The following is a 144179-nucleotide window of genomic DNA, read 5'->3' on the forward strand; positions in this document are numbered from 1 at the left end:
GAAATTCCTCGCTTGTACTTTTTGCAATTCGGCGACACCTTTCCGGTGCGTCTCCGAGAGCGCTTTCCGGTTTCGCGTTCGCGCTCGGTTTCCGGCGCGCGTGGTTCGCGCGATTATCGCTTTAGTCGCGATGCATTCCTACATCATTTTGAGTCGCTTTCATTTTAATTATGTGTATATATATATATATATATTTATTTATTTAATATATAGCCTTTTCTGGGGCTATAACACCCCTCCCCCGTTGGAAAAGAAAACGGAGATACGACGTTTTCTATTTTGAAGAATTTATCCTTTTTTCTTAACAAAATGAGCTCCTTAATAATAAATAAAGAGATAGTAGAAATGCAATAGGAGCAACGTTTCGATCCGTATTCGGATCCTCTTCAGCGCAATGTGTGAAAAAATAATAAACGTAATTACTATATATTAAATTTTGAATTATTCATAATCGCAAAGTCAAATCGTAACGTAATAGTAGTATGCCGTCGGTTTATAATTAAAACATAAGGTAAGCATTAGATCGGTCGCTATTTTGTCGGATTGAAAAGTAGACGTTTATTACGCGAATACATGATGTCACTATTCTAAGTTGTTCGATCATATGCTAATCGTGATGTTTTTTTATATATGAACCAATGACTCTTTCAAATGTTCCCAATTCTTTCCGTCAAGCATTTCTCGGAGGTTTCCAAGCCACGAGGTGTGCAATATATAGGTGAGGGAAAAAAGATTTGGAAGTAGATTCATCGACTACCTGTCCACTTAACTTATTCTTTATGTCGTACTAATATTATACGTGCAACTGTAATGAAGGATTAAGTGGTACACACTTAACACCTACACACTAGTCCTGTCCTGATCCCGCCTCGAAAGAGTTCTTCGAGGATCCAGACACCAGCGACTATTCCTGAGCAACCACTCCGGACAACGGGCGTCCCCGTTGCCTCAACCGGGCGTATTCGACCTCCGGTTCCTTCACCGCGATCCTCCGGACAACGGGTGTACTCGTTGCCTCGACCGGGCGTTCCCGGCCTCCGGTTCCTTCACCGCGATCCTCCGGACAACGGGTGTACTCGTTGCCTCGACCGGGCGTTCCCGGCCTTCGGTTCCTTCACCGCGATCCTGCGAACAACGGGTGTACTCGTTGCCTTGACCGGGCGTTCCCGGCCTCCGAACCAACAAACCGCCCGTCTCCGGGCGAACCAGAAGCTCGAGCTGCCGCCAAAGGCTGTCCGCGACCAGGACACACCGAATCCACCGCCTGACCCCCGGGCGCACCGAGAAGTCGCCCGACACCAGGGCGCACCGAACCACCGTCCGACACCAGGACGCACCGAACCACCGTCCGACACCCGGACGGACCGGATCCGTCATTCGACCACCCAGACGCGCCCGACACGTCCAAGGCCGAGCGCCTGACCTATCTGTACATATCGCCCTACATTGTAAATACATCCCCCCGTGTGTCTTCGTTGTATGAAATAATAAACGGGTCTAACAACGACACCGCAGGAGAGTCTCTATCTTCCTTCCCCCCGTGCCAAGCCTTGTCCCGAATCCTAGCTGAGCGAGCAACATCCGCGGCAACGGGAAAGGCGTAACGTTACAAAGTTCGGACTCAAAACATGGGGTCCGGGGAAGCCAAGGGCACCGGACCGAGACGAACGGAAGCTGCCGAAAAGCCGCCCCGGAAAGCTGCCTCGCAGAAGTCAATCGATCAAGAATCAATAAGCAAGATCGAATCGGCCGCGATAAGCGACGGCCGCCATTGGCTCTAAGGGCCGCGATAGCGCCACAGGTGGCCTAGTCACGCACGAATTCGCCGGCGTGTTTCCTGCAAGTCTCACGCTCGTCACTGTTCGGCGAGCTATCGAGGACGACAGGCCTTATAACTCAGAGATCCCGTGCGAGGACGACGAGGAGACCAGGATTTTGTAAGGCCGCCAAACCGGTAACTCACGCGATTCGGACAAGCGTTACCCTGTCGCAATTCCTGTATATTTTGTTGTCGCGATTAACAAGGAAAATTATTCGCCGTCGCGTAATTGTGCTGTCGTTTCGAGTTTCGCGAGGGACTTCGTTTCGTCCGAGTCGGAAAGGGGCAAAGTTTCTCGCCGATAGTCAATTTGTACTGTCGCGTTAATTCTCGTATTAGTTGTCGCGAATTAGTCATAGTAATTGTCGTATCGTATCCGTCGAGAAGCAAGTTTGTATATCGCGCGTGCGACTTCGATATCCCGTGTCGCCTATCGGCTCGCGATCCAGGATTAATTTGGCGTTAATCCGTAAGGTTTATTAAGATTCATGTACAAATTGTGTCGAGTATTAGTGTTTCATGTATGACGATATTTTCATATAATCTGTGCAGCGAATATTATCTGTCGTGGCGATCGATATCGAAGATCGATGCGTGCCGACCGCGTATGTTTACGCTCATTCCATAGAGTATTTCTTTCGCAAATTGAATAGCGCGATTAACGGGCGTTCCGTGACCGAGAATTACGGTAGTTTTCGATATATTTAATTTTACTACCGCCGCGATCTTAACAAGCCATGAGCGACTTCCGACATTACAAAGAATATCCGAAATCGGGTGTAATTTAATACCTCACGCCGCGGCACCGCGTCATCACGCGCCCTTCACGTGCTCAACGAGGACGACCACTACGCATAGTTGTCGCAAACAATTTTAATTCTCTCCTGTGAATTCCATCTCGTTTTCTACAAATATCTCATGTCAAATACATATATTTTTATTCTCATTTCACATCGTTGTATCTTTAATTGAAATAATTTAACGTCTAAAACTATCGATTCTCGATCCCGTGTCGCTCCTTACGAACCACTCCTTCTACCTATTTTAAGGCTGGCTAGTTAAATTCGTTACCGTCGCGATTGTAATTATTTTAGCGTTCTGCGCGCGTTACGAAATTATCGCATCGAGTAGAGCGGCGTGAATTTTCGTACCTGGCGCCCAAATACATTGTTGTTTTGAGAAATATCGATCGGGGAGAACGATCGCGCCGAAGGTGTGTCGTAGGCCAGTCCATCGGCCCAGAATTAGTCGAAGGAACCTTAAGATCAATTAACAGAACATACACGGTCACAATATATACTATTATGTTTTCTCTTATATTATTTTTTTACTCTAGTTTACAGTTTTGTTTGTTTTTTCGCATTTACAATATTTAAATATTGTTTCTTATAATTATATAAAGTACAATTAATATTACTATTATTATTATTATTATTATCGTGATTGTACCGATTGTCGCCATTGGATATACGAATTGTTTTCTCGCGAAGAAATTTTGTTCATTACTTTTTAAATCGTTATCTATTTCTTCTAATTGTAATTTTAGTTTTGTCAGTTCCATTCGGTGCTGACCTATATCTTGTATCGTGTCGTTGTCGTGTATTATCGTATTGCGTTCTCGTACCAGTGTCAAGTTATTCAGGTAGGTACGTTTCTATATCTGTTTCATAGATTATTTGTTTCATCTGTATAGTCATGTCTGGAGTTATTAATTTGCATTTTCCTTTCAGTGTAATTTTTCCAGTGTTTCTAATCACTGTTTTGTATTCTTGTCGTATTGTATTGTTAGTTGTTCTGTAGCAGTCGAGTAGAGCCGTGTTTGTGGCTGTTGTAATGCGATCCATGTGGTACGTATTGATATAATGTATTTCGTCTTACAGTTGTTACGTTGACGCTGCTGTGTATACATTTGTATTTCACATGGTGCATTTAAATTTACTCTATATGTCGGTGTCGCATGTTCATGCGCTTATTTTCGCGTATTTTTTATAGTAAGCCAGTCTTCGGTGTGTATTTGAAAAGGGAAGTACATTCCTTGCGGCAACTGCTGTGTTGCTTCCTTTAAATGTATTATTATACTATCCATCGGTATTAATCTCGGATGCATTGCTCCGTTTTTTGTATATGTTAGATATTCTATAATGTTATCCGCGTCGCGTATTAATTCTGCTATTACTGCGGTAATTATGATAAAGTGTTCGTTTATCTCGCTGCGTTCTATATACTCGTTTACTCGTTTCTGTAAGAGGTATTCGTTACGCTGTATTGTATTTTCAAGTTTATCCATACGGCCGATAGTTGTATTTATTATTTTAATTTGATTTTGTACAGCATGCTGTATTGTCTGTTGACCGTTTTCTAATATGTTTAGTTGTTCGTTAATTCATTTTTCGTCGTTAACGTCCATTGTGCCGAATAATAATTTTGCTAAGGAACCTATTCCGTCTATTAGTCCTCGTCATTTATTTGTCTATTTTTTATATATCGTTTTAATTTGTGTCGTGACATCTTTTAAATATTTTGTCTCTTTTTTTGTTAGTGTCTAGGTTCACGCATGTATCTCGAAGATAATGGGTGTGAAATTTCATAGTTTCGCATAATTTTTCGGTCTGTTTCAGATATTTGTTTGTTCGTATCTTTCGTCTAGGTTCGATAAGTCTAGTTTTATTACTAGTTCCCAGTTTTCCTTTGTGTAGTGGATATATCCGATTTCTTCAAAGAATAACTCTAGATTATGTTTAAATTCTTGTATCTGGTAAGGGAGATTCGTTTCGTCGTCTTTCGTGTGACTTTTGCTGATCCAACATGCGAGTGTCCTGTAATATCATATTATATTTCATTTTATTATAATTTATCTCTTGGGTGTCGCTCACCTTCTCTGACTTCACGGAGTTCGCGCTAATCCAGCGGGTGATACATCGGTAATATTATAATGTCGCTGGTTTAGTCTCTTAACGACTTTAGCAAGAGACAGATCGTTTTATTATGGAGTACTTTCTTGCGCATTGGGGGCTTCCAATTTGTCGCGGGTATGATGGATATCAGGATGGTCATCATCCCGATATCTGTCGTGAATTTATTTTTGGACGTCCTCCAGTCGTGGGTTTACCACTTCCGGTTGATACGGTAGTGCGGGCGCGGCGCGCCGTCCTTCGAAGTTCGCGGGTTGCGGGAGGGCACGTTGTCCCTCCACGTTACTCTTACGGATCCTGGTGCTCGTGTTGTGCGGGCGGTTGTACCCGCCACAGGGCTTCTGCACCACATCTGTGTGGAGATACGATATTGGTGGGACCAGGTGGATTTCCTGAAGTTAGCCCTTCGCCGGAGGAAGGAGAGTATGGACTCTCGAAGAAGGTGAGTACTAGTTTTCTATATATGGCTTAAGCTTGTTTGCGTGTAAGCGGGTGCTTTTCCTTCCTTTCTTCACCATGTAGTTGATATTCGAATGCTTTTCGATTATTATGTACGGTCCGATCCATAGAGATTCGAGTTTTTTCGATCTTCCGCGTCGTAGCGTTTCATCATAAATGAGTACTTTATCGCCGATTTTGAACTTTGTTTCTTTTGCGGTTCGATCGTAGTGTTCCTTCGATTTCAGTTTTTTCTCTGTGAGACTATCTCTTGCAACTTGATTCGTGGCGCGTAGTCTTTCTTTTAGCTCTTGTGCGTAATCGTCATAGTTGTATGTCGGTTGTGGTGGTTTCGTTAATGCTGTCGGTATTTCGGCTTGGTGTCCGTATACTAGCTCGAAGGGCGTGTATCCTGTAGCTGTATGTGGCGTAGTGTTGTAGGTGAACATCGCGAACGGAATCCATTCGTCCCAATCAGTCTGATCATTATTAATATAATGTCGTAGATATTCTGTTAATGTTCTGTGCGATCGTTCTAACGCGCCGTTACTTTCAGGATGATACGCGGTCGTCTGAATTTTATTTATTTTTAATAATTTACACGTATTTTTAAATATTTCGCTTAAAAAATTTGTGCCTTGATCGGTTAGAATTTTTTCCGGTATTCCGTATTCTAAAATTATTTTCGTGGTAAATTCTTTACTCACGGTGTTCGCTTCTTGATTTGGTATCGGTATTGCTTTACTAAATTTTGTCAAACTATCTTGAAAAGTTAGTAAGTATTTATTTCCGGTATTAGTTATCGTTAATGGACCGACTATATCTAACGCACATTTTTCGAACGGTTTACTCGGTGTATCGGTGATAACGAGAGATGCTTTAAATCGTCGCGATAATTTATTTTTTTGGCAAGTGTCACATTTTTTAATGTATCGCTCGACGTCTTTCGTTAACCCGGTCCAATTGTGCGTGAGGCGAATTCTGTTTATCGTCCTCTCGATACCTTGGTGTCTTCCTGTGGGTGCATCATGATATTCATATAATATTTGTTTCTTTTCTTCTGCGCTATAGGCACGTGTCGCATCGTTGCTATCTTTCTCGTCCTCTTCTTTATCTCTTTCTTCGCTGCTGATATCGTCCACCTCTTCGTCTTCAGCGGTGAGAATCTTTTCTCTCTCTTGCTCGTCGTTGTCTCGCGTTACGTTGCGGCTTAGCGCATCGGCGTTCGCGTTCGCACATCCGGCCTTATGTATTATCTCATAGTCGTACTCTTCTAATTTTATTCGCCATCGAATTAATCGTGATCCTGGATCGTTCACGTTAAATAACCATATTAGAGGTTTGTGATCTGTAATGACCTTAAATTGTGTTCCGTACACGTAGGGTCTGAAATGCTTTACAGCCCATACAATAGCTAATAGTTCCTTTTCGGTAGTGCTATAGTTCTGTTCCGCGCGGTTCAGTACTTGGCTGGCGTAAGCTATCGGTCGGTCGCTGCCTATCTTTCCTTGCGATAAGACCACTCCGATCGCGTAGTCGGATGCGTCTGTAGTTATATTAAATTGTTCAGCGAAATCTGGATATTTTAATACGGGTGCCGTTATTAATTTATTTTTAAGTACTTCGAAAGCATTTTGTTGCTCTGCGGTCCACACAAATTTTTCGGTTTTCTTTGTCAATTTCGTTAATGGTTTAGCTATTTTCGAGAAATCTTTTATGAATCTTCGATAGTAACCGGCTAGACCTATAAATGATTGGATATCTTTCACCTTTTTTGGCGTCGGGAAATCTCTTACCGCTGTTAGTTTAGACGGGTCAGGAGATATTCCATGTTCCGATATTATATGGCCCAGGTACATTACTTCTTTGCGTAGGAATTCGCATTTATCTGGCTGTAGTTTTAAATTATTAGTTCGAAGTCGTTGCAGCACTTCCTTGAGTCGCTTGTTATGATCTTCGAGGCTTGCTCCGTAAATGACGATGTCGTCTAGATAGACCAGGCATTTGAGTCCTTGTATTCCTGTCAATACAGAGTTCATTAATCTCTGAAATGTCGCCGGTGCGTTTTTCAATCCAAAGGGCATTCGGTTGAACTCGTAATGTCCATACGGAGTTGAAAAGGCAGTTTTAGGCTTGTCCTTTTCGGCCATTGGTATTTGATGATATCCAGATGCTAGGTCTAATGTTGTGAAGTATTTTGCGTTTCCCAGCTGGTCCAGTATATCCGTAATATTAGGCAGAGGGAAGGAATCGCCGATCGTCAAGTCGTTGAGCTTTCGAAAGTCTATAACTATTCGAAGTTTCGGTTTACCTGATACGTCGGTCTTTTTTGGTACTACTAATAGCGGAGCATTCCATTGACTCGCGCTGGTACGAATTATTCCGTCTTCCAACATCTGTTGCACTTGTTTATTTACTTCCGTCTTATGTTTCTCCGGAAGGCGATACGGTCTTACATTTACCGTTGAGGCGTCTACGCGCGTATTTATCTCGTGCGCTACCGTCACAGTGCACGACAGTGGTTCTCCATTCAGGTGAAATATGTCGCTATATTCATCACATATCCTTGAGAGTGCCTGTCGTTCTTCAGAGTTGAGATGCTGTGTTCGCAACAATTGTCAGATGCGCTCGTTACGTGGGGTATTTTTATCGTCCGTCCCCACGGCTATTGTATAGATACCGTGCGGGTTATCTTTATCGATGTCGTCTATTGTTACAACAGGTGTACGTATCTCAATAGTCTCGTCTGTTGTGTTGATAACGCTGATTGGGCAGAGAAAGTTTTTCGGTTTTACTAGACATCTTCCTATATATATTCCAGGGGCTGTTTCTTTCGCGCGTACTATTCCCGCTTCGTTTCGATTAGTCGCGGCTTGCACAATGGTTTCACTGCGTGGTTTCAAGATAATTTTATTATATGGTCGCATCTTGAGTACATCCGTACCGATTTGTAACTCTTTATTTTTGTAATCGCAGGATACCTTTTGCTTCCTTAGGAAATCGATTCCTAGTATCCCGTCGTATTCCATGGGGAAGTCGTCTTTTACTACGTAAATTGCATGTTTAATGTCTTGTCCGGTTAGATTAATTGTTGCATGCATCTTCCCTATTGTATATATTTTGTGTCCGGTTATTCCTATTAACGCTAATTTTTTATTGTATATCAATGTTTCGCCTTTTAAATGCTTTACTTTTATTAGTGATATGGTCGCACCGGAATCGTATAGCATGTTTATGCGCCCTGCCTTCGTTTCGCGTATGGGCATCGTTACGACGTCGAGTCCTTGTTTATCTCGCGTCTGTCTTACGTGTGTCACCTGATATTCCAGCGCGCGCTTTGCCTTGCTATCGCTTCTTTCTTTTTCGTCGTTACTACGCTCGGAATCGGAACTCTTTCCTCGCGTCTTATAACGCGTTCCTTTTGAATTATTTTGAATATCGCTCGATTTATTCGCGTTGTTCGGGTTTTTTCGAGCCTGTGGTTTTCCTTGTGGTCGGCCGTTTAAAGACCAACACTCGTCGCGATTATGTCCGCGCTTTTTACAATGCTTGCAAAATTTTTCCACTACATTGACGCATGGTTTTTCGGGTTTCGAAAGAGCGTATCTGCCCGTTCGACAATCCAGTCAATAATATCCGGTCTTTCCGCATTTAAAACAGGTTGCATTAGTATTTCGAGGCGGTCGCGGGTAACTCGAGTCGAGTTTATTTTTGTTTTGATAATTGTTCGTTCTTGCTCCCATCGACTTGATAAGTTTTTCTTCCGAGCTTGGGCCGTTCTTCTTGCAACGTCGAGCGCTGCTAAGTTAAACTGATTTTTACTAGTACTAATTTTTAATTTTTTATAAATTTTTAATGTTCTTTTTTAATTTTCTATTTGTATTAATTTTTATATAAATTTTGTTTCTTTTGTATTAACTATAAAATTTTTAATTTTTCAATAACTTCATATTAATGACATGTATACGGCTCTGTTTGCATGCGATCGTCTCAATAATTGTCTCGTCGATTCTTTTCGGTATGTTATTTTCTTAATTATAAATATTATTTTATTTATATTTATATGGATTTCTCTCCTTCTCTCTCTCTCTCTCTCTCTCTCTTTCGCTCGTTTTCTTTTTTTTTATATATTTATTTGTACAATAATTTATTTATTTTGTTAGATAAATTCTCGATAACTTAATAATAAATATTAATGGCCTGCCACTAGCTAAATTATCACAAGCATCCTTATGGCCAATTTTATATTAAAATAACAAGATATACTGTAATGTACTGTATGTGATATATATCTTGTTGGTGCATACTTTGGATATCAGAAACTTAATAATGCTGATGTTTTTTTTCTTTTTTTTCGCACCTTTAGTTAACGACTTAATCGATTTAATTATTAATGGTTATATTTATAACAAAGACATTATTAAAGTCTCATTATTTGTTTTAATAATGCGATGCACTTGTCAAATCTTTTACATTATCTATAAAAGGTCATACCGGGTTTAATAATTGTTTAATCAAGGACAAATATGTAAATAGGTAGAATCTGCTTTCCATATGAAAAGAAAACAATTTTTTAAGAACAGATAAATTATTTGCGATTAATGCCTATAAAGATTTTCAAATTAGTGTTTCTATTTTACATAATGTTCTCAATTTTTTACCTATAACTAACACTCCGTTAGATTATATGCATTTGATCTGTTTAGGAGTTATGACAAAATGATACTACTTTGGATGAAAGATCCAACTTCTGTACGTTTAAATGCATGAGCTATTAATAAAATATCACATTTACTGATTTTACTTAGAAATACTACACCGGTTGATTTTATTAGAAGACCCAGATCAATAAGAGACGTTAAGCAGTGGAAAGCAGCAGAATTTAGAAATTTTCTATTATAATCAGTCCTGTTGTATTGAGAAATATATTACAAGAAAAAAAATATATATATCATTTTCTCACATTACATGTAGCTGTAATAATTCTTATACGTCGAAATTTATGTCAAGAAGAATTAAAAGTTTTGCTGAAGCTTTGCTTCATTATTTTATTGAGTCATTTGAAATATTATACGGTAAACAGTACATATCGCATAATGTGCATAATCTTTTACGTATATGATTTGATGTAAGACTGTATGGTCCACTCGATAATTTTAGTGCTTTCAGTTTCGAAAATTTTAAGACATTTATAAAAAGACGGTTACGGAAAAATGAAAAGCCATTGCAACAGTTGATTAAAAGGTATAATGAAATTGAAAATTGTAATTTCTTATTTGTAGAACATGATAATAATAATAATAATAATAATAAGATATATTCATGTACAAATTTACACAAGAATGGTCCAGTACTTGATAATGTTGATGTTGAATCGTAGTATCTCAGAATATCAAATGGAAAATTTACTATTAATTGTAAAAATTCTTCTAATAATTGCTGCTTATTATGAAACGGTAAATATATTCTGATTATAAATGTTACATAAAAAATAAAAAATTTGTGTTACTGGTACAAATTTGAAATATGTAAAAGATTTATATAAATCACCATGTCATGAAATATAATTTTGTGCGTAACATAATATACATATTTTTATAATAAAATATGTATACATAATTTCTACATGATCTTCGTTCATTTTGCGCAACACAGAAATGGATAACGAAAAATATATCATTGCGGAATTTAATGATGGTCTGCAGCTAATACCTGCTACATGGTACAACGCAGATACGTTTATTTGTATTGGGCCTAGTCACTTTAAAACAAAGCTTCGTATTAATAAAGCTATAACGGCACAAGAGATACTATGAGAAAAGTCAGATTGGAAGGAGTTACCAGTAAAAATTTTTGGCATTGCAAGTAAGTGAATAATATAAAACATAAATTTGTATGTATTATAGTTACATGTAATATTGCATATATTATTAATAATTTTTATAACTTCTTTTACACTTTTATTTTAAATTATTCAGATACTTACGAAGAAGATATACAAAAATTAATTTTGGCAGAAGATACATCAAATAATGATACAGATCTATCTTCAAATGAATTACAAGAACGAGAAAAAAAGAAGACGTATAAGAATAAAAAAAATATTTATCTTTCTCTTTTGAAAAAAAAAAAAATGTAGATTTTGTTAAAGAAAAATAGTGTTACGCAAGGAAAAATTCTGCCCGCTCTTCCACAGAAACAAAATTTTGTGTCGTATGACAAAGAGCTACAGAGTACATCTAAACATATTGGAAGAGATATATTAGACGAAAACATATTGTTTAATGTAATAAGCAAAAACGGTGAGCATTAACTACAATTTATTAACGTTATATGATATTTGTAAAAAAAATACTAATACTTAGTTTCTTTTCAGATATTAATAATAACAACAAAATTGTTACAGATAGTACATCTTTTATAAAAAAATTCTGCTTTCCGTATAGAAAATGAAAATCTATGTTCTCATGGTAAGTTTAAAAAATACTAATACTTTTATATATTTTCTATAAATAAAGAAGTATGCAAAAATATATTTGTTGCAATAATGTATAATATAGAAAACACAGGAATTATATTCATATTCTATAAACTAAATAATATTAATTTATTTCAGAATTTAAGGAACTAATCTTAGGAAAGTTAAATAGAATATTATTTAAATTGGACGCGATTGAAAATAAATTCGAATCTACTATGCATTGCAATAAACATATAAAAATTGTGCTTTACAAATGTATTCAAAATATTCAATTGGTGGTCAAAGCATTATTATAAAGGTTTGATCAATCCATATTTATAATAAACTATTGTCAAAATACATATACGTTATTATCTTTTTTTATCCTCTCCTTATAGCAAGTATTATATACCTTATTCTTGTATACATCTGTGTGGTGAATATTATATTACAGCACGCACGCACGCACGCACGCACGCACGCACACACACACACACACACACACACACACACACACACACTATATGTATAAAAATACACATTTTTATGATTAAAAAATTTTGTTAATGATAAAATATATGTATTATGTTTTGCGCCTTTATTATCTATCCCATCCTTCTTCCTCCACTTAGTATTAATTAGATTATATTTAATATATATAATTAGATGTAATAATAATAATGATATAATATATATAATAATATAATAATATAAAATATTTTAATCTGCGGTCTCGCGTACGCCTTAGCCTCCGTCTTATCGCGCTCCCGCTATCCTTTCTCCTCATCCTCATTCTTTCTCTCTCACGCTATCTTCCTATTGTAATCTTCTCCTTTTCCCACCACATCATGCTCTCATTGTTCTACGCTATGTACAATGCGCATAGCGCTCTCCTTATCCTATACCGCGCGTCTCCGTCTACCGCGTTGCGAACGCCTATCGTTCTGTCTCTACCGCGTTGCGAACGCCTATCGCGCCGTCTCTCTCTATCCATCTGCCTACTCGCGGACCCATCGGTTACGCCGCGGACCTCCCTCTCCTCTCCGCAGTGCCCTCGTCTACCGACCGCGCCACGGACCTCTCTCTCCTTTCCGCGGTCTCTTTGTCTACCGGCTGCGTCGCGGACCTCTCCCTCCTCTCCGCTGTCCCCTCGCCTACCGGCCGCGCCGCGGACTTCTCTCTCCTCTCCACTGTCCCCTCGTTTGCAAACCGCGTCGCGGACCTACAGCTGTGTCGCGGACCTCTCCCCCCTCCCCGCGTACCCCGCGTCTACAAACCGCATCGCGGACCTCTCCCCGCGTACCCCACGTCTACAAATCGCGTCGCGCACCTGCGTGATGTCACCCTCGCGCCCGCGGTCCCCCCGCCCCCGCACCCTCTTCGAGCACCTGAGTTAGAACCCCCATTATATCACTACTCAATTTTAAGAGTAAAATCGATTATTTAAGTTTGACAAGTCGCCATTTTCTCAAAAAAATTTTTTTTGCTTCTAGTTCAGGCGATAATTACATGTATACAGAAAAACACACCGTTTGATTTTTTTGTCTCAGATGATCTTAAGAGTAGATATCGTGTCAACCAGCGATTAAGGCACTCCACGCGGCATCATAAATGAGCAGGAATAACAGGCGATATTTTTAATAAAAAAATATTTTTAAATAAATAAATATATAATAAAAACATCCGGAAAAGATGAAATTAAAACAATGCATAGTTTTGCTAAAAAAAATTCCTAAAAAAGTCGTTTTTTTTACCAAAAAAAGAGATTCCTTCCTTAATTTATAGCCGAAATATCATCGAAAAGAATTTGTAGTTCCGAAGTCTCCGCATGAGGTCTCCACCGTGGGTCCTCTCGACCCTTAAAAATATCTGTTAACTAATCTCATCAGTTTGACTAGAGGTAGCGATGTCAAGGTTACATAAAGGTCACCTTGATTTTTTTAAATGGAACTCCTTATTTTTTATTGCATGTTCTTGTAGCTTATCTCGAGAGCTTTCCAAACCACTATTATCAAGTATTTTTTCGTAGAGTACTTTTCGAGTTACAAGACTTGAAACTTACAATACCATCGGCATTAGCATTACCCAAAGTGTATCACGCGGCGGTTGCCTAATCAAATTTATACTTCTTTTGTGTTTGTGGCACGTGTTTGGGTGTGCCACACACATGCAAGCACGTGCCACAAACACACAACACATACACACCCACACAACCCCCCCCCACACACACACACACAAAAGAAGTGTAAATCTGAACGGACCATCTCCGCGAGGTACACTTTGGGTTACTTAAGTTTCAAATTTCGTAACTTGAAAAGTACTTTACAAAAAAAATACTTAATTATAGTGCTTTTAAAGTCAAACTGATGAGATTAGTTAATAAACATTTTTAAACCCTATAAGTTTTGTCTGAAACATTTTTTCAACAAATCAATATTTTTCGAGATAATTCACTGTTTCCAGAACTTTTGACACGCACTGTATATACAGGGTGTCTCGCATCATATAATTAATATTGTAAAGGATGAAAGAGAGTGAAATTTTGAGCTAAAAGTTCTTTTTCCAATTTTGTCTCAGACCATTATTTGTCAAGTTATTAACGATTAAAGTTGATCATTCAGTTGACGCGCTGTCGGAGTACTCAGGGACATAGCATGCCATGGGATCCCTTGCGCTTACCGTACATTCCCTTAATTAAAATTCTATTTTCTGTCTTTGTCTATTTTTTTACAAACACGTAACTATTAACTGAGCAATGAGAACTATACGCGGATGTTAATGGGTAAAATTTCTTTAAAAATTAATATTTCTATTTCTTGGTATAATACACTAAGTATAATATGTGCTCTGTGCACGATTCAATTTTCGCGGTAAGAATTAATTTATAAATAAATTCACACAAATTAACATTATTTAATTAACATTAACATCCACGTATGGCTTTCATTGCCCAGTTAATAGTTACGTGTTTGTAAATATTGGAGTCTTATTTATTCGTATTTTTTCATTTCTTTGGTTATAATATGTCACTTCGTTATTGTTTCATATTTGCTCATATTTGCAGTCTTTTCATTCATTTCCCTGCGAAAAAAAATTAAAAAACTAGTAAGTTTTTGTGAGAAAGCAACAGGGCGATTTAGCGATTAGAAAGAGACCGAATGAGCGTATTTTAAGAGAAAAAAGATACGAGAAAATGTAATGGGTGTATTCAGAAGCACAACCTCTCACTGAGCGCTCACAGATAGCTCAGTGCCGCTCAGAGCGCTTTTTATCTACTGGATATATGCATTGAGATCATAGGAATAAATGCACAAGTGAACGGAGTTAACGAAGTGAGCATGGAGTGAGCGATAGAAAACTACGCTCACGAAAATGGCGACCGCTCACTATGAGCAGCTTAGGGAGCATTTGCATCCAGTACACAGATCTAGGGAATTCTCTGACCACTCAGTGAGCGGTTGCGCTTCTGAATGCACCCAATAAAATTAGAGCGTTCATGTATATTACTCTCCACGCACGAAACAAATATAAATAGTTTATTGTCTGTCCTTGTCAAATAAGCAGATCGTAGCTACCATCTATCACAATGTTGAGAGCGTCCCGTTTGACCACGTCACGATTGACCACAGCCACTTATATCGACCGATGCCTAGGGTCATCAGCAACGATTAACCAATCAGAGAGCCTCATTTTAAACTGGTCAATCGGCGACGTGGTCAATAGACTCCCACCCACGATGTTAAGTGTAGCGATAAATACAATCACCACGTGATACATACAACCGACTCAGGCCTCATGCGACTCACTCCGAGGCGCGTCTCCACGCGGGACAAGCACGGAGAGTCAACTCGCGAGAGTCCCACTCACGGTAATGTAAGGTTCGTCGAGCGGGCTAGGAAGAAACGGGGGATTTAGGAAAAGGGCTTAAGGGAAATTTTGGTCACACTGGTGTAATAGAGATTATTCATACTCGTTTAAGACTGTATTTTTGTGTTACAATTACGAACAAACGCGGCAGAACTCTACGGATGCTTATACTCGGTAATTATGAAACCGCACAGAAAACGAGCTGATACGTGTCGAGTCAGAACAAAGACTCACTTGTTAACACACGAATAAAACCAGTAATGCTTGCAAAACGAAACAACTATTGTGCCTCAATCACTTGCGCTCACTCAGCCAATCACAGGCTGCCACGTCATCTACACTGTCGACTCAAACGCCACCTCTATATAGCCACAATGCTAGAGAGGAAGCTAGGGGAATGACAATGGCGGCAGAAGGTGAGGCTTAGGGTGCAGTCCCATTAAGCACGGATCGGAATGACGGATCAGATTCTGCTAGGGAATTGTAGTAAATTCTTATTCCTGCTATTCCTTCCGATCGGAACGCGTATATCTTCTCAATTCCGAACGGATCGGGTAAATACCGCACTTTAAAAACGTCATTGTGTTAGGTCACTTGTCAATTGTCACAATCTCGCACGTAACAAGCACATATCTTTTTTAAGTTGTCTTTTCGATAAAGCAAAAAAATGTATTATAACAATCTTTCAGATGTATTACAGACATCTTTCAGATGGCGTCTTAAATTAAATGTTTTTTAGACGTCTTTAAGACATCTTAAAAATAATGTCTTAAATTACAATGTCTTTAAGACGTCAGAAAGACGTCTTTTGGTTAAGTCTTAAAGGCGTCATAAGAAAGACGTCTTTAAGACATGCATGTTGTCTGGGAATATTATACATGTATTGTTGCTATCATAATGCTGTAGTCAGCTGTAGACGAAATGGTAAATTATTAGATGTTACCATATTGCTGACAATATAACGTTTCAGTATCTCAGATCATTTGCTTTAAAAATTTCGTAAATTAATTGTTTGTAATATGCTCTCATGTTGCTGAATTCAGTAGCGCGTTTTAATTCGATGTCAGCAAACGTACAACAAACATATAACAACTCATGCATTGCATTAGTTTGTTTTTAATGATCAATCACGCTTGGCTATCTGGGTTATTACATATATGTGTATGTAAAGTTCATTAAAGTGTATAATCTTCTATTTATTTTGATTCTCAGAAGAAAAAGAATTTCTTTATTATCTTATAATAAATAATACATGCATGATAGAGAATATAAAAAAATAATACATATATACTATGATATATACATGATATATACATGATAGAAATTTAATACTCATTGTTTAGAGCTTTTTCCCATTGCCAATCAAGTGGATTCGAAGTTTCAAAATACGTAGCAAAGGGATCTCTAATTCGTATAGTCTCAACGTTTCTTTGCACACTGTAATTACGTACATTTACAATTCCAGTCGACGTTACATTTCGATCATTGTGACTTAAAACAGAATAAGTTCTTTCTGTTGACTCCAATTAAAGTTCGTGTTTCATTATAAAATTATGTACAGCCGTGCAGCTTGAACAGCTATTTTAGCCGTTGAAACATGAGCGATAATTGGTCGACGAAAAATTCGCCACCTTGCCACTAGTATCCCAAATGAACATTCTACAGTTCTTCGTGCCCGACTTAATCTATAATTAAAGATTTTTTTCGTAACAGTTAAATTTCCACTTCAAGGGTATGGTCGCATCATATAAGATGTTAGTGGAAATGCTTCGTCCCCTACTAGAACATATGGAAATTTGAATCCGCTACTATCCAAATGCCTGTCCGGAGGTAGTTAAAGTGAATTCGTACGCAATAGATGAGCAAGGTCACTGCTAGCAAATACACCAGCATCACTACGCCTCCCTTTTGCTCCGATGCCCACGATGCTGAAGCAACAATTTGCATCATTCACAACAAGTAGATTGATGCTGTGATTACCTTTATAATTGTAGTAGGAGGAGCCACTATTCGATGGTGCCTACAATTAACAAACTACAATAAGATGTCAGATTTATTAAAAAATGTACAAAAAATTGTTATATTAGATACATACCTGAACGATAATGTGTTTCCCATCTATTGATTTTGGGTAGATTGTCCGAATAAGTAAACATTATTCGTCTTAAAGACGTCATAAATACGTCTTTCTGATAATCTTTTAAAATATCTTAGCAATTTTAGCATGTCTTTTAGACGTCTTTGTTGTGCCTCCAGGAGGGGGGCACAGGATTTTTCGGGATCCGTTCAGGGAAGGCCGGGGATACGACGGGCAGGGGCTACCTTTTATTTTAATATTATTTTTAATTGTTTCCTTTAATTACTTCCTTCATTTTATTATAATAAATAGCAGTTTAAAATAAATCACAGGTTTGGTATTTTATCACTGCTCCCAGCGTACGTATCTACACTCGTGTGTATTGTCGGTTAAAGGGAGAGAGCGGTATCTCTCATATACTCTGTCATACAGGTAGTCTGATACGCGTCGGCTTATCTCAGGCGCGCGTATATCTCTTAGTTATTCGTGTATCTCGTTCTATTTAATAACTGTCCGTGACGATTATTCCTCTTTAAGATCTGATCAACGACTGCCCGTCGCTTCATCGCGGCGGGTGCTGAGCTTCCCTCCGAACTGCATGGTTTTTCGGAGGGGGTCCCTTAGCAACATGACCAAATATGGTTATGTTGCTGAATTCGCGTTTTAGTGCAGGCGAGGAAGTTCAAAGTCGAATTTCCTCGCTTGTACTTTTAGCAATTCGGCGACACCTTTCCGGCTTCGTGTTCGCGCTCGGTCTCGGGCGCGCGTGGCTCGCTGCGTCAGCGGCTCGCGCGATTATCGCTTCGCTCACGATGCATTCCTGCATCAATATAATTATATGTATATATATATATATATTCATTAAATCTGTAGCCTTTTCTGGAGCTATAACACTTTAAGACGACATAATGTTGTCTGGGTAGAAACGAAAAGTTAAAATCTCTTATCCTTGAATGCTTAATAAATAAGAATTTTTAACTTTTTTGTTTCTGTCTTACTAAAACAAAAATTACATGATTGATCCCCTGAAAAATTATCGCCACATTATCAATGCGGTTAATCACGGATGACAAATCGATGAATATAGGTTGTCATCAAGTTGCTGTCAAGTCTCTTGTTTGCTGACAGCAATCGATGTTACCATATTGCTATCAGTTTGCTGTTCTGAGAATTAGAAATCACGTGAACTCAACCCGACAAGCATAATGCTGTCGCACCTTGTCCCTAGTTTTTCAAAATTAGTTGCTGCAACGGTTATTGGCAACATGATTGCAAAATCGAAACATTTGGCTATCTGGGAACAAAATATTCATTTCTTTCAGACTCAAATATTTATCAACTTTAATTAAAATAGAAATAAATGTTTTTATGTTATATAATTAAATGTTTTATTTATTTATTATGTAATGTTTGGTATAAAATAATTATAATTAGTATAAAATAAAGTTAAGAAATATTAAACAAAAATAACGATTATGGCTGCTTAATACAAAATATTTATCGTCTTTGAAGTTCCGCTTCCGCCATGTCTTTGTCTTCTGCCCTGTGAACGAGATTAAGCAACTCTACTTGTAGTTGCTTTCTTCAGAGGTAAGTCAACCTACGCAGGATATCTCCCATCTGCTCCAGGAAACTGTCCACTGTATCCTTCTTTGGCACATTTTCGCCAAGTAATTGTTGTAATATATTGGTATGCAGTGCCTGCACATCGGGGTCGTACTGTTTTCCTGTAATACAAAATACATTCAATACTCATTAGTAATGAACTTTCTTACATTTTTATATATTGTTAAACAAAGCTTATATATTGCAATGAAAAAACACAATTATAATAAAAACAAGAATTAGTATAAATATAAATTGCACAATAAAAAGATTAATTTCAGACTATTACAAAAATGCGACAAATTTCTACAAAGAATCAGCACAAAATAATAATTTATTAAGTATTATGAAAAATATAAATATTATCATTAATTATGAAAATCTATATATGTCGATTATCAATTATTCAAAATTAACTTGCCTTTTTGTTTTTTTCGTGGTCTGCAATCATCTGAACTTCCTGCTCCTTCAGGAATATCTGGCGTGCTACAACTTCTTGGAGAAGTTACATTAAGTTCTTGGAATTCCGAATTATTCAGGCTCAGTGCACTATCTTCATCCTGATGTATATTCTGTGGTAGAGAGCTCGTTGTACTAAAATTGAACAAAGATATGTAAAATAATAAGAAAAATTTGACATTTTTCATATTTTAAATCCTATATATATATATAAGTCAAGTTGTTACGGAATTTCTTGTGCAGCCTCGTCTAGAAATTGCATCCTTGAATAGAAGCGAAATGTACTTTTCTGCGGATGCCCCGCTTCCGCACCCGATCCGCTGCGTACGTAACCTTTCATTTTTTTACGAGCTTTTGAATAGCAGTCCCTCAGGTATGTCCATCGAAATTTCAGCCATGCTACGTCCTTAAAACCTGAAAATCCCTAGTTCAAATTATGAATTCAGCTCGTTTATGCCTGCGTTCGTTTTTTACTAGCACTGAGCTACATACTATACTGGAGAGCTCACTCCATGTAAAACAGGCAGTCAGGCGAAATCGTTTTTTAGAAAGAGATAGATATATTTGGGACCATCTTTGTCCTTTTCTAAACCTTGATTCAGACAAGAATAGAGAAAAAACATAGCTATCTCTTTCTAAAAGACGATTTCGCCTGACCGCTTTGTTACATACATTTCTCCAGTATAGTATACATCTCAATGTTTACTGGTAACTGAAAATCTATAATGTAACGTGAACTATAGATTTCCAATACTGGCAGTAAAAAACGAACGCAAGCAATATGAATACGAATGTACATTAGCCCACTTGCGAGTTCAGATTAAATATATATTCATGAATATATAAAACATAAAGTAATTATATATTACCAAGATTATTAAAAACTTTATCTTACAATTCTCCTCGTATAGAGGGATTTCGCCTTTGAACTGGCAACTTTTGATTCCATAGACCTGGTCTCTGTTCTACGGCATCGATGAGCATCTCGTCCATAATGTCTGCCGAATGCGGAGTAGACTCATTGCTACTCTCTGATGGTTCGTCTCTCTGCGTATTCTTTTCTACTTCCTTCACTCCTGTTTATACATAAATGAGTTAAATGTGTTTAATATTTGCAGATAAATGTTAAAAAATATTTGCTTGCAAATAAAATTACTCATTGTAGCACGCCCCTTCTCGTCGACAAGACAACGAGAACATGGATACATTCATCATAGTTTTTGAAGCAGTCATGGGATACAATGTTCGCACATTATCCATCCACAGTAACCACATTTTACAACCTGCAAATATGAACACATGTAATATAAATCGCATAATATATTTATGGGGTTCAATTCTTGAATTCATTTATACTAGAGAAACGTATGCAAATTCGGCTTTTACAGAAAAGTTGCAAGTTGTTTAGTCGAAAGTCATGCAATAATCAATCAATTTGCAATTTTTCTGTAAGAGCTGAATTTGCGTATACGTTTCTCAAATAAATTCAAGAATCGAGCCCCCAATATGTATTGAACAAATCTATGTGCTGAAAACCATGCGATAAAAATCATATAAAAAATGTGATGAAACCACATTATAAACAAAATCGACACATATAAATATTCCAAGTTCAATAATATAGAAGAAATAGTATTGCTACTATGTGGTTTGTCGACGTGGTTTCCATACACTATTTTTCAATAAAGGTGTAATTTCAAATATTCTTTGATAAACAAACAAAACTAATCATATAACCTATACGCGACATATAATTTTGTGATGTTCTGACTAATAATTAATGAATATGATAAACAATGTCTATTTAATATCTCATTATTATTAATATCTTATATATATATATCTATATATATATATATATATATATATATATTCTTATTATTATACCGGGCCTTTTTTATTATTGTTGGTACTTATGTCGAATTTCAGCTTGTTACGTGCGAGATTGTGACAATTGACAATAACACAATGACGTTTTTAAAGTACGGTATTTACCCGATCCGTTCGGAATTGAGAAGATATACGCGTTCCGATCGGAAGGAATAGCAGGAACAAGAATTTACTACAATTCCCTAGCAGAATTCGATCCGTCATTCCGATCCGTGCTTAATGGGACTGCACCTTTATGCACAGACTTCTATATAATACTAGACTGCTACTCTCTAGATTTTGCTTATATAAAGTGTCCTCGAATTTTATGTACTAAAGGCGCGTTCGGAGAGGTACTATTAGCGCTAACAGTGTCGTTCTGTCTTTGTTACTTATTAAAAGTTAAACAACGATGCTGTTAGCGCTAATAGTGTCTCCCCAAACGCGCCCTAAGGTGACCCTTTCTGCGCATGCGCTGACATGTGCCGACGCCATTATGATCAGTACATGTACTTCTAACCTGCTTTCGGTCTCTAATTCTTGTTAGAACACATGTCGTGTTAATAAAAAAAGTAAGAAATATAAATATTAAATTATGGGATACAAATGTGTAGTTATTTTATATCTTTTATATAAGCTTGTCTATCATACTTATTGTAGTATGTATATACATGCGTGCACATGCGCCGTCACAGCGCATGCGCAGAAAGCGATGTTATACATACTTGTTCGTACATAAAATTAGAGCTGTCTTATACATAAGGAGTTAGCAGTCTAGTATTATATAGAAGTCTGTGGGCTTATGCCTTATAGTAAGATATAAGGCTGCGCACCGAGACAGTACGGGCTGAGTACTATGATTCTACGTTACGAGCGAAGCACCGAATAGAAAAGCGTCAAGCATTTTGAAGCAGTAAACTGTCCGTGAGAAGGAGTAGACCCAAGACCTCTTCCATCGCCCCGATCACCAGAGCCGACGAGGAGGCCGCAGGAGACTCCGGGATTCGTCGGCATCTCCGCCAAAACGGGTAGGATTTTCCCTACTGCCGTGGAAATTCATCAGGATCGAGCTACTTCCAACAAGACGAATGAGAGGCCTATTATTACCGTGAGACGTGCGGATACAGCGGTTTACATGGGTGGGAGTCTATTGACTACGTCGCCGATTGGCCAGTTTAAAATGAGGCTCTCTGATTGGTTAATCGTTGCTGATAACCCTAGGCATCAGTCGATATAAGTGGCTGTGGTTAATCGTGACGTGATCAAACGGGACGCTCTCGTATACGTCGCCATCACTACCGTGGGCATATCTCACGCTGCTGTCGCCACTGCTGCCATCACCAGCCGACAAAACAAGCAGAGATCAAGCCACGCAACCAGCACTCGGAACCATATAAGCCGCGGTACGCAGAGCTCCGTGTCCAGTGTCGAGCGAGCTGTGCAACATCAACCAGTACGCATCAAGTACGACAGCGACTGAGAACTCAACACCGTCTTTCAGGGAACACAGATAGACGTCGAACTTTCGCCCACGCAAAAGTACCGCACCGACGACAACAACGTATTAGAGCGTTGGAAGCCTCCCAAAGACACGAAAACGTCGCCTCACCTAATATGGCGTGAGCGTCGACGTTAGGCGTAACATCCGCGCCTAAACGGCCCGCCTGCGGGCCACACAAACAACATCAAACACAATACTGTACATATTTTAAATAATAAACGAATTCAAGCTACTACGCAGTGTCAAAGTCTAGACCTGTCAAACCGCCATCCTTTTGCAACGGGCCAAGCGAGGCCTGAACCACACAAGCGATACACAAAAGCGCCCACATTAATTAATTTACGGTATTGTTTTATCCTTAGACCTCGATTTTGAACACTCGCATATGCAAAAGTGGTTTTAGGTTAAAATGTTTTTATTAGCCTTCAAAACTCATTTTTAAAAGTTGACTTATATTCCTTCATGCATTTTTGAGAGAGGGTGCTATCTTATTTGTACATGCAAACTGCTAAATTTTTATATTTAGTGAATATAACTTGATGCTAGGAGTCAATAACATTAAATTATAATTTTTTGTTTTAACTGAAAATTGAGATTGCCTCCTTTATTACTGTATTTACTTTAATCGTAGAGCATTTTTCATTCAGTGCAAACAACACAATAATTTTAAAACCTAAAACTAAATTATTGATTTCGTCGGTAATACAGATGCCGTTGTCTTTGGCAGCCCGTTAAACTAAATCTCATACAAATATAAATGGAAACGTTCTACGGCTCCAACAATTATTAACATTGTTAGTTCAAAGAAAAGGTAGTTTACTTCGGTTTGTCGATTGGCTATGCGATCGGCGCTTACGTATTATCCTTTTGCTTCTGCAATAATATCGCTTCACGGCCTAAATTACACGCATCGTAGTATAATTCAGTTTAATGAATTTCCTAAAGTAATTCCTTAAGCCTAAAAATCGTTGAACCTCGTGTACGTTTATCGGTTATTTGAATTTGTCTATTGCTTCTGTATGTTTATGACTTAAAGTAATACCTTCTTCCAAAATAATATGGGAGCGTCCGAAATGGCCACGTTCGGAATGGACACCACCAATCATATCGACCGATACTTAAGGTCACCAGCAACGATTAGTCAATCAGAGAGTCCTATTTTGAATTGGCCAATCAGATACGTGACCATTTTATACTCACTCAAATAATATAGCCTAAGAATTCTATTTTCTTTCTTAAAAATTGACGTTTATTGAAATTTAATTTAAAATTTTCTCAAAATTATTTTCTCAAGAATTTCTAAGTTTTCATCGACAGTTGCAGTGGCAATTAAAATATCGTCCTTGTACACCATTATTTTATTTTGCTGGAGTAATGAATTTAGAATTTGACATAACTATTCTGAAATTTGCCGCTGCTTCTAAGTAATCGAAAGGTAAATAATTATATTCATATTGGCCGTCCGGCGTGGCAAATAAAAAATATTTCATAAGCCCAGTCTACAATGAGTCATTAGTCGTAATCGTAACATGCTCGGTCATAAGTTGAAAGTCATAAGTCGTTAACCGTAAGAAATTTGCATCCACAATTTATCGTATCAGATAACCATATCACAATAGTTCAACCAATCAGAGATAAAATAATTTTCGTGGCGGGAGACCAAGTGCTATGTATTATCTATGTGGTCATTGGTCAGTCATAACCTAATCCTAAGTCGTAGATCATAAGAGATGGCATTTAGTCAATGCCATCGCTTATGACTGCCGATTTTCGAAAATGCTTGACTGTTATTGGTCAATTTGCTTGCGACCTTACGTTCTACGGCCATTGTAGATGACCCATAATAAATCGTCGGTGATTTTTCGTATTGCTATTCGCTCGCCATACGCAAAACGACGCGAAGCATATACATAAACTGAGGAGTCCTTGAGGTTTACTTTCTGACCAAGTAACCGTCATCTATCGACACAATATTCGAATGTAATGCTATTGTAAATATTTGTTATTTAATCTTTTAATCAACTCTGTGTTATGATTATAATCTATTTCTATACTTTCTATATGTTTTAGGTCACCAGATGATTTATCCTCCATACAATAGGAAAGGATCGAAAACAAGTTGACTTGCTCACCTCTAATGTTAGGTCTATAAATTAAGGTAAGGTTTTTCTTTGTCTAAAAAGTCACGACCTAATATCAAATTGCTTTTGACAATATTTTCTTCTGGAATATTTAGATTAATGACAAAAATAAAATTTTCTAACGACTTTAACGACAATATAGGTCGAATTACTCCCAAAATATTTAACAAAAGATTACTTAAATTTTTTAGATTTCTTTTTGACAGCGTTATTTTTTGACTAAACAGCTCAATATATTTTTTATATACAGTACTTTTAACGAATGATACAGGACTCCCCGTGTCAATTAACGCAATCAATTCGCAATTTCTATTATTTATCCGAAATATATTTATAAACGAGTTATTTCTAGCTTATTCTCTAAAATTAACTTATTTTGTATTTCTTGTATTGTAGCCACCGAGCTCAAAGATGATGAGTCCGCAGATACGTTAGCTGACGTCTGGGTCGTTGTGGCTTGCGCCGGAGTATTTTTCGGCGCCTTTTTTTTTAGGATGGGGCAATCGAATTGGCGATGTCCCTTCGACTTACAGTAGAAGCACGTCGTCTCGGCCCGACATTCCTTATGCGAGTGCTCCTTTTTGCTACAATTTCGACACCCTTTCATCCTCTGTGTCTCGGATAATCCCGATTGTTTTTTGTCTGAAACACCCTCACATACCTGTCTCAGTCTGTAGGAATTCATCCAGGGTTTCCGCCTTGACAGAGAGTGCAACCGCCCACAAGGAACTGTGCAAGATTCCTCCAATCAACAAATTGATGACGTTCGTTGGGAAGTCGAGTAGGTGCATCAGTGCTATATTATCGATGGCGTACTGGTCGAATAACTCCTTGCTCGGCATCCATTTTTCTTGCCTCGACCTTTTGCATCGCCTTGTAGAATGGCACCTTCCGCTGGAACATCTTGACGAGTTCATTTCGGAGACCGATCCAGAATTCCAATGTCGCTCTACTCTGCACCTCGTATCACCGACGACCGATTTGACCAGGCGGCTCGAAGCGGCTAATAGGGTGACTCCGTCTGATGTCCCGTAGATCTGAGACACCTTCTTGACTCTTTTAATTCAGATAAGAACATTTTCTTCGTGCCCATATCTTCAAATTCCGGAATCGGCGACGCCAACTATGTAACCATGTTTTCAGTTAGCACGCAACCTGCCTGTATTAAGCTTATCCGAAACCCAACGGCGAGGAATGAGAAAAAGACCCTGCAGGCACTGCGCAACATTCTCTACTACAAGAACCTTCTGGGTTGATCTGCCGGCTGCCTCATTTCTCTCGCTCAGCATCTGGACCAGGGTGCGCGAATTGCTGGAGCTGCTGCTGGAAAAATTGTTGCTGCTGTCTCCACATCTCGTTTTGTCATTTGTAAAGGTCGGCCGTCACTGAGATCAAAACCTGCCGCAACATTGTGAAGTAATCGGCTGATCGTCCTCTGGCAAAGGTAAGTCTTCTGACGACGGATGCAACTCTATTTCGCGTGACTCTTGACGCCCCTTCGCTTGTTTCCAATAAATCAGAGACCGGATCCAACCTTCTCTCGTAGCTGCTCCATCGACATTTTATCTGATTGTTCTCTTATGATCTTCCTGTTCCAGATTATTCGGCACTTCGGCAAAACGGCAACAAAATAACAGATCTCCTTGGAAAGGACACCGAAACGGTGAGGTTGAAAGAGAGCAAAGAAAAAAAATAAATCAATCCCACTTCTGAGATGTAAAGAATCGAGGATCACGAATTTCGGCAATTATTACAAGTAATAATATAATAAAGTACAATAAATATAATAAAGTACAATAAAGATACATTTAAAAAAAATAATAACTCAACTGTTACAAAAGTATCTATTTAATTCGACAAGACTCTCTTACTGTAAAAATACATCTATCTTGCTATTTGCTCGACTTGAGAGTGCTCGCGCTCGCTCACTCGACTCGCAGATGCACCCGATTCTCTGAACTCCCACTCTCCTACTTTCTGGAAAGCTGTGATCACCCTCTATATTCGTTATAGTCGGCAGGGATGCCGCATTACCAACCAAGTTCTAACCTAACAAAACAATATACTTGCTTAATATAAAAGTTACATATTATAAACATAAAATAAAATAGGTTTTTGCCTCTCAGAATTACATGAAAGAATATTTGTAAACTTTTAGAAATAAACTTAGAAGCCTAAATAAAAAGTATTTGCTTGAAAAAAATGTGCAGCAAAAACATTTTTTTCAGGCGAATACTTTTTAGGTTAGAATCGGTTGGTAATTCGGCATTCCCTTAAAGTTCTTTCTCTTCCAAAAAGTATCGTCAAAGCCACTCTTCTAAGCGTAAAAAGTAAATACCGGAGACTGTCCGCGCGCAATGTATACATTTTTGACGTCTCATTCAGCAGTAGCGTTCTGAGGCGGAAAATCGTCATAACAAAAAAGTTAACATATATAATTTGCTGCATTGGGCTTCTGCTTTCAGTGCGTAGACAGGTGACACGTGGAAAGAGTGAGCTCGTGAATGAACGGTGTGAGAGGTACGACAGAATGGAATAAGTGGAGTGAGTGAGTGGAGGGTGAGGGGGAGTAGAAGAGGGTGAGAGAGTAATAAGAAGGAAGATTGCAGGAGAGGAATAAGAGAGGGAAAAGGAGAGGAAAATACGGCAGAGAGCGTAATGACAATTGGGACAGGGAAGACGTAGTGTGTAGAGAGGAAACTAGGCGCTAGGGAATCGAGAGAAATAGGTGGCGCGGAAAGAGAGAATGGCGGAGAGTAAGTTCGGGAAACTGACGGACGGTAAGGAAAGGAGAGGTAGCTATGGGAATATAGAAGAGCTATTAAAGAGGAAGAGAGGAGTCGAGGGGAGAGGAAGGGGAGAAAATATTTAATAAAAGTAGAAAGACAATAAGATCGCCGAAGGAGAGCAGGGAGGAAGAAATAGAGGCAGCGATGGGGAACTGGAGAGTGGAGATTGAGGAGATGATGAGGGAAGGTTTTAAGGGAATGAAAAAAGAGATCAAGGAGGAAATAAAGGAAGGGATGAGGGAGCAGGGGAACTTAATTAGAGAGGAAATAGAAAGGATAAGGAGGGAATTTAGAGAGAGGGAAGAGAGATGGAGAGTGGAAAGGGAGGAGATGAAGGGGTGTATAAAGGAATTGGAAGAGGAAGTTAGAGAGCTAAAGAATATTAGGGGAGAGAAAGAGGGGAGGGAGGTAGAGAGAAAAGTGAAAGAGATGGAGAGGAGAATGGAGATGAAGGAGAGAGAGGAGAGGAAGAGGAACATTATAATTAGGGAAGTAGAAGTTAAAGAGGAGAGAAGAGAGGCAGTGGAGGAAATCATTAGAGTGATAGGAGCAGATGCGAGAGTGAGGGAGATGAAGAGAATTGGAGGAGAAAGGGAGAAAAAAGGGGAGATGATATGGGCAAGGCTGGAGAATGAAGAACAAAAGAGGGAAGTGTTGATAAGGAAAAGGAATCTGAGAGAGAGGAGGAAAAAGGATTGCGGAGGATTGGACATGGGAGGAAAGGAGAATGAAATGGAACCTGGAGATGGCGAGGGAGGAGAATAGAATGGGAAGGAGGGTGTGCATGAGTTATGGGAGAATGAGAATAGATGGCCAGTGGTGGCGATGGGATGAGGGAGAGGGGGTGCTGAGGAATGAAGAGGGGAGGGTGAGAGAGGTGGAACAGGAGGTGAAGAGAGGGAGGGGAGAAAAAGGGGATAGAGAGAATGGAATAGGGAAGAGAAGGCAGAAAAGGGGAGGGCAGAAGGAAGAAGGAGGGGGAGGCGAGGATATGGAAGACAGCGTTTTGGAACGTGGAGGAAAGGATGAGGAGTTCTGGAGGGGGCTAAGAGAATGAGATGTAGTGGTGCTATTGAAGACATGGGTAGATAGGAAGGGGTGGCACAAGATAAAGGAGACTAGCAGGAGAATGGGAATGGGGAGTGCAGTGGGCCAGAAGGGAAGGTAAGAAAGGAAGACCGAAAGGGGGAATGATGATGGGCATCAGGAGGGAGCTAATAGAGGAAGGGTGTGGAATAGAAAATAAAGAGGGTGTGGTGGTGGGAAGGGTAGTGTGAAGAAGAGAGATGGAGGGTGATCGGGGTTTATAGGAATGGAGGGATGGAAAATATGTTAGAGAGGTTGGAAAAGTGGGTGGGTCAAAGAAAGGAGGAGATAAAAACAATAATCGGAATGGACTTCAATGCAAGGACAGCGAATGAGGAAGAAGTAGAAAGGGAGGGAGAAGAGTGGGGGGAAGGGAGGGAAAGAGGAAGGAGGTCGAAGAATAAAAAGATAAACAGGGAAGGTAGATTATTAGTAAGTTTTATGGAAGAATGGGGTTTAGGGATACTTAATGGCAAGGTCAGGAGAGATGAAGAGGGAGAATTTACGTTTACAGGGGGGAAGGGGAAATACGGTGATAGACTACGTTATTGGGGATGAGAAAGTAGAGGAGAGGATAGAGAGGTTGAGAGTAGGGGATAATGTAGACTCGGCCATCAGCCGATGGAAGTGTGGGTGAGAGAGAAATGGGGAGGAAGTGGGAGTGCAGAAAGAGAGAAAAAGGGGAAGAGGGATATCGGATGAGGAAGGAAGAAAGCAGTTCAATGAGAGGATGAGGGAGGTGAAGTGGGGAAGGAAAAGCTTAGAAGAGGAATGAAATGAGGTAAAAGGGAAGATTAAAGAAGGAATAAAAAAGATGGAAAGGAAAAGGAGAGGGAGAGGGATAGATACGGGGTGGTGGGACAGGGAATGTAGAGAGAAAAAAAAAGGAGTGTAGAAAGAGCTGAGAAGATGGAAGAAGGTAGGAGAGTATAGAAGGGAGAAGAGGGAATACAAGAACATGTGTAAAGGGAACAAGAAAGAGGAGAATGAGAGATAGGAAAGGAAGGCAATGGAGGCTAGAAGAGAAAGTGAGGTGTGGGAGATTGTAAATAGGGAAAGGAGGAAAAGGATAAATAAGGGTATTAGGATGGAGGAGTGGAGGGAGTATTTTATGGAGATACTGGGGGGCTGGAACACAGGGTGGTTAGGGGCATGAGGAACAAAGAGAGGACGAAGAGGAGGAACTAGGAATGGAGGAAGTGAGGAGGGCAGTAAAAAAGCTAAAGAATCGGAAGACAATGGGAATAGACGGGATAGCAGGGGAGGTATGGAAGTACGGGGAGGGAGGGGCTGGAAAATTGGGCATGGGAGTTTTGTAGAAGGATATGGAGGGGAGGGGTGGCCGGAGGAATGGAGAGAGGGAATAATAGTAAAGAAGGGGGAAGGAGAGGAAGTGAGGGACTACAGGGGAGTGACGCCCACCTTATACAAAGTTTATATGGCGGTGTTGGAGGAAAGACTGAGGGAGGAGGTCGAGAAGGGTATTATATCACCAAATCAGACGAGATTTAGGAGAGGGATGGGGACGATAGATAACATGAATGGAAGGAGGGAGGGGAAAGTTGGCAGGAGGTGAGATGGGTGCTGGGGAAGGATGGATGAGGGAAATGGAGAAAGAAAGAGAAAGGGAGGAGAGAAAGGAAAGGGATATGTATTGTTTTACAATGGAGATTAAAGGCAAGAGGAAGCGGGAGCCCAGGATAGGGAGGTGTATGTGTGTGTGAGAGCCAGGGGATTGGGGGGCTGGCGACAGCCGCGCAGTCTCCGGGGAGGAGATAGTTTTAATAATTTTAAATAGGTTAAGTTAGAATAAGTTAGATGTAAGAAGATGTAAAGTGGCGGTTTGAGAATGTAAAGGAAAATGAGCTGTAACCCTAAGGGAAACAACTTGAATAAATTTATCTATCTAATTTGATGCAAGTTTTTATAAATAAAAAAAAGAAAAAAAATTTAGAGGAATGAAAAATGGATCTCATTTTGACATTTAAAATGCTATCAAATACCATAATGCATGTTTTTTATTAACTCCGTCATTCATTCATTTAATTCATTTATTTAATTAATAAATAAATGTTATATTCTGCTTTTGAATAGCTAAATTGTAACATCGAATTTTCTTAGAATATTATTATCTTTTGGCCAAACAATAGAGCGAGATATGAATTTAAGATAATTTCCAATTACAAATATTACTAATGGAATGCAGAAATGGCACATAAACTTATACTTATTTTTCATTATATCGCCATACATTTTTTATAATTTAACATTTAACTTTTTTATACTTTATTAAAAGCTGCAATATCGACGCTTTGCACATAATCTTCAAATTCTTGGATTTGTTCCACCAACCAATCCACAGAAACTTTGTCATCTTCCACAACACACGAAATCTGTAGCTTGTGAATTCCAAAGGCAAGCGGTACAAGTTTAGCTACAAAAGACAAGTAGGCATTAATCATATCATATCACATTGTTGTGCACGCGATATTAAATTGAAAAACTTACAAGCACCCCAAAGAAGACCATCAGTCTCAATTTTTCGTACTGCATTTTCCATTTCTTTCATATCTGTCTCATCATCCCATGGTTTCACATCCAAAATAATATTTGATTTGGCTATTAAAGCTGGTTCTGTAATATAAAAATTGATAATAATGTATTTTTTAAATTTACTGATTTATATTACATACTTTTGGACTTCTTGGCAGCATATTCGGCAAGTCGTTCTTCTCTAATTTTAGCAGCTTCATTATCCTCTCCCTATAAAATACAGTAAAAGCTTTTGTCGAAAACAATAATAATTAAAAGACAAATTAATAAATCAAGAAGAAAGAATATATGTATTATATCTACATAAATGTGAGAATATAAATATCTATATAAATGTAAGAATACACTCATAGATATTGAAAAAAGAACACTATGAAAAATATTGTTGGAAAAGATCATTCTGGAATCAAGAGATGCAGTAATGTTTCACGTCAAATCACGCACAGCAACAGCAAAATAAATCGTATATATTTATATGTGAGCTATGTTCAGTTGAAAATATCTTACGATCATCGGATCTCAGAGTAACGACTTGAACCTAGTTCTTAATAAGCTTAATTCATAGTTTAAGTTTTAATTATATAAAGTTAAAAAAGAAACGTTTTGATTTTATTTCGAAAATTATTTCATAAAAAAATGTTCCATAAAAAAGTTGTAAGATCTTAAGCAATGCAAAAAATATTATTTAATAATGTTAGTATGACTTTGGATAATATTATCCAAATCATATTGTCATCTTGAAATTTTTAATTAAAAATTTCAATTTTTTATTAGAAACTTTTATAGCTAATTTAAGACAACTCATGTTTTTATTATAAAATAAATAATTTTCTTTTTCTATTAAAAAGTTGCTTTTATAAAACGCCGAATTTTCGATACTGCTAATACTATCATGATTCAAGGTATTATTAAATATTATGGGTCATCTACAATGGCCGTAGAACGTAAGGTCGCAAGCAAATTGACCAATGACAATCAAGCATTTTCGAAAATGCCATTGTAGACGAGGCTTTATAGTTATTAAAAACTACGGAGTACTGATTTCTATATGACACGCATACAACGGAATTTTATTAATAATGTACTATTTAAAATTCTACAACTTTCATATTAAATATTTTTTCTAAAATTTATTTGAAATATTGTAGTATTCCGTTATTTCTTTTCCATTTTGCACGAGAAAAATCTTTATTATTACGTATACTACGAACAGAAAATGCAAAATCTCAATGTAAAAATTTTCATTGATAAAAAAATGTCGAAAAAAATTATCACTATAAGTCCTATTACAAGGTTGCGTTAGCGGTGCTCGTAACCATAAGATTTTAAGTAAGAGTTAGAATTAAGATAACAATTTTTAATTGGCACTTTGATCCACCTGTATTTGTAAATTATTCATTTGAAAATCTATTCGTTAAAGTAGCGTTTAATAGGTCAAAGAAATTTTTGTTTCTTCAAGTACATTTTCCAATAAAACGCATAACATATACAGCAAAGGACCTCGTAATAATGTATTGACTCTGAATCGTATAACAAGATTATCTCTACTTCTATAAAAGAATTCCGCATATTTTATAAGTATAAAACTTTTTCCGGTCAAATTGACTGAAATTTTAATATTTTGTAATTTAGATAGTGCTGATGAAAAATCTATGGACAAAAAGCTCAAAAATCAAGGTTATAAAAGATACGATAGTTTAGAGTGAGTAAAACTAAAGCTCGCTCGTCGTAGGGGTTCGGAAACGCTGAGGCCCCTGTCACCAAGGATTATGACAGAGGTTAAGGCTCCAGGTTCGGCGACGCAAATTGGAAAAATGGAGGGAAGTCCAAAGGGGCCTTGGCGCTGTCGAAACCATCCGCCCAATTTTGTTGGAATGGGCGGACCGGCGACACAGTATATCCAGTAGCGCAACTCTCTGTCGGCACTTTTGAAGTTAGTGTTGGCCAAAGTGGAGCGCGCATGCGCGAAATAAGCGAGTTGCCCAGTAACGGTCATTTAATCTTTTCTTTCGCTTACTCTTGTTTTCTACTGTTGTTCTCTCTCTTATTTATTGATACTTGAAAAATTAAAATTAATATTTTATGAGATATTTCGTATTTGATTTCGAAATATCGGAACTTTCAAGCCTCATAACTCGAAAAATACTTAATGAAAAAATACTTTATTATAGTGTTTTAGAAAGCTCTCGAGGTAAGCTACAAGAATATGTAATAAAAAAATAGTAAGTTCCATTTAAGAAATAAAATATTATTTTAAGAAATTAAAGGTGACGTTCATGTGACCTTCAAATGACTATCCAAGGTCAAACCAATGGTACCATTTTATGGCTCTCTCAAAACCATACAACTTTGTCTAAAATATTTTTCTCTAAAATCAAAAATAAGAAAGTTATTTGGGGTGCACACTTAAAATGGGACCCTATATATGTATAGTGTGTTATACAGGGTGTCCCATTTTAATCTATTAATCCTTTTATTATATCTTCGCAGAATAAAATCTTAATTAAAAATATGTTCAGACAAAAGTTGTTTGGTTTGAAGATAAGTATTAAGATAAGATTATCGAGAAATAAATATTTTACAAGATATTTTATATTTTACATCAAAATACTGGAACTTTTAAGCGTTATAACTCAACTAGCTTTTAATGAAAAAATATTTTGTTTTGGAAAGCTCTCGATATAAACTACAAGAATATCTAATAAAAGATAGGTGTTCCACTTAAGAAATTGAAAGTAACCTTTATATAACCTTCAAATGACTATTCAAGATCAAACCAATAGAAGTTAGGGCTCTCTTCAAACCAAATAATTTTGTCTGAACATATTTTTGATTAAATTTTATTCTGCGAAGATATAATAAAAGGAATAATAGATTATAACGGAACACTCTGTATAATACACATACATTATACAGGGTATCCCATAATTCGCGAACCACCCGTTAGGTGCAGGTAAAGTAGGTTAAACTGAGTAAAAAATTTATCTACCATTTTGCAATTTTCACAATAGTTAATGAGATATTAATTATAAGAAGCTATCAACTAGAATCAAAAAACATAAAAGAAATATTAATTGCAACATCAATAATCAGTCTGTCATTACCGAGCACAGACTTAACAACAAACATGAATTTAAATGGGACAACGTTAGGATCCTCAATAAAGAAATGATCTATAATAAAAGATTAATCTCCGAAATGCTTCGTATAAAAAGACAACGCAATAGCATTAACTTACAAACAGATACAGAATGCCTACCGGAAATATATAACGATGTCATTAAAAATCTACCAAAACTTTGAAAGTCATACACAGAAGTAAATAAATATCGTAAACTGTTGTTGGTTTCTACCATTTATTTGTCAACCGTAACTCCGACAAGACACTGTTTTTTGAAAACGAGCTAATTGTATTGACATCACTTCTGACGAGATTTCTCAAAAAATGTAAGTTGTTTTAACGTATAACAATTTGTACTATTAAGACAGATACACTTTTAAGACGAATATAACGAACTTACTTATTACATCTTAACACTTGACATTTCATGACTTCTCATAACTTTTAACTGTAATTTTGCAATTTTAACACAGAATACTCAACTTTATTCAATATGACTCATACTCTCATTTTAACGTAATCTTTACTTAATGATACCGTTATTTTAACATAATCTTTACTTAATGATACCGTTATTTTATAATTAACGTCTGACATTCTCTTCTTCTCATTTTCATTGCTTGAGAAAGATTGTTAAACTTTAAAAAAAAACACGCGTTTTTGATATACATCAAACATTATTGTGACATCGACTTGATTCGACATACACACCGAGTGTTTGATTGTCATATTATAGATACAAATCTACGGAATTAAATATCAATTACTCCAACGTTTTATCGTAGACTCCAAAACATTAACAACGAACAATGGACCACGTTATTCGGAAATCATTGGTGAGCGTACCACACCAAACGATAATAAGTAAATTGCGTTATTTGTTCCGTGATAAATTTGAATTGTCTTTTTAAAAAATCATAAATATATACCGTCTGAAAACTAACTACTGTTCATTAGAGATATCTTCCGTTTCGATTTAGTTTGTAATTGTTTAGCGCTGAAGATGGCTTGAAGACAAGCCGAAACGTACATTTTTGCAATTCGCACGAAGCGGTGAGAGGAACGCTCTGCATTGACAACTTGAAGAGTCATACACATAGTCACACACATATCGGCGCGCCTAGTATCAAGTAACAGTGGGAGGCTTCTTCGTGCCGCGCGCTCCTGCCAGGCGCCGATTGGCTGATTTCTTATAATTAATATCTCATTAACTATTGCGAAAATTGCAAAATGGAACATAACTTTTTTACTCAGTTTAGCCTACTCTACCTGCACCTGACGGGTGGTTCGCGAATTATGGGACACCCTGTATATTGTATATTTCAAGCATTTATATACATATATTATCTTATTAATACACATAATATGTATTGAGAAACAGGCATTTTTGAAACTTCAGTTTTACTCACTTTAAGCTATCGCATCTTTTATAATTTTGATTTTTTGGGTCTATACCCGTAGATTTTTCATCAGCAGCAACTAAATTACGACATATTAAAATTTCAGTCAATTTGATCCGGAAAAGTTTTATACCTATAAAATGTACAGAGTGCTTCCGTAACATATAGATCAGTAAGTTGGGTTACCTATCTGACGATCGGTAGGGGCATACTTTGCCAACCTCACATAATCAAAAAATAATATAATAAAATAAGGGGATCGATCTTGTCATTTTTTCTTTGTGAAAAGTGAAAAAATTACATGATTGATACTTTAAATGCAAATCCGGTAGAGAATGAGGAAACTGAAATCAGCTTTTAATATACAGTATAATTATAATATTTAATAATATATATAAAATAACATAAATAACACAATTAAAATATAATAACACAATTAACACAATTACATAATAACAGATCAAATAAAAAATAAAATATAATAAATTTAAACAAAAAAATCTCTTTTTTATGTTTATATGTTCATTGCAGAGCATAAAAGAAACATTCATGGCAAATGGACTGTGAATGTGTGGCTTAAAATTATAGGATATTATATCATTCGAATTTCTACAGAAAAATGTGAATTCACATTATCAATTCAAATTTTCTTTTCCATTGGTTTGACAAACTACTTAAGAATATGCTACTAGCAAATATGTTGTAATGGTATTGCAACATGAGATAGACATCCTGCCCACACTTTTTTTGTAAAAATCATTAAGGATTTTTTTGTAAGAATGCAATCAAAAATTTCTTACGCTCATGGATTTTTTCGCGTGAAGCTTCTTGCGACATAAAGTATATGAGACTCTGCCGCAAGATCCAGAAGAATTAAAAAATATAACTTGTAACGCGTGTGCGGAAATCACTTCTCCCATGATTACAGTGAGGAAAAATTTTATGCGGAAGATTACTTTATATTTAGAAGAAAATGGAAGTTAACATTGAACATATATTATAAGTGTAAAAAAAAGGTTTTTTGATAGAAAGTTCAAATTAATTATGAAAAAAACAGAACAATAGACCTGTCACAGCCAGATCAGATATGAAATATTAAAATGAAAACAGTTTGAAGAAAGGATTAAGGACGGAAGAAGCAATAATAAAAAAGTAGCTAAAGAAATATCGGAGTATAATAATCAAGTAAAAATATTAAATATATAAAAGTTTAAAAGAAAGTCACGAATGAATAAATAAGGATATTGAGAAAGATAAAAAGGATTACAAAAGGCTAAACATACGTGACGAAAATTAGAGTACGACAGAGCAGAGAGCAAGGATGCTGTGTAAGCGGAACCGACAATGAAAACAAACGCAATACGTGCTCCGATCAGAACCGCTGTCTTTCCTACCTACGGAAAAAAGTTAAATATATAAAGACGTCGCGAAGATTGGATTAAAGTACGGAGTGTTTTCCTTCAGTGCGTGGGTTCCAATCCTTTGCAGCCAGAATCCCTTTTGCACTCTACCTTAGAGTAGATGGGCACAACAGACCTTATATTAGACCTATTCACTACTTTAGACTGCATGAATTGCCAGTGATTCCTAACGTAAAACAATATCTCCTAATCTGAATATTTTCAGATGTAATCGACAATCTCCAAAACACACAATATTGACAGAATTATTATTGACATTGAACCATCCTTATTTTCTGAAGTTAAATATGATATTTCAGAGATAAATAACAATTAGTTTATTAATATGTCTTCAATCCATGTTTCTGATAATATTAAATGTTTTTTACAGTTAGGGGAAATTTCAGCTTACCGTTGACAAATAAAACTAAATTAACAACAGATTTCATTGTCAATTATGAAAATAATCTTAGAAAACTACCAATAGTTAAACGTGCTGTTATCCGGAGTAAATCTACTAATATTATTAATTCTTTACCATCTTATCAATATCCACTTACTAAGGCCCACAAGAAATGGCTACATCTTAACGTTATCACAAGACAATTTCTTGAAGAAAATCAGAATCTCATCATCACACGAGCTGATAAGGATAACATCACAGTTGCACTTGATAAAGATGAATATATCAGAAAAGTGGAAGAGCTGCCAAAAGATGATGAAACATATGCTGTAGTAAATAGAGATCCTACCAATAAACTAATTTCTAATTTACGCGAATTACTTACGAGATGGAGAAATAATGATTATATTATACTAGCATCTTATCGCTCATTATCATTTAGCGAAGGCACTCTTTCTCGAGCCTATGGTTTACCAAAAATCTACAAACAAAATTGTCCGTTTAGACTTATCGTTTCGTCAGTGAATAGCCCACGATATAAGCAGTGTTTCTATACAAAATTATGATAAAAAGTTTCTCTACAGCTCATAGTTTTGTAGAAGATAATTTTGAATTGGCCAATAGGTTGAGTAATGTTCACTTAGAAATTGATTACAAACTTATTTCTCTTGACGTAGTGTCACTTTTCACTAATTCTGATTGATCTTGCCATGGAGAGTGTTTCAAACAGATGGAATTATATTAAAGATAACACTGATCTTCCGAAATCAGAGTTTTTATCTGGTGTGAAATTTGTATTGAACTCTACTTTCTTTGTATTTAATAATGTCTTTTACCGACAATTATTTGGCACCTATGGGTTTCCCCTGTCACCGATTATAGCAGATATAATAATGCAGAATATAGAGAATATAACTTTAAACACGATTAAGTTTACGCCACCATTCTATTTTAGATTTGTTGATGATATAATCACCGCATTTCCTAGTAACCTTATTGATGATGTATTAACTATTTTTAATTCATTTAATCCAAGACTACAGTTTACGCTTGAGGTTGAAAACAATAATACTTTTAGTTTTCTTGAAATCACTATTATATCAAAAAATAATAAATTTTATTTTGACTGGCACCATAAACCGACATATTCTGATAGATATTTGAACTTTTTATCACAACATCCTGATTGCCAAAAAAGAGGCACAATTTTTAGCCTGATTGACAGAACGTTTATATTGTCACGTCCTAAATTCCATCGCAAGAATATTATGCTTATTATTAATATTTTACTCAAGAATGGTTATCCATTAAAATTTATATTTGACACCATTAATCAGACTTCATTATCTGATACATAAATCTAACAATAAAGTTAACAACTCGGAAAATAGAAAAGAACCTGTATCGTATTTTACAGTTCCTTTTTTACCGTCTTTAACAAAAAAATTAAAAAACATTCTCAAGGACACGAATACCTCTTTGTCATACTATAGCCTTAACAAACTTAACTCCATTGTTAAAACCCATAAGGACATAATTCCGAAAGCCTTAAATACTAATGTCGTTTATAAAATTGACTGTAATGATTGCGACGCATCCTATGTCGGACAAACTTGTAGAAAATTAAGCGCAAGGATTAACGAACATAAGAAGCATATTAATAAAAATACAACGAATAAGTCTGTTATCACTGAACATAGATTGAATTTTAATCATGAATTTAAATGGGATGACGTCAAAATATTAGATAAAGAGACATTTTATAATAATAGGTTAATTTCCGAAATGCTGTATATTAAACGACAACATAATGGCTTGAATTTACAAACAGATACGGAATGTTTACCCGACATATATAATGATGTAATAGATAAGCTTCCTAAGATTTGAGGGTCATACTTGGAAATCAATATAGTTAAACTGTTATTTTAGTCATTTATATTTTTACTTTTATGGAGAGCAGTTATTAAATAGCAGATTTGAAATTTCAACGCTATACATGTTCAATATTTTGTTTCACATGGCAATGTAAGTTACTACTTGTTTATGCTTTTTGGGAAAATTTCTTAAAAAATTTTTAATTTTAATTTCCTTAATTTATATATATATATTTTTTAACCTTTTGACTTTTTCCATATTTATTTAGTCTTTTTATTTTTTATGTTATTTTTATTATTTGACTGAATTGATTTATTTAATTTATTTAATTTTTATTTTATTATTTAGTTTTCATTCTGCTATCACTTTAAATTTTAAATTTTAACTACAATAAATAACTTTTAATTTGTCATTTGACTTTTTTATATAACGCTTACATTGCTTACAGACATTCAATTGAACTAATTTCAAAATTGGGCCTTTAAACCCACGAATTAGAGATGGTTATATTTGGGATAAAATCGTGAACTTATCACAACTAATGATGAATATTTGTCGTTTTTTAAATTGTTCTCCTCTTGATTATAAAAAATGTATACATATTTAATAGATTTATTATTGTTTGCAAAATTTTCTGCGAATTTTACTTACCATATGTCAATTCTTTGCGCTGAAGACGTTTCGACTTAAAAATAAGTCGAAACGTCCTCACTTACGCACTTTTTGCTAATTTTTGCTTACAACTACATGTTTTATTTCTGGTTTCTGATTTTTTATTTTTATTTTTCTTTTTAAATATTAAAGATGGTTCTTAGTTTGTATCTACAAATTATTAATATACATATTTTTATTCGTATTATGTTGGCCTTAGCTCTTTATGCTTAAAGAATCTCATTAGTTTGTAAAGGTTTTTTGTTTAAATTTATTATATTTTATTTCTTATTTTATCTGTTATTATATTTTAATTGTGTTATCTACACGAAGAAAATTTTATATTAAAAATTACTATGGCATATAGTAACTGTGGATTATTAGGAACATTCCAAGTTAAATGCCATGTAAAACTATAAAAATTGACGTAATTTACTGTCCACAGTTATTATGTACCACATAATAATATGTTATTTTATTATATAATTATATGTTATTTTATTTATATTATTAAATATTACAATTATAATGTATTTTAAAACCCAATTTCAGTTTCCTCATTCCCTACCGGATTTGAATTTAACGTATCAATCATATAATTTTTTCACTTTTCACAAAGAAAAAATTACATGATTGATCCCCTGATTTTATTATTTTTCGATTATGTGAGGTCGGTAAAACATGCTCCTGCCAATCGTTAGGCAATCCAACTTACTAATCTGTATGTTGCGGAAGCACCCTGTACGGGGGAGGAGTGGGAGTGTATTGACCACGTCGCCGATTGGCCAGTTTAAAATGAGGCTGTCTGATTGGTTAATCGTTGCTGATAACCCTAAACATCGGCCGATATAAGTAGCTGTGGTCAATCGTGACGTGGTCAAACGGGACGCTCCCGTACGGGGGGGGGGGTCCTCTAAGTAAATATAAAATGTTTTATATTTTTAATTATGATTTATTATATTTTTAATTATAAAAAATTAGTATTAGTAAATTTAAAATTTATTTATAAAATATTGATTTTTTTCAGCAAATAATTTCTTCTATTATCAAGTTTCAGGAGGGAATAGGGAAGAGAGAGAAAAGGAAGAAAAACAAACAAAATAAGCAACAGGAAAAAAAACGAGCTAGGGGGAGAGGAAAAACAGACGAGAAAGGAAGGCAATGGAATATAAAAAATAGTATTTTGCAATGTAGCGAAATTAAAAGGAAAGACAAAGGATTTTGAAAAGGAAGAGAATTGGAAAGCAAAATATGGTGATGTTGATAGAAACATAGATAAAGAAAAGATGAAAAAGAATAAAAAGAAAAATTACTAGAAGGATACATAGGTATAAGAAAAGCAATTAGTAAAAAGAAGGAACAAAAAGGGAAAAGCCATGAGAGGCATAATCATAGAAATAAAAAATAATCTGAATTATAAAAAACAAAATTTGAAGGTAGTGGAGAAGGAAATAATAACAAAAAGAATAAAAGTTAGAAAACAGAAAATAACAGAAGTTTGTATTGTATTGTTTATGAGAAGAAAAAAAAAGTTGAAAATATATACTAAAAAAATAAATAAAGAAAAAAAGCGAAATATTGATAGAAATTAGATAGAGATTTTGACACAAAATCAGAAGAAAGAGTGGAATAGATTTAAAAAAAGATGAAGAAAAGAGAAAGATGAAAAAAAAAGTAAAAAACAAGAAAATTAATAAAAAGAGAAGAAGCTTGATTAAATGTTAAAATATGTATTACGTCTACTTTTTGACGTGTGCTTGTGAAGATGTAATTGACAACCATAATAATTATTACTTATCATCTAAAAAGATTCGATAAGGACCTGAACCAAAGGTCGAAACGTTGTCTTTGAACACTCACTGTATTGAAAGGCTTGTTTAATTGAATAAAAGCTAAATATTGCCAGTTTGGTCGCCTAACTATTGCATTTCCTGATTTAATTCACTGCTGGCGAAAACATCCAAAAAACTTTAATTGGGTTAAAATATTTATAATGGAATATTTTAAATAGTAATGGGAAATAAAGAAGAGGAATACACTGGAGAATACATATTGGAGGTAAAGAAAATATTTTTCGCTCTCTATTTTTCCCAAAAACGACGGGGGAGGATAGGGGGGAGCGTGTGAGTGACTTATTAACGCTCGCTTCGTCCGCTTTGCACGCGGCTTAACGCGAAATTGGGACTTTTACCAAAGGTGGAGGGTGAACAACGCGTCTTTTCCTTCGACAGTTGAAGGGATGCCGAGGAAGCACGGATTTGATCACTTCCCCCATACAATAACGAAGAGGGTACAGCAGAGGAGTGGCGGTTCCCATTCGTCGCAAATAGGGCGACGAATCTGTTCCTCTATTAAGTTGATAGCGAAGTACGGTTGAAGAGTCCTATCCACTTCAATAACGTGAGTGAACCGGAGCTGATGAGACATAAAGCACTGGGATCTCTCGAAAATGCAATCGTCAGATTTCCGGGAGGTCCCAAGCAACAAGCATCCGAGAAGGCCACCCCATTAAATAAGGTGAGTCCTACATAACCTGTTGTCTCTTTACTTGGAGCGGCGGGTATATGTAAAGGCATTTCCTCCACATAATTGAAAAGAAAAAAAAACAGCGTGTGGAAAATAAAAGATGACTGGAAGATAGAGGGAAAGAAAGAAAATTAGTGTACCAATCATAAAAAATGGGAGGTATTAAATGTTAGATTATAAAAAGATAAAACTGAGGTCAACCTTATACAGTCTACGCCTATATTAATAAAAAGATTAAGAGAAGAGATTAGAAACAAACAGTTTGATTTCTAAAAATTAGACAGGATTTAGTACATGGATGTATAGTACACAGATAAATTAAGTATAAACGGGCGCATAGGCGCACGAATTTACGCTTCTAGCTACTAATTAATTAACCTCTATCAAGTAGAACTAACAAATTCTTGACAATGAACAGAGAGAGAAACTGAAAATCAGCATCGGCCTCTTTATAGGCCATGTTGCATTAAAAGCACATTTATACAACCTCAAACTATTCGAACAGAAAGAATGCCAACTATGTGGAGGAGACAACTCATTGTCAGTACATATAAATATGTTACTGCTTAGTTTTCACTTGTACATGATACAAACTCTTGGGCCAGTTGTTTCCTAAGCCTAGGAATTTGGGTTGGAACATAAGAGTAAATAACCTTAAATAAATTATGACTGCTTTCTTAATCTCAAGTCATCAGCAAGTTAGGAACGTTTTTGATTTAAATGACATTGAGAATTGTTCTAACACCATCCGTTTCTTTTCATTACTACTACTAGTGTGTTACAATATTATAATGAAAGTAGTCCTTATGCCTAAGAAATGTATTATCAAACTGTAAAAAGATCATAGCGTTTAACCTTCAAGGGATCTAGGAAGTCTAACAACATTGATAACGTCTCATTCATCCTTTAGTAGCAATAGATTTGTTCAATTATGCTACATTTTCCAGAAGAAATGTATGAAATAATATCGCCAAGAATAATATTCGTCATTTTTATAATTGTTTATAAGATGTATGTAAAAGTGCAAGTTTGTATTACTACTCTTGAGGAAAGTATATAATATATTGAAATCCAAAATTTTTAACAAACCTTACACTTCCTTAAAATAATTTTATTATGCTGTGAATATATTCATTAGATGTTAATCCTTTTAGATTAATTTCCATTCGAAATAAAAAGTTCTTTTTTTTCAATTTCCATGAGTGTACTAGTATCATATTAGAATGTAACTAACATTATATACACTTAGTATGATGAATCAGTATTATGGGAATATCTGGTGTATGCCAAATTAATAAATGTCATAAATATATATTCGCATATCTCCTAGCACTCGCGTTAATTATCAAATATCAACAAGTGATGTTCAATTACTTATATTTTATACAAAATTAAACTTAAATATTTGCCTTAAATGAAGAGACCATTAGTATTGGTTTAATACTATTTTTGCACACTTGCCTCTGAATCTGAACCAAATAGATCAATATCTTCATCATCATCGTCTTTTTCTTTGTTTTGCTTCTGGTGCTCTGATTCTTGCTCTGTATCCGACGATTCCTTGGGTTTTGCAGGACAAATTGCTAAGTAGGGCATACATACTTCAAGGCTTTTCACACGTTGCTCCAATGTTTCAAAACTTTTTACATGTTGCATCAATTTTTCAAAAGAACTCTTCATATCTTGAATCACTATTGAAATAAAAAAATCCATTTAAAAATATTGTTAAAGTTTTATAAATTTTTTCAATTATATATTTATCTTTCATATCATATAGTCTTTAAATAAAAATACTTTAATTAAAAAAATTGTTGTAAAAAGTAATTATTTTAATTTCCTGTAAAAATAATAATATTACAAATTAAAAATTTATCCAAAAATGATCCAAAAAACTGAAAAATTCATTCCTTACAATTTTTAATTATTATAATCTTTATAAATTGTTTGAGATACAGTAGTGTCTTGCATCAAATAAAATAAAATTAAAATTAAATTTAGTTTAATTACATCAATAGCTGCAAATTAAATGTAAGAAATACGTTGAAATTTCATTAGCATATTGTTCAGTTTAACAAAGTTTTTTAATTAAAATTTAAAAAATTTTTAAATTTTGTTTTAATTTTCAGTTTTTTGGACCATTTTTGGATAAATTTTTAATTTGTAATATTATTATTTTTATAGGAAATTAAAATAATTATTTCCTACAACAATTTTTCAATTAAAATATTTTTATTTAAAATTACATAAGTTTTTGTTATTAGTTAGCGCAATTTCTTTATATTTATATCATTATTTTTGTAGGAAATTAGGACAACTGTTTTACACAATTATTTTTTTTCAAACTAAAATAACACTGTTTTATACAAATTAAAATAACACTATTCTGTAAAACAGGTTTTCACAACTCGCGAGTGTATTTAGCATCTTTATCTTTTTTTTTTTTTAAGATAAGTTTTTAGATTGATATACATTAGAGATTATTATAAGACAATTTAAGAAGACTTTTTGCATTAACTTATATGTATATTCACTTTAAAGATAATGTAACATAATTTAAAAACTGTATAACAGTGTACAATTAAAATTCATATTAATATTTTATTCAAGTCATCAATATTCCTTTCACATTAATATTTTTTAATATTTTATTTATAATATTTCATTCATATTTATAATTAGACAAATGTTTTATCCAACCAAATAACGATTTTAGTATCAATAACGGAAAAATCTGCAAGCAGTAACAAAGTTTGACAATTATAAACGATTTAGATACTAAGTCTTTAATAGTATTTTATCTATGCTGATATAAAATGACTAATAGGGGAATAACTATATGTTTATTATGTTAATTATTTTTGCTAAACATATATTTATATTTATTTTTATATTTTGCTAAAAATAAAGGTAATTATTTACTATAGGAGGCAGCTCCGACGACCTTGACATATATTGTCAAGGGCACTGTCCTGAGTAATGTGGGAGGATCCCGTTTGGACACGGAACGATTGGACACCAAACAATTGGACGCGCAGTATTGGACACGTTCAGATTGGACCCCGCACGATTGGACAGCGCACGATTGGACACCGTATGATTGAACACTGCACGATTGGACACACACTTTGCACGATTGGACACTGCACGATTGGACACACACTTTGCACGATTGGACACTGCACGATTGGACACACACTTTGCACGATTGGACACCGCACGATTGGACACCGCACGATTGGACACACACTTTGCACGATTGGACACTGCACGATTGGACATTGAACGATTAGACACCGTACATGGAAACTTTATCTTGATATATATTTTCAATATTTTCATAATACACACACACACACACACATGGGGGGGGAGTGAAAGGGGGGCCTCCGGCCCTTCCCCTCCCGCACCCACCCTGTCCACCTCGCTTTGCGTGGAAAGTTGCAAACCTATGTAAACTTTGCTTTGTCTTGCAATGTACATGCGAAGCGGCGAGTTTCAATCGTGCAAAGTGTGTGTCCAATCGTGCAAAGTGTATGTCCAATCGTGCGGTGTCCAATCGTGCGATGTCCAATCGTTCAGTGTCCAATCGTTTAGTATCCAATCGTTCCGTGTCCAAACGGGTGTCACTCAGTAATGTTCAAAAGGTTTTAGCCGTTGCGCGTTGTTTTTTAAAAAGTTATTATAAAAAAAAATTTAATAAATACGACATAATTTTCGCACATCATGTATATTTAATGAAGCGTAAGTAATTACTAAGAATTTTGTGGATCCAAATACAAGAGTACACACACAGAATATTGAAGTTTGTGGAGTGATATTAGACGTGGAATTCCACGATTTGGTACTCGCGAAAAACACTATATATACTATATATAGCTGAATTTATATTTAAACAGAAATATCAATATCATGAACGTTCGATATTAATAAATTTTTTGAAGTTATGGCTATGTTGTATCCTATCAATGACGAAATAGAACATAATAAATAAATAAAATTCATACTTTATTTCACATATATGTACCACTCCGCTCACCCGATTGATTTAATATACATAAATAAATAAACCCAATTAATAGACAGTAGACTACTAGACAGGAAAAGGCTCTGTACTTTTAACGGATCTATTTATACATACACCTATAATAACGTGATACGTTGAATGTGTGGAGGGGAGAGGGACTTTGCCCCTTCCCTTGCACTCTCACCCCACAAAAAACTAATCCAATCCAACCTGCGTTACAAAGCAAAATCTACTTTACGTTTAGATATATTACGTTAAATCTACTATACGTTTAAGATATATATAGATTTAAGAATAACACAGTTTGGGTTATTGTTTTTGTGGGTTTGGGGTGCAAGGAGAAAGGTGGAGCCTCTCCCTCGCCCATGCATTTAATGTAATACGTATAATATAAATAGATCCGTTAAGAATACGTTTCATTAAATATGCATGATGTGCAAAAATTGTCCTATTTATGAAACTTTTTTTGATAACTTTTTAAAAAACAACGAATGACGGCTAAAACCTTTTGAACATTACTCAGGACAGTGACCTCGACAACATATGTCAAAGTCAAGGTTATCAGAGCTGCCTCCCCTATAGTAAATAATTACCAAAATAAAAATAAAATAAAAATATTGTAATAACTTTGCTTTTATTACTAAGATATAAGTGGATTGAAATCTAAGATTTATACAAGTATCTATATATACATATATTTGTTAATAAATGATTTGGTAAAGTAAAGGATTCGTGTTTATTTTTTAAATATATATATATATATATTTTTAACAACATATTTCTAACACTAAATCAAGTCGAATTTATTTTCCTCTATACAATTATCGAAATATTATAAATTAAAAATTATAAAATTTGACCAATAATGTGATGTGCATGAATAGTCAGTGTAAATTATAAATTTAAAAGCATAATAAATTGTTTTCAAGGTACAATACAAATAGTTTAGAAGTATGATTTTTTCCAGATTCAATTTCATTGTTACAAAAACAATTTCATTTCACATATTTGTCGTATTTTACAGTGAGATGGTGCAATATAATCGTATTCGTAAATGCATTAAACTCACTGTAGAAAATTGTTTATTAAGGGCTTGTGTTTAGTATAACTTTTCACTTTTATTATTTATAATATTTCATTATTCAATTATATGATAAAGAAAGAATTTTTCAGCTTGCTTTAGACGTAGAAGTATGCTGAAGAATAATGTACCATTTTTTGTTTACATTTTGTATAAACCTAGATAAATGTTAGCAATGTGTTAATATGTTAAGAAATCATGACTTCGCAGCAGATTCTGATATGCTGCGTCCTTATTAAGCTTAATTTTTGGCAGCACTTGCCAAAATAGTATGATAGTAAAAAGACGGTAAAAATCGAGTACATACTGTTCGCTACATTTTGATAGAAAATAATAAAGTATTATATCTGTTATGATGGATCAAAATGATTTGTTGTCATACTGCCAACATGTTACTGATATTTTTTTATCTGGACAGTTACATAAAAAGAATTGATATTTTAAATTTATTTTTTGAATTTATTATTCTTGGCATAAAGATGTAAATGTACGAACATATTTTTAATCCTTTTAACCATATATTTTTCTTTACATTCAAGTTTTGTAAATTAATTTTCTGGGGATTTTTTTAGTTGTTGAATCCGACAAAAATTTTTGATTTAAAAAAATTGAAGATGGCGGGTTCAATATAGTCGAAATACAAAAAAAGTCCACTGTCTTAAATTTTGAAAACTATAAATTATTGACTTTAGATTCGAATTCAGTGATCTAAATAATCTTCAGAACCTGAGATTCAAAACGATAAGAAAACTATAAAAATTTTACTTTGTCATATTGGATCTCACCATAATGAATCTTCGAAATTAGATTTTTTTCCTTTAGATTTGGATTCTACAATCCAAAACTCAAAAAGTTTTTTAAAAAATACAATTGTTAGTTTGGATTTAAAACAGAAAATATTTGAGTTTTTATATTTTGTGTGTGTGCGCGCGCGCGCGCGCGAGAGAGAGAGAGAGAGAGAGAGAGAGAGAAGGAGAGGGAGAGAGAGAGGGAGAGAGAGGGAGAGAGAGAGAGAGGGAGAGGAAAAAAGAGAGAGAGGGAGGGAGGGAAGGAAGAGAGGGAGAGAGAGAGAGAGAGAGAGAGAGAGAGAGAGAGAGAGAGAGAGAGAATAATAAAAACAACATGGAAAACTCTGAAAAATCTTTTGGAATGTACTAAGATTGTAAAAATATTGCCCTATTGATTTTCATAACAGATAAGTGGAAGATGCATTTCTCCATGAAAAAATATATCTTATAAAAACAAAAAAATCTGATATTTCTTGTTAAAAAAACATTTAAAAAAATAAAAAACATGTTTAAAAAAATATATATAGCCAGTAAACAAAATGCGCGCAATATGCTAACAAATTGGCAACAGAATTACGTAAGTTGCTAGCAAATTGACATCTGTTATGTCCGTATTAAGCTTATGGTTTGCTAGCAGATCCTGCTCACAGACTCCAACAGCAGATTGGCGACAGAAACCGAGCAGGATCTGCTAACATGAGTTGACTTTTTAAATAACTTAAATGTCTCATTTTATACGAATGGTCTAAAGCAGCAGATTCTGCTCAGTTTCTGCAGTCTGTCGTCAGATTGCGCACTCGCAGATCTTGCTTAATTTTTGGTGACAATCTGAAGTGAACTCATGTTAGCAGATCCTGCTCGGTTTCTGTCGCCAATCTGCTGTCAGAGTCTGTGAGTGTAGGATCTGCTTGATTTTTTACATCAATTTGACGATTTAATCGGTCATAACAATTTCTATACCAAATTTGTATCTTTTTTGCTGACGACAGTTAATAGCAGACACTTGACATAATCTGTTTTCGACAGATTTGTCTATCTGGGTATATATACACATACCTTTTGCATTCCGATCCTGAGAAATTCTAGCTTAACACGAATTTATATCTAATTTGAAAATAACATTAAGTTTGAGATCTTTAAAATACTAGATTATAAGGGTCATGATCTTGACATGTCAAGGTGAGTAGATCTGTACATTTGTATATAGAAGTATTTTGTAGAAAAAAATTAGAATTATTGAAGTATAACATATATCAAATTGTTACTTATACATTTTTCTCATTTTTTTTTGTTATAATTCATATTTTTATATAGATAAAAGTTTTTAATAATTATAATAACATAATATACATACTATTTCGCAGATCCTGATTTTCTTTTTCAAGTTTAACAACACGTGGTGTAACATCTTGATTTGCGATGTGAGCAAGTACTGCAATATCATCCATCTAAAAAATATAATACAATACAATAAAAAACATAATACGCGTATGCACGCGCGCACGCATGCACACACACACACGGGTATAGACATACAGGGTAAACCATTTAACTTGAGACATCCAAATGTCTCGAAAATTACGAGTTATAAAAAATGTTTCAAATAAAAGTTATATGGTTTCGAGGAGGATATAAGATGATGCTACTGATTTGACCTTAAATAATTGTTTGAAGGTCACATATAGGTCACCTTTAATTTCTTAAATAGGGCCTTCATTTTTCATTGCACATTCTTGTAGCTTACCTCGAGAGCTTTTCAAAACACTATAATAAAGTATTTTTTCATTAAGTACTTTTCGAATTATATAAGGCTCAAAAGTTCCAATATTTTGATATAAAATACAAAATATCTTATAAAACATTTAGTTTTTGATAATCTTATCGTAATATTTATGCACAGAATAAGAGATGAATCAATTGGTGTAAAGAAAACATGTAGTTATCTTAAAGAAAAAAAATATGCATCTGCAACGAACAGCTACATATTTTTTTCTTTAAGACAACCATGTGTTTTCTTTACACCAATTGATTCGTCTCATTATTCTGTGTCTAAGTATTAGATAAGATTACCGGAAAGTGAATGTTTCGCAAGATATTTTGTATTTTGTGTCAAAATATTGTAACTTTTGAATCTCATAACTCGGAAAGTACTTAATAAAAAAATGGCTTATTATAATATTTTAAAAAATTCTCGAGGTAAGTTACAAGAATGTGCAATAAAAAATGAGGGATTTGATTAAAAAAATTAAAAGTGACTTTTATGTGACCGTCAAACAATTATTTAAAGTCAAATAGTGGCATTAAGAAACACGGTAGTGGCTTAGCTAAATCCCAGCGTAAGCAAGAAACGATTCACCGTGTCTCTTTACCCGAGTTGGTTAGTTTAAAAGTACTTGAGATTATCAGTGTGAAATAACCGCTGAACGGATCAAGTTCTAACTAGATTAATCGATAACTTGTATTTGATATATAAAGAAAGCGTCTTTCTATTTGTCCTATACTGTAAAATATAACCTTACTTCCCGCCACCATTTTATACCACTCATGCGCATTACTGCTCATGCGCATTGGTCAGCAACGTGAGACTAGCGCCAACACGTTGCGTCAGCATAACGTGCCAACCTGTGATTGGCTATCCACGATCATGTGGGACTTCCGAGCCAGACTCGTTCCCGGGTTTTGTAAAAACAAAGAGACAGACTCGTTTCCGTTACGCCACTGCTCGGTCGTGTTTTTTTATATATGCGTGTCACAAAGATAAAGGTGATTGATCGCTGCCATTCATATCCGAAATAATTCACACCGTGAATCAAGTGTTTGACCTAACCACCCGAATTTCCAACCGCTCTCCATTAACCTCACCGGTTTCCGTCCTATCTTCTTACAATACGTATCGTGAACGGCGATATTATGATTGAAAATCAAAATATGAATTTTCATAAAAAATGGGGACGGATATACAGGGTGTCTCCGAATTGGCGGATCAACTCTCGTGGGCAGATAGAGCGTGTTAAACTGAAGAAAAAAATCTTATATCATTTTGCTAAATTCGCAATCATTAATGAGATATAAATTAATAAAGATCGGCCAATCCGTGCCAGTATAAGCGCGCGGCGCGAAGAAACCTCCCAGTTGTTACTTGATACTAGGCACGCGGCAAGACATAAATGCAGAGCGCACTGTACGTGTCTCTTTCAGTACGCCTTTTGTACGTCCTTTGTAGAGCGCTCCGCCTACTGTCTCGTCGCGCGCCTAGTATCAAGTAACAACTGGGAGGTTTCTTCGCACCGCGCGCTTATACTGGCACGGATTGGCCGATCTTTATTAATTTATATCTCATTAATTATTGCGAATTTAGCAAAATGATATAAGATTTTTCTCTTCAGTTCAACACGCTCTATCTACCCACGAGAGTTGATCCGCCAAGTCGGGGACACCCTGTATAAAAGTAGGTACCTCAAGATGGCCGCTCACGGGCGCCAAAATTGAATTGAGTTTTCATTGCAGTATGATGAAACATAAACAACAAACAAATAGCGAATTAGGTCGCCTGCACTAGTGTACATACACTGAGCGCAAATGTTTTCAGTGCAACGTGTTCGATCGACAATTCCTGTTCAGTGTGCTGTACTCTTCGTATTCGATTATATTGTACTATTATAGTACACACCTTATGGTATGTTCGATGAGTGTCGCACTACTCTAGTGTAGTGCTGACTTATATTCGGACATATAAACTAAACTATACAAGTGCAAAGTTTATTGCACAACTAATTTTGACAGTGCAATTATTATCGAGCAAATAACGGTTAGGTAGGAATAATAATGGAGCGATTTATGTTTTTAAACGAAATATTAGAAAGTAGCAGTAGTGATGAGGAAGAAATCAATTTAATTTTAAATTCAAAAGTAGAAAGACCAAAAATAAAAAATTGTTTACAAGTTATAAATGAGTATTCGAATAAAGAAGTAAATATTTATATATTATATATATTTATATATAAGTATATACATACAGGGTGGCCCATTTTAAACAATACGGTCAATTTTCTCGTAAACTAAGCGAAATATCGAAAAATGGTTCAAACATGTGTTGCATGGTTTCGAAGGGTTTATAAGATGGTGCCATTGGTTTGACCTTGAAGAGTCACGTGAAGGTCATTTTAAATTTCTTAAATGGAACACCCTATATATTTTTGCATATTCTTGTAGCTTATCTCGAGAGCTTTCTAAAACATTATAATAAAATGTTTTTTCATTAAACACTTTTTGAAATATTCATTTTTTATTATCTTACTCTAATACTTTTATGCACAGAATAATGAGACGAATCAATTGGTGTAAAGAAAACACATAATTATGTTTAAGTAAAAATGTGTAACTGCTAGTTGCAAATTCAGATTTTTTCTTAAAGATAACTATGTGTTTTCTTTACACCAATTGATTCGTCTCATTATTCTGTGTATAAAAGTATTAAGGTAAGATAATCGAAAAATAAATATTTTACGAGATATCTTGTATTTTATGTCAAAATATTGCAACATTTAAGCCTTATAACTCGAGAAGTATATAAACAATTTTATATTTCTATTATATAATATTTAACTGTATATAATTATTATATGCATATATTATATATAATATATAATATTTTATGCTATATAATTATATTCTAAATACATATAATTTTACTTATATATATAATTACATGCAATATTTATATCTCGTTCACTGAACTCGTGTTGCACTCACAGACTTCTATATAATACTAGACTGCTAACTCCCTAGATTTTGCTTATATAAAGTGTCCTCGAATTTTATGTACTAAGAGCGCGTTCGAAGAGATACTATTAGCGCTAAGGTGACCCTTTCTGTGCATGCGCTGACATGTGCCGACGCCATTATGATCAGTACATGTACTTCTAACCTGCTTTCGGTCTCTAATTCTTGTCAGAACACATGTCGTGTTAGTAAAAAAAATAAGAAATATAAATATTAAATTATGAGATACAAATGTGCAGTTATTTTATATCTTTTATATAAGCTTGTTTATTATATTTAGTATGTATATACATGCGTGCAACACGCGCCTTCACAGCGCATGCGCAGAAAGGGATGTCATACATACTTGTTTGTACATAAAATTAGAGCTGCCTTATACATAAGGAGTTAGCTGTCTAGTATTATATAGAAGTCTGTGGTTGCACTAAACTGTACGAATGCAGCACTAGGTCCGGTCGACACTAGTCTCATTTCAGTGCAACACCAACGTGTTGAGTGTTGATTGTACCTAGTAATGTATTCGTAAAGTTCAGTGTAGACCCTTGCGCCGCCGCGCCACGCCGCCACCGCCAATAAATAATCATTCGTCGATTCCGCCGCCGCCAATCTTAAAATTTTTGCCAAACGCCGCCGCCGCCGAAATTAATGCGGCGCGCCGAAAAAATAAATTTGCAAGAGATAAAACTCAATGAATACGTTTACATGTCACTTTTATGGCCGTTTCTACCAATGGTGCGACGAGAAATAATAATATTAGTGGGCCCACTACCGATTTCGACGTTCGACGCATTCGTCGAATGCTAACATGCGTCATTTTAAATATGCCGCTAAACGAGCACTATAATCCACCGACGAAACCCGCACGCGCAAGATCGAGAGCCAATCGGGGACGCCCGCGACGGCATCTCTCACCCGAGGTGAGGAGACTCGATATCACTCTGCCGCTTCGACCCGAGATCGACAGATCAGAGAGTTTTTTTTGTCGGTGAAATATCGATACGACTAAATTCAGTTCTTTATAAATCTCTTTATATATCAAGAGGCCGAGTCCTCTCTTGTAACGAGGCCGAGTTCTCTTTTATATCAAGGCCGAGTCCTATCTTATATATCGAAAGGCCGAGTCCTCTCTTACACCAAGTGTTAAATAAAGAATCTATTAACCGAAAATAGTATGTGAAAATTTACAACCCTCACTTACAAAACTCCAACCAATGTCGTTTAACTTTAATCTTAGCTTACTTACTCTCTTTGTCTTCTTCTAAAGGTCTTTGCACGTACACAAATTTTAGTCGTAACTATAAAGTCATAAGAAAATTGATCAATCACAGTTGATTATTCTTCTGAATTTCAACTGGGATTGGTCAATTTCTTAACTCTTACGCCTTAAGGTCCGAATTCATAGGCCCATATTCTCTTTTGCTTTCAGCATGAACAAAAACATTGAAATTCCAATATTGAACTTTACCGGTTCCGTCATAAGTTAACAGTTACGGCCTCTATAAACCAGCCTTAAATCTGATTGGCTGCATGCTGCATGCCACTTTTAAAAGCCCTTTTATCGATAAAAGAGGATTCAGAATATGGACCATAATAGTTTCTCAAATTTTAAGACTAGAGAATTTCTTAATCTATCCTAAGACCATTTCATTGGTTAAGCTATTCTATTCAACCAATGAAATGGTCGCATTAGGATAGATTTAAGAAATTCTTTAATCTTAAGATTTGAGAAACGACTATGAATTCGAGCCTGCTGCTTTACAATTGTTGTAAAATTAATGAATCTGATTGGCGTATGCTGTTAGATTTAGCCAAAATTAAGAGCATACACTAATTAGATTCACGCATTTTACACAGTTGCAAAGCAGCTTTTCTTCCTGAACGCAGCCAATGATACATGTAAACGTATTAATATTTCATCGTATATTTAAAGGTTGTGTCTCAAATATAATAAATATTAATTTATTTCAAATAAGACTAATACTTACTTTTCTCGAGTATCATTTTATTAAAACATTATTACAACAAAGATTTTAGGTACAACTTATAGTAATAGAAAATGTATTATTATATTATGATAATTGTGAATTGTGCTGTTATAAATTAATTAGTCTTTCTATAGCAAAAATTAAATGCACTTATATAGTCTATATTATTTTCTGTTAGAATTAGATTAGAATGACTTAATATTAGTATTTTTATTTTCAGACAGTTTATAAAACAAAATGTCACTTAACGAATGTGCAGAAATAGATGTTGACGAGCCAGATGAAAATATTGATAATAATGAACTAAAAAAAAATAAAAATCTTATAGTGAGTATTGAAAATTCCACTCGCACTCGAAGTATTGCCAGAGAACATTTTGGCATGCTTAAAAATAGTGAAAAAAGTATTGTAGTAGACAGATTTCACGTATATTGTAAGATGTGTTTTATGCATCCTGATGGACGAAAAATATGTAGATATAAAAAAACAGTTAGTACTGGAAATTTAATTGCCCACTTAACAGAAGAATATAATATAAAATCAACACAGTTATCAAATCAAAGAGCCAACATTAAGAGATTCTTTCATTCTTATGGACAATCTGAACAATCATCCAAATCTTCAAAAATTACAGAGAAAAAAAAAGAGCTAAGTGATAGCATGACTATCTGGTTTTGTAGAGATCTCATTTCGTTTTTTGAAGCTGAAAAAGATGGACTAAAAGACTTTTTAAAAATACATGGTATTATACAAAATGATGTGGATGTGCCACATCCAAGTACATTATCTCGACATTCACTTTCAAGAGTATATAATAATTGCGTATTTACTGTTAAAGCAAAAATAAATGAGGATAATCCAAGTGCAATTTCACTAACCATGGATGCGTGGACTGATAATTATCGTCATATTCCATTTATGACTTTCACTTTACATTGGATATCGCCTACAGAAACACAGTTGAGATCATGTACATTACAAACAAGTTTCTTACCACATCCTCATACGGCAGATAATATTGTTGAAGAATTAAAAAAGGTATTAACAAAATTTAATTTAAACGACAAAATTATAACTTTCGTAACTGATGGAGGAACAAATATGATTAAAGCTGCAAAACTTATGAAAATTGAGAGGGTACCTTGTATTGCACATGGACTCCATAATTTAGTGATGGTAGACACTATTTCTAAATTACCAGAGGTTAATAATTTTATAGTTAAAGCTAGAAGTATTGTAAAAATTCTTGCTTTTAAAACTCAAGATATTGATAAAACAAAAGAAATTATTTAACAAGAGATCATTAATAATATATTAGACAGTGCTGAAAACTTAGAAGAGATTTTAGAAGCTGATGTAAGATTTAATTCCACACTTTTCGAAAATAATAATGAGCATTCATATGCTTAGGGCTTTCCTTCATTTATATCACATTCAGGATTACATAAAGATGTATCAACTAGACACAACAGGAACAGTACACTAGAAATGTTATCGAGTTTACTTAAAAATAAAGGTAAGTTGAACTATGATAAAATTTATATTTATCTGAATGTATTGGCATTATAAATTTGTAAAATATTATTTACAATAAATTTTTCTATTTTACTGTAGAAGATATATATTTAAGTTAATAATGTAAATATTACTAAAAAATTATGTAACTTATGCAATTAATATTTTCCATTTATAATATATAACATGTATAACAATTAAACATATGTGTAACAATTAAATAATTTACATTGGACATATTTATATGTTATGATAATTGAAGTAATTTAAATATTTGATTAAATTAAGAAAACATCTCTTTATTATCTCTTTATTATAATTATAAAACTATATACCATTTTATTATCGTATAATTATAAAACTATACCATTTTACAAACATTAATATTCAAAACTTTATATATTATTATAATAGTTTTTTATTTAAATGTTATAATTTATTTTTTAGAGATAGTGATACGCTGTTTGGAAATGAATAAACGTTATGACGCAATTCTTACAAGCAATGAATGGAAGGAAATCGAGGGTGTAGCAGACTGCTTAATAAGTATTAAAACAGAAATTCTTTCAGGAGTAGAATATCCAACAACCAATCTTGCACTTTTATTTAGGTTTGTAATATATTTTTAAATGAATATAGAAATTTAAAATGAAGAGCAATATCATAAAATGTGTATTGATGTAATGTTCTTATTTAAGTTTAATAGTTTTGTATTTTAACGTCATTAATTTATTTTATATAAGAAAGAAGTTATTAAATGCTACTATATCAACTTTTTCTTTAACTTTTTCAGGGCAGAAGTTGAAAGTAGCATGTATGTAAATGAAGATCATTCGGCTATAGTAAAACTTAAAAAAACTATTTTACAGAATATAAAAAAGCGATTTCCAATTCATGAAACTCATGTTTGTGGAGCACTTCTGGATCCGACACTTTAAAATGTTAGAGGTGTTGCAGAATATCTCATAGACAAACAACAATCTCCAGAAGAATTTTTAAAGTATATGATATATAAAACAATGCCTTCAAGCATTATAGCTGAGCAAGTTAGATAATAATTATCAAATATTCAATTGTATTTATGATATAATTAGATTTTCTAGATGTTTATTTTTGTTTTACAGGTATCTAATAAAAAAAGAAATGATTCTAACAATAAGTCACTTCTTGGAGTTAAGAAATTAAGATTAGAATTGGCTGCAAAACATACAAATATTATTCCTCATGAAGATCCCATTCTTATCGAAATTAAAAAGTATTTACATATTTCAGAATCTATTGAAGATCCCCTACTATGGTGGAATAAAATGAAATTAATGCCAAATTTGTACAAATTGGTATGTTGCATTTATGCTATACCAATTACAAGTTCAGCATCTGAGCGTGCATTTTCTTCTGTAAGTTTACTTATCACGGTAAAACGTCTTGCGTTAAAACCATCAAAAACTAATAAAATATTATTTATTCATGATAATTTTAAATTAATAAAAGATATATATTTAAAATCAGTATCAGTAAAATAAATATAAATGCAACAAATCAATTTGTACCAATTAAAATTAAAATTATAAGTTTCTGTTAGAATTTAATTCTAATAACTTTCTGTTAGGCCCGTTCTACAATGAGTCGTAAGTCGTAAGTCGTAAACAAATTGACCATGGTTGATTGTTTCAAAAATAATCAACCATGATTGGTTAATTTGCCTACGACTTACGACTCATTATAGAACGAGCCTAAGCCGGATCTACATTGGTCGTATCGTAACGTCGCAAATCGTAAGTCGTAGGCAAATTGACCAATCATAGTTGATTATTTTTAGAATAATCGACTGTGGTTGGTCAATTTGCCTACGACTTATGACTTGCGACGTTACGATACGACCAATGTAGATCCGACTTTATGTTCACGTTCAATTTCATTTCAGTTCTTTTTTCTTTATAACAATTTATAACATATTTAAACAATATGAGTGATATATTGTGATATATATTGTTATATATATTACAATATACATTATGAAAATTTATAATATATAAAAGTATTATAATATATGTAAAATTTATAATATATATGAAAATATAATTAAAAAATATAATTATATTTTAATTTTCCAAGCTTATTTATTGAAATATTTTAAAGTTGAGTTTTTTAAAAATGTATTAACGCCGCCGTTTGCCGGCTAAATTATCATTCGCCGATTACGCCGCCGTCGAAAGAGAAAATTTTCGACGAATCTGCCGCCGCCAAATTATTTTGTCTCTAACGCCGCCGCCAATGTGAAATGTAACGGCGCAAGAGTCTAGTTCAGTGCAATACGAGTTCCGTGTCAGTGTAAATCTATCGAATTCACTATAAGTCAGCACTACACTAGAGTAGTGCGACACTCATCGAACATATCATAAGATGTGTACTATAATAGTGCAATATCGAATACGAAGAGTGCAGTATACTGAACAGGGATTGTCAATCAAACACGTTGCACTGAAAACATTTGCACTCAGTACATACACTGTACATACACTAGTGCAGGCGACCGAATTCGCTATATATTTAATAGATCTATGGTTCAGACACCGTCCGCCATATTTATAGAGAACATGCAGCGTGCTTTTTAAAACTTATTATAATTTGAATACAGAATATTAAAAGATTAATAAAATGTTATATCAAAAATTCAATGACGTTTTAATCTTAAAATGAATTATTTTGAAGTTTTCAAATGATTTTTAGATAAAAAAATGTCCAATATATGCTTAGAAAAAAATTTTACTCAAGTAAAAGTATTGCAATACATAATAATATCTAAAAATATGTTTTATAATATTATTAATTGTATTTTATAAAAATGCAAATTTTACTTAATAAATGAATTATAAAAATCATTTGAGAACTTAAAAATAATTTATTTTAAGATTAAAATGTCATTGAATTTTTGATATAACATTTTATTAATTTTTTTAAATATTCTGTATTTATTTATTATTCAAATTATAATAAAAGATTTTATGGCGGATGTCCTAACTCTTATTAGAGGAACTCTTCCACCAGCATTTCGTCATGTTACTGCTCCCAGTTATTCATAAATAAATAACTATAAAATATTTTTTGACAGGTTAAGTATATACTCATACAGTATCGATCATTGCAATTACATTGCAGGAATGTTGCAATATTGCAAATTGCAATGAAACATTACGAAGACATTGCAGAAATGAAATCCACAAAATGCCAGCACAGTTGTTGCAACATAAATATTTTAAAAAAATTTTAAAATCAAAATTCTAAAATTATTTTTAAGTTAAAATGTATGGGAAACATAAAATACAAAAAAATTTGAATTTAAAATAAATGCAATAATACACTGGGCAACAAAATTATCGCAACAATAATTTATACCAAAACTTCACATAACCAGATAATCATAACTCCACGAAAAACTATTTAAAATTTTTTTTTTATTTTGTAGGTTAAAGCCTCTACTTTAAGAAGCATTTATCGGATTTTGAATTTTTCCTTCTGCCTCCCGTCTTCTCAAAAGTAAGGACGTGTTTTGCCTCGGAAAATTTGCACAGTTTGACGTACTTCACAAAGTGGAATGAATTTTTTTCACAAGTAATATAATAATTATTGTAAAATTTGGACTTTTCCTTGTAAATTAAAAAAAAAAATTGAGATCGATACGATTTTTTCGCGGAGTTACGACGTATCAAAGTGACCTATACATTTTTGTGCCTGTTACTGCCAACATTAGCATATGTTTCATTCCTTTCCAATTTACACACACACACGTACGCACGCACACATGTACACGCACGCACGCACGCACGCACGCACGCACGCACGCACGCATGTACACGCACGCACGCACGCACGCACGCACGCACGCACGCACGCACGCACGCACGCACACGCACGCACACGCACGCACGCACGCACGCACGCACGCACGCATGTACACGCACGCACGCACGCACGCACGCACGCATGTACACGCACGCACGCACGCACGCACGCACGCACGCATAGACATATACACATAATGCGCAAAATTCGTGTAAACCTCTCCGTGGTGCGCATCAGATAATGTTAATGACCAGAAGACAGAAGAGAGAAGGAAAAATTCAAAATCTGATAAATGCTTCTTAACCCTTTGAATCACGAATTTTCTAATTGCCAGTGTTTTATAAAATTTGGTATATAAGGGTTTTTGATATCGCTTATAACGAATCCGTTGTCAGATTTACAAAATTCAAGATGGTGGATCCAATATGGCAGACGAAACAATACATTTTATGGAGATTTTCAAAATTTTACTTCCACCATATTGGGTCCCTATATTAAATTTTGGAAATTAAATTTTTTTCCTTTAGATTCAGATTCTACGATCTAAAAAAAACCTTCAGAGAAAAAATTTAAAAAAGAATACAACTGTAACTTTCAATTTAAAACAGAAAATATTGTTTTTTATATATTTTTTATCAAAAAAAAAAAAGGATTTAACAAAAACAACGGTCGAAAATTCTAAAAAAATTCTGAAAAATACTTTAGAGTGTACTAAGATTATAAAAAAATTGCCGTATTTATTGTCATAATAGGTAGAAAATGCATTTTTTCGTAAAAAAGTACTAATTTTGACTGTTTGTTTATGTACGGTATTTTTGCAATTAACAATTAATGACTGTTCATATTTTTACACTTATTGATGTTCTAGAGACTCTGTAGAAACAAAAAATCCGGTATTTGTTGATAAAAAGTAGTTAAAACAATAAAAAACTATGAAAAAAAGGTGGGTCTCTGAGTGACCCGCTGCAATTCAAAGGGTTAAAGTAGAGGCTTTAACTTACAAAATAAAAAAAAATTTTTAAATACAATTTTTCGTGGAGTTATGATTATCTGAAGTTAAGTGAAATTTTGGTATAAATTTTTGTTGCAATAATTTTGTTGCCCAGTGTATTTTAATAAGTTTTTATTTTCACTTAGCACAATTTTCTTTAATATCATTAATTTTTGTAAGATATATTTTATACAAAAATTAAAATTTATGCAGATTAAAATGACTATTTTGTAAATTAAAACAACACGATTTTAGAGATAGGATTTTTTATAGTTAATGCACTACTTTGCAAATACATATACAGCTTTTTACGCCGAACTTAGCCCTTTTACCTCTCTTTTTTTTTAAAAAAGATAATTATTGTCATCTTATATCCCTCTCGAAACCACAGAACTTTTATTTGAGCATTTTTTGATAACTCTTATAGTTTTCGAGATATTTGGATGTCTCAAGTTAAATGGTTCCCTCTATATATGTATAAGAGTAAACAAAAAAATATAAAAACCGCTTAATATTAAAAAAAAGGCATTTTCGGGAGAAAAAATTCCATGTAAAAGTTGTAGTATAATTATTTCATACAAAAATACGAAAGCGACTATATATTTTTTCTTAGAAACATTTATGTTTTCTTTACATCAATCGAATTCTCTCATTATTCTGTAAGTATTAAGATAATAGAAAAATGAATATTTTAAAAGATATTTCATAGTTTATACAAAATTATGTCAATCTAAAATATAAAATATCTCGCAAATTATTTAATTGATTTAATTACTTAAATTTGGCCATCATATCTTTATAACTTTTGACGTAAAAGAATCAATTTATATCAAAAGTTAGGTCTGAATTCATAGTTATTTGTCAAATCTTAAGACTTGAAAATTTCTTAAATCTATCTTAATGCGATCATTTCATTGGTTGAATAGAATAACTCAACCATGAAGTGGTCGCATTAGGATAGATTTGGGAAATTCTAAAGTCTTAAGATTTGAGAAACGACTATGAATTCGGACCTTAGAGTAGTTCCATTTAAAAAAACAAGGTTGACTTGCATAAGCCATTTCCTTGGCACATATACCCGAAGTTAAATTAATGGCATTATCTTACGTTCCTCCTCGAAGTCACAAAACTTCTGTACGAAACATTTTTTAATAGAAATCTTGGTTTTCAAAAAATATCAATTCGTCATTTAAAATGAGGGGACACCTTTTGTAAATTATAAAATAACTCATAGACTATCTCAATTTTTGATCATTATATTCATTATAACCTTTTATATCGAACATTGTAAGGATTTATATAAATATTTTATATTAATTTATGTTAGTTCATAATAATTTATATATAAAAAAATCATAGGAGTTCCATTTAAAATTAGGTTAATCTTTACATGACTTCGGCACGTATACTGAAGATCAAACTAATATCCTTGCTTCCTCTTTCGAGCCAAAAAACTTTTGTCGAAACTTTTTGTTTTGAACTTATATATAAGTGGGGATTATTTTACTTTAAAATTTAAAAAAAATCGAAAACTTTTTAAACATGATTAATATAGCATTCAAGAATTCTGCATACAAAGAGGAAGGACCATGGCAGCGATAATTAACCGTAATGTAGGAAAGAAATCATGATATAACTAAAACAGTGTATATGAAATCTTAGATTGCAACTAATAGATTGCCAATAAATTTGAATTATATATTCAGAAAAAGAATAGTTTTCGTTTGATAGGCAAATTTATCGATAACATTTTTAGTTTAAAAAAAATATAATAGAAATGTTTGTAAAAAGTTATAAAAATAGTCAAACATTTTTTTTGTTAATTTAAAAAAATGTAGCTTCGTCAAGAAAGTAAAAATATAAATTAATGATAAACAAAATTTTTTTTATTAAAAAGATAAAAAGGCAATAGGAGCAAGAAATTTATAGTTAAATTAACGATGTAGAGTAAACCATAAAAAGCATTAATGTGTAAGAAGAAGTATATTAATAATTAATACAAAGAAAAGTTAATTGAACCAATACAAAAGAGTATAAAGCATTAAAAGATAAGCGGCGAACGTTTCTATTCTTGTTCAGATCTTCTTCAGCGCGACGGAATAAGATTGTATAGATATATCGAAATACATAAAGAACGTAAGCAATGTATAATCAACAAATAATAAATAACATAATCGCAAGATAAAAAACTCAAAAATAATATAAAAGGCAGTCAAACTGCAATGAAAATTGATGATAAAAAATTTAAACGAGTCGTTAAATTATAAAAATCAAAATAAAAGTTAACGCTCTCCAACGGTATAAATAATTCAACCAATTTACAATATATAAAACAATTCATGATGTTATTGATAATAAACCAATACTTTAAACTAAAGGAATGACTTTTTTCAATTCTCCTATCAAGTATCTCTCGCAGGTTTCTTGGCTGCGAGACGTACAGTTTACAGGTGATGGAGAAATAAGTCTAATACAAAAAAAAATAACGTCAAATAAATATTTAAATAAAAAACGGTACGTGGTTGACTAAATAATATACAAATAAAAAATGCTTACAGGTAGAAGATTCGCACAACACATGTCAAATTAAATTCTTGGTATCGCACTGATATTAAACATGTAACTCTTACGAAGGTTCGAGCAATAATGAGACAAGAGCAAATCAAATAAATCAAATGAAAAATAAAAATCGTTGGTGAAGTGACATCAAATCTTCGGGAGTTTATTTATAATATCTTCATAAATAGCTGGCAAACAGTCCTGTATCTGTTTGTAGGACTGCTGTGAACTTGGCACACCATACTTAAAAATCTAAAAATTTTTTTAGAGTTCTGACTTTCTTTTGAATAGTTCTAGAGTTCTATATAAAAATTTTAAATAGTTCTGATAATTAAAGACAAACAAATCAAATTCGAGAAAATGGTGTGCCAAGTTCACGCAGCGCACCAAATCATAAAAATCAATTATTTCTTTAGAGTTCTAGTTAGTTTTACAATAGTTCTACAGTTTTATGTCAAATATATCAATAGTTCTGGCCATTAAAAATAAAAAATCGGTATTTGAAAAATCGGGTGAAAAAATATTTACAAGAAAATTATCATTTGGATACTGATTTTTCAAATATCGATTTTTTATTTTTAATGGCCAGAACTATTGATATATTTGACATAAAACTGTAGAACTATTGTAAAACTAACTAGAACTCTAAAGAATTAATTGATTTTTATGATTTGGTGCGCTGGGTGAACTTGGCACACCATTTTCTCGAATTTGATTTGTTTGTCTTTAATCATCAGAACTATTTAAAATTTTTATATAGAACTCTAGAACTATTCAAAAGGAAGCCAGAACTCTAAAAAAATTTTTTAATTTTTAAGTATGGTGTGCCAAGTTCACAGGAGTGTTTGTAGGTTAATACTATTTGTCGTTTAATATATAACATTTCCGATATGAGTCTTTTTACATAACAAGAATATATTTCTATGACAGATTATCGGAAATTGTTTTTCAGCGATGGTAATTTACCGAGGGCCTATGGATTACCTAAAATTGATAAGGACAATTTTCCATTTAGACTGATTGTCTCATCCATTGATAGTCCTTTGTATTGCTTAGCTAGTTTTTTTACACAAAATTATGTATGACAGTTTTCCAAGAATTAAGAACCATGTTACTAACAGTTTTGATCTTGTTAATAACCTTTCTGATGTTTATATTGAGGATGGTTATATGTTAGTCTCTTTTGATGTGATTTCTCTTTTTACTAACATTCCAATTGATTTAATCATAAAAAGTGTATCTAAAAGGTGGCATTTCATTGCAAAGAATTGTGATATTCCTGAATCAGAATTCATGACGGGAATAAACTTAGTTTTAAATTCGACACTTTTTGTTTTTAATAAAAAATTTTACCGACAAACATTTGGTACACCAATGGGCTCCCCCCTCTCTCCAATCATCGCCGATATCGTCCTCCAGGACTTAGAGGAACAAGCATTATTAGCTCTGAATTTTACCTCTCCTGTATATGTTAGATATGTTGACGACATATTGTAGGATATTTTTATCTTTAGTATTGTAATTTTATTTTGTCGGTCTTGATGTGTTATATTCCGTGTTATATTTCGGCCGTTATTCTGTTTTCGACCCTGACAAGGACAGGTATCTGCTGTTTTCTGTATATGTTATGGTTACCGCCGGGTAACGTATAGTCTGTGTTCGTTTTTAAAATTTGTCCGCCGCCGAGCGAAAGTAAGGAGAACCGACGAGAGAGTCTGTGGAGAACAGCGAAAGAGAAAAGAGCACTGAGCGCGAAAAGGAATAGTAAGGAACGAGCGTGCGATTGCGAGTCCTATTTGAGATTTAATTATCTATACACATTATTTAATTAAATAAACCGTTGTTTAACATTAACTATATTATTTCATTATCAATCAATCCTACAATTTTGGGGGCTCGTCCGGGATCGGGCAGGACGGATGTAAAAGTATCGCGAATTCTCGAATTTTCTGGATCGTTTGTAAGACGGAAGACAAAAGTGAGGTGTGTGTGGAAGACGTTTGGAGTCTTCGAGGTTATTCGACTCGCGACGGTTGTGACAGTTTTTCGTTGGTGATAAGGAGAGCGACGGCGGACGACGGAGTTTGGACGTTTTCGGGCATGTCCGATCCTTTGTCCTTCACGGTGGCTGAGTTGAAGGAGAAGCTGAGGTCGCGGGGATTGTCATCGACGGAGTTAAAGTTAGAGCTTGTAAAGCGTCTAGTGGAGGCGGATCCGACCGGTGCTTGGATGGCTAGCGAGGCGGGACGTGACGAGGGCGTCGGGCAGCGACGAGGAGACGAGCCTCACAATTTGGAGGAGGCACTCGAGAGTGACAACTATATACATTTTGAAGCTGGGGCGCCGGAGGATGCACTGCAGCGGCGGAGGCTGAAGATTTATAGACGTAAGAGAGATCTGACGGAGCGCGAACTCGAGTTGGCTCAACGCGAGATAGCGATGCTGCGTGAATATCGACGAATGGATTCTCCCAGTGAGAGAACGAGATCGGCGGCTGGTGGAGGAGGAGAGGTGACTCCTCGCACGCAGGGTATGAGTCTGACGACGATAGATCTGCTGGGTGACTGACGGTGTCTCAAGTGATTTAGACACCTGGAAGAGGCAAGTAAGATTCGTTGTAGCAGCGTATCATGTGGAGGACGACCACGCCAAAATTTTAATCAGCATGAAGCTAAAGAAAAAGGCGGCGGAATGGTTCCATTCCAGATCGGAGCACGTTAGCCTATCTTTCGAATCGATCTTAGAGAGATTGAGATCAATGTTCCAGCGCCGCGAGAGTAAATTGACACTGCGTAGGAGTTTTGAGGGTTGCAGCTGGAAGAGGGACGAGACGTTTCACGATTATCTACACGATAAAATAATTATGGGAAATCGTGTGGCGGTTGACGAGGACGAGTTACTCAAGCATGTGATAGACGGCATCCCGGACGTGGCGACCAGGCGCGCATTCAGGGATTCGCTTCGACGGATTCGCTTCTGAGGGCATTCAAAAGGGTGTCGTTGCAGAATCGCGGTGTAAGCGGCTTATCCTGGCGGGACTGGCGGAGCGGAGGGAGATAGTGGCACCAGGCGGAACGACAGTGGTAGGGGAGGAGTGAGTGCTAAGCGTTGCTTTATATGCGGTGTGCGGGAACATTTTAGCGCGGAATGTCCGACCAGAAATCTCGGAACGAAGTGTTACGAGTGCGGCGAATATAGACACATTGCGTCGAAATATCTAAAAAGAAACAGCGGATCAAGAAAACCTGTTGCCGCGATTTCTCAGATAAATTGTAAAAAATATATGAAGAACGTGTCGATAGGCGGTCGAATCATTTCTGCCCTGATAGATACGGGAAGCGATATTTCGATAATGCGGGCAACCGAATATACAACGTTAGGAGCGCCGAAGTTGCGAGCGTCGGAGACAGAGTTTTGTGGAGTGGGCGGATTTTGGGCGACGGCTTCGGGAGAATTTCGGACGCGGATTACAATCGACGATTGTGAATACTGAATACTTGTTCGCGTTGTTCCGGACAACGTTTTGCAATACGGATTGCTTTTCGGTGCAGATTTTTTAAATACTGTTGAAATTAATTTTAGAAAAGATTCGATTTCGATTAAGCCAATTTGCGAAGATAGGTTAATGGTGAGACACGTCCGGAAATATTTGCAATTGATATATCAAATTCAAGCGCGATAGATGTATGCAACGTGAGGGACCCCGAGCACAGACGCGTTATAACAAGCTTAGTCGAAGATTATAAACCAGTTAAGACAAGAGAGACCGAAATAAAGATGACGATAATATTGAAAGATGACGAGTCGGTGTATCAAAGGGCGAAACATTATCACAGTCCGAGAGAGACATAGTTAATGCGCAGGTCGACGAGTGGGTGAGGCAGGGGATAGTCCGACCGTCTACTTCTGATTTTGCAAGTCCGGTCGTTCTTGTGAAGAAGAAGGATAGGTCTAGTAAGCTATGTGGATTATCGATTACTTAATAGAAAAATAATTAGGAATCGATACCCACACCTTTGATCGAGGATCAAAATAGACCGATTACAGGATGCTAAAGTTTTTAGCACCCTTGATCTAAAGAACGGCTTCTTCCACGTGCGTATTGACGACGCCTGTATAAAGTATACACCGTTCATCGTGCCTGATGGTCAATATGAGTTTCTTAGAGTCCCGTTCGGTCTGTGTAATTCTCCGTCAGTTTTCCAAAGGTTCGTCAACGAAATTTTCAAAGATTTAGTAAAGCAAAAGATTATTTTAATTTATATGGACGATTTAATTGTGTTGTCTGAAAACAAGAATAATGGGTTAAAAAATCTCAAAGTAGTATTAAACGTCGCGAGTCAAGCTGGATTGACGATCAATTGGAAAAAGTGCAATTTTTTGCAGCGTAAAGTGGAGTTCCTCGGACATGTAATCGAGCGTGGGGCGATACGTCCGTCTGAGCGGAAGATCGAGGCGGTTATGTGTTTTCCGGAGCCGCGAGATATCCGACGGGTGCAGGCTTTCTTAGACTTGAGTGGTTATTTCCACAAATTCATACCGAAATACAGCTTAATTGCGCGACCGTTGTCAAATTTGTTGAGAGCCAGTGTCAAGTTTCATTTTGGTGCGCCCGAGAAAGACGCATTCGAACGATTGAAGATTATGCTGAGCGAACGCCCGGTGTTAAATTTGTACCGCTTAGGCGCGAAAACTCCACTCAGACGCGTCCGTACATGGTTACGGAGCGATCCTTTTACAAAAGGACAATGAGGATCAGTTAATGCATATATTACGCGAGCGGAAAGACGACTCCGGCGGAGGAGAAGTATACGAGTTACGAATTGGAGGTGCTTGCAATAATTAAAGCTCTTAAGCGATTTCGCGTATATTTATTAAAAATAGATTTTAAGATATTGACGGATTGCCGAGCGTTCACCTTGACAATGTCAAAAAAAGATCTGTGCGTGCGAGTGGCTAGGTGGGCTCTCCTGCTGGAGGAATTTCAATACGTCATGGTGCACCGGCCGGGAAAGAGTATGATTCATGTTGACGCTCTTAGTCGGAGCCCTTTACCGCATTGTTTGATGGTGAGCGAATGTGAGGAGGGATTGTTAGCGCGAATAAGAAAAGCGCAAAGGGAGAATTATAATTTAAAAAAGATTTTCGATGTGATTGAGCGTGCGGAACCGAGCGACTGCGTGATGCGAAACGGAGTTTTGTATAAAAGTGGCGACGGCGATGTTCGCGTGATTATTCCTAGGGCCATGCGGCGACAGATGATACGAAGGGCTCACAAACAGGGACATTTCGGCGTGGGTAAAATGGAGGCGCTGTTGAAGAGAAATTATTGGATTCTGGGTCTACGCGCTGAGGTCGAAAGGGTCATAGGAAGTTGCGTCGTCTGCATTTTAGCTGAGCGCAAGCAAGGGAAACAAGAATGTTTTCTGCATCCGATCGAGAAGGGCAGCGTACCGCTGGATACATTTCATGTGGATTTCTTGGGCCCGTTGCCATCGACCAAGAAAAAATATGCACATATTTTCGCTGTGATAGACGGATTCTCAAAATTTGTTTGGTTGTATGCAGTCAGATCAACAAGCGCTATGGATGCAATTGAGCGGTTGAAAAAGCAATCGTATGTATTCGGCAATCCGAGAAGGATTGTGTCCGACAGAGGATCTGCATTTACGTCGAGGAGTATTGTCGATCCGAAGACATTAGTCATCAGTTGATTGCGGTAGGAATACCGCGGGCGAATGGCCAAATCGAGCGAGTAAACCGCACCCTTATACCATTGCTAACCAAATTATCGGTGCCGAGACCGTGTGAATGGCATAAACACTTGAATGCTGCACAATTATATTTAAACGTGACCCTGCAAAGAAGCATTGGAATGGCGCCTTTTCCCGTGCTTTTGGGCATGGACGCGCGTATTCGAGACGACCCTGATATAGTGGGACTTCTGCAAAACGAGGCGATTGCTTCGTTTGATGACGATAGAAAACAGTTGAGAGAGCAAGCTCGGAAGAACATCGAGAGAATCCAGCGGGAGAATAAGGCGATTTACGACAAGAAAAGGAAGAAGCCGTCTATTTATCGCGAAGGAGATCTTGTGGCGATAAAACGCACGCAACAGGACCCAGGACTTAAGTTGGCACACAAATACTTTGGGCCATATGAAGTAATTAAGGCCTTGCACAACCATCGTTATGTCGTGCGTAAGCTGGGCGAACACGAGGGGCCGTTGCGGACATCTACTGCAGCCGACTGCATGAAACCTTGGATTGACGACGACGACGATATTGAGGACGTGTCGGAAGAAGAACAAGATGAGAGAACGAGCGAGCGGTCGGGGCGACCACTCGGTCAGAATGGCCGAGTGTAGGATATTTTTATCTTTAGCATTGTAATTTTATTTTATCGGTCTTGATGTGTTATATTCCGTGTTATATTTCGACCGTTATTCTGTTTTTGACTCTGACAAGGTATCCGCTGTTTTCTGTATATTTTATAATTGCCGCCGGGTAACGTATAGTCTGTGTTCGTTTTCAAAATTCGTCCGTCACCAAGCGAAAGTAAGCAGAACCGACGAGAGAGTCTGCGGAGAACAGCGAGAGAGAAAAGAGCACTGAGCGCGAAAAGGGATAGTAAGGAACGAGCGCGCGATTGCGAGTCTTGTTCGAGACCTAATTATCGACACACATTATTTAATTGAATAAACCATTGTTTAACATTAACTATATTATATCAATTAATTAATCCTACAATATTATTATCGGTACCTTTTAATTTTATTAACCAGACACTAACTATTTTTAATTCATTTCACAACAGATTACAATTTACAGTGGAAATCAGTGACAATAACAAACTAAACTTTTTAGATGTAATCTAAAAAGTTTAGTTTGTTATTGTCACTGATTTCCACTCTCTCATTTTAGAAAATAATTATTTACTTTTTGACTGGTACCACAAGAATACCTTTTTTGGTAGATATTTAAATTTTCATTCTCAGCATCCTATTAGTCAAAAATGAGGTACAATAATAGGCTTAACTGATAGAGCATTTTTATTATCACATCCAAAATTTCATGAAAAGAATTTTGAGCTTGTGATAAATATTTTGATTGATAACTGTTATCCTGTTGATTTCATTTTTAAAACAATGAATAGATTAAGGTTTTTAATTAAAAAAGGAACAACTTACAATGAAATTCCAGCCTCTCAAAATACCTCGTTTTTTACAATTCCTTTTTTAACCTTGTTAACTGAACAGATGAAGAGCATACTAAAACTTTGATATTAAAGTAGCTTGTTATAGTATGAACAAAATTAATAAATTCATTAAAATTCACAAAAATCTGATCCCAAGTTCCTTGCAAACAAACGTTAAAATTAATTGTGCGGACTGTGATGCGTCATATGTTGGTCAAACGAGTCGAAAGTGAAAAACTAGAATAAATGAACATAGGACCAACATTAAGAGGAATAATATTAACAAATCGGTCATTACTAACCACCGCTTGTTTTTTTAATCATGATTTTAACTGGGATGAGGTGGAAATTCTAGATAATAAGCCTTATTATGTAAAGAGATTGATATTGGAAATGTTATATATTAAACGACAAACAAACAGTATTAACCTACAAACAGATACAGAATGTTCGCCAGCTATTTATGAAGCTTATTTATGAAGATATTATAAACAAACTCCCGAAGATTTAATGTCACCTCACCAACGGTTTTTATTTTTCATTTGATTTATTTGATTTGTTCTTGTCTCATTATTGCTCGAACCTTCGTAAGAGTTACATGTTTAATATCAGTGCGGTACCAAGAATTTAATTTGACAAGTGTTGTGCGAATCTTTTACCTGTAAGCTTTTTTTATTTGTATATTATTTAGTCAACCACGTACGGTTTATTATTTAAATATTTATTTGACGTTATTTTTTTTGTATTAGACTTATTTCTCCATCACCTGTAAACTGTACGTCTCGCGGCCAAGAAACCTGCGAGAGATACTTGATAGGAGAATTGAAAAAAGTCATTCCTTTAGTTTAAAGTATTGGTTTATTATCAATAACATCATGAATTGTTTTATATATTGTAAATTGGTTGAATTATTTATACCGTTGGAGAGCGTTAACTTTTATTTTGATTTTTATAATTTAACGACTCGTTTAAATTTTTTATCATCAATTTTTATTGCAGTTTGACTGCCTTTTATATTATTTTTGAGTTTTTTATCTTGCGATTATGTTATTTATTATTTGTTAATTATACATTGCTTGCGTTCTTTATGTATTTCGATATCTATACAATCTTATTCCGTCGCGCTGAAGAAGATCCAAACAAGGATCGAAACGTTCGCCGCTTATCTCTTAATTCTTTATACTCTTTTGTATTGGTTCAATTAACTTTTCTTTGTATTAATTACACAGGACCACAAAAAAAAATGGGTCGGAAATTTACATTGACCGGATATGGTGTCTGGCAAGGATTTTGGGTCGCTGAATCCGAATCTGGAAGCCATTTTGCCCTAACTCATCCTGGATTTCGGTTAGGTAAAAAAAAGTAAAAAAAATACCTCAAAAATATTTATTTCTACCAGATTGGCGGGGATGCGGATTTTTTGCAATTCTCTTTCATATCACCGAAAAATATACTATTCTTACTTTGAAAAGTGCAATTGCACACTTGCCGTGTCATTTTTTTAGACAGAAATTTATCAAGATTCGCACAGATGCAAATTCGAATATATATTGACATACCAAATCCTATATACGGAAATCCAGGATGAGTTAGGGCAAAATGGTTTCTAAATTCGGATTCAGCGACCCAAAATCTTTGCCAGACACCATGTCCGGTCAATGTAAATTTCTGACCCATTTTTTTTGTCCTGTGTTATTAATATACTTCTTCCTACACATTAATGCTTTTTATGGTTTAGTCTACACCGTTAATTTAACTATAAACTTCTTGCTCCTATTGCCTTTTTATCTTTTTAGTTATTATTAAGGAGCTCATATTTAATTTATAAAATTTTTTTTGTTTGTTTTAGAAAAACTAAAAAGCGAATTCATGTATACTATTTATCCGTGCACGGAGAGACAGATTTTAAACGCATTTCACGAAAATATTAATATTTGTTAATGAAGTTATGAATATAGAAAGCTTAAGGTATGTTCCAATAAACTGCAAAATATGAAATTGGATTTTTACTTTTCTATCAATCCATCCTAAAAAAATTTCCAATATTCTTTTCAGGCTAATTAAAGTAAAATGAACTCTTTAAACTTAAGGGTTTTGAAATATTCCAATGAATTGATTAAAATGAGCTATATACATATACACATACACAGGGTTGGGAAGTAACGCGTTACTTGTAACGTCGTTACCGTTACTTTTTTTCGGTAACTGTAACGGTAACGGCGTTACAAATTTTATTTGTAACAAAAAAAGTAACTTCGTTATATTTTTTGTTAGTATCTTCTACTGTAGCTTTTTGTTCTTCTTGCAATCCGCGCTTCCTGATATGATGGCGCTACTATCACCACTGCATTTTTTTACTCGTTACTATACGTCTCTCATACACTGCTTGATACACTGCGTTTTTGTTAACCGTTCCTAATAAACCTGCTTTTACGAATCTATTCGAATCTTATTTTTAAACAAAGGCCCTAACATTTTTCGATAACGAGTAACGAAATTAAGAGTTACTTTTATCGTTACTTTCCAGACAACACATATCTTTAAAAATGCTTAAAAGACAGCTTAAAGAGGTCTTATTATTTTTTAAATATCTTTTGACCTTTCTGTGTAGTCTAGAATTTTTTTCAAATATACTTGAATATACTATACTTTTTCGAATATAATTTTCAAATAAAGCAACAGATATTTTTCGTTTCATGCATATGCGAGCATTTTATATGGTACATGTAACATATACTATAGATACTTGTACGCATATCCGTGAAATAGAACTTAAGATTGATAAGAATTTTGAAACTATATCACATACTTAGAAACTGCTGGCATCTCTTTCTACTATCTGTCTACTGTGTAAAAAAACATTTAAGTAGACAGATAATTCAATGATTAGTCAAGAATTCGATGTTATAAAAATTATCGTATCGTATTAGAATTTTAAAATAAAAAAAATTGAAAAGATGTGAAGAAAGCGATTTTAACCATATATTTACTAATTTATTGGAAGTAAACTAACAATAAAAAAATTATTTTATTTACATTTACCAAATCTAAAAGTGTTTAAGAAAGCTTGTTTACACTTTTTTTTTCAAAAGTTTCTCTTATTTAAAATAATTTATTATTATCAAAATTATTACATACTTTATATCAATAGCAATATCACTATCAAAAAATTATATTATTTTGGTTACTTTACTGTAAAATAATGTTCAAAAATTTTTAATGCTTAGTGTAAAAATTTGATCTTGTATTAAAAAAATTTTTATATACAGTTTGTATTGTATACAAAAAAAGTAACGGAAATTGTAACGATTCGTTACTTTTTGAGTAACGGTAACGGTAACGAGTTACTTTTTAAAATTAGTAACGAGTAACGGTAACGAGTTACTTTTTGGAAAAAAGAACGATAACGGTAACGAGTCACTTTTATAAAGTAACTTTCCCAACTCTGCATATACATATATAGATTGTATGTCTGTTTATACAAGATGTATTACATGAAGTAATACAAAGGGGCTTTTAAATGATAGACAAAAAACCGCCGCCAATCTTTTTAAAAAATGATATCTCATTTTTTAAAATAGAAAATATATAAATTTCTGCATTTATTACTGATGTTGAGAAAATTTCTTATATATCAAATTTGCTTATAAACACTTCATTAAAGCATTTATCAACATATTTGTTACTCCGATTGGTTTAGTTTAACAGAAGAATAGTTTCAATGAAATGTGAAATAGATTTCTTAGATGACGACATATATGTAATTAATATTACAGGCAAATACCAAAAAAATGTTTAACAAAATATTAAAAAGTAACAAATATATTTAAAAGTAAATAGACAACATTTTAATAATTATTATAACATTTATTAGGAAATGAATAAAATAATTTTGTATTAACATCCATGTGATTTTCAAATTACTAAAAACTATTTTTTATCATAAACTATATATACATATATATATATATATATATATATATATATATATATATGTATATGTATGTAAAATATATATAAAAAAATTTTAAGTAAATGTTGTAATATTAAAAAACAATGCATTTAAAAATAGCAGAAAACATGCTATTCCACGAAAAAAAAGAGATATTGACTAGCTTTCAGAGATTGACGCCGGTATCTGTCATTTAAAAGACCAGCAAGATATAAATACTATAAAAATTTTTTTTACCATCTTTAACAATTTGGAAATAATATTTGGAGATAATACTTTGTAACTAAAACACTCTATATGAGATACACCTTTTATTATACAGGGTTGGCCATTTTAATCTATGCACCCAAATTTCTTTGTACCTAAGACAGATACGGAAAAATGGTTCAGACAAAAGTTGTATGGTTTCGAGGGGGCCATAAGATGGTACCATTGGTTTGACCTTGAAAAGTCATTTGAAGGTCACGTGAAGGTCACTCCACGTTCTTTAAATGGAACACCCTATATATTTTTACATATTCTTGTAGCTCATCTCGAGAGCTTTCCAAAACACTTATGACAAAGTATTTTTCATTAAGTATTTTTTGAGTTATAAGGCTTCAAAGTTGCAGTATTTTGACATAAAATACAAGATATCTCGTAAAATATTCATTTTTTGATTATCTTACTCTAATACTTTTATGCACAGAATAATGAGACGAATCAATTGGTGTAAAGAAAACACATAATTATGTTAAAGTAAAAATCTGAATTTGCAACTAACAGTTACACATTTTTACTTTAACATAATTATGTGTTTTCTTTACACCAATTGATTCGTCTCATTATTCTATGCATAAAAGTATTAGAGTAAGATAATCAAAAAATGAATATTTTACGAGATATCTTGTATTTTATGTCAAAATACTGCAACTTTGAAGCCTTATAACTCAAAAAATACTTAATGAAAAATACTTTGTCATAAGTGTTTTGGAACGCTCTCGAGATGAGCTACAAGAATATGTAAAAGTATATAGGGTGTTCTATTTAAAAAACTTGAAGTGACCTTCACGTGACCTTCAAATGACTTTTCAAGGTCAAACCAATGGTACCATCTTATGACCCCCTCGAAACCATACAACTTTTTTTGTCTGAACCATTTTTCCGTATCTGTCTTAGGTACAAAGAAATTTGGATGCATAGATTAAAATAGCCCATCCTGTATATATAAAATTAATATACAATAGACATTTTCATACAAAAGTAACCCAAATAGCAAAATGCAGTATGTCGACAGTATGATAGTAGGAGATACATTCGATTTCTGAGGATATTTTGCCACTGTAGCGTAACATCATGTTATGCTCAGTTCTTAACTTCATTTTTACTTACATATTGTGCCAACATTCGATATGTAAATTTTACTATTTTATACTAAAAACGTTTGCTTTTAATTTTTGTATTTTTCGTAGCATATCATGACGCATTTTGGTTTTTTACTGCATTTCTGTCATGTTTTGACATTAAAACAGTAAATTACTTTTCGGCTGCTGCCGGAACTTTGTTAACATAATATTTGACATATATTTGATACATACTCTTGGGAGATTTAGCTATCTGGGTAAGACAATGCTGTAATTATTATATGTAATATATTATATGTAATATGTGTTTTTTATGTGCTGTTTTCTTTATATCCTAGTTTTGTAAAATGTTTAAAAAGTGATGAAAGATAGAAAAATGAAATTTTAATAACGTTAAATATTATATTAGTAAGCTATGAAAATTATATAAAGCAAGGACAGTGCAGTACTCACACACTGTAAAGACTGTTTAATATGCTGCCGAGCCTTGGCGACTTCATTGGCTAAACTTCCAACAGCAGGCAAGATTGGGCAAGTAGACTGTTGAACTCCCTGCATCCACCACTGAGATTAAAGTAAGCTCTCACACCATAGATTGATTATTTCAAAATAATTACATGCCGTATATCTCCACTTATGTTTGCATTATAACAAAAAGATGCAAATATATAAATGCATTATGAAAATAAATATTGAAATGTTTTTGCTTTTTTAAAATGTTTTCTTTCTTTATTTTTATCAAAATTAGTATAATTGAATTAAAAGCAATTATGCTATAAAAAAGTACTCTTTTTACAATAAAAATGTACTAAATTATTAAATGTATTAAATTTTATTATTAATTTTATTATGTATATACGCAAATGGTATATGTATACAGGATGTTCCATTCTAGTTTGCAACATTCAAATATGAAAAAAATGTTTCAAATAACTACGTTAGTAACGGAGGTGAGATGAATTGATTTTATGGAAAAAAAGAACAAAAATTAAAAAATTACAGTTTTGCTATCGGCTACTAGAATCAATATTTACAAATATAAAAGTTATGCAGTTTATATATGAAAAATAACTGTCACCTCATATCGGTATTACATAAAAGAATATTAATGTACCGTTTGAACTGAATTTGAAAGGTTAATTAAAGAGAATCTATTTTCAGAAAAATCTGTGTACATGATGTGTCCAAGATCATGACACAAGAGTAAAACAGAGCTATAGATTAGTTGACTGAAGCCGTGATAGAAAAATCTCTGCAAATTATTTTCAACCCGATAAAATACGCAATAAAAAATTTTATTTTCAATAGTAAGATGACATAATACGAAAATTGTAGTATTAGATTATCGACAATTTTAGTTCCGCTTAGAGGGCGCTAACCCGTCAGAGTTCGACTATCCTTTTAGGATCCCCTTAAGGGAATCTGCTGCACATTTTTTTCAGGCGAATACATTGCTGCACATTTTTCTTTTTCAAGAAAATACTTTTTATCTAGGCTTCTAAGCTAAAAGTTCACAAATATTCTTTCGTGCAATTCTGAGAGGGAAAAACCTATTTTATTTTATGTGTATAAATTGTAACTTTTATATTAAGTAAATATATTGTTCTATTAGGTTAGAACTCGGTCGTTCGGCTTCTCCTTAATTTTGCATAATCTTTTAAAAATTATGCCAAAATCGCTTAAATTTTTTTAAAATAAAAAAAAATTTGAGTATTAACATATAATTGATTATTGCAAAAATATTTTTTCTTAAAGACAACTATGTATTTTCTTTACACTAATTGATTCCTCTCATTATATTGTGCCTAAAATATTAAGACAAATCATTTCAGAATTAATATTTTATGAGATATTCCAAGATATATAAATGGTTTCATTAAAATGAGACACCCTGTATGTGCACATATAGTGTAACATATATAGAGTGTATCATCATCCATGCCCATGAATTATATAATGTTATTGCTGAATAAAAACTGGTTTAGAAAGGATTGAATCATTTTTTCTGCGATATTAAATAATATGCTAATAAAATTGGCAATGTTAAGTTTTTTAACTAATCTTTTTTATTTGTATTAATTTTTAATTTTTATATAATTTTTTATTAATTTCTAAAAAATTTTTTTATTAATTTTTAATTTTCTTAATAATTTATAATTTTGTTTTATATATATATTTTTTTTAATTAAATTTTTCAGAATATATATGTACATATGATTATTGGAATATAATTGTTTCCATATTTTCAACAATTGTTTATATTAGATATCATATATATTATTTATTTTATATATTATTTATTTTATATATTATACATTATATATTATTTATTTTATATAATTTTTCTTTTAATATTACAATATATATATATATATATATATATATATATATATATATATACATATTTTAGCAAATATATTATAAGAAATAATTTTTTTTAGTTGGTACAACTTTTTAATATCATTATTTTTATAGAAAATTAAGACAATTATTGACTTTTTAGTTAAAATGTTAGTTCAAATGTTAGTTTAAATGTTGTTAAGTTTTCACTTTGAATTAGTATAATCTTTTTACATCATTATTTTTGCGAGATATAATATAGAAAATTAAAACAGTTTCAATCTTTTGTATAACTTCTTAAAATTTTTTAATTAAAATAATTTTATAAGTTTTCATTATTACTTAGTGCAATATTTTTGATATCATTTTTGTAGGATATTTTACATAAAATTAAAATAATTTGTGGAACAGCTTTCTACAGTTTAAAATAACATTATTTTGTGTAGATTAAAATTATACTATTTTAGAAATAGGTCTTTTACAGTTAATAATACACCATTTTGCAAATACATAAACAGTTTTTTACATAGGCCAGTGCCTTTTTTATTTTTTTTTTTTTTAATTTTTAAGGATATCACTCTTTTTTCTATTATGTTAAATATCTTTAAATAAATAAGCAAAAAACCTGTTACTGTTCCTTGTCATATTCCATTAAACAAATACAATACATAACTATTTATTGAATTTTATTTAATAAAACAATTTTAATAATAAAATATGTCAAAATCAAATTCTAACAATACATAATTTCTATTCTTAATAAGTGCAATTTTCTGGTATCATTACTTTCCTAAAAAGAAAATAATAAATATTTAATAAATTCAATAAAATCTACATTATAAATATTTTTTGTACAATATTCTGAATAGACATAAACTTGATGCTTTTTTCTTACCTTATGATACACTCTATATATATATATATATATTAAATTTAATTATGTATATTCTGATTAATTAAATGTATAATTCTGAACAGAAATTGTTAAGCTAATACATGTGGAGATACACATTGTGTAATAGAATTATATTAAATTAGAATATTAACAAGAGTAGCATCATATTTTTTAATGCCAAAATACAATAGTGTATATAGTTTTTCTCTTTACAAAAGACTAAATATATACAAGCAATTTAAATAAGTACAGGGAAAGAAGTCTTATTACTTACTATATCCTACTAGTATATTTTCACAAAAATACGAGGAAATGAATGGAAATAATTATGAATCAACATGCTCTTAAATCAATTTACTGAATACTATGTTATATACATATGTATAAGTATATAAAAAATACTAAGTATTGCCTACAAAAAAAAAAAAAAAAAAAAAAAAAATCAAATTATATCTCTGGATATCTTAATAATAGTAATAATTCAAAATTCATGAGTTCTTGTTAATAGTCAAGTAAGATCAGTAATAATATAATTTGTTTTAAATCATTTAAGTAAGCACTATTTAAGAGAAGATAATATTAAAAATCACAATGTGTTTAGTTTTTAGTAAAATTTCACTAAATATACAGATCAAGTATTATAATTGTTTTCGTAATATAGTACAGGGTAATATAGTATAAACAATTTATTTTTATTGATTCACCTAAATAATTGAAAAACAAATTATGGAATATATTTTAGCTAATTTTTTAAATACTTAAGAAAAGTACTTAAAAAAAAGTTACTAGATTTTGAGAAAATATAAAATGATAACTTAAGTTTGATCTTTGATAGAGATACATATCAAAATCATTTTCACGTTACTTTGAAATTTTTTATTTAAAATTCATATTTCCTATTGTATATTTTTATACATATCGAGATAAAATGATAGTTATTAACTTTTTATGTCATTTATTTTTTCAAGAGATATGTACTTTTGAATGAGAAATTCAAAATTAGAATTAATTAGAAATTAAGATACTACCATTACATAATTATTGCACGATATACGAAGTTTCTTTTAATAGTTGTGCATGTACCCATACAGCAAAATATTAACATATGTCAGGAAGTTCAATCATGATTTTATAACAGATAATCTATCTATCTTATTAAATACTGATAGCAAAAACACAGCAGAAATCAAGTATGATGTGCTATTACCTTGTGACAGCAGAAATACAAATAGAACATGCTTCTCGTAAACACAATTTTATTTATGTTTTACTAATATAGATGCAATAAAATGGAATATTACAGGTATTATTGCATAAATGTTAATAAGTTGCCGGTTACTTGTAATTCCTCAGTTATGGGGAACATTTTAATGTGATACAATTCCAACAAAAGATTTAAAATACTAAAATGATTGTTAAAATGTTATTTTATTAATTATTAAATTCTATGTCAATCATTTATATTATATAATTACAAATTATATAGAATATAACACACATGAAAAACATATTGAATTACATACTACATTAATGACTGGAAATCTATAAGTGTACATAACTGACGACCTACTAAAATATTTATGTATAATAATATTTGTAATATTTAATTAATTAAAATTGTTGCATTTATATGAATATAATTGTTTATTAGGTATGGTCTGTCTTTGTCATGTTTTGTCGCTACAGCAGACTATTCTCGATTTCTGCTATGTTTCTGCTGATCGTAACAGCAAAACATACTAATACATACTTTTATCATTAATAACTGATATAGCAGACTTTGCTTAATTCATTCTACATTTTTATCGACACGGCATTGTCGTAGGCAATGTTTAATTTTTGTTTTCACATTATGTCAGCTAGTAGAAAATAATCAATTGCGAAACACAGATAAGAGTTTTTTGCTATAACGTCATGATTGGATATGCTGCTGACATTTTCCTATCTAACAATAAGATATTAATATAAAAACAGAAAAATCTTCAATACCAAATAAAGATATATAATAGAACAAAGAAACAAAAATGCCATTCGTATGATTAAAAAATATAAATATTTTTCTGTAAAAAAAAAAAAGCGTGGGAAAATAAAATTAAAATATTAGCCTAGTACAATTATCTCTATATCAATATATCATTATATCAATATATCAATATATCACTATATAATTATCTCTATATACACTAAATAGTAACCAGCAATTATGCATTAGAGCATGTACCTGATCAGAAAATTGTTCTGTATTCCTCGTGAATGGCATTGCAGTTTCTTTATTTCCTCCGATATCGTTTTCGTTACTTCCCCTATTTTTATTTTTCGTATCTTCTTTGTTTTTTTTTTCTTTAGTTTCTTTCGCGTTATACTTTAAAGAATTCTCGTTCGGTAAAATACTCTCTTTTTCCTTTATGTTACCTTTTGCATTATCGAATTCTTCATTTATCTTTATGTTTTCCTTATTCTGCATGTTACATACATCTATAGTTTGTTTATTAGTTTTTATATTTCTTCTTTGATATTTAGAACGTTTCATGTTTAATTCGTTCTCAACAGCTAGCTTGTTGTCTTTGAATTTTTCAGATTTAAATTTCAATGTGTTAGTACTGATTAGGTCTTGACATTTATCAGTTACAGAATTGTCAATCTTAAGTGTGCAGGCTTCCACAATCTTATGAGACATTACCTTGAAATATATATTCCAAGCTATGCAGATATAGACTAATATATTAAATAACACAAGAAGTAAAAACAAGATCTTTTTTTATGCAATCAAAATATCTATTACGTATAGTTCATAATTAAATATTTATGTAATATATAATAATCACAAGAATATATAAGCATTACATATTATATATAATTATATATATATATATATATATGACATATAGGGTGAGAAAAAAGTATGGAAATCTTAAAAATCTCGAAAAATATAAGTTTTACAGAAAAATGTTAGCAACAAAAGTTGTATGGTTTCGAGAGGGATATAAGATGGTGTCACTGATTTGACCTTGAATAATCGCTGAAGGTCACGTGAAGATCACCTTCAGTTTCTTAAATAGAACACCCCATTTTTAATTGCATATTCTTGTAGCTTACCTTGAGAGCTTTGCAAAACACTATAATAAAACTTTTTTTTATTAAGAATTTTGATGATATTTTGAAGTTTGTCATAATACTTTTTAATATAAAATAAATGAAAAAATTACTAGATCTTGCCTTAGATAGCCAGATCCTTCTTCGATCTTATTTTAGATTCTTTTTCTTTGTAAAACTTTATATTTTTCGAGATTTTTCAGAATTTCTATACTTTTTCCTCATCCTGTATATAATTTTATAATACTTGTGAGAAAAGTATATTAAATCAAGAAATATTTTATGTTAGAAACATGTATATAAGTTTGTGAGATATATAGTCAGGGGAGCACTTAACATTCTCACTGCATAGAATTGTTTTTGACAAGCATAAATAGACATAAATAGAAAGTATAAATAGACATATGAATAGACAGTAAGGATAATTTTGTTAATACCAGATATTCCCGCATGTGTTAGAAATGTGAATGTGTTAGTAAGGTAGTAATACTTATAGATAGTAATACAAATACAAGATAGTGACAAATGTACTAATATTTACTATAAATGCTATGATTAGGATTAGTAAATTTAAGAGTAAATTTACTTGATAAAAAAATTATAAGTGTATAATTTCAAAAAAATATAGATAAAAAAATGTGTTATTTATTTTAAATTTGTAACTATATTGAAGAAAATTATTATTATAATATATTATAATATATATTAAATTATAATACATATACTATATGATTATAATATATATATATTGTATTATAATATAAAATTATAATATACACAGGCCAAATAACTTATTACAAGCTATTTACTCCGAAATTATTGGAAAAAAATTGTACCTCATTCCATTTAAAAAATGAGCTCTTTTTTGCCCTCTTAAGAACTCCCCTAAAAATTTTTTACACACCAAGTAGTCAGCCCCTATGTGCTATTTAATGTAAAAAAAAATTCAAGTTCATATCTCCAATAGTTTCGGAGAAAATAGTTTATAACCCATTATTTGATCTACCCTTTATATTATAATATATATTGAGTTTACCAAATAACGTGCATACATACATCATTTAGTAAATTCAGTGATTTTTTAAAATCCGTCTTTAATATGCAACTACAGTTTGAGATAACACATTAAGATTTTTTACTTATATCTTTTGAGAATATATATTATGTATATATACATATGTATGTATATACACAGAAATATTTAAATATTTTCACTTTATTTCACTCCATCCATAATAACAATTCTATTTTAATTAAGTAATAGATGATGAGTACAAATATTTCTTACCTTAGCCATTTTTTCAAAATATTGTCGTTCTGCTTTGTCGTAGGATGGCTTATCAAACCATATCTTTTCCTTAGCCAATGCTGCAGTTGCCATTGTTTTGATTTATTTTTGTAGACTAAAATGCTATGAATTTCTGCAAAGAAGATAAAAGAAGCATAAAAAAAGTCTCTTTAATTTGCATAACAAAAACATTTTTTAAAAATATTTCTCAAACCACATTCTTTACACTTTGTGTTTAAGTATCAGTTTAAAAGAGAATAAAGATATAAATTAATAAAATGTTCATGTATATTTATTATATAAAAATACAAAATTATTTGAATATAACATATACATATGTGATAATGCAAAATTATTAACACAATTATTAAAGAAAATTTATTATAATAATTATTGTAATAATACTATATATAGAGTAATAATATATTAAGAGTATAATAATAATATTATATATTAGAGTAATAATTCATGATTTATTTATAACTCAATGCTTAAGAACTTGTAATGTATATTTTTCATAATTACTAATCGCATCATTTCCTTTTGTTTTAATTTTGCTTTTAATTTCATCTAGCAAATAATATATTTTATATTTTACTTCTTCTGAACAAACACAGGGATATATTTCTTCTGGTTTGAAATATTGTATAAACTTCTTAAGTTCGTCAAAAGATGCATGTGTGGAATAACATACATTAAATGTTCTTTCCCTAGTATTATCCCACTCTCCAATTACACTTGTATCTTTTCCTTTCCACTTAAATACAGATGGTACAACAGTAAGGATATTCTTTTCTAAGACGTCACTACGACACTTCAAACCTGAACGATCGAGCTTGTTCATACATGCATGTATACGTGTAACCAGTGGATTATCCGTAATATAATTTGCAATATCTGGGATACAATAATAGTTATTGCGTACACGATCCTTAATATGAATACATGTTTTAAAAAGTTTTGATAACTTTACATAGAGAAATTCAGAGCCATACAAAGCAGAACATTCCAAAACAACAAAATTTCTTGGATTTTTCTCTAGCCATTCCTTGACAACTTTACATATCATATTTTCACTTTCATCTCTTGTTGGGAAAAAGGCAAAATTAGGATCCAAGAATGTTGTATCTAAATATATCTTTGCTAATTTCTTTGGATACATATTGATGAAATCTTTACATGAATGTAATGGTGTTAACTTTTTATAATCTTCTGGATTAATTCTAAAATCTCCTGTATATAATACTAATTTATCAGTCTCAAAGAGAAACATTACAGAGCCAGGACAATGCCCAGCAGAAATACATGTTACAAAAAGAATGTCAGTATTTTTATCTTTGTTTTTATATTCTACAGAAACTTTCTCATTAAGAGCAATATCTTTTACACAATTTTCTATGTAGCAATATTTATCTTTTAAGAATTTTTTACTAATCTGACTGCAATAAAGATATTTATTATATTGCCGTAAATGTTTGAAAAATTTATAACTCAAGCCTTGCGTATGATCAATGTGACAATGACTAAGAAAATATGCAGAGGAGTTTAAATTCTCTCCATCAAAACGATCCACGGAAATGCCTGGTATTTCTTCGATAAGTCCAAAAAAGGTCGACATTTTGATGCATAAAAAGAATACCTGTAATGAAGAAACCAGGCATCAACTAATCCTATGCAAGTATTTTTTTTTTAATTTACATTTCATACTTAATTATTTATATTTCTGTAAAAAATATTTTTTCTAAGAAAAGCCACTTTAACATATTTTTATTTATTAATATTTTTTTATATTTTAATACAACAATATTAAATATCATTCTATTAACAATATAATTAGTAGGAACTTTTTTATATCTTTGAAGTGATAATGTTTTTGACACTGTTATATAGAATATATAGGCTATATAGTAAAATTAGATTGCAGATCAACATAGACTCCTAAATATATTAACTTGTAATTTTTATTTATATAATTTTTCTATCTATATATAGATTTTGTATATAAAATTCTATATAAATTTCCTATACTTTAAAATTTGTGATAGTTATAAAAACTTTACATCTCCCTAATAAATAAATCATTAGATTAATAATACACTAAAATCGGTATCAGACTATGTATTCGCATGAGATTAAAGATTAAAATTTAATCAATCAGAATAAAATACAAAATTTTGTTGTTCTTATTGGTTAAATTCTTATCTTCATACACTTTGATACTGGCTTAAGAGTATTTTGATTATATTATGACTCTACGCAAGTTTACTTTAGCGATACAACCAAATTCTTATCTTAAAAAGGAATTAGTTTTAGCAAATCATAATTCGTTTCTAGTATTGAGCAACAATTTTAATTATTTTTGTAATCTACCTAAACTAAGCAATATTAAGTGTTGTGCAATGTGATGTTATATAAAGATATTTTTTATTATACTTTTTTACAATTGATTATATATCAAAATAATTATGCTTTTTGAGGCATTTTATGGAAAATTGTAGTTTTCTTAAAAGTTTTGTAATGTTTGAATAAAATGACAATATGTAATGAAAGTAATGAACTAAAATTAATTAATTCATGATAAATGTAAAATTATTAATGATTTTATAAAACAAGTAATGCATAAATATATATATATATATATTTTTTTACTCAAGAAACTACCAGTGAGTCTAGAAGTACTATAATTTTGTAAATTGTTAGATTCGTATATATATATATGTGTGTAGTTTTATAGCTACTCGCTTTATTAAAATAATGAACTGGTAATTTGGATTGAACAAATCAATTGTTCTTTAAAACTTATTGTTAAACATACTGTACATTACATTTCATCTCCGTATGCTGTACCATGTGTAGTACATCAGCAAGTTAATATTTATAAATTTATATATTTTTGTTGTAGCCATATTAGCATGTTAGCATAAACTGAGGATGGACAAATTAAATACAAATTAAATATTTTAGATATACCTTGAATTACGTCAAATTGGCGCAATAATTCTCTGTTCGCCAAAAGTAGTAAAGGAAACGTTGTCAAGTGTGCTGACGGAAAGCGGAAAGCAATGGCTGCAGAACTGCAGAACAACTGCTCAATTGTCGTCTTGTCAATATTCGGCGTTGATTTGTTGGTTTCAAAAGTAAGAACCAATCACATTCGATTGCTACTAAGCGGTTTGGTCTGTTGAACGCTCCCAATAATCGTGGAGTATGCGTAATAAGAGAGAGAAAAAGAGACAAGGAGGGGGAGAAAGATTTCTGATTGGTTTCGCCATTTTCAGTCAAACTGGGCGCGCATCTTGAACACATTTTTGCAGATGAATAAGAATACCGAATACTGACGAGGCATTTCATACGAGTGAAGCAGTTTATTAAGTGTATATCAAAATTATTTTTTTATCGATTGTTTTCTCATAAATAGGATTATAAAATAGTAAATATACAAAGAATAGTAAGTATAATAAATACAATTATCTCAAATAATAATGACTGCGTTAATTATAATCTAATACGTCCGAATTATTCTTTGTAAATCTAAAAACTTTTAATATTTTTCGTGAAAATGGATCGATCTTTAGGCAATATTATAAGCATATTTGAGGTAATACAAATATCAATAAAAAAAAAATTTTGTTGATAAGTACTTTGATATAGGATATTTTCTACCAGCATGTCACAACCCTTACGGAACTTAATATCCAATGGACGTCCATACAACCTCCATAACTCCATACGACATCTATGTCCATGATGGATATTGACTAGATATCTAATAGAAATCCATATTACCTCCATGGTAGATGTCATCTACAAATCCATCATGGATGTCTACATCTCTTATGGATATATGATAGATTTTTACATACATATATCTTTCTACCTACAAAAAAAGTCATCTTTTGATAGATGTCTAAAAGATGTCTTCTAAAAGTCATAATTAATTTTAATTGACGAAAAGATGTCTTTTTGATCATCTTTTCGACAAGATCTATTTTATAATATACGTATTCCTTTGTTTGCCGCTACGTGGCGTGCTCTAAACTATAACTCGTATTCAAGTTTTCATAACATGTATATAAAACCTAACAGAACAGGTACTACTAAAAGTATAATTTAAAGTATGTTTTTTTTTGTTAGTTTAACTTCTGATATAATCTCAACAAAAGATTCAGAACATGATGAAAATTTTCATCTGGTCGGATAAATTGAAAGTAGTCCGTTTTATTGTCTATTTGAAGCACAAAGTCAAAATTTCTAATATCTAAAATTAAAAATACATTAATTTTGAATCACCAAGAACGATGGTAGAAGCTGCTGAGGATGGACGGGGAGGGGGTTCAGAGGTAGAGGGAGGTTCGTTGGAAGGGCTCGGTAGACCGAGCGGAGCTGGGGAGGGTTGTTCGTGAAAGGACGATGCTATGGGATGTGAAGGGGGAGGGGAATCGATGGTGATACAAGGAGATGGGTCAGGTGAGGGGGATGGTTCCGGCTCTCTTGAAGGAGGAAGAGGAGGAGGAATATTTATTGAAATAGGAGGGGAGATGCCAGGTTTTGTTTGCGGGTTTGTTTGTTTAGTTATAAGTAATTTGAATAATTCTACGTTAATGTTCGAAAAATCTACAACAAAGTTCTTGTCAGCTAAGACCCTAGCCGCGACTCTGACCGTGCGATGGTTACGGCGCCGTTTGTTCACTCTTGCGCCCGACTTAATTCTCCGGAGGGTGGCAGGATCCACTATGAACCCCCGCGAGGAAATGTTAATGTTTTATTTTTCTTTGGAGAAACAGTTCTTGGTCAAATTATTTGTTAAATTACAAAACTAGTGAGAATAATGAGACAAACCGAGAACAAAAGATAATATAGAAAATTTTGACACTAATATTAAAATAATATGCTTTAAATTAGTTGTAGGAACAGTACGACTATGCAAATTGACAAAGTTTTTATTATCAGTATTACCTTTAACTATATTCAGTAACCTGAGTGGAAATCCCGGTATACACGAATGCAGGTAGGAAGAGAAAAATAAAAAGATTACTTTTAATTGTATTTAGTAACCTGACATGTGAATGTCGGTGTACATAAATACAAAGGTAAAAGAGAAATAAAAAGATTACCTTTAACTGCATTTAGTAACCTGACGTGTGAATGTCGGTATACATAAATACAAGGGTAAAAGAGAAATAATAAAAAAATTACTTTTAACTGTATTCAGTAACCTGACGTGTGAATGTCGGTGTACATAAATACAAAGATAAAAGAGAAATAAAAAAATTACTTTTAACTGTATTCAGTAACCTGACGTGTGAATGTCGGTTTACATAAATACAATGGTAAAGAGAAAATAAAAAGATTACCTTTAACTGTATTTAGTAACCTGACGTGTGAATGTCGGTGTACATAAATACAAAAGTAAAAGAGAAATAAAAAGATTACCTTTAACTGTATTTAGTAACCTGACGTGTGAATGTTGGTGTACATAAATACAAAGGTAAAAGAGAAATCAAAAGATTACCTTTAACTGTATTTAGTAACCTAACGTGTGAATGTCGGTGTACATAAATACAAAAGTAAAAGATAAATAAAAAGATTACCTTTAACTGTATTCAGTAACCTGACGTGTGAATGTCGGTATACATAAATACAATGGTAAAGAGAAAATTAAAAGATTACCTTTAACTGTATTTAGTAACCTGACGTGTGAATGTCGGTGTACATAAATACAAAGGTAAAAGAGAAATAAAAAGATTACCTTTAACTGTATTTAATAACCTGACGTGTGAATGTCGGTTTACATAAATACAAAGATAAAAGAGAAATAATAAAAAGATTACTTTTAACTGTATTTAGTAACCTAACGTGTCGGTGTACATAAATACAAAGGTAAAAGAGAAATGAAAATGGGAGTAAAGCAGAGGGGAGAAAGAGGGGACAGGCAAACTAAAATTGAAATATTAATACTTAAATTATTGACTGATAGATCAAGAGCTGTTTCAATGACTTTAAGTTTAAGAGGGGGGGGGGGGGGTAGCAATCGTATAAAATTGTTTGTTAGAGACTCACTACTTTTTGAGTGCGTTGGTCGGTTTTAAGAGCTGTAGAAGACCTCGGCAATGGATTTAGCGGCGTCGTTCTGAAGTTGGCAGGAACTCTGGTTAGCGGTCCAATTCCTCGTATTGAGTGGCACAATCACTTACAATGATTGATACTCGTTATCGTTTTGAAGTTTTAACTTACACTAAACCACTTCACAAAGAGTCTGTGTCAATTGTGGGTCTAAACGCACGTCGCGGAGTTTGAAAGTATTAATACGCGTAAGTGTTAACACCCGCAGAATTAATAGCGGAGTGGAGTATCAAGTCCGTGTCTCGAACCCGAAGTCGAAGGAAGATGTTCGTACCGAGTGAGAGACCTAACCAAAGTAGTGATGAGGATTATGATGACGATTATACTGATACTGATTAATCCTGATACTAATGTCGCGGCGCATTGCTTTCGCATTAAATACTAGGATTCGTATCTCCTCTCCATTAGACAATTGGACGAATTAGAATTTTAATTAACGCCCCCTTATGCTTCGGGGGTGTTTCCTTCGATTTCGAGTCTCAAAAATTTCTTCTCTATTGGTTCAAGAGATTTTTCCATTTGGCCAATGAGGAGTTTGGTACCGTCAGAGTCGCTTATCGCTATTTAGAAATTTATTATAAACAGCTGTCACTTTAGGTGGTCCGTCAGGCGAGCTCTTATCGAATGCTTCTTAGATTTTCGTCGCCGTTTCAAATTTATGATTGTAGTTCTAAACAACTGCCTCGAGTTACGGCGACTCTGTTTTATTTAAAATTTTTTTGGAGTTTAGAGAGCCGTTCAAATGTTTATTCTTTATTCGATTTCTAAGACTTCTTTGGTTGTCTTATTTAGAGTTGGTCTCGCCTTACGGAGGTTGGTTAAAATTTTTATTATCCTCGTAACGTAATATTCGTGGAGTGCAACTAAAGTGACAGCTCTCACGGTTTGATATTTCCCATAGAGAGTTCTTAGAATCGTTATCTCTAAATGTTTATGCGTTCCTCTCGAAAAGAAAGAATCATGAAGTCTACAGGACGTAACAATTACATATGTGAATTTACTGTAATAGGGAATTTGTATGATTTTGAAAAACAATTGCATTTTATAGCTTATATATAGTTTTAAATGTAATTATTTTTTTCGTAATTTTTTAATGCAAATTAAGCGAGAAAATCAGTAATAAAAATTACATTATTTGAAATTGTCGAATACGATCCGGAAACGATCGAATCCTCCCGAACGCGATGCGATATCTGCATTCCGGAAGACGCTAAGGGAGGGTCCCGTTAGCACACATCCCGATAGCACACAACCATACATATTGACCGATGCCTAGGGTAACCTAACCAGCACAGTTAGCCAATCAGAAGGTCCTAATGTTTATTGGCCAATTAGCATTGTGCGCTATTGGATCCCGTCCGACGCTATTAGTGCTAAATAGCGTGAAATAGCGTCTCCTCAAACCTAACCAATATATACAGTGACAACACACTATTTTTATTTATTAAAATATCCAGTTATTGTGAAAATGGGCAAAGGTAACACGTACAAAACCTGTTTTGTACCTCTATGTAAAAGTACAACAATTAAAACACCTAAAAAATTGTTTTTCTTTGTATTTCGAGATCAAGAATAACCGAATATCGCAATGCAGAATACAGAAAACAAACGTTTGAAACTATTGCACTGTGACGTCACGCACTTCAACCAATCAAAATCGTTTTCTCACAATTTAAGTTTTATTAAATTTTAATTTAATTTTTTAATACCTTTCTATTGATTAAAATTTAAAATTTTCTTATAAATAAATTTTTAATAATATATATTTAAATTACATAGATAAAAAAATGTATTTTTTTTAATGCAAACCCCCTATTCTGACTTTATTTTATATCAGTTTTTTAAATTTCAGATCAAAGCATTAAAAGTCCCTTTGGCTCAACAATAATTTACTAAGAAAAAAATATTAATATAATATTTTACTAAGAAAAAAAATTAAATAATTTGCATTTAATTTATTATTTAATTAATAATTAATTAATGTAACATTTTCATAAGATTTTTTATTAAAATTAATTTTCTAAAAATACTAATAAAGTAATTCATTAGTTGTGTGTGACTTTAGAAGGATGCATGCACATATAATCATTTTTTCAATACTGTTAAATTTTTATAATTATCTGTATTAAATATAAACTAATATACTTAAGCTCTTAATATTACAAAATAAAGTGATAATAATATCGGCAATGAAGAGCCAACGCAGGTGTAGAGCGTAAATTCATTCTTGTTAATTACATCGCGTACTTGTCGGTTCGTTTCGTCTTTGCTACTCCTCTGGGTTTTAATGTACTCCGCCTGGCGCATTGTACCGTCCAGTGGACCGCTTACATTGAGCATTTGCGAGAATCAGCTGAGATGATTTGCGTAGCGTAACGAACTTTTAGAAAAAAATAGAGTTACTGAAGAAGGCTTGAAATGAGTCCGAAAACGTATGAATAAAAAAGAAGTCTTTCCAATATTTAACCTGGAAATTAATTTACGCTCTACATTTTCGTTGGCTCTTCATTGCCGATATTATTATCACTTTATCTGTATTAAATTTTCTGTATTTACAATTATCTGAAGAAAAATTTTATCATCATAGAAATAATTGTATTAAATAAATAATAATTATATTTTAAATATGTATATTTTGTTAATAGATATACATAATACTTATTATCTTTAATTATAATACTTAGCTTATAATACTTTTATAAATATAATTCTCCTCAAATTAAATTTCAAATTCTATTTTAAATCATATATCTATAAACTCATTTTGAAGTGTATATATGTATACAGGGTATATATGTGTATATAAGGTGTTTTATTTTAAAAGATACAATAGATACAATAGAATATCTGGAAATTTTAGAAAAAAAATGTTTCAGATAAAAGTTGTTTGGCTCAAAGATGGAAGCAAGATATATAGGCATAGTAGTTTAACAAAATTATATGGAAGTTAAAGAGAAAATAAGTAGTTGTTTTAAAGAAAAAATATAAAATTATCATCATATTTTTTTCATATAAGTAATTGTTGCACTATATATTTTCTTTATATCACTTGCTTTCTCTCGTTATTTTGTGTCTAAATATGCGTATCTTTTTTCCCCCTTTTGAACTAAATATTTTTTTCTAAAATTCTTTTATTTCCAAATATTCTATTAATTATTATTATCTTATATGTCAATATAAATTCAATATCCATATATATATATATATATAATTTATATTGATATATAAGATAATAATATTATATATTCATATTTTTATAATTTCTATAATTTATACGTTCAATATATAGTTTATAGTTTTTAATCTATAGGTAATAAAATTATACGTATAAACTAATAAAATAAAAATAACAGAAAAGACATGTTATTGACATCACTTTTTCGCGATGTCAATAACATGTCGCGATTACTGATTTATTGTTGGTTATTGTTAGCTTGCAGCTGGCTAATTTTGACAGTTCGTGTAACTCTTTGTGAAAAAAAAAAAAATTAAATTAAAGAAAAGTTATAAAAGTTAAAAAAGAGAGAAAGAGAAAGAAAAGACAAATAGAGAAAAGTACAATATACAGTAAAAGTAATAGTACTTCAAAATCGTATTATCGCAAAATTGTGTCGCAAAAATTCGAAATATTCTAGAAATATTTGCGCATCTTCGATAATCTATGAATGGCTAGTAGAAGATAAGCATTGTGTAAAAAAAATTATATTTAGGTCTTTTTCTTTAACATTCTCGCTAAATTTTATTGTAAAAAAATTGTTTATAACTCAAAAACAAGAACTTCTGGATTCATTTTCATGAACTTTTTTATTTTTATAATGAGTAGAATACAGTCTTATAATTTAGCTATACATTTTTCAGACATTTTCTATGTTTATGAAGGTACTCATTTATATATTCATGTTATAATTATGTTTAGTATCTTAATAAATGTACTATTTAAGATAAACCTTATAATTTACTATCCATATTTTACTTACGTCTTGAATTGGATATAGATTCAGATAAATTCTGTCGTCACGATAATAGACTTGATAATTAGGAAATCACACGACGAAACAGTTGTAACGTAACCAGTTTGCTAAGTTGAGAGAAAATCTGATGCGCTGTCTATAACAAATAAAAATCGCAAAAAATTGTAAAATATTGGGTAAATATTTACATAAGGTCACCCCCTTTTTCAGAAGTCAATGACCTTGACATATGTTGTCAAAGTAACTGTCCTGGGTAACGCTTAAAAGATTTTATAGCCGTCGCTCGTTGTTTACTAAAAAGTTATAAAAATTTTTTTAAATTGACGTTTTTGCAATTATTTTATCAAATACTGAAAATTTAAAAAAATGAGCGACGGTTAAAACCTTTTAAGCGTTACTGAGGGTGATGATCTTGATAACATATGTCAAGGTCATTGATTTTTGAAAGGAGTGACCTTATGTAAATATTTACCAAATATTGTTAATAATGAGAATATTTATTACAAATTAAACAATGTTTTTTTATAGCAGTTTTTTTTACATACATAGCTGTAAATAATAGTCACATGTTACATTAAGATGAATATATTTAGATATATCATATATTATATTTATCCTAATCTTTCCCAGAACTTTTATGATATAACAACATAGCATTATAAAATTAAAAAATTAAATATTATTTTGATTTTAAGATGATCGAAAAAAATAATTGAATTGCTGTTATTAAATATTACTTGATTAAATGAAAATAACTTTGCAAATAACACGCACACACGTGTGCACATGTATGTACAATAAATATACAGAGTGATTCAGACCACCTGTGCCAGCCGTTTTTTTAGCAATGGAACGTCATAGGAAGTTAGGGAAAAAATTTTCATTACTAAAGGGCACCCAAAGTATTCATTGATGATAGTTCCAATTTCCGGTATAAATCGGAAGTAGGTGTTACTTGGGTCAACTTTGAAATTTCAAATGGGAACATATATATAGGTAGAATGGGGTTTCTTTTTTGAAGCTCTATCATTGGATAGAGCTTCAAAAAAGAAACAACTTTTATTAGAACTTAATTTAATTATCTCTTACAAGTTTCGCAAAAAAAACGTTTAATGTATGAATGTCTGCAAAATGTTCAAAATGGGCAATCGACATCGCTCACACATTACACACACACACAAACATTACACATGCATGCACGCACGCACACAACACATACACGCATTATTTACATTACTAGAACACCACAAGCGCGCGCTATTCATTGTACATATACGCTATAAATTTGAATATTTTTGAAAAAGAGAGAGAGAGAGAGAGAGAGTGTGTGTGTGTGTGAGGGAGAGAGAGAGAGAGAGAGAGAGTGTGTGTGTAAAATTATTATGTAATTATTTTATTATTAAATATTAGTATTTATTTAACGTTTTTATAAAATTCCTAAAAAACTAAGTAATTCCTTGATCTGTGTAAGAATCTTCGTAAAAAAATATCTTTTATCTAAAGATAAATTGTTTTATATATTATTATATATATTATTTATATGAATTAGTTTATGCATATTTATTATATGTATATATAATATTATATAATATTTAAAATGTATGTAATAATATGAGTGCTTGAGACACCTTTTTTATCTCAGAAACAAAGCATTTTAGAGAAAAAGAGTTTTTATAACACAAATTGATTTGTCTCATTATTCTATGCATAAAAGTATTAACATAAGATCGAAAATTTAATATATACAGGGTGTCCCCGAATTGGCGGATTAACTCTCGTGGGTAGATAGAGCGTGTTAAACTGAAGAGAAAAATCTTATATCATTTTGCTAAATTTGCAATAATTAATGAGATAAAATCGCCTTATAGCTCAAAGGCAGATAGAGCAGGTCAAACTAAACATAAAAGTCCTCTACCATTTTGTGATTTGTGTAATAATTATTAAACTATTAATTAAAAACGCTCAGCGTGTGAGCGCGCGCTGTATATAGCACTCAGCATATGCTGAACGTTTTTAATTAATATTTTAATAATTATTGCGAAAATCACAAAATGGTAGAAGACTTTTATGTTTAGTTTGACTTGCTCTATCAGCCCTAAGAAGGTGGAGCGATTATTACCGAACAGTTTGTATATATTTATATATACAGGGTGGACCATTTTAATCCATCCAGTCGAATATCTCGAAAACCAAGCCCGGGAGAGAAAAATGTTTCAGACAAAAGTTGTTTGGTTTCGAGGGGGCCATAAGATGGTACCATTGGTTTAAACTTGAAGAATTATTTGAAGGTCACACGAAGGTCACCTCAATTTTTTTAAATGGCATCCCCTATTTTTTATTACATATTCTTGTAGCTGACCGCGAGAGCTTTCCAAAACACTATAATCAAATGTTTTTTCATTGAGTACTTTTCGAGTTATAAAGCTCCAAAGTTGCAGTTTGAAAAAATTCAAAATATCTCGTAAAATATTCACTTTCACGATCGTCTTATCTTACATGATCCAGCCAGTCAAGGCAAGATCTAGGCATGATCCAACCAGTAAAGATAAGATCTGAGTATGATCCAACCAGTCAAGGCAAGATCTGGACATGATCCAACGAGTGAAGGTAAGATCTAGGCATGATGTAGCCAGAGAAGGTAAGATCCGAGTATGATCCAGCCAGTCAAGGCAAGATCTACGCATGATCCAACCAGTAAAGATAAGATCCGAGTATGATCCAACCAGTCAAGGTAAGATCTGGACATGATCCAACCAGTGAAGGTAAGATCTAGGCATGATGTAGCCAGTGAAGATAAGATCCGAGTATAATCCAGCCAGTCAAGGCAAGATCTTTATCAAAGGAACTGTTCAAAATTATCTCCATTGGCTTGAATACATAATTCCAACCTATTTTCGAAGTGCCTGACCGTTTTGAATAAGACAGCTCGCGGTATATTTGCGCAAGCTACTCTTATTCTCTCTATCATATCTTCTCTAGTTGTAGGCGCATGCTCATAAACCCCATTTTTAATATATCTCCATAAATAAAAATCAAGTGAAGTTAGATCAGGTGATCGTGGAGGCCATGCGATGGCCCCTCGTCGCCCAATCCATCTGCCATTGTATTCTCGATCTAGATAAGCTCTCACTATTGCCGCATAATGAGGTGGTGCCCATTTGTATCTACATTCTTTGACGTGTATGAAAATCAACGTCTTCAAGCAATTGTGGTCCCTGAGAAGTTCCAAAAAATTTACATTATTAACATTTCCTTCAAAGAAATAAGGACCAATCAAGAAACCATTTATAATACCACACCAATTCACACTCCAGCGATGTTGATTATCTTTTTGTCTATGCCAATGTAGGTTAACATCCGATCAATAATGGCAATTATGTCTATTCAATTCACCATTATTTTTGAACGTCGATTCATCAGAGAACATAACATAATAGAAGAAATTCGAATCAGCTCGGATCATCTGTTGTGCCCATTGACAAAATTGTACACGCAACGGCATATCTGCTTGAGTAAGAGCTTGTGTTAAAGTGATATGGTAAGGATGGTACTTCATTTTCTTCAAAATTCTTAAGATCGTTGTTCTCAGGATATCTCAGGATTTCTCTAGCCATAATACGACTACTGTATGAGGATTAAGATGAATGAATGCCAAGATAACATGCATACGCACATCATCTTCATCATACTCATGATGTGTTCTTTGACGTTCTAAACGGCCTTGGCGAGCTCTTAGTTCGAGGTCCCGGATTATAGTATGATTCGGATGTTGTTCTCTTTCAGGGTAACGATTCCGGTAAACTCGCGAAGCTTCATGATAATTTAGTTGACATTCTCCGAGACCAAGAAGAATATCAACAATCTCTGAGGGACGATAATCAGCCATAGGTATTGTCGGCAGACGTAAGCCTCTGATTGTGAGTAATAAAGTTTGATACTCCGATCAACAGTGGAAAAGATTTTTGTAATCAATTGATTCCTAAATAGTGACAAATAAATTTTCTGGTCGATATTTTCTTTGGAAACAATAGAGGGTATATTATTTCAAAAATAGACTATTTGAGATGAGTAGAACATCAAGAACAATCAAAGGATCAATCAGGTTTGTACTTCTGCGAACAGGATTTGTAGCAATCGTCTATATGGGCTGATTATCTGTATCTAAATGTGGGATGTGTATGTATAAGTGTGTGTGAGGTATGTGTATGTGTGTATAGGTTATGTGTGAATGTATGCGGAATGTGTGTATGTGTGTGGAGTGTTCGTGTGGTGTGTGTAAGAGCATGTAAAGTGTGTGTACATGCGTGTAGGTTATGTCACATAACCTATGTGTGAGTGTGTGTGGAATATGTGTGTAGGGTGTATGCAAGTGTATGTAAAGTGTGTGTACTTGCGCGTGTGTGTGTAGGGTATGGAGCATGTTCGAATCTTACCTTTACTGGCTGCATCATGCTCAGATCTTGCCTTCACTGGTTGGATCATACTCGGATCTTATCATTATTGGTTGGATCATGCCTAGATCTTGCCTTGACTGGCTGGATCATGTAAGATAAGACGATCGGAAAGTGAATATTTTGCGAGATATTTTGAATTTTTTCAAACTGCAACTTTGGAGCTTTATAACTCGAAAAGTACTCAATGAAAAAACATTTGATTATAGTGTTTTGGAAAGCTCTCGCGGTCAGCTACAAGAATATGTAATAAAAAATAGGGGATGCCATTTAAAAAAATTGAGGTGACCTTCGTGTGACCTTCAAATAATTCTTCAAGGTCAAACCAATGGTACCATCTTATGGCCTCCTTGAAGCCAAACAACTTTTGTCTGAAACATTTTTCTCTCCCGGGCTTGATTTTCGAGATATTCGACGGTTTGACTTTAAAAAGTCATTTTAAGGTCACGTGAAAGTCACTTCAAGTTTTTTAAATGGAACACTCTATAATAGAGCAGGTCAAACTGAACATAAAAGTCCTCTACCATTTTGCGATTTGCGCAATAATTATTAAACTTATTATATATACAAGGTGGGCCATTTTAATTCATCCAGTCGAATATCTCGAAAACCAAGCCCAGGAGAGAAAAATGTTTCAGATAAAAGTTATATGGTTTCGAGGGGGCCATAAGATGGTACCATTGGTTTGACCTTGAAAAGTCATTTGAAGGTCACGTGAAGGTCACTTCAAGTTTTTTAAATGGAACACCCTATATATTTTTACATATTCTTGTAGCTCATCTCGAGAGCTTTCCGAAACACTTATGACAAAGTATTTTTCATTAAGTATTTTTTGAGTTATAAGGCTTCAAAGTTGCAATATTTTGACATAAAATACAAGATATCTCGTAAAATATTCATTTTTTGATTATCTTACTCTAATACTTTTATGCACAGAATAATGAGACGAATCAATTGGTGTAAAGAAAACACATAATTATGTTAAAGTAAAAATCTGAATTTGCAACTAACAGTTACACATTTTTACTTTATTCGAAGAGCACATGCATGTTTAGCAGTAAACGGAGGGCATTTTGAGCCGGAAATATAAAAAAAATTCGACCCTTTTCAGGGTCACAAAACTTAACTTGAAATAAACCGATTTGCTAACAATAAATTACTTTTAAATTATTTTATTATTTCAAGCTTATTACCCCTAATATTTTATTATTTCAAACTTATTGCCTCTCACGTTTCTGATTATAAAAGAAAAATTCTTCTAAATAACTAAAAGATAAACAAATTATTTGAAAAATTGGCGATGATTAATGATGAAATACTTACGTACTGATTAATTTCGGATTAAAATAATAGCGCTATCAAAATTGTAATACATAAAAATTCATCGAATTGTGACGGAAAAAATATTTTTTTTTATACAATCCGATGGATTTTTATGAAGAATCATGTACGATACGCCAAAATGACGAAATTGTCAATCTAAATTGTTTATAAACAAATTGTTTTAAAAATTTCTCAAAAAGTTGAAATTTAAGTAAAAACTAAGAGCACCGTCGTTTTCGTGAAAAAAATTACGTAAGTATCATATGTATATGACGCATGTAAAGACAATTTTTTAAGAAATTGTTTCAATAATTTATTTATTATGATAATAATATGTTCTTTTTTGACAGTAATCTTCCTAAATATTCACGGCGAACATCCCGTAGTTATTCCCATCACTGCTTGATTAGCCGTGAGAATTTATGGGTTAAATAATTGAATAAATGTATAAATAAATAATACATAATTAAATAAACAAAATAATAAGAAATAATAAATAAGAATAAAAAGCAATCAAAAATTTGTATACATTTCTAACTGTATTTATTCTTCTTTATTTATTTATTCATTTATTTATTTATTTATTTATCAATTTATTGATTTATTTATTTATTCGATATTTAACAAGAAAATTTAAAATAAAATTTTAATGGAGAAAATGTACGGTAAGCATGAAGGGTCCTATGGCATGCTACGCTCCTAAGTACTCCGGCCGCGCGCCGTCTGATTAGTCAACTTTAAATTTTAATAACTCGGTAAATAATGGTCTGAGCCAAAATCAGAAAAGGAACTTTTTATTCAAAATTCAATCTTCTTTCACCCCTTAAAATATTAATTGAGAGTTACGGGACACCCTGTATATATATATATATATATATATATATATATATATATATATACATACATAATTATATATTATATATATAGAGAGATAGATAAATTTGTTTATTGATTCCCCTTGGGGTTTTCAATTCTTACAAAATTACCTTAAAACTAGCTTAACCTAACTTATTACTAACTTAACCTATCTCCTAGGGGGCCTGCGACCGTGGGCAATCCTCTTGGCTCCCCCACACTCGCACCCCCCTTATACACACACACACACACACACACACATCTCCCCACGCCGGACTTCCGCTTCCTCTTGCTTATCTTTTTCATCTTTCTTTCTTAACTATTCCCATCCCCTCGAACCATTCTCTCCTTTCCTCTACCATTCGTTCTCATTCTCTCTTCCTCTTTCATTCTTTCTCATTCCACTATCCCCCCTATATTCCTCTCCCTTTCAATTTCCCTCATCCATCCCTTTCCCTCTCCTTCCTCTCCTAAAACCCGTCTCACATTATCCTGCCAACTTCCCTCGCCCACCTTCCACTCCCTGCATCCCTCCCACACATATCCCATGTCTTTGTCTCCTCTCCATATTCTGCACTGTCTTTTCTCCTCCTCTTCCCAGTATTTACTCTCCTTCATCTCGCTCCCCAATCTAAACCTCACCACCCTTCTCCATCTGCTTTCCCCCCATCCCTTTTTCAGAGACCCCTGTATCCCTTCCCCCTTCACTTCCTTGTACCATCTGTTAAATTTCGCCTCCTCCATCTTTCCCCTTCTTTCCTTCCTTTGTTCTTTTCCCTGTCCTCTATTCCCTTATACCAATCCTCCCTCATCTCCTCCTTCTCCTCCATCACCTCCACTCTTATCCTACTATCCTTGAAAAAACCCTCTCTTTCCTCCTCCCACTTCGAGCCCACCTCCTCTGTCTTACTTCTATCCCTCATCTTCTCCATGCATCTCCTCGCTAGCTCCTCTCCCTTTCCCTCCCTCAACTTCTTCTCAAAACCCCATGCTCTTCTTCCCGCTCTCACCCTTAGTTTCTCCCTCTGAAATTCTTCTCTCACCATATATCCCGGCGTCCTGTTATCTACTCCCAGAACCCATCTTAGATATCTCTCTTCTATCCTCTCTATCCCTCTCTTTCCATCCCCATATCTCCACCTCATACCCTAACACTGCCCAAATCAACCTATCGAAAAGCGATATCCTCCTTCCCCAGTCCCCTCCGAACTTCCTCTTTCCTATCCCCCATACCTGTCCCATTATCGTTGCCGCCCTCCTAACTCTATCTCTTACCTGTGCCTCCTGACCACTGTTTTTCTGTAGCGTGTACCCTAAATACTTGTACTCTTTCACCTCCTCCACCTCCTTCCCCTTCCACCTCCAGCTTATCTTTGTCATTCTTTCTCCCCTCCCTCTCCTAAATCTCATAACTTTCGTCTTTCCTATGTTCACCTCCAGCCCCTTTCTATCCATGTATCTTTCCAGCCTGTCCATCATACTTCTCATCCCTTCCTCCTCCTCCGCAATCAACACCAAATCGTCCGCATATGCTAATGTGTACATCCTCTTTCCCCCTAGCATCACTCCTCCCCACTTTATTTTTCCCATTTCTTCCTCTAAGTCCGCAATCAAGATATTAAACAACATTGGACATTATCTCCTCTATTCTCCTTACCAGTCCCTCCCTCACCTCTCGTCTTCCCATCGATTCCAACAAAACCTCTCTATTCACTAAATCAAACGCCTTTAAATCTATAAACAATGCCACCATCCCTCCCTTCCTTCTTTCCAGTTGCCTTCCTATCAGATAGTTCAACACATACACATTGTCCATCGTTCCCATCTCCTTCCTAAATTCCGTCTGATTTAGAGGCACTATCCCCTTCTCCTCTACCTCTTCCCTTAGCCTTTCCGCCAACACTGTCGCATAGACTTTATACAGCATTGGCATCAAAGTCATCCCCCTGTAGTCTCCCACTCTCTCTCTCTCCCCCTTCTTTAATATTGGTATCACCACCCCCTCTCTCCATCTCTCTGGCCATCCCTCCCCTCCCCATATCTTATTACAGAATCTGCCCACCTCTCTAATTCTCCTCCCCCGTATTTCCACACTTCCCTGGGATCCCATCTATCCCTGCCGTTTTTCCATTTTTTATTCTTCCTATCACCCCCCTAATCTCTTCAATCCCAATCTTTTCCTCATCCCCCTCCCCCTCCCTTCTATCTCTGTACCCCTTGATCACTCTACTCTCTACCCCTCCTTACAACCTCATAAAATACTCTCTCCATTCCTCTATCCCGGTCTCCTCTTTCCCCTCTTCTTCTCCATATTCACTAGCTCCCACATCTCCCCTTCTTTCTTAACCTCCCTTGCCTTCTCCCATCTTTCATTCTCTTCCCTCTTTTTCCTCTCACACAACTCATTGTACTCCCAGTTCTTACTCTTGTACCTCTCTTCCTCGCCCTTTTCTCTACGCCACTCCCTCAACTCTTTCCTCACCTCTTTTTTCTTCTCCTTACATTCCTCATACCACCATCCTTCCTGCTTTCTCTCCCTTCTTCCTATTCTCTCCTCCGTTTCTTTTATCGCCTCTTTTATTCTCCCTTCCTCCCATCCTTCTCTCCCTTCTCCTCCCTGTTCTAACTCCCCCGACCTCTCCAACATTTCTCTAAACCTGTTCCTTCCCTCTTTATCCCATATCCCCTTTCCGCTCCTCCCTCCTCCTTTTTTCCCTTCTTTCCACCTTCTCCTCTTATCCATACTTCTAAAAGGTGATGATCTGAGTCTATTTTATCCCCCACCCTTAACTTCCTCACTTTTAATTACTGTATCCCCCTTTTCCTCCGTAAATGTAAACTCCCCTCTCTCATCCCCTCTTACCCTCCCGTTAAGTATTCCCATTCCCCATTCTTCCAGAAACTCTATCAACTGTCTGCCTTCCCTATTCTCTTCTTATCTTTCGATCGCCTTCCCCTCTCCTCCTCCTCTCTGCCGTCCATTCTTCCTCCCTCCTCTGCTGTCCTCGCATTGAAATCTCCCCTATTAGCGTTTTCACTCCCTCCTCTTCCTCTCTTATCCACTTTTCCAATTCCCCTGTCATCTTCCCCACGCCCTTCCCCACGTACACTCCTATCACTCTCCATTTCTCTTCCCCCCATCTCAACCTGCTCACTATCATACCCTCCGTTCCCCCCTCTATCCTATTTCCTTTCTCTAGCCACTCTCTCTTTATACCCATCAACGTACCCCCCTTCGGTCTTCCCCTTCCTCTTTGCTACTTGTATCTCCCATTTTAACTCTCTTGGTAATTTCCTTTTCACCCTCTCTCAGCCCTTCTCGTCTACCCATGTCTCCGATAACACTACTACATCCCATACTCTCAAACCTCTCCAGAATTCCTCGTCTTTCTTTCTCAATCCAGCCACATTCCAAAACACCGCTCTCCATCCCCCCTCCTTTTTTTCTCTCCCTTCCCATTCCCCCTCCTCTTCCCCTTCCTTCTCCCTCCCGTTCCCCTCTTCGTCTACCCTGCACCCTAATTTTCTAACCTAACCTAATTTTCCCCCTGATCCTCCCTTCTACTCTTCCCCTCCTCATCTACCAACCTTCCCTCCTTCTCTTCCCATCTTTACCTTTTTTCCTCTATCATCCCATACCCCAATCTTATCCTCTTCCCTGCATTCTCCTCCTTTTTCGCAATCTCCTCCAGTTTCCACCTCATCCTCTTTTTCTTCCATGTCCAATCATTTAATATTCTTAACTTTAGCCTTGCTCAATTTATACATGTTGTGGAATTGATTTTAGATTCGACAAGTTTTAGTTTTAATGGACAGTTTTACGAGCAAATTTTCGGAAGCCCCATGGGCTCTCCTTTATCTCCGATACTAGCGGACATTGTTATGGATGATTTAGAGTCTCATTGTCTAAATTTGTTAAGTTTTAAAGTCCCAATTTACTATAGATATGTGGACGACATATTTGCAATAATTCCACGTACACGCATTGATGAGATGTTAGATACTTTTAATAATTTTCACCCTCGTTTAAAATTTACGTTTGAGATTGAACAGAATAAGTCCATTAGCTTCTTAAATACTACTGTTTTACGTGTTGACAATGGACTCATAACTAATTGGTACAGAAAACCCACTTGGTCGGGAAGATATATCAACTTTTATTCGAATCACCCCATGAAATATAAAATTAATACGATTTATAGTCTTGTTGATCATGCATTGCTGCTCTCTGATACTAGGTTCCACAATGAGAATTTGTGTATCGTTTATAAAACACTGCGTAATAATTGTTTCCCTGACAACCTTATTGGACGACACATCAAAAAGAGGATCAATTTTTTAAAAAATCGCGACAATTTGGAATTTGAACCCCGGGGGAAGGAATTACAAAGAAGCAGCCTTTTTGTTTCAATTCCTAATTTTAATGAATTTAGCTTTTGTTTACGTCGTATTGTTTGTGACGCTGGTTTGAACGTCGTTATGACTATAATTAATAAACTTAATACATTGATTAAGCGTGGTAAAGACAGATTACATACTGACTTTAGAACTGATGTTGTTTATAAATTACAGTGTAAGGATTGCGATGCGCTTTACATAGGCCAAACAAAGCGACATATACGCACATGTATTAGAGAACATCTTAACAATATAAAATTACATCCTACCAATCAATCAGTCGTTAGCAAACACAGAGTTGAATTTGGGCATGATTTTGAGTGGGACGATCCGGTTATTTTACACAATGAAAAATTTATTAAGAAAAGAGAAATAGCTGAAATGTTTTTTATTAAGAAATTTAACTCCACGATTAATCTACAAAGAGATACTGAAAATTTAAATAATATTTATGACAAAATTATAAAGGTCGTTTGAACTGTTTTCCTTTTAACCATTGACTGTTTCGTTTAAAAACTCATGCTGACATGACGTGTCTCCTTGTTTGTGTTCATCTCAAAATTAATAACCATTGTTTTTAACTAAGTGACATATTTAATTATTCCATCATTAAGTTCTACCTTTAAACATGTCCCATTGGATTCTTTCTTCTCTTTCTTAATTTACGTGTGAGTAGACTAGTTTTATAACGCCATTATGTTGTATTGTTTGGCTTAAATCCGTTAAAAATTGTATCCATATATCAATGTTTGATCCGTTATTTATTTTCTTTATAGTTACACTTGAAAAGGACCACAACCATATGGTCGAAACGTCGTGTAAATAAATTGAATAATTTTGGCTAGTCAGGTCGTTTTTAATTAACCCGTTGTTTATTTAATATTCTCTTCTTCCTCTCCCTCAGCCCACTCTTCTTCCTCTATATCTCTCTTCTCTGCTCCTCCTCCTCCAACCTCACTATCACCATTTTTCTGCCTTTCTCTCTGTCTCCCCCTAGCCTTTTCACCTCTTTAACCCTCGCCTCTGCCCCTATATCTCTTATTATCCTCTCTACCACCTCTTTCCTTTTTCCTTCTTTCACTTTTACTCTTCTTATTATTATATTCCTCCTTCTTTTGTCTCTATCCTCCATTTCCATCTTTCTTTCTATCTCTTTTATCTTTCTCTCTATATCCCCTGCCTCCCCTCTTCCCTTCCCTCTGTCTCCTCCTTCCCCTTTCTCCCTGTCCAGCTCCATCACCCTCCTCTCTAATCCCTTAATACAACTCTTCAATTCTTCCCTTTCCTCCTTCCACCTCTCTTCCATCCTTTTAAACTCTTTTCTCATCTCCTCAATCCATCCCTTCATTCCCTCTTTCATCACCCTCTCCATCTTAACCCTCCATTTCTTCATCATCTCCTACCATCTTCTCTCCTCTTTTCTATCCGGTGATCTAACCGTCTTCCTGCTTTTTAAAAATATACCCTCTTCGTTTCCCTTCCAATCCTCTCTCTTCCTCTTTATCCACTCTTCCATATTCCCTTCACTTCCTCTTCTCTCCTTCCCAAATTTCGTGCTTTTCCCTAATCCCTCTGTCATTCTAAATTTCTTTCTGTCCACTTACGTCCTCTACGTCTATGCCTTATTCGCTTCCTATTCACTTGCCTTTCTTTATAGCTCCTCTATGCCCAAATCTCTGTCTACTTGCCCTTCTCAATATCTTTACTTTCTATGCCCTAACTGTTACTTTTTACCTCAAACCTCTGTGTTTCTCTTTCCTCCCTATACCTCCCTCTCTCTACTCTCTCCACACACGCTCGTCACTCTCACTCTCCCTCTATCACCCTTACACACTCTCAGACTCCCTCTCTTCACCCGTTCACTTCACTTTTCACAGCCTCTTTCTCTCCACGTGTCACTACTCAATGCACCGGAAAGCGGAAGTCCTATATTATATATATATATATATATATATTGTGACCGTAAATTTTATTTTTGATTAAAACCCGTGTACGCTCCTTGATACAGTTTTGGCCGATGGGCTGGCCTACGGCACACCTTCGGCGCGATCGCTTAGTTAACTGACGTTTGCTCTATCGAAACGATAATGTTGGGCACCAGGCGCGAAAATTCGCGCCGTCTCCAATTAATACGGCATTCGCCTGATCCGCTCAAAAATCGTAAAACAATTACGATCGCGACGGCAATTAAAGCGGCTAGTCCATAGTTAAGCGGTAAAAGGGGGGGGGAGTTGCGTAGGAGCGGAACGGGATCGAGAATCAATATCTATCACGCGAAAAAGTCTTCCGGAAAAACAGACATAATTATTTCGTGTAGGAATAAATATATTTGACAATGATGAATAGAATGAATATAATACCCAAGGAAATTCTCGGTGTGGACGAGAAAGCCTTTCGGAGAGAGTTATCCTCAATGCGACAACTAGACATGTACGTCGCACGCTCGGCGCATGTGAAGGGCGCGTGACAGCGCGATGTCGCGACCGAGAGGTATCGAATTACGCGTGATTTCAGAGGAATTTAGGCCTTTTGTTATAGATCGCTCGCGACTTGTTGAGGTCGGGGCGATCGTAGAAATACTCTATTCAATACTGTGCGGCAGATCTCGGCCACGAGTCGTCCGTTAGTCGCGCTAATCGATTTACCCTAAAACTTCGGAAATATATGCAAACATGCGCGGTCGGCACGCATTGATCTCCGCCATCGATCATCACGGTACTTATTGCCTGTTTTATACGGTATATGAGATTCCTCCAACCAGCGGAATACGCAAGTCTGATATCCGTGCACACAAAATTACATTCGACTAACTGACGTTACAATAATTGTTCCCGGATCACGTGTCAATAGATTGCGCGGAACGTAAAGTCGCACGCGACACGCGGTATACAAGCTCGCTTCCCGACGGATACAATTTTAACACGCGGCAACAAATTTCAACAACTGAACGATACGTAATTCGGTAATACAATAATGACTATCGGCGGTGACTATTGAGAGAGACGTTATGCCCTTTTATGACTCGGACGAAATGCGGCCCTCGCAAATCACAAAAAACGATACGGCAACAAATACGCGACGGCGGAATATAATCTCCCCGTGAATCGTGACAACTAAAATTACGACAATTATAACAGGGCGCGTTCGTCCGAATCGTATGAGTTACCGGTTTAGCGGCCTTACAATCCTTCTTCTTTTTCGTCGTCCGGTCTCGCACGATGATCCTGGCTAGTCGGGTCGATAAGCCTGTCGTCCTCGATCGCTCGCCGAACAGTGACGAGCGTGAGGCTTGCGGGAGACACGCCGGCGACATCGTACCTAATCAGGCCACTCGCGGCACTATCGTGGTCCTTAGGGCCAATCACGGCCGCTCCTTATCGCGGCCCGTTCGATTCAAGTTATCGATCTTGTGATCTTTCGGTCTCCGCGAGGCAACTTCCCGGTGCGGCTTATCGGCAGCTTCCGGCCGGCTCGGTCCGGTGCCCTTGGCTTCCCCGGACCCCATGGTTGAGCCCGACCTTCCAGCTCCATAGTCGGGGCTCTGATGCTCAACCTATCGGGAGCCATCCCCTTAACCATTCCTTTCCGGTCCTTCGCTCTCGGTATGCTCCTGCAGATTTAAACCTTTTAACGGCAGTTGATGTTTCCGCCGATTCGTTAATTATTAAATAAAATGTACGGTCCTTACCGGGCGTGATCTCTTCGCAGTCCTTGGCCTCCGCTCGCCGTCACCACCAGACTCCTCGGACCTGCATAGCTGTCGACTATAGGTTGCTGCCGCCAAACTCGCAAATAACGCGCGAAAATAAAAAAGTAAATTTTGCAGGGCGCTCTCTCTATAATTCGAGGACGCAGGCCCCGCGAAAACCCTTCCCGATCGGGCCTTTCGGCCCTTGTGACGGACGAAAGAAAACATGACGTCACAATATATATATTATTATATATTATTATTATATTACGAAGACATGAAATTTATTTCGTTGGACGTGAACTCACTCTTCACTAACATTCCATTAAATTTAGCGCTGGACAGCATTTCAAACAGATGGCAATTTTTAAGCAGTAACTGTGATTTTTCTGAAGCAGAGTTTTTAAATGGGATCAGGATAATTTTAAACTATACGTTTTTTACATTTAATAACGTTATATATAGACAAACATTTGGAACTCCCATGGGCTCACCATTATCACCCATTATAGCGGACATAGTTATGCAAGACTTAGAGATGAAACACTTTACATTTTAATCCTCCGTTTTATTTTAGATTCGTAGATGACATAATCATGGTTGTTCCCTTAGACTCTGTTGAATACACACTTGATATTTTTAATTCACAACATGTTAGATTGCAGTTCACTATTGAAGTAGAGAAGGATCATAAAATTAATTTCCTTGACTTAACATTCATGACGGAAAATAATAATTTAATATTTGACTGGTATCATAAACCCACCTTTTCAGAGAGATACCTTAACTACTTCTCACATCACCCACTCCACCAAAAACGAGGCACAATCATAGGGCTAGTAGACAGAGTAATTTTTCTCTCAAATTCTAGATATCACATAAAAAATTTTGACCTGATTATCAGAATTCTGTTAGATAATAATTACCCATTAAAACTGATTTTCAATGTCATCCGACAAAGATTAAAGTCTATTATAAATAAAAAAACCCTCACTAGTGACACACAGAATGCAGTGAAACCGGTTTATTTCACGATTCCTTACATACAAGGATTAACTGAGAAATTTAATAGGATAACTAAAAATTCGAGAGTGAAAATCGCACAGTTTAGTCTTAACAAAATAAATAGATTAATTAGAGTTCACAAAGACATCATTCCTACTGAATCAAACACTAATGTCGTTTATAAAATAAACTGTCTACATTGTACGCCTCATACGTTGGCCAAACTTCCCGCAAGTCAAAAACTAGAATCAATGAACATAAAAGACATATACATCATAATACTAATACAAACTCGGTAATTACTAATTATAGGCGGGAGTTTAATCATGAATTTGACTGGGATGATGTTAAAATACTCGATGAGACTCCATTTTATAACAAGAGGCTTATCTCTGAGATGCTGTTCAATTAAAAGACAAAGAAACGGTCTAAATTTACAAATTGACACGGAAAATTTACCGAGTCTATCATGATATTGTTAATGCTCTTCCAAAAATCTAGTGGTGGGAACACATTATATATATACGTAACTTGTTATTGTGTTCTGACATTATCCGAGTGAACTCCACAGTACACGAGTCAACAATTTAATACCAACCGTCACTATATATTGTTAACGAGTGAGTGAGCGCCTATCAGTTACTGATTAGTGATTATTATGGCAAAAGTTACTTTAGTAAAAACATCACTTATTTACAGATTTCAACGATCATTGCTATTCACATACAATATTATAAGGTCAGTGACTTTTGTAATGTTGACTCTGTTGTCTGCCAAAAAATTTTTTAAAAAACACATCGGAGACGGTCTTAACAACTAAGTTAACAACTTCATTACACTTACATTTATAAATTATTACTAATAATTCTTGTTCTATTAAAATTGTAAATTTGTATTTTTACTATTGCGCTGAAGAAGACTCGAAAATGAGCTCGAAACGTACGCACTCGAATTATATTTAATTGTTAATTTAATCTCTCTAAACATTTATCGTTTAATATAAGGTTAGGTAATGATGCGATAGTGCGATATATAATTGTGATATTATAGATTTATTATTGGTGATTTCACGACATATGTATGATAAAGTTGAAGTTTTTGATATTAATTATAATACATTTTACTTTGTCGATTAATTATATGGTTTGTTAATTATCACCTAACTCGTTTATCAGTACACAGGTTTTGCTCTCTAAGGCCGTTTGTTATTTATAGTTCTTAATATATATATATAGGTATATATGTATATATATATATGATTATACATTATATATGTATATAATACATATATAATGTATTATACAATGTATATTAATATTATAAAATTAACCTGTACTTATCAAATCTAATCGATCAGTATATATTGATAAATTTCCTAACATATATAATATTATTACCGGTAAATATTTACATAAGGTCACCCCTTTCAGAAGTCAATGACCTTGACATATGTTGTCAAGATGATCACTCTCAGCAACGCTTAAAAGGTATTAGCCGTCGCTCGTTGTTTACTATCAAGTTACCAAAATTGTTAAAAATTGACGTTTTTTTCAATTATTTTATCAAATACTGGAAATTTAAAAAAATGTTTTAAATAAAAGTTGTAAGTCTCTTCAAAATACACGTTTTATATCGTATTCATTTTTATTATATGAGTGATAGTTTTTGGAAAAAATAACGATAAAGACTATAAACCTCATACAATAATAATTATAATACCATATATAATATAGTAAAAATATTATGGTTATCCCGCATGACTTAAATAGTAATTATTAATTATTTAAGAAATCAAAATTAAAATTTATTGACAAACACAAAATCAAAATTATTAAATATAACAAATACAATCAAAAGATATATTCCCGTTATCTACATTAATAGATCATTAATACACCGAAAAAATCATATCCTCATCTTAAGAATATACCACTTATTTTTAGAATATTTTCCTCTAAAATAAGCGCCAAAAGGATTTTCTTAACTAAAGACAGAAATCCTCTAAAAAGTAGAAAAGTATTAGAATTCTTAATATGTAAGAATATATACACTTCTAGTTTTGAGGCTTTCGCGACCATTAGTCTAAACTGAGGACTTCCGGATGGATGCCGCGTGATTAAACATCGTAATCCCAAACGTTTGGCAAACGTTGCAATTTACATCTTCAGGGCTAACAAAACAACCCCGATACTGAGCTCTCTTGGGTTGGGGTCCTTATATCTTGCGAGAAGTTTTTCTATCTACTGGAAAAATATATCGTTTTGCCCTCTAGTGGTGCGAGCGCAAATTAAGGGCGGTGTGCCAAATAGAAGATATTCTTAAATTTAAGAAGATATTCTTTAAATTATTACGTAAAGAAGGAAATATTTTTATTCGTTAAGAATATTTATTAAGGGGACTTGTTAAGTATACATTTCAAGAAAATCATTTTTTTGGTGTAAACATGCAGTGAATAGCACCTGAGAAAACTGATATTAATTCGATGTCGAATCGATATTAGTATTATTTGAACACAAGCCGAATATAGCCGCCACCCAGCGAAAAATGATACATCAATTCGATCACGAATTGATCTTGAAATGATGATATCGCACACACATTGAAAATGATACATCAATTCGAGTGTTTTCTGACCTCCCAATTAGAAATGTTTTCGACGTCGAAATTACATCTAGTCGATCGTCATTTAGACGGAGTTTCGACATTATTTTGACCGTATTTTTGTATATGTTAATAAAGTATTTAGATAGTATATATAAAACTGGTGAGAGAAATGTCTAAATCGATTCGAGTCATTTACCGGAGTTTTGACATTATTTTCTGTACTTTTGTATGCCATTGATACAATCGCTATTTTAATCTTTCCAAAATCATTGTTTTGATTTTGGAAAAATGTTAAAATAATGTCAAAACTCCGTTAAAATTACTCGAATCGATTTAAACATTCCTCTCACCAGTTATATATACCATTTAAATATCTTACAAACAACAATTTTGTTAATAACGATATTTACTGAAAATTTTGTGCCGTAATATATATAAATAAAAGTTGTTTGTAATATACAAAGAGCTATATGTATGGTTTGTAATATATATATAATTGTAATATACTATATAATTTTCGTTTCTTGTATATTATAAACCTTAATTCTGCGTAGCTTACAAAAGTTGTTCGTATTATAAACAATTTTGTACTTAATGTCGGCACAAAGTAATTGTCTGCAAGGACGCCATTACAAATAATTGTTTGTAAGGGCATAATAAGAGTATACAAATGATCATTTTTGCAGTAAAGTACGTGTCAGTAATATATTTCAAAAATAAATAAACAAATCGTAACAAATCGTTGTCGCGTCATATACTTCCTCATCTAGGTTAAAGGTTAGGTGATAAAGGCAACACATCTTTCTCATGTATTAGTACTTACTGGACGTTCCGTAGACATATTATCACCAATTATGCAAACTCTCCTATTGTTGTCATAAAAGCTGCACCGGCCGGCAAGTAACGAGCACAATAACATATAATTCTGATATTCACTGTTCAGTCCTTCAAGCAACGTATGTGCGTATCGCGTAATAAATGGCACGCGTGCGCGTACATTTTGCGTTCGGAAAACATATGGTTTGAGATGCTGTTTTTGTTCAATTTGCACTTAAATAATAAAGATAGAATAACACACTTTCAGCATGTAATTACCCAGATAGCCAAGCGTGATTGATCATTAAAAACAAACTAATGCAATACATGTTGTTATATGTTTGTTGTACGTTTGCTGACATCGAATTAAAACGCGCTACTGAATTTAGCAACATAAGAGCATATTACAAACAATTAATTTACGAAATTTTTAAAGCAAACGATCTGAGATACTGAAACGTTATATTGTCAGCAATATGGTAACATCTGACAATTTGCCATTTCGTCTACAGCTGACTATAGCATTATGATAGCAACAATACATGTATAATATTCCCAGACAACATGCATGTCTTAAAGACATATTAAAGACGTCTTTCTTATGACGCCTTTAAGACTTGACCAAAAGGCTTTCTGACGTCTTAAAGACATTGTAATTTAAGACGTCATTTTTAAAAGTCTTAAAGACGTCTAAAAAACATTTAATTTAAGATGCCATCTGAAAGATGTCTATAATACATTTTTTTGCTTTATCGAAAAGACAACTTAAAAAAGATATCTTTTCATCATCTTTTTATAGTTGTTTTCCCGACAAAGCAAAAAGATGACTAAAAGATGTTTTTTCAGACAAAAAAAAAGTTCATTTTCTTACCGCTATGCAGCGTTGCATGAGGTATCTATCTTGTATTTAAAATTGAGTTACCAAAAATATATAAAAATGCGACTAATAAGATTATTGTGACAACCATTTTGATCAATTTCATTTCGGATAGTTTCTAGCCAAATAAAATTGTAACATTTCGGGTAGATTGTCCGAATAAGTAAAGATTATTCGTCTTAAAGACATTATAAATACATCTTTCTGATAATCTTTTAAGATGTCTTAGCAATTTTAGAATGTCTTTTAGACGTCTTTAAGACGACATAATGTTGTCTGGGTAGAAACGAAAAGTTAAAATTTCTTATCCTTGAATGCTTAATTAATTTTATATATATATATATATATATATATATATATATATATATATATATATATATAGTGTGCGGTTCTGGCGCAGTGAGTTGAGCGTCTGCTCATTATGCCTAAGATCTCGGGTTCAAGTCCGAACAGAACCATCCAATTTTTATTCGATGTTATTTGATCGCCACCTCTCGGAAGGCAATAGCAAGACCATCGAGAGTATTTTGCCGCAAAAAAAAGAACTCCCTCTACCTAACCTAACCTAACCAGCATTAAACAGATGACTGCAGATAAGACGCTCTCTGCGGTCATATGCTAGAGGGAACGGAAAGGGTTTTCGCAAAATAGTGGGGGTGTCAATGATCCACAAAGCCTGGCAGAAAATGCTGGGAGAAAACTCAAATTATTGACACTCAAATAACGGAGGTCACAATGGTACTAATAGAGAGCTAGGTGACAACAACAGGGACTGTACTAGTCCCCACCCGCCATAATATACTACTACTACTATATATACATGTATATTATTATAATTTAGCTAAAATATTTAAATATTAATTTACGTGTGAGTAGACTTATTTTTTAATGGTATTACATTGTATTGTTTGCGTTAAATTCGGTATCAATTTTATCCATGTATTTTTTGATCCTTTGTATCTTTTTTCGTTATAGTGACACTTGAAAAGGACCACAACCATACACCGAAAAAATCATATTCTCATTTCAAGAATATACCACTTATTTTTAGAATATCTTCCTTTAAAATAAGCGCCAAGAGGATTTTCTTAACTAAAGACAGAAATCCTCTAAAAAATAGAAAAGTATTAGATATTTTTAATATGTAAGAATATATATACACTTCTAGTCTTGAGGCTTTCGTGGCCATTAGAATTATCTAAACTGGGGACTTCCGGATGGATGCCGCGTGATTAAACAGCGTAATGCACGCAATGACGTTTCATAAACGTTGGAGTTTGCATCTTCAGGGCTAAGAGCCCCGATACTGAGCTCTCTTGGGTTGGGGTTCTTATATCTTGTGAGAGATTTTTTTATCTACGGGAAAAATATACCATTATGCCCTCTAGTGGTGTAAGCGCAAATAGGGTTTGTATGATACTATTTAAGAATATTTTCTTTATTTCATATACTATTCTTAACAAAATATCATTAGAGGAGAATATTCTGAATTTTTTAGAATATTTTATTGGAGGAAAGCTTTAGAAGGAATTCTTCTAAAATAGAGAATACAATTTTTTCGATGTATGGTCGAAACGTCGTGTTAATAAATAAATAATTTTGGCTAGTTCGGTCGTTTTAATTAACCCGTTGTTTGTAATTAAATACTAACGACTTTAATCTTTAACTTCTAATTTAAATATTTATATAGTAATTTATTATTAAATACAATATTGATATCAAATGGATATTGATTCGAGGTTCGAAATTTGTTCGAAATCGCGGACACAATTGAGTCAAAATCAATCTTTAAATTGATATTATTTCGATGAAACGACTTCGACATTATTTCGATGTCATTTCGAAATTTCATTTCTGATTGGATAGAGGTTCACCCAATTCGTCGTGAAATCAAGGTCAACACAGCGCTCACAGTAAGGTATTTATTACCGAAGTGAATATTTCACGAGCAAATTGCGAAAAGAATAGGTTAAATCGCGAAAATAAAATAAATTGGATTTTGGATAGCGGTTGCACAGACCATATTGTAAATAATGATACTATTTTTGATGAATATGTCGTATTAAAGAAACCGATTGATGTAAAATTAGGAGACGGACGAGTATTAAAAGCAACAAAAATAGGTAATATAAAAATTACATTCCAAATTTATGACAAAGATAGTGAAATAACCTTATATAATGTAATTTATGTTAAAGAAATGAACAGAATTTAATTACTCTAAAATTACAGAAAAGAATAAAATAGTTTTATATGGAAATGACTCAAAAATATATAACCAATACAAGGAACTAATTGCAATTGGAAAAAAAAGGAAATTTATATCATATGTCAAGTTTTATTTTTAACACTAGATTGCCGGAGTGAGTCAATTTGACTCATTTACGATTTTATTACTATATATCTTTAAAAACAAAAAAAAATTTTTTAAAAACATGTATTGGTTTTTAATAAAATTATGAAATGTATGCAAATACTAATTCCTTCCTCTCCCCACCCCCTAGTTCTAAAAATTCGTATGTGCTATACCTATTTTGACGGATGTGAGTCAAATTGATTCATTAAATATTCTTAAAGTTTGTCGTTTTACACACATATAATTTATTTCTTGTGCATAGAAATTTTTTGTAAACAATCTGATGCGAGAGTTTTCATTAGTGATGCCAGAAGTCCGACGAGAACAACGCACAACCACAAACGAAAACAGCGTGTGAGCTCGACGCTTCGGCTAGCTTCGGAGCGTAGAAGAAGACAGATATATCGTTTTCTATCTCCTTCTTACCAAGCCGAAACGAAAGCGTCGCACGTCGTCCGTTGCTTTCGTGTCGGCTTGATAAGAAGGAGATAGAAAACGATATATCTGTCTTCTTCTACGATCCGAAGCTAGCCGAAGCGCCGAGCTCACACGTACGCTGTTTTCGCTTATGGTTGTGCGTTGTTCTCGTCGGACTTCTGGCATCACTGGTTTTCATATTCAAACTTGTCAATTTACTAGTTAGAAATCTATTACCAACTTGCACATTCAATATTGTGAAATTACTTGTTGCAAGTTTTTTTTGTTGAAGGCTTTTATGAAAGCCCTGATAAAAAATTCTTTCTGTTCTTCCATTTCGATTTATGCCATCGAAGAGAATAGTGCATTTTTAGCAACACGAAAATAATTTATAAAATTTATTTTTTTCAAAGAATTTTTGCGTACCAAGGTAATTTCAGAATTTCATATATATGATGTATTTACGTAAATGTAAATAAATATTTTAGTTCTAGATAAGGGTCGCTATAATGGTAAAAAATCGAAGAGATCTTGAATTGCGAAAAAAACTGACGCAAATAAAAAAAAACGAATCAGATATCGAATCTGATGCATTTGATGCGGAACTATATGAAACCGAGGATGAAGTTAAGAATCAAGCTAATAGAATTGAATTTTCAAGCAGTGAAGATGAAGATCTTTATCATACGGCTCCTAGAAAAAGGAGAGCTTCTTTTCTATCTAAAAGTGAATCAAGTGCTAGTGATCGCTATATAACTCCTGGCAAAAAAAGAGTACGGTATATTCCAGATTTTGAATCCAAAAGTGATTTAGACACTGCAGATGAATATAATAACGAAGAAATTTCAACACAAAAAGCTGCTGATGGGACATTGTGGGAAACATTGAAAGATGGTAGAAGTACTGGTAGATTTCCCGGTCACACCAAATTCAAAGACGTCTCAGGGCCAACTTCCTATGCCAAAAGAAATATTATACTTGGTACTATAAAGAGCGCTTTTGATTTGATAATCGACGAAGGTATGATGGAATATATAAAATCATGCACTGAACTCGAAGCTCGTAAAGTTTTGAAAAAAGACTGGAAAGTAAAAAAATCAGAATTACGGGCCTTTGTAGCAATTTTGTACGCTAGAGGAGCTTATGAGGCAAAAAATTTAAAGTGTATGTATTTATGGTCTAAGAAATGGGGACCTGCTTTTTTCTCCCGAACAATGTGTAGAGATAAGTTCAGAGAAATACTTCGATTTATATGTTTCGATAAGAAAAATGAACGAAGTGAACGATTGAAAACAAAATTTGCTTTGATTTCAAAAGTATGGGAAAAATTTATTGAGAACAGCCAGGCTTGTTATAAACCTGGCGCAAACATAACAGTCGATGAACAATTGTTCTCAACTAAAGCCAGGTGCCCATTTACTCAATACATGCCGAATAAACCAGATAAATTTGGCATCAAATTCTGGCTAGCTGCGGATGTTAAAAGCAAGTATCTTCTAAATGGTTTTCCCTATTTGGGTAAGAATGAAGCCAGCGGATCTAATATTCCCTTGAGCGAATTTGTTGTGTATAAAATCATTGAGCCATATTTAGGTTGTGGACGAAATATTACCACAGACAATTTTTTTACAAGCCTTCCATTTGCAAAAAGGTTACTTGAAAAAAAAACTTCTTTGGTTGGAACAATACGAGCAAATAGAAAAGAATTACCTAAAATTGCAAAAGCCAAGAAGGACAACATGACAAGGTTTTCCACACAACTTTATAAAACGAAGGACTGTACTCTTACTATTTATAAAAGTAAGCCCAATAAAAAAGTTCTATTATTGAGCTCAAAGCATCGAAATGTAAAAATTGAAAAAAATAAAAAATGTGTCCCAGAAACCATAATATTTTACAATAATACTAAGTATGGTGTCGATATACTTGATCAAATGGCGCAAAAATATAGTACCAAAGCAAGCTCTCGCAGATGGCCTCTTCACGTATTCTATAATATCTTAGATTTAGCAGCAATCAATGCTTGGGTTTTATATAAAGAGGTCATTCAAGTAAAAATTTCAAGAAAAAAATTTATTTTACAATTGGCTGAAGAACTAAGCGGTAACTATAACCATGAAGCCGAAAATACTTTCACGCCTCTATCTAATATACAGAATATTGAAAAACGGTCGAATTGTCAAGTTCAAGTATCATGCAAAAGAAATAGAAGGCCGTCTGTGCTAAATGTAATAAAAAAATCTGCGGAAAATGTATTTTAAAAACGGAATATATATGTAAAAACTTTGAATAAAGTTTCTTGAAAATAAAATTTTATTTTTTTTTTAAATCTTCAATTTTGATGTTTGAGTCAAATTGACTCATTTCAGGCAAAATAGGTATATACCCAACATCCGGCAATCTAGTGTTAATGCTCAAAGTAAGGAAGTAAGTGCGAATTTAGTTAGACAAGACAAAATGACTCTGAAAGAAAAATGGCATCGCGCATTAGGTCATGTAAATTTCCACTACTTAAATAAATTATGTCAGGATGAATTGTTAATTGGTTTACCTAAGGAACTAGAGTCTGATTATATAAAATGCGCCATATGTATAGAAAGCAAAATGACAACTTACCTTTTGAAAATAATAGAAGAAGGGCAAAAGAAATTTTAGAAGTTATTCATACAGATATAAATGGGTCTCACTCAACTGTAGGAAATTGTGGTGAAAAATATTTTTTAACTTTTATAGATGAATATAGCAAGTTAGTCAAAGTTTATTGTATTAAGGCAAAGTCTGAGACTTATGACTGTTTTGTCGATTATGTAAATTTAGTAGAGAATATAACGGGCAAAAGAGTTAAGAATTTAAAATGTGATAATGGCAAAGAGTATTTAAATTTGTGGCTCGTATGCTAGATGTAGAGCGTCCTCGGCAAGTACTCATGATCGCTGCTCGTGGAGCTCTGTCTTGCCGGTTTTCGGCGCGCGGCTTATATACCCTCGGACGCGAAATTCGCGAGGATCGGGCTCCGTGCTTGCGCCATGTAGCGGCGCGCTTCGGAGTTGTACCGCGTGCGCGCGTGGGCGGTGTAATGCCGGTTGCGCGTCTTTAGGTGTGGTGACATTGTCGCTACATTTGTATTTTCTGTGGCGTTCCGAACATCTGTTACCAACCTTATGAAGATTTGTGACGTTCCTAGTACTTGTTACCAACTTTAAGAAGATTGTATTTGATTAAGGGTCGAGAGGACCCACGGTGGAGACCTCATGCGGAGACTTCCCACATAGCAAAAGTTAATCCAAGGTATGTCCTTCGGATGTATTTCTAAGGATTTTCAGATATCCAAAGTTCATTCGTGTAAAACCTGAGGATGTATTTGGGATATACTGAGGATGCCAAAATGTTCGCTCATTAGATATCTGTACGAAATCCAAAAATGGATATCCTTAGGATATTTTTATATAATAGATAATTATCCTAAGGATATCCTTAGGATAATAATAATTAGGATAATAATAAAATTCGATCCCAACTATGTCTACTGGATGTTTCTAAATGCCTTTTTTGCTATCCTACAGGTTAATCAATATGCACTAATAGTGAATTCGATTGGATACATTAGTGCGCACTGAGTGCACGTAAAGGTATTATCGCACACAATTTCACAATGATAAGTAATTATAAAAGTAAAATAATAAATAGTAAGAGCTATTATTTTATCATTATGTATATTCAACCACAATAATAATAGCTTTTACTAATTAATTATGTTACTTTTATATAATTGCTTTTGTGTTATTGTAAAATTGTTGTATGCGATAAACCTTTATATGTATGCATTCAGTGCGCACTAGTGCATCCAATCGAATTCGCTATAATTGAATATATATATGTATAAGCGGGTAAGGCATATTTTAAGTGCCTATCTAAAATATCTTAGAAAACATACACATTATTCGACAAATGTATCTGATAAAAGTTAATTGTTTCATTTTAAGTGAATATATATGTATATTAGGCATTTAAAATGAGTCACCAGATATAAAAGAAAAATGATCAGCTTAATAAAGATTCTAAAAATAAAAGTTGACAAAAAATAAAATATATTAAAATAAAATGTATTTTACTTTTAATATAGATATAAAATAAAGTTGACAAATAAATAAATAAGTAAATAAAATAAGTATATATACTATATGTTGTGTGTGTGTGTGTGTGTGTGTGTATGTGTGAGTGTGTGACAATTAGAAATATCCTCAGATAATCCTTAGGTAAATTTAGTTTCAATTACAGTACATATTTAAGATAATTCCAATCAAATAAAAATATTCTACGGAGATCTTATGCTATATAAGATTAGAGTGTTCAATACTGGACATTCTATGAATATCTAAATATTGTCCAGTGATGGATGTCTCAAATTGGATATACTATGGATATTCATTTTATGTCCATGGACATATGGATGTAAAATGGATATAAAATGAACATTCACAGGACATTCTGTGCTATGTGGATTCAGAACTACAAATTCTTTTCGACGATATTTCAGCTATAAATTAAGAAAGAATCATATTTAAATTATGATATTCTTATTCAGGAGGATTGCTCGCAGCCCGCTAAAGAGCGATTTTTTGGAAAAAAGGCTTAAAATAAAATTTCATAAAGTTGACATGAATAAGGTATAGTGATCGAATGAAGTATATAGACCATGTGCACCGATTGTAATTATTATAAATTTTTTAAAAGTCAAAATGCAAAATCCGGCTCTAGCGGGGTAATAAACTTTACAAAGAATATAGCAAAAAAAGTTTTATAAAGAAATATAACTTCTTCGAGGCAAAATATTACCGAATAAAATATTGTATCTATACCTAAAGTGCAAGTGCAGCTAATTGTAAGAAATTGAGTTGGCAGCACCGCGTGATAAGGAGAGACAATGAATGACAATAACGTCGTCTTTGTCTCTCTTGAAATGCAATGCTGTTTGTACGTATACAGACATACACAAATACATTAAATAAGAATTCATTTCTCAATGTTGGTGATAGTGACGCTGGACTTTTCTCGCCGGTCCTGTCGACCCTTAAGAGTCTTCTTCTTCTTCTTCTTCTTCTCTTCTTCTGGTTGGCACTGGGCTAAAAGCTAAGCAGCCCATGCGGCCATGGTTAAAAAGTTAATAGATAGGCAAATCAAGGTGACCCAAGGCTGAAGCGGAGAGCACACTACTAAAGTCTTGTGTTATACAGAGTTCAGATCAAGCAATAATGCGCATGACCGCAGGAAGAGAAGATCAAATTCGAAGATCGTGCCTTTTAAGAAAGGAGAGAATGGAAGAAATAACAGATGGAAATGAGTTTTGAAGGATAAGGAAAACATTGTGGGGAGGAGGGGTTTAAGGATTTTTCGACAAGAAGAGGTCAGAGACGGTCTGTGTTGAGAGAACAAAGGGCAGTGCCAGAGGACATGGTTAATGTTCTGTGACATATAGCCGCAGCCGCAAAGGGCCGAAGTGACAAGATTGCATTTATATAGACTACTATTAAGATTATAGTGATTGCTGCGAATTCTGCAAACAGTGATAATCTTCTCCCGGCTAAAATTAAGTTTATGAAACCAAGGTTTGGAAGCAGAATACAAATTGAAGTATTGCTTGCCAGTAGACGAGCACGTAATTTGAGAGATTTCTCAGAAAAAGATTGGAATTTTTGAAGAGGAAAGGAAAAGAAATCGCTATAAGGAAGAGGAAGGGAAAGAATAGTAATAAAGCGGGGGGCTCTCTTAGCAAGATAATCCGCCGTCTCGTTGCCCAGGATACCCATATGGGTCGCGGGGGCGCAGGTGCGGAGGTGCGCAGGACACGGAGGTGTCCTCCGCACCTGCGCCCCATTGCACCGCAACCCAGTGTTGGGGCAGCGTTGCGTGGTGGTTCCGCAACGCCGCCATCGGTGCGACACTGGGGGTCTTAGGACGCCTGATGTCGCCCGCGCGAAAGTGAGTTCCCCCTCCTTCGACCCTTAACGGGGTCGAAGGACAGGAGACTCAGCGGGGACGAGCCCCGGTCGAATGCGAAAGCGACCCCGGGGCTCGTCCATAACCGCAGCGTGGACCACCGTCTATTTTAGTGGGTATGCCCGACCATAAATAATTGGTCGGGTGAGCCCCACATACCCTCTGGGAGTTCCCGCTCTCAGAGAGATGCGTAAAGCATTTCCAGACGTTACAAAAAAAAGGATACTCATATGGGCTGGGATCCAAACGATAGAAATAGAGAAGCCATTAGAGGAAGCCAAACGCATTTTATCTTTGAGAGAAAGGATAAGAAGCTTTGGTCTCTGGAGGAGTTAGAAGAGGATAGGGCTTCCACCACGCTGCGAGAGTCAGTAAAAATGATAGTATTAAGGATATTCTCCGAGACAATGAAATCAATACAGTGTAGAAAAGCATAAGCTTTTCCAGTGAAGATAGAAGCAGAAGAGTTTATTTTAAAAGATTTTTGGATATTTAGAGAAGGAGAGTAAAAGCCGAAGTCAACGTAAATCGCGGAGTCAGATTTGGAGGCGTTAGTGTGAAAAATATCCTTGTTACCTATAAGTTGGTGATAATGGTCGAGAAATAAAATTTGTGGGAAGCAGCTTGGCGAAGTTTATCAATTAGGTTATCAGGAGTAAAATTCGTCTCAGAGATGAAGGTGGAGGACTCTTGAGAGAAGTTGAATGTAGGAGGGCCGTCAAAACAAGCGATTTGAGGGAAAAATTTTTTATAAGTGGTGAACGAATTGAAAAAAAGAAAATTATTATGAACATTATGAGAGTTACGTTTAAAAAGGTTACTCTGAAGTATGTAAAGCTTATCTATTAGGGGATTAACTAGAAAACTAAGGGAGCAAAAATAAATTTAGAGGTAAGAAATTCGAAGCGAAACTTGAGAGGGCCCACACAGGATTCCGCGAGAACCACATTAGATGGAGTGGAGTTCCTCAGACCTAGGCAAAATTTAATGCGTTGGATCTTTTCAAGTTTTTCCATGTAACCAAAGTTATTAAAGGGAAGAAAGGAGCAGCCGTATTCCATATTGCTCCTTACCAGAGCCTTGTAGATAATGAAGAGAAGCCAGGGGTCTGCGCCCCACTAGATACCTCTAAGGACCCTGATAACATTTGTAAGACGGAGGCATTTGGTTTTAAAATAGCGAACGTGCTCATGACTATACAGCTTTTGGTCAAGAGTAATCCCTAGAAATTTGTAAGAGGGGGAAGAAACTATGACGTCATCGTTGATTTTAACAAACAGGAATGAAGTATCTAATTTTTTTCTGGAAAAGATTACCAAGGCCGACTTAGAAGGCGAGATAATGAGCCTACGTTGAAATAAATACTCAGCTAGACGCGAGAGCGAATGTTCTAAAGCATGCAAAGAATCATTAAGATTGGATGACCTGGAGAAAATAGCAATATCATCGGCGAATTGCACAATTTCACATTTTGTGAGAGGCAACGAGTGCATTTGGAAACATAAATATTAAAAAGGAGAGGACTAAGAATAGAACCTTGAGGAACTCTCTTGAAAGAAAACAGATTATCAAAGATTTCTCCGTTGACAATAAATTGAAGATTTCTAAAGAAGGTAAGATTATAAATAAAGAAGTAAATTTTGGGAGGAAGGCCAAGAGAAATCAAATCTTCAACAAGGATGTTAGGAACGACATTGTCGAAAGCGCCTATAATGTCCAAAAAAACACAAGCCGTGGATTGGCGTTCCACGAATCCGGAAAAAGTTTCGGTGAGAATTTCCAAATTATCAAGGCAGGATTTGGATTTTCTAAACCCAAATTGAGAAGGTGGCAGTATGTGGTTTCTCTCAACCCACCACTCAAGTCTTTTTTTTTTATTTTTTACGTAGGGGAAATGCATTACGCATCCCTCGGGGATCGAGAACTCCCCGGAGGTATGTGGGACTCTCCTTATTTAACGGGCATACTCACTAAAACTCCTACGAGTGTCCTAACCTGGCGATTATTGGGATGGGCGGGCCTCGCCATCGGCACTATCCCGCACCTCTCCTCGCTCAAGCCCTGGTTGGGCTTTCTTCACACTGGCGGGCAGTTAGCCCGCCAGTAATAGCCTTAGATGCCGCGCCTCCCCGACCTCTATTTTCGTGTCTTACCGCCGGGGATTTGGGGTGGTGGAGGCCGGAGAGATTAACGGGGGGGGGAAGGCTCTCCCATCCCATCCGACTCTTCTCCGGCGGCTTTCTGTCGGGGCGAGGGGTTATAAGAGTGGTAACCCCGAGTTCACAACCCCTACCATTCAAGTCTGGAAAGAATAAGTTTTTCCAATAGTTTAAGGCAGTGGGAAGTAAGAGAGATTGGACGGAATTTGCCAGAAGAGTTTTTGGGAATCATGTACACTAGAGAGTGATGCCAAGAAGACGGGAAATCACCTTTATCAAGGATTTCATTAAAAATATCCAAAAGAATGAAGAGGTATGAGTCGGGGAGAAGAGAAAGTATAGAATAATCGATTCTATCCCCTATCCTAGAGAGGAGCGTTTTTTTTGGTGACGAATGATGGGAATAAATTCTTCCAAAGAGAACATCAAAAATGGAGCAGAAATGAGAGGAAGAGGGAGAAGAGGAAGGAGGAGAAGAGGAAGAAGGAAAATCGGCAAGGGAATGAAATTTTTTGAGAGGAACGAAAGAAGGGCATAAGGAGTTACTCAAGGATTTGACGTTAGCCGGCGCTTCAAAGTTTGCATTGGAAAGAGGAGAAGAAAATCCCAAATGCTTCCGTTTATATCTGTTAATCATTTGCCAGACACGAGAGATGGAGGTTTTATGATTAAGAGAAAGACAAAAAGATCTCCATCCCTGACGTTTTGCCGCTCTCAGCGCACGTCTTGTAAGGACCTCCTGTCTTTTGAGCTCAAGAAAATTAGCCTGAGAGGGAATAGCTTTGAAGGAGGATAAAGCTATCTTTCTGTTAGCAATTGCCTCGTCACATTCCTCATTCCACCAAGGAACCGGGGAAGAGGAATTCTTGAAACGAGCTGAAGATTGAGAGAAATCGCGAGAAGGAGAAGTATTGCAATTTTGTTTCGGAATGCTGTCCAAAAGGTGCTGAATAAAAATATCGTATTTCTGTTCAAAAGAAAGAGAGGAGGGGGGGTCAATAGAGGCGACCAGATTAGAGAGATTATCTTGGGGAGAGAGAAGAAGATTCTTGCGGTCTTCTTTATTAAGCTTGATTTTATGAGAAAAAAAACGTCTTTTGATACCGCAATTGATTTTAATAGAGATAGGAAAATGATCACTGAGCATGGAGTCAGGAGAGACTTCCCAGCTCGAGGAAAAAGGAAAGGGAGAGGAGACAAAGGTGAGATCAATGGCAGATTTAAAGAGGCCAGAACGAGTCAAAAAAGTAGTAGAGCCATCGTTGAGAAAACTAAAGGAGCTAGAATAAGCTGAGGAAAGAAGATTCTTGCCCACATTATCCGACTGAGCACATCCCCAAGCTGAGTGATGAGCATTGAAGTCGCCCAAGACGATAAAGGCGAAGTAAGATTCACAAGCCTTGAAAAGAGCGTTCCAATCATCCACGGAAAAGGAACCGCTTGGATATCTGTAAATAGAGATTATAAAAAGGGATGCAGACTGTTAATCGGAATGCAGACAGCCTGGCTATCAAGACGACCAGGAATAGAAAAGCAGGTATTGATCAATTTGTAAGGAATAGTTTTTGGTGGCCAAGACGAGTCCGCCTGAATTGTGAGAGGGACTGTCTTGTCTAAAAATAGAAGAATTTTGAAGATGTAAAGAACGAGAAGGCGTGAGCCATTCTGAAAAAAAATGATGTCATAATTGTTAATTATAGAGCGGAGGAGGTCGACTTTATTAGAAATAGAATGACAATTCCATTGAAGGATGTTAAGAGATGATGAATGAGAAGCAGGTGAAGAGTGAGGGGAGGGAGACATTAAAAGATTTAAGAAGAAGGGGAATTAATTCCCTTCTGAAAGAAAACTTTAGCCACGTTGATTAATTGAATGATTTGTTGAATCTCTAATTTATAGGAAGAAGAGTCGGATGGGGTAAGGGTAGGAGAAGAAGAAGAGGGATTGAGGTTATGAGATTGAATAGTAGCAAGACCACTGAGAGAGGATTGAGGCCATTGGCCATTGGGAGCAATTAGAAGAGAATTGGGAGAGGAGAGGGAAGATAGTGGAAGAGGAAAGATAGTGAAAAGAAGGTCAAGGAGGAATAGAGTTAAGAGGAAGGGAAGAAGGCCTAGTACTTTGGTGTACAGAGAAAGGAGGATTAGGAGTAAAATTAGGATGAGTGTAAAAGTTTTTTTTCTTATTAGAATTAAGAGCAGTAGGACGAGAGGAGGAAGGGAGAGGGCGAGCGGCTTCAGCGTAAGAGAGAGGAAGGTAAAAAGAAGGAAACAAAGATGAAAGAGCTGTAGAGTAAAGGATATCAGGAGTGGATCAAAACCTCTATTCCTTACAAATTGATCAATACGTCACTTAAATCTGGGTAATTGGAGAAGTCAAAATTAAAGTTGGATTTAGGATTTTTGCGAGAGGAACGAATAACGGCCCGGGCATCCGAAAGAGGGATATTTTTGGTAGCGGAGAGTTCGCGAATTTTTCTTTGAACCAAGAATTCAGGACATTGCGAGTCGTAAGTTCTGTGAGGACCCTTACAGTTCGCACAAAGCAGGGGCAAATCAGTCTTAGGGCACGGAAGCTGATCCCCGTGAGATCTTTCAGTACAATGGCGGCATCTAGAAAAGCCCTTGCATTGAAGGCTGGAGTGTCCATAGTGAAGGCAGGAGGAACAAGAAGTAACCTTAGGAACAAAAATATTAACATCGTATTTAACCATAAAAAGATAGATATGCCTAGGTTGTGACCGGATTTCTAACACATACTGAAAGCGAACTCACCAGTCGTCAGGCTGCACTGCTTTCGCCATGGTTTATGGTCGCCAGGTACTTTATCCTCTACAAATATCAAGGTGTGTGGGTTTTCGATCCCCTGGTACAATTGTTTCGTCTTCCCGACGAAGAATTCCTACTCGTCTCCTAATGATATCCTTTTTTCTTGTTTCAGGTCACCGTTGGATTCGCGCCCGCCATGGATTGAGAACGTCACTGCTTTGAGGATCATCTCTCCTGCAAGGTATAGGAATCAACATTTCACGGATTGAGGATTGGAATATTCAATTACACACAGGTAAGTTAAACACTGAGTTTTATTCAGTAATAAATCACTAACGATTTATTCTCAGATATATGATAATTGTTACCAAACCTTTCACAACACTAGTTCTTTGTATTTACAATAAATTCGTGTTCGCGTTTTTAATTATAACCATTTAAGTCAGTAAACGTCACTATAATTAATTTTAGGACTTTATTTATAACTCGGCGTCACTATTCGAATTACACGGTTTTTACTACTTGCGCTACTTATCTTCGAAAGTGTTCTTTTTAACACGCTTGTTATATATATACTTGACTTGGTGTACACGGTTTACGATTATTATTTTTATACGGCCTAGTTATTTGTTGTGTATTTGAGCGCTCGCGTGTTTCGCGATGGTATGGGTAAATCGAACACGATTTGGCCAGAGCTTCCGCTCGAGCTCGCCATACGAATGCTGCTGCTGCTCGTCAGGCACCTCTTCTTTTATACCCTTTTTCTTCCAAATCCCCACCATGATGTAGCTGACCAATCCGCACGTCCGAACGAGAGCGGCGCTCTTCATGGTTCGCGCTATCGCTGTGGGTCAGACGCTTGTTCTCCGAGTTGGTCCGTTCTTCTACGTTGGGCTATTTTTTCTAATTTATCATTTTAACACTAACTTAACATTTATGATTAATTATAAGGTATTTACAACGTATTAATATTTACATTGCTATCTTTTTTTCTTAGTATAAAATAAAATAAACTTTTACTTGTGAAATCTTTTCTTAATCAAATAAAAATCTTTACACTTTATTCCACAATGTTTTTATTCTTATCCTCAATGAAAAAGTATTTCAATTCTCATTATTTGCTTTAGATAGTTGTATACTATGAATATTTAATATCTACCCGATGTCTTATTTTTAATATATCTTTTCTTATTGAAATGGTTTTTTCTTTTTATATACATGCACTTCACGCGTCTTTTATTTTTTTGCTTATGATTTTTGTTTTATTCTATTTTTTTTAGTTTTGTGATTTTATTATTATGTACCAAAATATAAAATATAAAATAATGTATTCACAATCATTAATTTATTTATTTGAATTACTCTCCAAATGTAATACTAAATTATGATCATAACTAAACTTTATTATAAAGCCATATTTTGGGTGATTTTGTCAATTTATGCTTTAATCATATTCAAATTACATTTCCATTATAAAATAATATTTATGATTTATGTTGTGATTATATTTTAATTATTTTTAATCTATTTTTAATTTTTTAAATTAATGATTGATTTTTTATAATTAAAGTAATATAAACTCATTTGCGCTTTGATTTCGTGAACTAAAACTTTATTGTACATTGTGTAATTTGCGCTGTTACTATAAAATAAATTGTTAACTTGATTCGCAGTCAAGTTCTGCTATGACGATTAAATCAACTTGTTTACTTTTGATCTCGCATAACAATCGTAATCTAAAGTAATATACTCTTCGCAATTTAATTTAAATCAAAACTTAAACTTTACTTGCGCTCGGGTTTTTCGCCGTCTAATAAATTAAAGTTAATTCCTTTTTGTTTATTAGTCTACTCTTAAATATAAGTTTTGTTTGTATCTCTATGTTTATTTTTTATTTTCGATTTATTTTTCTTACTCGCTACTATTTACAGTATTTACAGTTTTCTTTGCTTTCAGGTTCATTGGCTATTCCTGGGTTGTCGTTATCGTGCTGTCTTTTGGCGAGATTCGCGCATCCAGGCTGCGACCACCTGTCGGTTGCAAGGTAAGAGTTGGTCCTTAAGGGAGATTAATACAGTTTTGGAAAAACTGTATTAATTTGTCTTCGCCAGAAGCAGAAGGTGAGGAAGAGGGCGAAAAGCGAGAATTCCTTCTATTTAGCTTTCTCACCGATAAGATTTCGTATGGTAAAAAGATTTCTCTCTTTATTTCATCCTCTGTTACATCCAAAGGGACATCTCGAATGAGGCTCTGTCTGGAGATCCTGCAAGCAGGAATATGAGCCTTAAGGTTCTTAGACTGTAAAACAGAACAGGTTAGGTTAAGTAACAAGGTTATTAGCAGCTGTTGTAGTTTTTAACTGAACCTTCGAGAAGCCCACCTTTCTGATTTTTAGGATATCATGTTTAAGTTTAACAAGAAGGCGACCAACTGTGAGAGGGTGAAGATGTATTCTCCCCCTCGAGAGACTGGATAATGACTTAATATGGACCAGTACTAGGTCCATCATATTGATTAAATAATTGAGGGAGAGAAATGGGATAGGAGGAGGGTAGGGAGAGGGGTTAATTTGAGCAGCAGATGAAAAGATCGAGCAGGAGTTAAAAAGATCCTTACCTTGCTGGGCAGGCGGGAGAAGACCTTCACCAGGATTCACTAGGTTTACATAAGCCATGCTAACTTCAGGATTCATCTCATAAGGCACAGACGTGTCAGGAAAGGGAGGGAAGGGAGGAAAAGAGTTGGAGATAGCATTGATAGATTTTCAACAGCATTTTCAGATTCTAGGAAATAAGCTTGGAAAATAGGCAGACTAGATGAGGAAGAAGAGGAAGGAGGAATCCCTCCAGGATCATGAGGAAGAGACATGAAGAAAGAGAAAGTAAAGGATCAAGGAGAAGCACGATTCCAATAATGGCGGCAAATGCCACGTGTAACACCCATGAAGCAAGAAAAGTCCGGTAGAGATCGTAGCACAGAGATCAAAGGCAAATGATCCAAGCAGAAAAAAAGCACTTCAAAAAAAATTAGAAGCATAAAGCAGAATAAAGAAAAGCTCTAAAAACAGCTAATTAAAAGATAAAACACTCCGAAATTACAATCAAGGCAGAGACGTTGTTCACACGACCACGGTCAAAGCTCGAATCCCCCCCTTAAGGGTCGACAGGTCCGGCGAGAAAATTCCAACGTCACTGTTACCAACATTACAAAAATGAATTCTTAGTCATTGTGTTAGTGTATGTCTGTGTACGTACCAACACCATTGTATTGCTCGCGTGGACGCTTGTACGATAGAAAAGAATCGCGCAATCGCGCTGTTCTTGTTTCTCCTCAAGCATATCGAATTACCGAGATACGGCCTGAAAATGCTTTCTGGTCTTTTGTGGCAGAAAGCAGTAATGTAACAAGGCTAACGGACGCCCACTTTTTATGAAATTTATATTTGCATATGTACATATATGTATATATACATATATCTAAATTGTAGTTAAAATTATATATACGGTAAAATATTGTACGATGATGAATATAAACAGTAGGATAATAGCTAACAAAGTGAACTAATATACACAGTATGAAAGACGAGCTAATAGACTTGGTGATATGTTGCTTTTTTACTATCAACACTTCGTGTATCATATCAACCAATAGAAAATAATATGATTGTCAATTCTTACTTGACATTGCACATTGTAGACATATATTTAAATACAGACATAAACAAAAATTTATAATTTATTTATAATATAAAAATTCCTTTTTTAGAGAATAAATTTAAGAATAACTTTTAAAATATTCAAAATATTTCTATCATTTTATTACTACACATATATTGTACGTACATGTGTATAAGTAAAACATTTATTTTATGTATGTTTTATTTATATGTATTTTGTAATAAATCGATAATAGCTATATGAAAAGATATATTTTCTAAGAAATATTCTTTTTAAATTAATAGCTTTTACAAAAAATATATTTTAATAGTTTTATGTAAAAATATATTTTATTATTTTATATAAATATTTATTAAATGTATTATTATTAAAAATCATATATTAATTGTGAACTATAAATTATAATTAATACATTACTTCAACATACTTTTTAAGTACAATAATATTTTTAATTATAAAAATTGACAAAATAATTTTAATTTAAATCAATATTTTAATTATTTTTAAATTAATTTACTTGCATTGCATAGGTAGGAGACATTTGCCGCGCTGCATAAGGACATTTAATCTCAACGACAGTATCGTCTCTGATAATGCCGTTGCAGCAAGATATGGAATTTCTTCATCAATAAATATTCCACAATCATTGATTTCTAATCCCAACTCTACCTGTAATTGCTCTTGTGCTACCATCTCTTTTTCTTTACCCCACTCAACAGCCGCATTCGTCAGTCGAGGAGGATAAAGAATTGCTTTTACAAGATTTTGGCACGAAGTTGTTTCTCTCCTGCTGCAAACTTTTCCAAAGTTTAAAGTAGTGAGAAGATTTCGCCGTATATTGTGCCACTCCGGGTTTTCATGCTGACCCCGTGTAGCACATTCCAATACAGCACGATTGCATTGTTAATCTTTTAATATTTGATAATGATTAGATCTCAGTTGTTCGTACATATGACCTTCTATATCTGGCCTTTCCGCATTTGGTCCGTAATCTTTGTCGGCCGTAAAAGTTTTAGCAAAATATTTTGAGTACGAATAGAGAGACCTAATTCTTTTGCCGCACACGCGCGTTGGTGACAGTTTTCATTTTTTTTAAATATTTTTATTTTCTATTATTTTTGTACGTGTAGGTGGTTCTTTACCTATTGCGTGACAAGTAGAACTCAATGCTTGCCAAGTATTGAATTGTACTACGGATGCTTTCACGCGAGTTTGATAAGAACCTCTTCTTGCAAAATGAATACGTTTACCGCCAATGAATTTACTAATAATTCCATTGCAACTTTCCACGGAATTACTTGTAAATTGATATAATAAGCTATCAGCATTCTCTACTACATGTTTCATCGCAAATTTAATTTTTAATAATAACCCGGCCTGTTGTAATTGAGGCACAAGATTTTCTTCACCTTCTTTTCGTTCTCCAGTATAAAAATATTTAAGGGAAGAACAACCATTATGCTCACCAAATACATGGACATATTTAATAAGTCTTTAATTAATCCTACGACCTTTTAGCTCCGGGATCTTTTGCTATTTCGACGAAACGTTACAGCCTTTACTACAGCGTTTCGAATTTTCATTACGCTGTTCGTAACTTTTTTTAATTTAGAAATATTTCTACCACCACTACTACCCGTATTTTATTACATATTGCGGAGAAGATGATTCGTGCATTCAATCTTCTCCACAACAATATTTGGATACGGTGGGTAATCTTTCAATTTTTTTAATACGTTAGTATCATTATCACCAATATATTTATCATAAATCAACTCATGCATTTCTAAACTAAGTCGGAAGCCTTCGAGGATTATATCATTTTCCATACTGGTGGAACTATGCACTGAAGAGGCAAACGAATTGAATAGTATAAAATTACAATTACGTTTATGGAGTCTGATGAACCATATTTCACATACAGCTTTAGCTTCATTATTATCAATTTTAAAACAACATCCACGTTTTAATAATTTGCCAAAACATGCAAAATCTCTTTTAAAAACTCCTCGAACAACAAATGTTCGTGAAATGCTACCAGGACAATTTTGTTATTTTGGTAATATACTCATTCTTGAATTTTATTTCCAACGTTATGGTGATAAAAATGAAAACCATATAAAACTTCAAATAGGCATCGATGGGCTTTCTATATCTCAATCTTCCGAAAATCAATTATGGCCAATACTTGGTTCAATCATACCATTTTCTGAAGTATTTTTAATTAGCTGTTACTTCGGAATGTCTAAACCATCTAATTCTAACTTATTTTTAGAAGATTTTATAGAAGAATGTAAAATCTTATATAGAAGCGGTGTACAAAATAATAACAAAATCGTAAGATTTTCAATTCATCGTTTAATAGGAGATGCTCCTGCAAAATCATTTGCAACTTCAACTAAAGGACACAGTGGATATCACAGTTGCTTGAAATGTAATATTGACGGCTGCTATATTAAGAATCGTGTTTGTTTTCCTAGTACTAATTTTTAAGAAAGAACAGATGAACTTGCAAGTAAACAATTTGATAAAAATCATTACAAAGATTATTGTAAACTAGTAGAAATACTAGATTTTGGCTTAGTTACCAACATACCATTAGATTATAAGCATTTGGTATGTAAGATATCATCTATGATGTTATATATCTATGTTCGCATTTACTTACTATTCTCCTATTGGCTACTCTAATATGCGTCTGTATACACGGTAAAATTAAATAGTATTTATATATTCTAAGTACGTTGCTTAACAACAAAATAACAAGAGGGTTCGTCACCTCATTTCACGCTGCAGATTCGTCTTTTATCGATATCTGCGCGAGTGATCGGTTGTGTCTAAGATCCTTTCCGTGTTTTAATCGATTAAAGTCCTGTAATTATTTTAAGAAAGTTGTGTTAACTTTTACTTTCTTTTATATATAAATAAATACTTTATATATAAATAAATACTTGTGTTTAACATTCTAAATAATAGTGAGTGTTATTTTTATACAAGTTCAAAATTATTATTTCACGGAACATTATCAATAATATCTTTCTCCTGTGGAAACATCCTGATGACTTTATAAACAGACTGGCTTTAATTAAAAGCTATCTTACAGGTATGTATTGGTGTTGTAAAGAAATTGATAAAATTATGGCTAAGTGGCTCTTTAAAAGTTAGATTACCAACATTTAAGATAAAAAAAATATCAGATTTATTAAAAAATAGAAGGAATTATATTCCAAAAGAATTTTCGAGAAAACTTCGTAATCTGGAAGATGTTAGCAAATGGAAAGCAACTGAACTATGATAATTTTTATTATATACAGGGCCGTTTATTTTGAAAAAAAAATTACCGTTAAAAATATACAAAAATTTTATTCTTTTACATACTGCTATTCGAATTTGGTATGTCCAAAATTACACAAAGAAAACATTAATGACGCTGAAAAATATCTAGAACAGTTTGTAATATTTTTCGAGCAAATATACAACAAGCACTTATGTCCCATAATATTCATAATTTACTATATTTGGCTAATGATGGGCGAAGATTTGGAACATTTGATACATTTAGTGCATTTAAATATGAAAATTATATGAAAACTATAAAAGCCTTAATCAGAAAAGCTGATTGTTCACTGCAACAATTATGCGATAGATATGCAGAACTAAAAGCATGTGAAGATAATAATGAAAAATTGTGACATTTGTCTAAACAAAAATTTCATGGAGTACACTGCAAGGGACCTCTTCTCAATGGTTATAATGACCCTCAATACTCAAAAATATTTTTTGAAAACTATGTTCTTACAACAAAAAGTCCTAATAACTGTTATATTTTAAATTTTAAAAGATATTCTATCATTTTAATTTCGAATTTTGCAACATCAATATCTGGAAACGTTTATATAATTGGAAAAAAATTTTTCAAAAAAAATGTATATATAAAAGTCCACTATCATCGTCATTATTCAATTGCTTTCGAGTTTTAAATTTATTGGAATTTGAAACCTGGCCTGTGTCTGACATTAATAAGAAAATGATGCTATTTCCTCAAGGAAAATATTATTGTGCAGTACTTTTATTACATTGTGAAATATCATACGTGAAACATATCAGTAAAATATCCTTTACTTTTATGTGCCAATAAATTATTAAATAAAATAATATGAAATCATATTTCCCATCATATTATGGCATGCCCAGATAGCCAAATGTTCCGATTTTGCAATCATGTTGCCGATAACCGTTGCAACAACTAATTTTGAAAAACTAGAGACAAGGTGCGACAGCATTATGCTTGTCGGGTTGAGCTCACGTGATTTCTAATTCTCAGAATAGCAAACTGATAGCAATATGGTAACATTTATTTTTTGTTTTAGTAAGACAGAAACAAAAAAGTTAAAAATTCTTATTAATTAAGCATTCAAGGATAAGAAATTTTAACTTTTCGTTTCTACCCAGACTACATTATGTTGTCTTAAAGACGTCTAAAAGACATTCTAAAATTGCTAAGACATCTTAAAAGATTATCAGAAAGATGTATTTATAATGTCTTTAAGACGAATAATCTTTACTTATTCGGACAATCTACCCGAAATGTTACAATTTTATTTGGCTAGAAACTATCCGAAATGAAATTGATCAAAATGGTTGTCACAATAATCTTATTAGTCGCATTTTTATATATTTTTGGTAACTCAATTTTAAATACAAGATAGATACCTCATGCAACGCTGCATAGCGGTAAGAAAATGAACTTTTTTTTTGTCTGAAAAGACATCTTTTAGTCATCTTTTTGCTTTTTCGGGAAAACAACTATAAAAAGATGATGAAAAGATATTTTTTTTAAGTTGTCTTTTCGATAAAGCAAAAAAATGTATTATAGACATCTTTCAGATGGCATCTTAAATTAAATGTTTTTTAGACGTCTTTAATTAAGACTTTTAAAAATGACGTCTTAAATTACAATGTCTTTAAGACGTCAGAAAGTCTTTTGGTCAAGTCTTAAAGGCGTCATAAGAAAGACGTCTTTAAGACATGCATGTTGTCTGGGAGTATTATACATGTATTGTTGCTATCATAATGCTGTAATCAGCTGTAGATGAAATGGCAAATCATCAGATGTTACCATATTGCTGACAATATAACGTTTCAATATCTCAGATCGTTTGCTTTAAAAATTTCGTAAATTAATTATTTGTAATATGCTTTCATATTGCTGAATTCAGTAGCGCGTTTTAATTCGATGTCAGCAAACGTACAACAAACATATAACAACTCATGCATTGCATTAGTTTGTTTTTAATGATCAATCACGCTTGGCTGGGTGTATTTAAAATTATTTAAAAAGTTTCTTAGTAAAATGTAAGGTTTATTTACTATCTTGAATTTGATATTTTGTAAACTTTAATTTATTATAGATAAATACTTAAAATATTTATAAAAAAGAAGCCTATAATTTATATATAATTATTGAAAAATTATAAAAATAATTTATATACAATTAAAAGGCTTCTATAATTTATATAAAAAAGATTATATAAACATAAACCTAACTTTAACTTTATTCTACATAATATTTTATTTGTAAACATTTTCAAAGGGAATCTTAAAATTGAAAAAGCACTTATAATGTGTTGGCAAATGATATCCGCTCTCTGTACGACTCGCAATGACTTGACCTCGGTGGTAAATCAGTGTCATCTACATGCGGCGTCCGCACTTATGTGCGCGTTTTCTTTTAGTCCTCTTCTTGTTACGAAACGCGACACGTCTCTGTATTTTTCTCAAGACTGATTTATAATAAAAAGAGTGTTTAGTATCAGATCCTAACGTGTATTATCGTTGCGTTTCTGTCGCCTTCCCTAATTAACAGGTTATGGGCCTAGACACCCGTAGTGACATTAACCATCGAAATACTATATAGCACGGAAAGGACATCGTGCTACGATAACTCGGACGAGCAACATCGTTTTCGACAGAAGAATAACATTGCCGTAAAAAGATACAACGGGACACAAAAACGTGAACACCGATCGAAGTGTATTAAAGTGATCGTGAGAACCATTGTAAGCGCGTAAGGATCGCGAACGTGTTAGAAAATACACTACGCGCGCGCGACCTTGCATTGTCGGCCATATTGTATCCTTCTTCTTCGTCGTGACACGAATCGGCAAGACGGTTACGTACCGCGAGGACAATTAACTGTTAAAAAAATCGTCTTGTTCCCGTGTAAACGATGAGCGCGAATAGTGTCGTACGTATTGAAGCACTCGGGCGCGAAAACTACGACACATGGAAGTTACAGATGCGTGCGTTGTTAGTGAAAAATGACGCATGGGTCTTCGTGAGTGGTAAAACAATGAAACCCGAGCCGACAGAAGCCAACGCCGCGGAAGTACATGATTGGAACAAAAGACGAGAAGGCCAAATCGGACCTAATTCTATCGATAGGAGCGAGTCAATTAAAGTTGGTAAAGAACTGCGCGACGTCACGTGAGTTATGGCTAAAATTGGAAAATACATTCTAATCGAGAGGGCCTGCTCGTAAAGCCACACTATTAAAAGTCTTATTTTGCAAAAGATGAGTAAAAATAGCGATGTACGCGAACATTTACCCGAATTTTTAGACACGGTAGATAAGCAGAAACGTAGTCATTAATCCAGATCAACTTGCCATTATGATGTTATATAGTTTGCCGTCGAGTTTCAAAAATTTCGGAATCGCTATCGAAAGTCGTGATGAGTTCCCGAATCCCGAAATCCTGCGTACGAAGATAATCGAGGAGTCCGATGCGAGAAGAAATGCAGCAACGTTGAATCAACCACAGAACGCCATGTTCGTGAATAAGAAGAAGTGTTACAAGCAGAAGGAATATTCGGTCAACAAGGAAGATCCGAAGAAGAAAAACGTTCAAATACAAGTGCTTCAAGTGTCATGGAAAGGGACATAAGGCTTCTGAGTGTCCGTCCCAGAAAGCAGATGAAAAGGAATTCTCTTGCGTGTCACTTCTCTCAATTGAAAGGTTGACACGTGTCAGATGGCAGACAGTGCTGATCAGAACGTGTGGTGCCTCAATAGCGGGTGCACGTCTCACATCTGTAAGGATGTCAAGTTGTTCACTGAAATAAGCCAAAATGAGTCAAGTAAGTTAAACTTAACCAGCGATGCGCCCGTTGAAATCAAGGCTAGGGGTGTAGCAACTATTGCGACGATTAACGGCCAAGAACAACGTGATCTTGAACGGAACATTACTCGTACCGAAATTAGAACAAATTTATTGTCTGTCACGAAGATTACGGATAAAGGATATAAAGTTGTGTTTGACAAACACAAGGCAGCGGTCACTGATCGGAAGGGACATACGAAGCTGACAGTGAAACGGGCCGGCAATCTCTATTTCGTCAACGGGGAGTCGTCCGATCGTTGCCAGAATGTCGAAAATGACAGTTAAGGAAAGCAATCAATTTGCAGCGTCGGAAAGCACTGTCCGATCTTGGCATCAACGTTTGGGCCACCTCAATTTCCACGATCTCGTTCGTGCGTCAAGAGATAAAGCTATTCAAAGTGTTGATGCGCCATATGAGTTTGGAGACTTGAGTTGTGAGATTTGCATTCAGAGGAAGATGACACGACCATCGTTCCCGAAAAAGTCGAAACGAAAGACTACGAAACTGGAACTCATCCACACCGATATATGTGGTCTTATGCGTGTTTCGTCAAATGGTGGATCGAAGTACTTCATCACTTTCATGGATGATTGTACGAGATAAACAGAAGTGAGATTCGTAAAAAGCAAGGATCAAACCCTCAAGGAATTCAAAGTGTACCAGGTTTTCGTTGAAAAGCAATACAATGCGAAGATAAAGGCGATCCAATCCGACAACGGTCGCGAATACGTTAATAAGGAGTTCGACGAGTACCTGAAAGGGATCCAACGTCGTTTCACTACCGCGTACACTCCGGAACAGAACGGAATAGCCGAAAGGAAAAATCGGACCCTGGTGGATTCTGCGAGATATCTTCTACTCCAGTTCGGTTTACCGCCATTATTTTGGGCCGAGGCGGTTCACACAGTTAATTATATGAAAAATTGCTGTCCTACAAAGAAGCCGGAGAAAAGAACTCCACACGAATTTTGGAAAGGCCAAACACCAGCAGTAAATTATCTCAGAAGTTTTGGATGTAAGGTATTCTGTTTGAACAGGGCTCTTACGAGAGGAAAGTTTGATGCCAAATCTAGAGAAGGGATATTTATCGGGTATACCGAGCAGTCGAAAGGTTTTCGGATTTGGTTACCGAAGTCCAGAAAGGTAGAGATCACCCGTGACGTAAGATTCCTGGAAAATGATTTGGGCACATCAGATAAGTCTTCCGAGAGCTTTTATCCAGAGGATGCAGTACAGGATCGGTCCATAGATCAGAAAGTAATCGATGGAGACATCGATATCGAAATGATTTCAGAACCAATTAACATAACGCCAGAGGATCCCGACGAAGAAGTCGGTGATAAACCAGGGGGAGCCGATGCACAGGAAGAGACAGCACCGGTTCGAAGACGAGGACGTCCCCGCATTATAAGAACCGGACTACCTGGAAGACCGCGAAAGGATTATAGCCAACGGGAAACCGATCAGACTGACCTTGCCTGCGCAGCCGAGATCAAGTATGAATTCTTCAGAGTGGGTAAATGCTATGGTGTCGGAAGTGACATCTTTAATCAAAAACAATACGTGGAAACTGGTGGAACGTTCCAAAAATCGTCATGTGATCGGAAGCCGATTCGTTCTACGAAACAAGTATAAGTCCGATGGATCTATTGAGAAAGAGGAAGGCTTGTTTGGTGGCACGCGGATTTTCCCAAAAGTCGGAGATAGATTTCCGTGAAACGTTCGCTCCGGTGGCTAGGTTAAGCTCCATACGCGCAGCAGTAGCTGTCGCGGTCAAGAAGAATATAAAAATCGAACAACTCGACATCACAACCGCGTACCTAAACGGTAACGTCGAAGAGGAGATTTTTATGGAAGCCCCAGAATACCTCGAAGATATTTTGAAGCATATCGTTAGAGCTAAAGGAGAAAGCAAATCTATCAGGGAGGCTGCGAATAAAATGTTAGCGGATCTACAAGAATCGGATGTCGTTTGTCTGTTAAACAAAGCAAAGGAGGGATTACGGCAAGCGGGTCAGGCCTGGCATCTTAGGTTGGACAAGGAACTTCAAGAGTTGGGTGCTGTTCAGTCAAAAATTGATACATGCTTATATTTCTCTGGGCCGATTGAGAACAGAAGCTACACCTTGATTTATGTCGACGATATATTAATCATGTCGTGCGACGGTTCTGAGATCGCGAGAATAAAAGATCATCTCAGCACAAAATTTGATGTCAAGGATCTAGGTAAAGTCAAGTATTGTCTAGGCCTAGAGTTCACAAGGAACGAAGGAGAGATCACCGTGAAAAAGAGAGGCTACATACATGATATTCTCGATCGATTCGGGATGACCGAGTGCAGACCTGTGTCAACACCGCTGGAACCGGGACTCAAGCTGGAGAAAGAATTCAAGACGGACGACGAAAGATACGAGGCTCCCTATCGTGAGTTGATAGGATCATTAATGTATCTATCGGTGGCGACAAGACCGACATAGCTCGTGCCGTTAACTATTTGAGCCAATTCAACAGCTGTTACATGGAGACACATTGGAGGGCTGCCAAAAGGATACTACGTATCTGAAAGGAACCGATGCCGTCGGTCTCGTTTACTCTTGTTCTAGTAATCCTTCCGTCATGTTCGCTGACGCCGACTGGGGCAACTGTAACCTTGATTGCAGATCCTATACAGGTCTTCATCGTGAGCGGCGGAGCCGTGACCTGGGAGTCAAGGAAACAACAGACAGTGGCACTGTCATCAATCGAGGCCGAATATATGGCCCTGTCGGAGGCTACCAAAGACGCTCTGTGCATGGGTAGGTTGCTCGGAGAGCTCCGTTTGGATTTGAACGAGATCATTAATATCAAGAACGACAAGTTCGGCGCCCAGAAGCTGGGGACAAATCTCAGTTATCACGCACGATCTAGTTATCAAGCTTAGTTATCAAGCACATTGACGTTAGACATCATTTTGTGCTCCAGGCTGTTAAGGAGGGGTCGATACGCATTCAGCACGTGTCATCTAACGAGATGGCGGCGGACATCCTCACAAAGAGATTGCCGAGAGGGAAGCATGAAAGTTGCATCCAACTCCTCGGGCTTAAGTCTATCCACTAGAAAGGACTCATCACTAATTGCAATTCGAGGGGAAGTGTTGGCGAATGATATCCGCTCTCTGTACGACTCGCAATGACTTGACCTCGGTGGTAACTAAATCAGTGCCATCTATATGCGGCGTGCGCGCCTTCTTTTAGTCCTCTTCCTATTACAATACGCGACACGTCTCTGTATTTTTTTCAAGACTGATTTATAATAAAAAGAGTGTTTAGTATCGGATCCTAGCGTGTATTATCGTTGCGTTTCTGTCGCCTTCCCTAACTAACATAATAAGCAATTTAAGTGTAAGATATCATGTTGTTGAATTTGAAGACGATCTTGAAATTGTTCCGTCCTCATGGTTAAAAGATAAGAATATGTACAAGTATCCTGCAACTAAATCCAAGAAAAAGAAAGATAAAGCCGTTATCAGGAACATACAACCTGATTTAAATTGGAAAGATTATGCTATTTTAAGGACATTTGCAGTATAATTTAAAAATGTTGAATTGTTCAAAATATACACATATTATAATAAAATATAAAAAGCGATAATAGTTCCAATATAATTATGCATATAAATAATATATTATTTTTATATATTTTAATCTATATTTTTTTGTTTTAGACACTTATGAGGAAGCCTGTTTAAAATATGATAGAGCAGTATATATATCAGGTTTTAGCACAGACAAAGATGACAATGATAAGGAAAACAATTTCATACAAAAATTAAACATGTTAAAACAAAGAAAAAGTCAAGTACAGAATAGTCAAATACATAAAAGTTTATTTAAAGGTATTAATTAAAAATCTGTATAAATTGTTTATTTACTTAAATATAAATATAAATAGTATTAAACATTTTTATTTATGTATAATGTAAATATCAAATAAAAATGTTTCATACTGATCTGTATGAAGTTAGCACCCCATTTTTCATCTTTTCAAGGTTGATTTTCCAAAATTGGGGTGTCAGGTAAAAAAATCGTTTTTTTTAATTTTCCGCTAAAATTTTTATTATAAAAATTTTATCTTTTGGAACAATTTAGAACAAGTCTAGGACAATCTGGAACAACTTTTAGAAATTGAAAATTTGAAAAATGGAGTGACTTCATACAGGTTAATAATAAACAATTATAAACAATTAAGAATACATCTACATGTGCTACGGACGTCCGTGCCCTGTTCAGGAGGGATACCCCTCCCTTCCAGCCGTTGAAGCGCGCCATCGACTAGAGAACGTTCGCTGCGCTTATGTCTCCAGGTTTGCTCATAGATCAGAACTGACCCCGTATTGCGCTTTTTGTTTCGTGAACTCGAATAATATCAATAAGAACTCTTACGCATACTTCAACGCTCACCTTGCCATCGACAGCGCGCGTTACACCGGTGTATATTGCACTGCATGTTCTCGTAATCTAACAGAGTTTTTCCCGTTTGACTGCGAAAGGTGTATCGGTGCTTATTCCGACTTCCTCCGAGATCTAAGAGGTAGGAATATTTTCTATCATTCATTAGCGGACCCAATCAAGGTATTCCGTTAGTGGAACCATCCCCGAGGGATTTATACTACGAGACTTCCCTTAATCAATAATTGCCGCTTTCGCCGTTGCTATATCATCACTAATATTACAGCTGGTAACACCATCGCCGATAATAAAAACGCGTCGGGCCATCATATCATCTCATACATCGTCTTCAAAGGAGAATATTCATCGTCCGGATTGCCTTAGTCGCGGACAATTCCCAGAAGCTTCTTAAATAAGCGACCCGGTCAGGTGGAAGGTCCGAGTACTCTCAGGAGCCACGACCACGCTTAGACGT

General features: G+C 34.3%; 4 protein-coding genes and 1 pseudogene across 7 annotated transcripts; 2 read left to right on the forward strand and 3 right to left on the reverse strand.

Annotated features, from left to right (window-relative positions):
- Positions 1–18332: 18332 nt before the first annotated feature.
- LOC140671441 (uncharacterized) lies at positions 18333–20633 on the reverse strand. Its single transcript, XM_072902738.1, has 4 exons — positions 20533–20633; positions 19865–20061; positions 19600–19772; positions 18333–19300 (listed from the first exon to the last, which is right to left on the reverse strand). The coding sequence occupies exons 1-4, from the start codon at positions 20584–20586 to the stop codon at positions 19158–19160; spliced, it is 567 nt and encodes a 188-aa protein (XP_072758839.1). The 5' UTR covers positions 20587–20633; the 3' UTR covers positions 18333–19157.
- A 178-nt stretch (positions 20634–20811) lies between these two features.
- On the reverse strand, positions 20812–87760 carry Eef1delta (elongation factor 1-delta). 4 transcript variants are annotated; one of them, XM_072902735.1, is made up of 12 exons: positions 87602–87760; positions 84632–84764; positions 82472–82930; positions 77469–77579; positions 50203–50296; positions 44417–44646; positions 31717–31786; positions 31532–31657; positions 31309–31457; positions 27020–27197; positions 25810–26790; positions 24254–25732 (listed from the first exon to the last, which is right to left on the reverse strand). In XM_072902735.1, exons 2-10 carry the CDS (start codon positions 84722–84724, stop codon positions 27156–27158), a joined length of 1374 nt encoding a protein of 457 aa, XP_072758836.1. In that variant the 5' UTR covers positions 84725–84764; positions 87602–87760; the 3' UTR covers positions 24254–25732; positions 25810–26790; positions 27020–27155. The 4 variants fall into 4 exon arrangements, with proteins under 4 accessions (XP_072758838.1, XP_072758836.1, XP_072758835.1 ...); XM_072902734.1 differs by having other exon boundaries at positions 24254–26790; XM_072902737.1 differs by lacking the exons at positions 24254–25732; positions 25810–26790; positions 27020–27197; positions 82472–82930 and adding an exon at positions 20812–20920 and having other exon boundaries at positions 77469–77567.
- On the forward strand, positions 55336–58735 carry LOC140671443 (E3 SUMO-protein ligase ZBED1-like; annotated as a pseudogene).
- Positions 85098–86270, reverse strand: Snm1 (DNA cross-link repair protein snm1). Its single transcript, XM_072902739.1, has one exon. The coding sequence runs from the start codon at positions 86247–86249 to the stop codon at positions 85116–85118; it is 1134 nt and encodes a 377-aa protein (XP_072758840.1). The 5' UTR covers positions 86250–86270; the 3' UTR covers positions 85098–85115.
- Positions 87761–138345: 50585 nt separating the features above from the next.
- Positions 138346–140912, forward strand: LOC140671362 (uncharacterized). Its single transcript, XM_072902609.1, has 5 exons — positions 138346–138602; positions 138802–139030; positions 139133–139556; positions 139728–139843; positions 139923–140912. Exons 1-5 carry the CDS (start codon positions 138346–138348, stop codon positions 140910–140912), a joined length of 2016 nt encoding a protein of 671 aa, XP_072758710.1.
- Positions 140913–144179: the final 3267 nt, after the last annotated feature.

Source organism: Anoplolepis gracilipes, chromosome 11, assembly GCF_047496725.1.
Source record: "Anoplolepis gracilipes chromosome 11, ASM4749672v1, whole genome shotgun sequence".
NCBI lineage: Eukaryota > Metazoa > Arthropoda > Insecta > Hymenoptera > Formicidae > Anoplolepis > Anoplolepis gracilipes.

What these genes read in the sequence shown, in the direction of transcription:
- LOC140671441 (XM_072902738.1), bottom strand. Translation starts at nt 20,586, where the DNA reads ATGGAATCAAAAGTTGCCAGTTCAAAGGCGAAATCCCTCTATACGAGG. An exon ending in CCCTCTATACGAGGAGAATT is followed by an intron (nt 20,062 to 20,532) that starts GTAAGATAAAGT and finishes AATTTGAACTAG; the next exon opens with GGATTTTCAGGTTTTAAGGA. An exon ending in ACCACGAAAAAAACAAAAAG is followed by an intron (nt 19,301 to 19,599) that starts GCAAGTTAATTT and finishes TTTGTATTACAG; the next exon opens with GAAAACAGTACGACCCCGAT.
- LOC140671362 (XM_072902609.1), top strand. Translation starts at nt 138,346, where the DNA reads ATGAGCGCGAATAGTGTCGTACGTATTGAAGCACTCGGGCGCGAAAAC. An exon ending in AGAAAAACGTTCAAATACAA is followed by an intron (nt 139,031 to 139,132) that starts GTGCTTCAAGTG and finishes CTCAATTGAAAG; the next exon opens with GTTGACACGTGTCAGATGGC. An exon ending in CCAGAATGTCGAAAATGACA is followed by an intron (nt 139,557 to 139,727) that starts GTTAAGGAAAGC and finishes ATTTGCATTCAG; the next exon opens with AGGAAGATGACACGACCATC.
- Snm1 (XM_072902739.1), bottom strand. Translation starts at nt 86,249, where the DNA reads ATGTCGACCTTTTTTGGACTTATCGAAGAAATACCAGGCATTTCCGTG.
- Eef1delta (XM_072902735.1), bottom strand. Translation starts at nt 84,724, where the DNA reads ATGGCAACTGCAGCATTGGCTAAGGAAAAGATATGGTTTGATAAGCCA. An exon ending in TATTTGGTTCAGATTCAGAG is followed by an intron (nt 31,787 to 44,416) that starts GCAAGTGTGCAA and finishes TGTATTTTATAG; the next exon opens with GGAGAGGATAATGAAGCTGC. An exon ending in TGGTCTTCTTTGGGGTGCTT is followed by an intron (nt 31,458 to 31,531) that starts GTAAGTTTTTCA and finishes TGTCTTTTGTAG; the next exon opens with CTAAACTTGTACCGCTTGCC.